Raw genomic sequence first — 122,170 nt, 5'->3', positions numbered from 1 at the left:
GGAGCACCGATAACACGAGATCAATGCTATGCTATGGCAGGCTGTAGTAATGGAGTACTGATAACACTGATCAATGCTATGCTATGGAAGGCTGTAGTAATGGAGTACTGATAACACTGATCAGTGCTAGGCTATGGCAGACTGAAGTAATGGAGCACCAATAACACTGATCAATGCTGTGCAATGGTAGGCTGAAGTAATGGAGCACCAATAGCAAGGATCAATGCTATGCGATGGAAGGCTGAAGTAATGGAGAACGGATAACACTGATCATTGCTGTGCTATGGCAGGCTGTAGTAATGGAGAACGGATAACACTGATCATTGCTGTGCTATGGCAGGCTGAAGTAATGGAGAACGGATAACACTGATCATTGCTGTGCTATGGCAGGCTGAAGTAATGGAGCACCAATAACAATGATCAATGCTATGCGATGGAAGGCTGAAGTAATGGAGAACGGATAACACTGATCATTCCTGTGCTATGGCAGGCTGTAGTAATGGAGAACGGATAACACTGATCATTCCTGTGCTATGGCAGGCTGTAGTAATGGAGCACCAATAACAATGATCAATGCTGTGCGATGGCATAGCATTGTTCAGTGCATGCAAGCGACAAAAACTAGTAAAAAAAAAATTGAAAAATAAAAAATGTGAACCCCTTTCCTAATAAAATTTGGAATCACCCCCCCCCTAAAATGTTTAAATAAAATAAAAAATTTTATATAAAATATGCCCTTCCTCTTATAAAAACTGAAAACACCCCTTTTTTCCCATAAAAAAAAAAATATATATATATATAGTATTACCAAGTATTGATAATTGGTATCGGCAAGTACTTAAAAAAAAGAAAAAAATTGTATCGATACTTGTACTCAGTCTTTAAAAAATGGTATTGGGATAATTCCTAATAATGCTATAATATGGCCCCCCCCCCTTTTTTTTTCCAGCTTCCTATGGGACGTCAGTGCGTCAATCATTACCGCAGACTGAGGCGGCACTGTGTGTTTTCTCACGAAGAACTTATCTTCAAAATGGCGGCGGACCCGGAGTGCTTGGATGTGGGGTTGGCAGCTTCGGTGTGTAAAGAGATGACGGTAATGATCGAGGAGGAGAGCAGGATACGGGAGAACGCAGTGCAGATGGTAAGGATCAGCGGCTTTGTGTTTATTTCGTCTTTATTTGTTGTTTTTGTCAGATCTAAGAGTTGTTGTTGTTGTGTCTCAGGGGATTCAGCAGTCAGAAGAGGAAGTCTTTGAGCTGGTCCCAGATGATGAGAGACAGTGCGCCTCCTGCAGGACAACCTGCTTCCTCTCCGCTCTCACCTGTAGTTGTAACTCTGATCGACTTGTGTGTCTGCACCATGTAGACGAGCTGTGTGCGTGTCCTGTACAGAACAAGTGTCTAAGGTGAGATGGTGACGCAGAACGTTCTCCCTCCTATAACCAGTAATACAGCCTATCCATTCACTAGAGATCAGCGGTGACATCACTGAGAATACAGCCTATCCATTCACTAGAGATCAGCGGTGACATCACTGAGAATACATCCTATCCATTCACTAGAGATCAGCGGTGACATCACTGAGAATACAGTCTATCCATTACTAGAGATCAGCGGTGACATCACTGAGAATACATCCTATCCATTCACTAGAGATCAGCGGTGACATCACTGAGAATACAGCCTATCCATTCACTAGAGATCAGCGGTGACATCACTGAGAATACAGTCTATCCATCACTAGAGATCAGCGGTGACATCACTGAGAATACAGTCTATCCATTACTAGAGATCAGCGGTGACATCACTGAGAATACATCCTATCCATCACTAGAGATCAGCGGTGACATCACTGAGAATACATTCTATCCATCACTAGAGATCAGCGGTGACATCACTGAAAATACAGCCTATCCATTCACTAGAGATCAGCGGTGACATCACTGAGAATACATCCTATCCATTCACTAGAGATCAGCGGTGACATCACTGAGAATACAGCCTATACATTCACTAGAGATCAGCGGTGACATCACTGAGAATACAGCCTATCCATTCACTAGAGATCAGCGGTGACATCACTGAGAATACAGTCTATCCATCACTAGAGATCAGCGGTGACATCACTGAGAATACAGCCTATCCATCACTAGAGATCAGCGGTGACATCACTGAGAATACAGCCTATCCATCACTAGAGATCAGCAGTGACATCACTGAGAATACAGTCTATCCATCACTAGAGATCAGCGGTTACATCACTGAGAATACAGCCTATCCATCACTAGAGATCAGCGGTGACATCACTGAGAATACAGCTTATCCATCACTAGAGATCAGCGGTGACATCACTGAGAATACAGCCTATCCATCACTAGAGATCAGCGGTGACATCACTGAGAATACAGCCTATCCATTCACTAGAGATCAGCGGTGACATCACTGAGAATACAGAGATCAGCAGCATATTTTAACACTTTCCTTCCTTTGATACCTAGGTACCGATACTCCCTTGAAGATTTCCCGGCCCTGCTGTACGGAGTGAAGTTACGCGCCCAATCCTACGATACGTGGGTCAGTCGAGTAACAGAAGCCCTGACAGCCAGCCTGAACCACAAAAAAGGTCAGTCTGCTATTTTATGCAGTGCACGCTGAGTGCCATCTTTTCTTTTTTTTTTTATATATATAGTTTCCTGTAGGAGTAGGATTTGTTTAGATGACTTTTTTTTCTTTTCTTCCAATTTTTATTTTATTTTAATTTATTACATTTTTTTAGATAGTTATTTATTAAGTAGTAAGAACATTGCTATAAAATAAATGGGAATCATGGACAATGCACTTTTCTCGGTCGCCTCATTGGGGACACAGAGACCATGGGTATATGCTGCTGCCACTAGGAGGCGCTGACACTAGGCAAAAAAAGAATTCGGTTCCTCCCAGCAGGATACACCCGCCCACAGGCACAGAGCTAATCAGTTTTAGCTTAGTGTCAGTAGGAGGCAGACACAGGTCAGGTGCTCTCTCCAGACCTGGTCTTATTTCTTAGTTTTTTTCCTAGTTTTAGTCTAAAGTTTAGTTTTTCTTTCCTTTTTTGGTTTTCTCCAGTGTGGGGGGACAGGAGCATGGCGCTGCCTGGTCTCCCCCCCCCCCCCCCCCACCTGCGAGCTAGGGGCACGGTGCATTGCTGGATGGGCAGTTAACCGCCCCCTTGCCAACAACAATCGCCTGTCGCTGTACCCTGGGTCGGGGTCCCCCATTTGCCCCTGTTTGCCAGGCTGGCTTAAGGCAGGTGGCCCTAACTGGTCGAAGACTTCGTGGGTGAGTATGCTCCCTGTGGGTCCACAATGGTTGTTTAGCTCCTGTTCCAGAGTGACCTTTTTTCTGTTTTATTTTTTGCGGGTTTTCCCTTGCACCTCATGGTCTCCTCGTTGGGGTATGTAGTTGCCGAAGGTTCGGTCTTTGGGACAGTAACCTGCTTTGCTCCCAAGGGGCTGCACAGTGGCTCTGTGGTAACGGTGTTGCCTTGCATCGCTGGGCTGGGATTTAGATCCCGCCAAGGACGACTTCTGCATAAATGTTCTCTGCAGGTTTGCACAGGGAGTGACATTAAGCCTGTTCCCTTCTCCACCGGCCACCCTTACCCCTTCCACTGCTCATGAAGGATGTGCCATCTGCCGCAGCTGCTATTTCGTTACTCCACTGTGCGTGAGAGTTCGCCGTTGTACAATGGACCCTCTACACCATCCATAGTGGTTGGGTCGTCTGCCGCAGCTGCTGTCCCGGTACTACCGCTGTGAGTGCGAGTTGCCCGATTATAAGTACCATGGATCCTCTACAGTCATCTGCCGCCAATGCTGTTCCGGTACTCCCACTAGGTGATTTGACCGATGTACCATGGACCCTCTACTCCATCCATAGAGGTCGGATCTTCTGCCGCAGCTACTATTTCAGTAGTCCACTATGAGTGAGAGTTGACTGCTGTATAATGGACCCTCTCCACCATCCATAGAGGTTGGGTCGTATGCCGCAGCTGCTATTCCGGTACTCCCTGTGAGTGAGAGTTGACTGTGTTCAAGGGCCCTCTACACCATCCTTAGAGGTTACGATGTCTGCCGCGTCCATGGTGGTAGTTTCGGTACCCTACTATCCGTCAGATTTGACCATTGTCCTTCCGCCCTCTGCCATGCCCTTTTAGTAGGTGCTATCTGTCACATCCGCGGCTGCAGTCCTGGTTCACCACGGCATGCGGGCGTTTCAGGAGGGTGCCCCTCCATGCACCCAGGTTTCCCCAACGTCCATGGGGCGTGCCTTCCACCACATTTGTGGCTGAATTCCGGACCCTGCTTCCGGTGGGAGACGGTCAACCGTTGTGTCCCTGCGGGTGCACTGGACCACCTATAGCAGCAGCATATGTGATGTCACATGGTTTGCGGTTGGGTCGGTTTTTAGTTCAAGGGATCTGGTGGTGACCTTGTGTATTCTCAGGGCGCTATCTGATATGGCACCCACCTTTTTTAACCCCCTGTTTCCTGCTGTAATCTTCTCAGCGCAGGGTCGCTGGTGGGGACCCCGCTCTGTCCAATACAGCCTTTTCTTCCCCCTCCTTTCGTGTGAGTTGTTTGCAGTGTCTCTGCCATTGCTGGGTACGGTCATGTCCAGAGTTCTAAGTCTGGCCCGTCCGGGGTTTACATTCCCCACCCAGGGGACAAAATAGCTCATTGGATAGAGAACTGGTCTCGTACACCAGGGGGTGCGAGTTCAGTCCTTTCTGAGGCTGCATTGACTATCATACATTCTGGATCTTTAACAGGGGAGGTGCTTTAGTGGGCTCTGTAAGACTTCTGCTCCGACTACTCTCTCCGTCTCATCTTTCCTTCTATGGACAGGTGGTATTAGTGGTCCAACTACGCACTGTGTTTACCTCCTATGGGATGCCTAGCGTTGACGCCCCCTTGGTGTTGGGGTGGAGTTTCTTAGGTTTCCGCTATTTCACTGGTGGTCCTTGCATTCTCCTTCTTTTCTAGAGGGAGTGCTGTCGGTCTTCTATACTTCCTCCTGCGACTGCCTCAGCCATCTCGTTTAACCCTTCCGCTACTGGCTTGGGTGTAGCTTAGTGGGTGTCTTTAATCGAGATTCAGCCTTCGTGTTCCCTTTCCTTCTGGGGGGTCGTATGACCCTTGTATGGCGCCTGCTCTTGCCTTGCAGCATTTGACCTCCGACCTCCCTGTGCCGGAATGGTCTCTATTTCATTCATGCCCTCGATCTCCCCCTTCTCTTGGTGGGGTTCTGCTAGATATGGCTTTGTTGCGGCTGTCGCCGTCCTGGTTTCACAGGGGCACTTGTTGCTCCTCCTTGACATGGGTTCCTCTGTTTCCCTGGGCAGCGGCTCCAGTGTTCTGGAGGGCTGGGCTCTGCTCCTTCCCTCCAGTCTATTTAGGGTCTCTGGGTTAGGGGCTGGGTTGCCCAGTCTAGGTGTTTCGTGTGTCTCCACGTGCGTGGTCCCCTTTGTGGCATGTTATTTCCCCCTTCGTTGCTGTGCGGAGTACTCTTGTGTTCTCCTCCACCACGTTTTGAGCTGAGTGGCCTAGGATTGCCGTTTTCAGTTTAATCCTCTCGGTTCGGGTGTTCGGCGGGTGCTACTTGCCCTAGCCTTCTTTCTGGCCGTTTTCTTCAGGTGTTCGGGACTGTACATGAGTTTTGCTTCTCCTCCGTCCCATTGTAGCGGCTCTGGTATCCGCCTTCTGAGCCTTACCTTCTTGCTGAGCGTGCTCAGCTGTTTTTCTATTGTTCTCCCTCCTCAACCTCTGTTCTACGGTTGAGTTGGCCTTCGGCAGGGCTCTCCCTTCATGCCTCCCCGGCATGTTTCTCATTTGGAAGTGGCATTTCCTCGCCATATTTGTCTTGCTTTGCCGAATCTCTGCATTTGAGCTTCTCTTATCTCTCTCTTCCATGTTTCGACCAACCCTCTGTGGCTCGTTCCTCAGGGGTATTTTCTGCTCTCCTGCCAGGACAGGTTTGACCCAGCAGGCCTCCGAGGCGACCATTGTTGTCTATTTGGTCGGCTGTCTGACCCCATTGCCGTCCCCCATCCCTGGTTTTATAATTACCTGTTGCCGGGGTCGGGTCCGCGCTGCTTCTGGCTCCGGTGTGGCGTCTCCTGCGTCGTTGCTATGCGCTGCGCAATGACGAGTGATGTCGCGTTGAAGACGTCATTCGTCATTGCGCCTCGCAGCGACGCAGGAAACGCCACACCGGAGCCAGAAGCAGCGCGGACCCGACCACGGCAACAGGTTATTATAAAACCGGGGATGGGGGACGGCAATGGGGCAGCAGCGCCGATAGCCAGGGGGAGAGAAGCGGCGGAAGCAGGGCTCTAGACCCCAGGAAAGGCAGGGGGAGAGAAGCGGGCCTTTCCTGGGGGCTTCTGCGGGGTAAGAAAAACCGGGGATAGGTGAGGCAATGGGGCAGCGGCGCCGGCAGTCTCTGGACCCCAGGATAGGCAGGGGCAGAGAATCGGGCAGTGACGGCAGGTCTCTGGACTTGCAAATGCCGCTGCAGTTCATTGATTTAAACCGCCCAAATTTAAATAATTGAACTGCAGCGGCTTATCGAAGTATAACACGCAGATAGACTTTAGGCTAAAAAATTTTGCTTCGATAAATACGGTAGTTATCTTATTTAGCTATTTATTTATTTTATTTAGCTATTTTATTTAGTTATGTTATTTAGCTATTTTATTTAGTTATGTTATTTAGCTATTTAGTTATTTTATTTAGCAATTTATTTTATTTAGTTATTTTATTTAGCTAGTTTAGTTATTTTATTTTATTTAGCTAGTTAGTTATTTTATTTAGTTATCTTATTTAGCTATGTATGTTATTTAGCTATTTAGCTATTTTATTTAGCTATTTTATTTAGTTATTTTATTTAGTTATTTTATTTATTTTGCATTTTATTCTGATCTCCTCTGTAGACATCATTGAGCTGAAGGTGATGTTGGAGGATGCAGAGGACAGGAAGTTCCCGGAGAACGAACTTTACCGTAAGCTGAGAGACTCCATAAAGGAGGCGGAGACCTGCGCGTCGGTAGCTCAGCTTCTTCTTGCCAAGAAGCAGAAACACAGGTGAGATTATTCCTTTCCATCTCGAGTCCTGTATATATGGGAATGGTAGCGGAGGAGAAGCCCTGGGGGGTCCTAATAGGGCCTGTTCTAGAGCTGTGGTCTGGAAACTTGTGGCTGTTTCAAAACTACAACTCCCAGCATGCTGGGAGTTATAGTTCTACAACAGCCACAGGTTGCATGTCACCATTGCTTTTTTTTCCCCTTTTACTATTGTTTTTTATATGTATATTACTACCTTTTTTTATATGTTTTTTCATAGTAAGCTGAGCCAAGACTCTGGGAAGACTCGCACTAAGCTCACTATGGAAGAACTCAAAGCCTTCGTCCAGCAGCTGTTCAGCCTGCCCTGCATCATCACACAGGCCCGGCAGGTTAAGGTAAGGTCAATGTATTTAGAAAGTATTCATACTTTTATTTTTTTTTTATTTTTTTTTACTTTTGTCATGTTTTGTTGCTTCTTGTGCTAAAATAAATTAACAATTAAATGCAAGTACTTATAAATAAAAAATGTAATATAAATAAATACATCATGTGTCAAGTATTTTGTTGCTCTTGTGCTAAAATAAATAAATAAATGCAAGTACATATAAATAAATATAATTAAATAAATACATATAAAATAAATCTAGGTTAATTCATATAAATAAATACATCAAGTATCATCATGTATCAAGTATTTTGTTGCTCCTTGTGCTAAAATAAATTAATAAATAGATGCAAGTACATATATATATATATATATATATATATATATATATATACAAATTAAATATAAATAAATATAATTAAATATAAAATGCATCATGTGTCATCATGTATCAAGTATTTTGTTGTTCTTTGTGCTAAAATAAATTAATAATGAAATAAATGCAAGTACATATAAATATTATAAATAAATACATATAAAGATAAACAAATATAAAAATATACATAAAAAATATAAATAAATACATATCAATTTCAATAAATAAAAAAAAAATTAAATTTAAAATACATCGAGTATCATGTATGATCATGTCAAGTATTTGGTTGCTCTTTGTGCTAAAATAAATTTAATAATGAAATAAATGCAAGTACATATAAATAAATATTATAAATAAATACATATAAAGATAAATAAATCTAAAAATATCAATAAAGAAATATAAATCAATACATGTAAATAAATCTAAAAATATAATTAAATAAATGTAAAATACATCGAGTATCATGTATGATCATGTATCAAGTATTTTGTTGCTCTTTGTGCTAAAATAAATTAATAATGAAAGAAATGCAAGTACATATAAATAAATATTATAAATTAATACATCAAGTATCATTATGTATCAAGTATTGTGTTGCTCCTTGTGATAAAATAAATAAATAATGAAATTAATGCAAGTACATATAAATAAATAATTAAATATAAATATATAAATACAAATAAATACATCAAGTATCATTATGTTTCAAGTATTGTGTTGCTCCTTGGGATAAAATAAATTTAATAATGAAATAAATGCAAGTACATATAAATTAATGTTATAAATAAATACATATAAAGATAAATATAAAAACATTATTAAATATAATATACATCAAGTATCATGTATGATCATGTACCAAGTATTGTGTTGCTCTTTGTGCTAAAATAAATTAATATTGAAATAAATGCAAGTACATATACCGTATTTTTCGCCCTATAGGACGCACCGGCGTATAAGACGCACCCAATTTATAGGTGCAAAATCTAAAAAAATAAAGATTTTGTACTCAATAGTGGTCTTCAACCTGCGCACCTCCAGATGTTGCAAAACTACAACTCCCAGCATGCCCGGACAGCCAACGGCTGTCCGGGCATGCTGGGAGTTGTAGTTTTGCAACATCAGGAGGTCCGCAGATTGAAGACCACTGCATTGGAGGTAATACTCGCGTGTCCCCGCCGCTCCGGACCCGTCACCGCTGCCCTGGATGTCGCTCCATCGCTGTCGCCGTGTCCCCGTCGCTCTGGAACGTCTCTGCTGACGGCCGGGTATCCTCACTCTCCGTCGCCGCCATCACGTCGTTACGCACGCCGACGCACGTACGCAATGACGTGATGACGAGGAAGGAGAGCGCCGGCCATACAGGGGATCCCTGAACGGAGAAGACAGTGAGGAGGCAGGTAAGGTCCCTCCCGGTGTCCTGTAAGCACTAACCCAGCTATTCAGTCGGGCTGTTCGGAACGCCGCGGGGAAATCACTGAACAGCCGGGTTAGTGTCACTTTCCCTTCAGACGCGGCGGTCAGCTTTGATCGCTGCGTCTGAAGGGTTAATACAGGGCATCACCGCGATCGGTGATGTCCTGAATTAGCTGCAGGTCCCGGCCATTGATGGCCGCAGGGACCGCCGCGATAGGGGTGTATTCGCCGTATAAGACGCACCGACTTTTTCCCCCCAGTTTTGGGGAAGAAAAAGTGCGTCTTATAGGGCGAAAAATACGGTAAATAAATATTATAAATTAATACATCAAGTATTGTGTTGCTCCTTGTGATAAAATAAATAATAATGAAATAAATGCAAGTACATATAAATATTATAAATAAATACATATAAAGATAAACAAATATAAAAATATACATAAAAAATATAAATAAATACATATCAATTTCAATAAATAAAAAAAAAATTAAATTTAAAATACATCGAGTATCATGTATGATCATGTCAAGTATTTGGTTGCTCTTTGTGCTAAAATAAATTTAATAATGAAATAAATGCAAGTACATATAAATAAATATTATAAATAAATACATATAAAGATAAATAAATCTAAAAATATCAATAAAGAAATATAAATCAATACATGTAAATAAATCTAAAAATATAATTAAATAAATGTAAAATACATCGAGTATCATGTATGATCATGTATCAAGTATTTTGTTGCTCTTTGTGCTAAAATAAATTAATAATGAAAGAAATGCAAGTACATATAAATAAATATTATAAATTAATACATCAAGTATCATTATGTATCAAGTATTGTGTTGCTCCTTGTGATAAAATAAATAAATAATGAAATTAATGCAAGTACATATAAATAAATAATTAAATATAAATATATAAATACAAATAAATACATCAAGTATCATTATGTTTCAAGTATTGTGTTGCTCCTTGGGATAAAATAAATTTAATAATGAAATAAATGCAAGTACATATAAATTAATGTTATAAATAAATACATATAAAGATAAATATAAAAACATTATTAAATATAATATACATCAAGTATCATGTATGATCATGTACCAAGTATTGTGTTGCTCTTTGTGCTAAAATAAATTAATATTGAAATAAATGCAAGTACATATACCGTATTTTTCGCCCTATAGGACGCACCGGCGTATAAGACGCACCCAATTTATAGGTGCAAAATCTAAAAAAATAAAGATTTTGTACTCAATAGTGGTCTTCAACCTGCGCACCTCCAGATGTTGCAAAACTACAACTCCCAGCATGCCCGGACAGCCAACGGCTGTCCGGGCATCCTGGGAGTTGTAGTTTTGCAACATCAGGAGGTCCGCAGATTGAAGACCACTGCATTGGAGGTAATACTCGCGTGTCCCCGCCGCTCCGGACCCGTCACCGCTGCCCTGGATGTCGCTCCATCGCTGTCGCCGTGTCCCCGTCGCTCTGGAACGTCTCTGCTGACGGCCGGGTATCCTCACTCTCCGTCGCCGCCATCACGTCGTTACGCACGCCGACGCACGTACGCAATGACGTGATGACGAGGAAGGAGAGCGCCGGCCATACAGGGGATCCCTGAACGGAGAAGACAGTGAGGAGGCAGGTAAGGTCCCTCCCGGTGTCCTGTAAGCACTAACCCAGCTATTCAGTCGGGCTGTTCGGAACGCCGCGGGGAAATCACTGAACAGCCGGGTTAGTGTCACTTTCCCTTCAGACGCGGCGGTCAGCTTTGATCGCTGCGTCTGAAGGGTTAATACAGGGCATCACCGCGATCGGTGATGTCCTGAATTAGCTGCAGGTCCCGGCCATTGATGGCCGCAGGGACCGCCGCGATAGGGGTGTATTCGCCGTATAAGACGCACCGACTTTTTCCCCCCAGTTTTGGGGAAGAAAAAGTGCGTCTTATAGGGCGAAAAATACGGTAAATAAATATTATAAATTAATACATCAAGTATTGTGTTGCTCCTTGTGATAAAATAAATAATAATGAAATAAATGCAAGTACATATAAATAAATAATTATATATAAATACATATAAATATATATAAATACATATAAATATACATAAATACATATAAATATACATAAATACATATAAATAAATATAAAAATAAATATAAATAAATAAATCAAGTATTATATATAATGATGTATTATGTATTTCTTTATGATAGCTAGGTTTACATATGTGTTTTTTCTCCCTAGAATCTGCTGGATGACGTGGAGGAGTTTCATGAGCGTGCACAGGAGGCAATGTCTGATGAGATTCCAGACTCCGGTAAGCTCCAAGCTCTTATAGATATGGGATCCAACCTGTACGTGGAGCTCCCCGAGTTACCTCGATTGAAACAAGAGCTGCTGCAGGCGCGGTGGCTGGACGAGGTGCGCCAGACGCTTTCTGACCCCCATAAGGTCACCTTGGACGTGATGAAGAAGTTGATAGATTCGGGTGTGGGCCTGGCTCCCCATCATGCCGTAGAGAAAGCAATGGCTGATCTGCAGGAACTGCTGACGGTGTCCGAGAGGTGGGAAGAGAAAGCCAAAGTCTGTCTGCAAGCCAGGTAAGTGGTGGAATGTGCTGCATCCTGGAGAGATACAATGCAGGGGTGCGTGTCTGTACAATGTGACACCAAAAATATTAACAAATACTAATGCAATCGTTCCTGGGGGGGGGTGGGGATGATCTGAATCGGCTGCATTCACTGCCTATTCATCAGGGTATGTTCACACAGGATGGAAGTCGAATTGACACGCTTTTTAAAATCTGCGCCAAAATCCCTGTGCAGGGCACCATTTTCCCGCTTCACGCCTTATACAACAATTTGTTACAAGATGGCGCTTCTCGCTCTGCCTTCACAACAGCCGTCTCCATCGCCCATAGAATTACGTCACACAGCGTCGCAAGCTGAAGACGGCTGCTTTAGGGGCGGGGCAAAACTGCAGAGTGATATGCACCAGGAGCGGGGAAAACGGCGCCCCCTGTTTGGGTATTTAGGTGCCGATTCATATGTCTTCAAGACACTAGAGGAGTAAGGGTTTTGTCTTCACCCTATTTCTTTGGGAAAAATGTGCTACAAATCTTCAATATACATCCACAAAAAAAATCAGTCTTAAAATTTTATCTGCAAGAGTACAATGTGCTGCAGAATTTATTACACACATCACCTTCATAAAATCTGCAGCGTATTCGTCATGTGTGAACATATTCTCAACAAGCCATATAGACTAGACAAGGCAGGGGGTCTGGATCTTATTTGCAGGAAACAGGCTGTCCTAAATAAGAAGAGTTTAAGGGGTTGTGCAGCAAAACGAACTTATCCCCTATCCACAGGATAGGGGGATAAGTAGCTGATCGCAAGGTGGTCCGACCATTGGGACCCTCTGCAATCTCTGAAATGGGACCCTGGCTATAGGTGAGGAGCATGGGTGATAGACGGCACACGATCTATTCATTTCTATGGGAGCTCCGGTAATGCCTGAGTGCACTTATAGAAATAAATGGAGCACGTGCTGTCCCATTGTGGGGTCCCATTGTGGAGATCCAGGGGGTCCGACTGCTCAGGTGCTCTACAATCTCCACAACAGGACCTCTGCTCTCCTGTGCATAGAGGATACGTTAGTTTTTGCTGCACATACCCCTTTAACCCATTGTTTCCCAACCAGTGTGCCTCCAGCTGCTGCAAAACTACATGCCCGGACAGCCTCCAGCAGGGAGGGAAAAACCTTTCAGTGGAGGAAATCTGTAGGGAAACCATGGCTGAAGGATTGTCCTTCAATTGGACTTAGAGCAGTGTTTCCCAACCAGTATGCCTCCAGCTGTTGAAAAAACCACAACCCCCAGCATGCCCGGACATCCAATGGCTGTCCGGGCATTCTGGGAGTTGTAGTTTTGCAACAGCTGGAGGCACACTGGTTGGAAACACTGTCTTAACCTACTGTTTTTTTCAGCATGCCATAAAGTAAGAATTAGTGCATAAATAACTTTGTAACATAATACAGTCAAATCTCCCTTAGAGGACACCTCCCAATAGAGGACAGTTTAATTCCCCAGCAGACTTAAGTCCCATAAGACTTAATGTGTTTGCACCCTCCGAATAAAGAACTTTCTCTGTAAAGGTCGTGGACACACGTGAAAGGGGAAAAAACACTCCCAATGGGGGACAGAACACTAATAGGGAACAAAACACTCCCAATAGGGGACAACACACTCCCAATAGGGGACAATTTACTCCCAATAGGGGACAACACACTCCCAATAGGGGACAAAACACTCCCTATAGGGGACAAAACACTCCCAATAGAGGACAAAACACTCCCAATAGAGGACAACACACTCCCAATAGGGGACAACACACTCCCAATAGGGGACAAAACACTCCCAATAGAGGACAAAACACTCCCAATAGGGGACAACACACTCCCAATAGGGGACAACACACTCCCAATAGAGGACAACACACTCCCAATAGGGGACAACACACTCCCAATAGGGGACAACACACTCCCAATAGGGGACAAAACACTCCCAATAGGGGACAAAACACTCCCAATAGGGGACAAAACACTCCCAATAGAGGACAAAACACTCCCAATAGAGGACAACACACTCCCAATAGGGGACAACACACTCCCAATAGGGGACAAAACACTCCCAATAGGGGACAAAACACTCCCAATAGAGGACAAAACACTCCCAATAGAGGACAAAACACTCCCAATAGAGGACAAAACACTCCCAATAGGGGGACAACACACTCCCAATAGGGGGACAACACACTCCCAATAGGGGACAAAACACTCCCAATAGGGGGACAACACACTCCCAATAGGGGGACAACACACTCCCAATAGGGGGACAACACACTCCCAATAGGGGGACACAACACTCCCAATAGGGGACACAACACTCCCAATAGCGGACAAAACACTCCCAATAGCGGACAAAACACTCCCAATAGGGGACAAAACACTCCCAATAGGGGACAAAACACTCCCAATAGAGGACAAAACACTCCCAATAGGGGACAAAACACTCCCAATAGGGGACAAAACACTCCCAATAGAGGACAAAACACTCCCAATAGAGGACAAAACACTCCCAATAGGGGGACAACACACTCCCAATAGGGGGACAACACACTCCCAATAGGGGGACAACACACTCCCAATAGGGGGACAACACACTCCCAATAGGGGGACAACACACTCCCAATAGGGGGACAACACACTCCCAATAGGGGGACAACACACTCCCAATAGGGGGACAACACACTCCCAATAGGGGGACAACACACTCCCAATAGGGGGACAACACACTCCCAATAGGGGACACAACACTCCCAATAGGGGACAAAACACTCCCAATAGGGGACAAAACACTCCCAATAGGGGACAAAACACTCCCAATAGAGGACAAAACACTTCCAATAGGGGACAAAACACTCCCAATAGGGGACAAAACACTCCCAATAGGGGACAAAACACTCCCAATAGGGGACAAAACACTCCCAATAGAGGACAAAACACTCCCAATAGAGGACAAAACACTCCCAATAGAGGACAAAACACTCCCAATAGGGGACAAAACACTCCCAATAGGGGACAAAACACTCCCAATAGGGGACAAAACACTCCCAATAGGGGGACAACACACTCCCAATAGGGGGACAACACACTCCCAAGAGAGGACAAAACACTCCCAATAGGGGGACAACACACTCCCAATAGGGGGACAACACACTCCCAATAGGGGGACACAACACTCCCAATAGGGGACACAACACTCCCAATAGGGGACACAACACTCCCAATAGGGGACAAAACACTCCCAATAGAGGGGACAACACACTCCCAATAGGGGACAACACACTCCCAATAGGGGACAAAACACTCCCAATAGGGGACAAAACACTCCCAATAGAGGACAAAACACTCCCAATAGGGGGACAACACACTCCCAATAGGGGGACAACACACTCCCAATAGGGGACAAAACACTCCCAATAGGGGGACAACACACTCCCAATAGGGGGACAACACACTCCCAATAGGGGGACAACACACTCCCAATAGGGGGACACAACACTCCCAATAGGGGACACAACACTCCCAATAGCGGACAAAACACTCCCAATAGCGGACAAAACACTCCCAATAGGGGACAAAACACTCCCAATAGGGGACAAAACACTCCCAATAGAGGACAAAACACTCCCAATAGGGGACAAAACACTCCCAATAGGGGACAAAACACTCCCAATAGAGGACAAAACACTCCCAATAGAGGACAAAACACTCCCAATAGGGGGACAACACACTCCCAATAGGGGGACAACACACTCCCAATAGGGGGACAACACACTCCCAATAGGGGGACAACACACTCCCAATAGGGGGACAACACACTCCCAATAGGGGGACAACACACTCCCAATAGGGGGACAACACACTCCCAATAGGGGGACAACACACTCCCAATAGGGGACACAACACTCCCAATAGGGGACAAAACACTCCCAATAGGGGACAAAACACTCCCAATAGGGGACAAAACACTCCCAATAGAGGACAAAACACTTCCAATAGGGGACAAAACACTCCCAATAGGGGACAAAACACTCCCAATAGGGGACAAAACACTCCCAATAGGGGACAAAACACTCCCAATAGGGGACAAAACACTCCCAATAGAGGACAAAACACTCCCAATAGAGGACAAAACACTCCCAATAGGGGACAAAACACTCCCAATAGGGGACAAAACACTCCCAATAGGGGACAAAACACTCCCAATAGGGGGACAACACACTCCCAATAGGGGGACAACACACTCCCAAGAGAGGACAAAACACTCCCAATAGGGGGACAACACACTCCCAATAGGGGGACAACACACTCCCAATAGGGGGACACAACACTCCCAATAGGGGACACAACACTCCCAATAGGGGACACAACACTCCCAATAGGGGACAAAACACTCCCAATAGGGGACAAAACACTCCCAATAGGGGACAAAACACTCCCAATAGGGGACAAAACACTCCCAATAGGGGACAAAACACTCCCAATAGGGGACAAAACACTCCCAATAGAGGGGACAAAACACTCCCAATAGAGGGGACAAAACACTCCCAATAGAGGGGACAAAACACTCCCAATAGAGGGGACAAAACACTCCCAATAGGGGGACAAAACACTCTCAATAGTGGACAAAACACTCCCAATAGGGGACAAAACACTCCCAATAGGAGACAAAACACTCCCAATAGAGGACAAAACACTCCCAATAGAGGACAAAACACTCCCAATAGAGGACAAAACACTCCCAATAGAGGACAAAACACTCCCAATAGGAGACAAAACACTCCCAATAGAGGGGACAACACACTCCCAATAGAGGGGACAAAACACTCCCAATAGAGGACAAAACACTCCCAATAGAGGACAAAACACTCCCAATAGGGGACAAAACACTCCCAATAGAGGACAAAACACTCCCAATAGAGGACAAAACACTCCCAATGGAGGACAAACCACTCCCAATAGGGGACAAAACACTCCCAATTTTTCAGATTTTTCAACCTTTTTCCCCAATAGGGGACAGTTTTGGGCCAGAATAGGAGACATCTCTGACTAGCGGCCACTTTTTTATTCCCCGTTAGTGTGCGCTATTAATAGATTCTACTGTATAAAGCATTGACCTCTTGTGACCCTCCTAGGCCGCAGCACAGTGTGCCCAGTCTTGAAAGCATCCTGGCGGAGGCGAAGAACATCCAGGCGTATCTGCCCAACGTGTTGGCGCTGAAGGAAGCTCTGCAGAGAGCCAAGGACTGGACCGCAAAAGTTGAAGCCATTCAGGTAACTCCGCACCCCGTGTGACCTTTTGCCTCTACTGTAACTATTATGCTTGACATATTGCTCTTTGTCCCGTTGCAGAATGGCAGTCACTATGCATACCTGGAGCACCTGGAGTGCTTGCTGAGCAAGGGCCGACCGATCCCAGTGCGACTAGACGCCCTCCCGCAGCTGGAGTCTCAGGTAGCGGCGGCACGAGCCTGGAGGGAGCGCACCGGCAGGACTTTCCTAAAGAAGAACTCCAGCTACACGTTACTACAGGTGGGAGAATTTCCGTATGCGATTGTACCTGGTTCCCCTCAATTGTAGGCTTAGAGCAGTGGTCTCCAACCTGCGGACCTCCAGATGTTGCAAAACTACAACTCCCAGCATGCCCGGACAGCCGTTGGCTGTCCGGGCATGCTGGGAGTTGTAGTTTTGCAACATCTGGAGGTCCGCAGGTTGGAGACCACTGGCTTAGAGTTATTGGGAATTTCTCATCTCGGCTTGGTGTTCTCTATCCATAAGATACGGGATAACAAGCTGATTGGTGGTGGTTAGAGATGAGCGAACTTACAGTAAATTCGATTCGTCACAAACTTCTCGGCTCGGCAGTTGATGACTTTTCCTGTGTAAATTAGTTCAGCTTTCCGGTGCTCGGGTGGGCTGGAAAAGGTGGATACATTCCTAGGAAAGAGTCTCCTAGGACTGTATCCACCTTTTCCAGCCCATCGGAGCACCTGAAAGCTGAACTAAAGCATCAACTGCCGAGCCGAGAAGTTCGTGACGTATCGAATTTACTGTAAGTTCGCTCATCTTTAGTGGTGGTCCAACCGTGCTGGGACCCCCGCCAATCCTGAGAATGGGAACATTAGAGATACCATGTTTTTTTTTTTTTTTTTTTTTATTTATTTTTTATTTATTTATTTTTTTATAAAATGGGAATAGGGGGTGATTATTTTTTATTTATTTATTTATTGGAGGAGGGGCTTATTCACATTTATTAAAACTTTTTTTTCTTTTTTAATTTATATATTTTTGTTTTTTTTTAGTTCGCACAGGGGACTGTTTTATAGCAATTAAATGATTAAAGAAGTATTTCAGTATATAAAAACTTATCCCCTATCCTAAGGATAGGGGATAAGTGTCAGATCGCAGTGGGTCGCGCCACTGGGACCCCTCCGCCATCTCTCTTATGAGGCCCTGGCAGTTTGCCGAAAGCAGCCAGGAAGCCTCGGCCGAAACCCCCCCCCCCCCCCTCCATGTATCTCTATGGGATTCATGGAGGGGGGCGTGTTGGCCGCCGCTGCGTGCGGGGTTCGGCACTGCCGGAGCGATCGGACCCCCGCAATCTATGACTTATCCCCTACCCTTTGGATAGGGGAGAAGTTATTTTTCACTGCACTACTCATTTAATCATATGATTCAAGGAGTATTTCGGTATATAAAAACTTATCCCCTATCTTAAGAATAGGGGATAAGTGTCAGATCGCGGGGGGTCGGACCACTGGGAACCTCCCAACGATCTCCCTTAAGGGGCCCCTACAGTCTTCAGGAAGGGGGCTTGTTCGACCACCGCAGGAAGTGGACGCTGTCACGCCCCCGAAGCGCTGCATTCGGCGATCTCCGACTCTGCCATAACGCTGCATTGATGGGGCTTCCCGTTTGCCGCTTCGTGCAGTGGTCGACACGCATTGTTTGGCTGGAGAGCCGGGCCCCATACGGGAGATCGCGGGGGGTCCCAGTGGTCGTACCCCTGCACTACCGTCACGCCCCCTCCCATAGACTTGCATTGAGGGGGCATGGCTTTGACGTCACGAGCCTCCGGTGCTGCACTCTTCACTGGCGGGACCCCGCGATCAGACATCTTATACCCTATCCAAAGGTGCCCCCTATCCATGTGATGTATAGGGGTGGAGTACCCCTTTAACCCCTTAAGGAGTCAGCGTTTTTGCATTTTTTGCATTTTCATTTTTTCCTCATCACCTTCTAAAAATCATAACGCTTTCAATTTTGCAAATAAAATTCCATATGATGGCTTATTTTTTTGCTCCACCAATTCTACTTTGCAGTGACATCAGTCATTTTACCAAAAAATCCACGGCGAAACAGAGAAAAAATTAATTGTGCGATAAAATTGAAGAAAAAACACAATTTTGTAACTTTTGGGGGCTTCCGTTTCTACGTAGTACATTTTTCGGTACACGTGACACCTTATCTTTATTCTGTAGGTCCATACAGTTAAAATGATCCCCTACTTATATAGGTTTGATTTTGTGGCACTTCTGGAAAAAATCATAACTACATGCAGGAAAATGTATACGTTAAAAAATTTGCATTTTCTGACCCCTATAACTTTTTTGTTTTTCCGCATTTTTTTGCGCCGTGATCTGAAGTTTTTAGCGGTACCATTTTTGTATTGATCAGACCTTTTGATCGCATTTTACTCATTTTTTTCATGATATAAAAAGTTACCTAAAATACACAATTTTGGACTTTGGAATTTTTTGGCGCGTACGCCATTGACCGTGCGGTTTAATTAATGATATATTTTTATAATTCGGACATTTCCGCGGCGATACCACAAATGTTTATGTTTATTTTCTTTATGGGAAAAAGGAGGTGATTCAAACTTTTGTTAGGAAAGAGGTACTCCGGCGCTTAGACATCTTATCCCCTGTCCAAAGAATAGGGGATAAGATGCCTGATCGCGGGGCCCCCGCCGCTGGGGACCCCCGTGATCTTGCACGCCGCACCCCGTTAGAATCAGTCCCCGGAGGGTGTTCACTCCGGGTCTGATTACTGTCGATCACGGGGACGGAGCATTGTGATGTCACGGCTCCGCCCCCGCATGACGTCACGCTCCACCCCCTCAATGCAAGCCTATGGGAGGGGGCGTCCCCTTTGGATAGGGGATAAGATGTCTAAGCGCTGGAGTACCCCTTTAAATGACCTTTATTAACTTTTTTTTCACTTTTTTTTGCAATGTTATAGCTCCCATAGGGGGCAATAAAACTGAACACACTGATCTTTTACACTGATCAATGCAAGGCTATTGCCGGGAAGCTGCCGAGAAGCTTTTACCTTCATTTTAAACACGGCCAACAACTTTGATCGCCGCATCTAAAGGGTTAAAAGCGAGTGGCACAACGATCGGTGCCGCAAGCTATTGGCCCAGGGTCCCAGCTATCATTAGCCGCCGGGACCGACCCGGTATGATGCGGGGTCGCGGCGTGACCCCCCCGTTATATACCGGGCGCAGGGCGTACAGGTACGCCCTGCGTCCTTAAGAGGTTAAGGTACCATGGATTGTGGTCATGACTAAATTCCCTTCTCTTGTCCTGTGCAGGTGCTCAGCCCACGTAGTGATATCGGGGTTTATGGGAGCGGCCGTAATAAGAGGAAGAAAGCGAAGGAGCTGCTGGAGGAGAAAGACCTGGATCTGGACTCTATGAGCGAACTAGAAGAGTCACAGGAGGAGCCGCGGGACACCGCCTCCGTGGTAATGGAGTCTGGATATATACCGTATGGAACTGTATAGAAAACCGTATGCATTAAATTAACATTGTAAACTGTATGTCAAACGCATCATCCGGTTTAGTCCGTTTTGCGTCTTATACGTTTTTCCGTTTTTTTTTACCCTAAACCTTATATGTTTTGTTTTTTTTTTTAAACATGGAAGAACCATACAGAACTGAATGTGCGTACGGTTCCATCCGGTTTCACCATATGGTTTTTGACTTTGCAGTTTTTTTCTTGGAATTTCAAGTGAAACTTTATTAATAATGGAATGAAAAGTAAAAAACTTATGTTTTTTTTCTTAAAAAACAGATGCAACCGTACATCATTTTTCAAAGCGTATATGGTTTTTAATCGTATACAGGTTAGAATTTGTACACACGTTTTAATACAATTTAGTCCGGTTTTGAGGAATCCGTTTTTCATCAAAAACCTGATACGGGAACTGTATTACAAAAACGTGGTGTGCATGCAGCCTTAGTGTCGTCATGACGTCACATGATACGACGAGCCTCCATCGTAACCCTTGTTATCTTCCCTTCCCACTTAGGTTGCATTATTTAAGGATTTGGAGCACAAAGAGGTGGATTCGATGCGTTCACTGCGGTCAGCCAATCTGGCCAAGATGGCGATGGTGGATCGCATTGAGGAAGTTCGGTTCTGTATCTGCCGCAAAGCTGCCAGCGGCTTTATGTTACAGTGTGAGCTTTGTAAGGACTGGTTCCACAGTACGTGCGTGCCCCTGCCCAAAACCAGCAACCAGAAAAAGGGCACAAGTTGGCAGTCAAAGGACGTGAAGTTCCTGTGCACACAGTGCATGCGATCCCGGCGGCCGCGGCTGGAGACTATCCTCTCCCTGCTGGTGTCTCTGCAGAAACTACCGGTGCGGCTGCCCGAGGGCGAAGCTTTACAGTGCTTGACGGAGCGGGCAATGAGCTGGCAGGACCGGGCACGGCAGGCGCTGGCCACGGAAGAACTGTCCTGTGCCCTGGCCAAGCTCTCTGTGCTGAGTCAGCGTATGGTGGAGCAAGCTGCACGGGAGAAGACGGAGAAGATCATCAGTGCGGAACTACAGAAAGCGGCAGCGAACCCTGACCTGCAGGTGGGCACCATTACAACCAGCCTTGTACCATCTGTAGGGTCTCCGGGGGGAGGTTACCAATCAGTATTTTCTCTAATATTGTCCATGTGACACCATCTTGGTCTTGTAGGGTCATCTGCCCATATTCCAGCAGGGTTCCTTCAGTCGGGGGATATCCAGTGTGGCCTCTTCTCCACAGCCACCTCTAGACTATTACGATGAGGAGACCGACTCCGATGAGGATATCCGAGAGACTTACGGTTATGATGTCAAGGTAGGAAGGATTATGGGTAATGTTAACCCCTTAAGGACTCAGGGTTTTTTCGTTTTTGCACTTTCGTTTTTTCCTCCTTACTTTTTAAAAATCATAACCCTTTAAATTTTCCACCTAAAAATCCATATTATGGCTTATTTTTTGCGTCATCAATTCTACTTTGCAGTGACATTAGTCATTTTACCCAAAAATTCACAACGAAACGGGAAAAAAATCATTGTGCGACAAAATCGAAGAAAAAAACGCCATTTTGTAACTTTCGGGGGCTTCCCTTTCTACGCAGTACATATTTCGGTAAAAATGACACCTTATCATTATTGTGTAGGTCCATATGGTTAAAATGATCCCCTACTTATATAGGTTTGATTTTGTCGCACTTCTGGAAAAAATCATAACTACGTGCAGGAAAATGTATACGTTTAAAAATGTCCTTTTCTGATCCCTATAACTTTTTTATTTTTCCACGTACAGGGCGATATGAGGGCTCATTTTTTGCGCTGTGATCTGAAGTTTTTATCGGTATGATTTTTGTTTTGATCGGACTTTTTGATCACTTTTTATTCATTTTTTAATGGTATAAAAAGTGACCAAAATACGCTTTTTTGGACATTGGAATTTTTTTGCGCGTACGCCATTGACCGTGCGGTTTACTTAACAATATATGTTTATTTTTATTTACACTGTTTTTTATTTTTTTTATGGGAAAAGGGGGGTGATTCAAACTTTTATTAGGGAAGGGGTTAAATGACCTTTATTAACACTTTTTTTAAACTTTTTTTTTGCAGTGTTATAGGTCCCATAGGGACCTATAACACTGCACACACTGATCATTGTTATCCCATAGGGACCTATAACACTGCACACACTGATCTCTTATACTGATCATTATTATCCCATAGGGACCTATAACACTGCACACACTGATCTCTTATACTGATCATTGTTATCCCATAGGGACCTATAACACTGCACACACATCTCTTATACTGATCATTGTTATCCCATAGGGACCTATAACACTGCACACACTGATCTCTTATACTGATCATTGTTATCTCATAGGGACCTATAACACTGCACACACTGATCTCTTATACTGATCATTGTTATCCCATAGGGACCTATAACACTGCACACACTGATCTCTTATACTGATCATTGTTATCCCATAGGGACCTATAACACTGCACACACTGATCTCTTATACTGATCATTGTTATCCCATAGGGACCTATAACACTGCACACACTGAGCTCTCATCCTGATCACAGGCGTGTATTAACACGCCTGTGATCAGCGTTATCGGCGCTTGACTGCTCCTGCCTGGCTCTCAGGCACGGAGCAGTCATTCGTCGATCGGACACCGAGGTGGCAGGTAAGAGCCCTCCCGGTGTCCTGCAAGCTGTTCGGGACGCCGCGATTTCACTGCGGCGGTCCCGAACAGCCCGATTGACTAGCCGGGAAACTTCTAAAGGGTTAATACCGCACATCGCCGCGATCGGCGATGTGTGGTATTAGCCGCGGGTCCCGGCAGTTGATGAGCGCCGGGACCGACCCCGCTTCATATCGCGGGAGCCGGCGCAGGATGTAAATATACGTCCTGCGTCGTTAAAGGGGTACTCCCGTGGAAACTTTTTTTTTTTTTTAACAAATCAGTTTTTATTGATTTTATCACATAACATTCAAGTAACCCAGACAGTATCACAGATTACAAACAGCGTTACATAACCTGCCTTCATCTTGTGCATGTAATCGTATACGACGCGAGATATACCTTCAATGAAGTCTAATACACGAAGGCAAAAGGCTATAAAATATAACGAAAACACAATATAAAATAAAGATTAATAAAACATACAATGTTTCATCTAAGTCGGGTCGAAATAGAGTAAACATAGGACTTACACAATACAGTGGTCCCTCAAGTTACAATATTAATTGGTTCCGGGACGACCATTGTATGTTGAGACCATTGTATGTTGAGACCAGAACTCTATGGAAACCTGGTAAGTGGTTCTAAAGGCACCAAAATGTCATCCAAAAATAGGAAAAAAGTGAGGATTAAAGGAAAATAAGTAGATAAATAATATAGATAAAGCAAATCCTTATATATAAAAGTAATAAAGATCTGCTGGGAGCTGTAAATCACTATCTATGTTAGTGTTTCCCAAGCAGGGAGCCCCCAGCTGTTGCAACACTACAACTCCCAGCATGCCCGGACAGCCAAAGGCTGTCCGGGCATGCTGGGAGTTGTAGTTTTGCAACAGCTGGGGCCACCCTGCTTGGGAAACACTGGTCTATGTAGAGGACAGGAGCTTCTTCAGGGTCCTGTAAGTAAAAAAGTAATGGAGTCGCCCTCACCTGGTGTCCGAAGGAGCAGCTAACCCTGGTACAGGTAAAGAGTACAGAACATGTAATACCTCCCTGTACTGTAGGGGGCGCTACCAGACACCAGTCAGTGCATACGCTTCAGTAATAAAGGAGTATTACCAGTGAAATGTCCATTCTGATTGGTCGGTTCTTCCAGCCATCGACATGTTTCATAGATCTGGACTGTCCGTACATTGTATGTTGAGTCTGGTTTCAACTTACGATGGTCCAGAAAAGACCATTGTATGTTGAAACTATTGTATGTTGAGGCCATTGTAAGTTGAGGGATCACTGTAGAGTCTAGGTGGGGGGGGGAGGGGCGAGGTAGGGGGGGGGGAATGGATAAGTTGCACCTGAGGAGCATTTGAGATCCAAGGACGGACATCTGGGTGCCGAGGTGAGGGGGAGGGGAAAGGGCGTGATTGTCACCTCTCCTACATTTTAGCATACTATGTCAACAGGACCAGGTAAGTTATATCAGTTATCTAGGGTGGGATGCGAGTAATACAGTGGGTCGCATCGAGGGGTTTGTATTTGAGCCAGGGGGGAAACTTTTTTTTTTAAATCAACTGGTGCCAGAAAGTTAAACAGATTTGTAAATGACTTCTATTAAAAAAATCTTAATCCTTCCAGTACTTTTTAGGGGCTGTATACTACAGAGGAAATGCTTTTCTTTTTTGGATTTCTCTTCTGTCACGACCACAGTGCTCTCTGCTGACCTCTGCTGTCCATTTTAGGAACTGTCCAGAGCAGCATATGTTTGCTATGGGGATTTTTTGTTTCTGCTCTGGACAGTTCCTAAAATGGACGGCAGAGGTCAGCAGAGAGCACTGTGGTCGTGACAGAAGAGAAATCCAAAAAAGAAAAGCATTTTCCTCTGTAGTATACAGCCCCATAAAAGTACTGGAAGGATTAAGAATTTTTCATAGAAGTAACTTACAAATCTGTTTAACTTTCTGGCACCAGTTGATTTAAAAAAAAAAGTTTTACACCGGAGTACCCCTTTAAAGGACGTTGAGAAGTAATTGTTCTGGTGCCCAGGACATAAAAAATGGCTATTCATTATATTGGTTAAAATGAACCTGTATTTAAGTCATGTTTTAAACTTAAAGGGGTATTCCAGGGAAAAACTTTTATTTTTTTTTATAGATCAACTGGCTCCAGAAAGTTAAACAGATTTATAAATTACTTCTATTAAAAAATCTTCATCCTTTCAGTACTTAAGAGCTTCTGAAGTTAAGGTTGTTCTTTTCTGTCTAAGTGCTCTCTGATGACATGTGTCACGGGAACCGCCCAGTTTAGAAGAGGTTTGCTATGGTTATTTGTTTCTAAACTGGGTGTTTCCCGAGACAGGGGTCATCAGAGAGCACTTAGACAGAAAAGAACAACCTTAACTTCAGAAGCTCTTAAGTACTGACAGGATGAAGATTTTTTAATAGAAGTAATTTACAAATCTGTTTAAATTTCTGGAGCCAGTTGATATATATATATATATATATATATATATATATATATATATATATATATATAAAAAAAGTTTTTTCCTGGAATACCCCTTTAAGAGTAGAGTTTATGTTGTCTGGGTAAGGCTGCGTTCACACGGCCGTCTGTCCCCGTTTTTTTTTTTTATCCCCGTTTCGGTTCCGTTCTTTCAGGCTGTAAACTAATTAAAAATGGTTTAAAAAAAAATCCCATTCATGCCAATGGGATTTTTTTTTACATCTGTTTGTACCCGTCTGCGCTCATTTCCGTTTTTTTGACTGCAGAAAAAAACGGCACATGCAGTATTTTTTGTTCCAGCAAAAAAACACATACGGTAAATTTAACACTGAAGTCTATGGAAAACGGATCAACCTTTAATGTCATCTGTTTTTTCAATCGTTTTTTTGATCCGTTTTTACTTCTTTTTTGTTTATTAACTGAACAATAACAGATACAAACGGATACAAACGGATAACATCCATTTGCATCCGTTATTGTCCGTGTTTTTTTTTACATCCGTTTTTATTTTTGACGGGAGAAGAGCGCCTAGACGGCCTTGTGACCGCAGCCTGACACGTGCCGTGTGTATTTGGATACTTACCATATCATTCATAGAGAATCCCATCTTGGAGCCGCCTGCTGTATATTTAGCTGAATGAACCTTCTACACATAGACGGGTATTTATAGGATTTCCTCGCCTGCCCATCAGTCTCCTTATGGTAGCGTCTCCGGAGACCATCATTAAAACTATTTATTTTCATTTTCTCTGGAATGAAACTCAACCCTGTCCCGGTGGATCGGCTGTAATGTGGATTCCTTATATATATATCATCTTATTTACTCTATTGCCGCTCTGCCTTAAAGGGGACATGTCACATTTTAGAGGCAATACGTGCATTTCAATAATACTGTGTTAGCAGTTAGATTTTTTGGGGGAGGGATAATAATCTCTCTTTCCTTTTTTCTTTTTTAGGATACCGGTAGCATCAAGTCCTGCAGCAGCTTAGAACCCAACCTGTTCTGTGACGAGGAGATACCCATCAAGTCAGAGGAAGTTGTCAGTCACATGTGGACCACTCCGTCCTTCTGTGCGGAACACGCGTACTCCTCCGCCTCCAAGAGCTGCGTGCAACGTAAGTAGGATCTGTATTCACCCTGGCTGGACGTGGGGTAACCAGTAATATTAAAGGGGTATTCCCACCTTAACCCCTTAATGACCGGACCAATTTTATTTTTGCATTTTCGTTTTTTTCCTCCTCGCCTTCTAAAAATCCTAACTCTCTTATATTTCCATCCACAGACCCATATGAGGACTTGTTTTTTGCGTCACCAATTGTACTTTGTAATGATATCACTTATTTTACCATAAAATGTACGGCGCAACCAAACAAATATTATTTGTGGGAAAATTGAAAAGAAAACCACAATTTAGCATATTTTGGAAGGTTTTGTTTTCACGCTGTACATTTTCCGGTAAAAAGGACGCGTTTTCTTTATTCTGTGGGTCCATACGATTAAAATGATCCCCATGTTATTCGCTTTTCTATAATTGTACCGCTTAAAAAAAAATCTCAAACCATTTTAACAAAATTAGTATGTTTGAAATTGCCCTATTTTGACCACCTATAACTTTCTAATTTTTCCGTATATGGGGCGATATGAGGGCTCATTTTTTGCTCCATGATCTCTAGTTTTTTTCAGTACCACTTTTGCTTAGGTTTTACTTTTTATTCATTTTTTATTAACTTTTTTTTTAATACAATTTGACAAAAAAGCAGCAATTTGGGATTATTTTTTTTTTTTTTACGTTTACGCCGTTCACCGTACGGGATCATTAACTATATATTTTAATAGTTCATACTTTTACGCACGCGGCGATACCAAATATGTGTATTAATTTTTTTTTTTTACGCTTTTTTGGGGGGTAAAATGGGGAAAAACGGACATTTTACTTTTTATTGGGGGAGGGGATTTTTCAAATTTTTTTTATTTGACATTCTTTTACTTTTTTTTTTATTTTTTACACTTTTTATGTCCCCATAGGGGACCATTCATTGCAATCAGTTGATTGCTAATACTGTTCAGTGCTATGTAGAGGACACAGCACTGATCAGTATTATCGGTGATCTTCTGCTCTGGTCTGCTCGATCTCAGACCAGAGCAGAAGACCCCGTTAGACGGCCGGAGCCAGGTGAGGGGACCTCCGGCCGCCATGCTGGATGATCGGATCCTCGCGGCAGCGCTGCGGCGATCCGATCACCCATTCAAACTACCGCGATGCCGCAGATGCTGTGATCTGTATTGATCACGGCATCGGAGGGGTTAATGGCGGACATCCGCGCAATCGCGGATGTCCGCCATTGCCGGCGGCTCCCTGGCTGCTGATATCAGCCGGGACCTGCCGGGCATGACGCGAGCACCGCTCCGGTGCTCGCGATCATGTCGGCGTGTAAATGTACGTCATGGTGCGTTAAGTACCAGGTCACCATGACGTACATTTACGTCCATTGTCGCTAAAAGCTGATTGGTGGGGGTCTGAATACTGGGACCCCCGCAGATCCTGAAAACAGGTACATACCGTATATACTCGAGTATAAGCCGAGTTTTTCAGACCTTCAGAAGGGATTGACAGGAGGAGAGTTCAGTCGAGTATAAGCCGAAGGGGGCGTTTTCAGCATGAAAAATCGTGCTGAAAAACTCGGCTTATACAGTGGTCTTCAACCTGTGGACCTCCAGATGTTGCAAAACTACAACTCCCAGCATGCCCGGACAGCCATCGGCTGTCCGGGCATGCTGGGAGTTGTAGTTTTGAAACCTCTGGAGGTCCGCAGGTTGAAGACCACTGCTGCCTGAGGGGATGATGTATTTCCCACCCTATGCTTATAGTCGAGTCAATAACTTTTCCTGGGTTTTTGGGGTGAAATTAGGGGCCTCTTCTTATATTCGGGTCAGCTTATACTTGAGTATATACGGTAATGGTCCCCAAGCCAGCATAGCCACTACTCCATTTATTCTGTATGGAGCTGCGAGATGTTTCCGATCTATGAAGTTAAAAACTAGGGATGTCCCAATACCATTTTTTTAAAGTACGAGCAGCGATCCTTTTTTTTTTTTTTTTTTTTTTTTTTTTTTAAGTACTCGCCGATACCAATTACCGATACTTTTTTCTATGTCACATGACAGTTTTTATTTATTTATTTATGTATTTTTTATGGAAAAAGGTTCATTCTTTTTTTTTTTTGTATTTTTTTTTTATTAGAGGAAGGGCTTTTTTTTATATTTAAACCTTTATTAGGGAAGGGGTTAATTCACATTTTATTATTTATTTTATCCAAAATTTTTCCACCCTTTTTTTTTTTAGTCCCCATAGGGCACTATTACTTGCAGTCTGTAGATTGCATACAATGATCAGTGTGATGTCATAGCATAGCATTGATCAGTGTTATCGGTGTTCCTTTACTACTGCCTACCTTGGTTAGCAGCAGTAAAGGAGCGACGATTGGATGGTACGGTAAAGGACCTCCGCCGTCCTCACAGCTGATCGGGATACCGCGATTTCACTACAGTGATCCTGATCAGCATCCCTGAGCTAACCGGCAGGTAACTTCAGGACTTTTAGATGCCGTGATCAACTTTGATTGCGCCGTCTAAAAGGTTAATGCCGGACATTACTGTGATCGGTGATGTTCGGCATTAGCCAGAGATCCTGGCTATGACGCACGCTCAACTGCTGGGCATAGTTCAGTACCTCCCGCCGGCGAGTATCAGATTAGGTATCGCGGACATGTGCACGAGTACAAGTACTCTAGTATCAGTATCGGGACCTCCCTATTGGAAACGTTCACCGGCTCCATAGAGAACAGTGCACTCAGCTCGTTCTTGGGACAATCTGTCCCCCTTCTCAAGATCAGTAGGGGTCCCAGTGTTTGAACCCGCACCGATCAGCTGATCATTCACTATCCTATGGACGGGGGATGAGTATACACTTTTAAGCTTACAGCAGCTTTTCTGCGCTGATACATTGTAACAAAGCAGCCCAGGTTTTCAGCCTCTGAATGTAAACAAGAAACGCCTCATTCTGTGACAGCAAGTAGAGATCTTTAACCCCTTAGGGAGTCAGCCCATTTTCACCTTAAAGGGGTACTCCGCCCCTAGACATCTTATCCCCTATCCTTTGGATAGGGGATAAGATGTCAGATCGCCAGGGTCCCGCTGCTGGGGACCCCGGGGATCTCCGCTGCAGCACCGCGCTATCATTACTGCACAGAGCAAGTTCGCTCTAAGCGTAATGACGGGCAATACAGGGGCCGGAGCATCGTTACGTCACGGCTCCGCCCCTCGTGACGTCACGGCTCCGCCCCCTCAATACAAGTCTATGGGAGAAGGCGTGGCAGTCGTCACGCCCCCTGCCATAGACTTGCATTAAGAGGGCAGGCCGTGATGTCATGAGGGGCGGGGCCATGACGTCACGCTGCTCCATCCCCTGTATCGCCCGTCATTACGCACAGGGCGAACTCGCTCTGTGCAGTAATGATAGCGCGGTGCCGCAGCGGAGATCCCCGGGGGTCCCCAGCAGCGGGACCCCGGCGATCTGACATCTTATCCCCTATCCTTTGGATAGGGGATAAGATGTCTAGGGGCGGAGTACCCCTTTAAGGACTGAGCCCTTTTTTGCAATTCTGACCACTGTCACTTTATGCATTAATACCTCTGGGGTGCTTTTACCTTTTATTCAATTTTTTTGTGATATATATACTACTTTAACATAGTGGTAAATTTTCGTCGTTATTTGCATCCTTTCTTGGTGAAAAATCCCCAAATTTCATGAAAATTTTGCATTTTTCGAACTTTGAAACTTTCTGCTTGAAAGGAAAATGGACATTCCAAATAAATTATAAATACAAATACAATATGTCTGTTTTATGTTGGTAACATAAAGTTTACATGTTTTCACTTTTTGAAGACATCAGAGGCTTCAAAGTAAAGCAGCAATTTTCTAAATTTTCATGAAGAATTCAAAATCAGAATTTTTCAGGGACCAGTTAAGTTTGAAGTGGATTTGAGGGGCCTTTCTGTGAGAAATACCCCATAAATGACCACATTATAGAAACTGCACCCCTCAAAGTATTCAAAATGACATTCAGAAAGTTTGTTAACCCTTTAGGTGTTTCACAGGAATAGCAGCAAAGTGAAGGAGAAAATTCATTTTTTACACTCACGTTTTCTTGTAGAGCCATTTTTGGAATTTTTTCAAGGGATAAAAGGAGAGAAAACCCCCCAAAATTTGTAAATGGGGGGGGGGGGGGAGGGGGGGATAAATGTCCGTTAACTTATACCGGAATATCGGTATAAGTTATCAGCCCTAACCTCCACATAGCATCGGTATCGGCCCTAAAAAACGATATCGGTCGATCCCTATTTTTTTTTTTACACTAACAGGTTCATGTAGACCCCAACTTTACCTTTTCATAAGGGGTAAAAGGAGAAAAAGCCCCCCAAAATTTGTAAAGCAATTGCTCCCGATTACGGAGTATGTGGCCCTAAACTGTTTCCTTGAAATAGGACAGGGCTCCGAAGTGAGAGAGCGCCATGCTCATATGAGGCCTAAATTAGGGATTTGCATAGGGGTGGACATAGGGGTATTCTATGTCATTGATTCCCAAACAGGGTGCCTTCAGCTGTTGCTAAACTCCCAGCATGCCTGAATAGTCAGTGGCTATCCGGAAATGCTGGGAGTTGATGTTTTGCATCAGTTGGAGGCTCCGTTTTGGAAACACTGCCATACAAGACGTTTTTCATTTTTATGGGGGGGGGAGGACACAACAGTATAAAAGGGGGTGTATATGTAGTATTTTACCCTTTATTTTGTGTTAGTGCAGTGTAGTGTTTTTAGGGTACATTCACATGGGCGGGGGTTTACAGCGAGTTTCCCGCTAGGAGTTTGAGCTGTGGCGTAAAATTTGTCCCAGCTCAAACTTGAAGCAGGAAACTCACTGTAAACCCGCCCGTGTTATTGTACCCTGTACATTCACATGGGGAGGCAAACCTCCAGCTGTTGCAAAACTACAACTCCCACCATGTACTGGCAGACCTGGCATGCTGGGAGTTGTAGTTTTGTAACAGCTGGAGGCACATTGGTTGGAAAACCTTAGGTTCTGTTACATAACTCAGTATTTTCCAACCAGTGTGCCTCCAGCTGTTGCAAAACTACAACTCCCAGCATGTACTGATCGCCAAAGGGTATGCTGGGAGATGTAGTTATGCAACAGCTGGAGGCAAGCAACTACAACTCCCAGCATGCCGAGATAGCTGTTCGTGCATGCTGGGAGTTGTAGTTTTGCAAGATTTAGGCGAGCAGCGGGGTCTGAAATTCCCACGGACGTACCTATACGCCCTGGGTTCTTAAGGATCTGGGACGCAGGTTGTACCTGTACGCCCTGCATCCCCAAGTGGGTAAAATACCTAGCGGTCACATGGCTCACGTCATGCCGAGTTTGTTGCAGAAATCATTTACCATATTCAACACCATCCATGTGATTTTCGCTCCAAAATTCTGCCCCATTACCTTTTATGTGAGGATTTTTAAAGTCTGCATACAGAAAAGAGGCTGGTCACTTATTGGCAGGTTTCTGTGTCGAAATTGCATCAGGTGTCACAATGCGGATTAGCCCGATTGTATAGAGATATTTCGCATCCAAAATAGCAACCAAATTGTTGTGTTAAAAAGTAAAAATCTTTCATGAATAAAATTAAAAAAAAGTAAAAATCTGGAGCATAAATCCAAAGGAGACTTTAAAGGGGTATTCCGGCTTTATACATCTTATCCCCTATCCAAAGGACAGGGGATAAGATGTATGATAGCAGGGGTCCTGCCGCTGTCTCTGAGAACGAGACGTGAAGTCATGGCCATGCCCCCTCATGATGTGACGCCACGCCCCCTTCATTCATGTCTATGGGAGGGGGTGTGAGGTCACGGCCACGCCCCCTCCATTTATGTCTATGGGAAGGGGTGTGAGGTCACGGACACGTCCCCTCCATTCATGTCTATGGGAGGGGGCGTGACGGCCGTCACGCCCCCTCCCATAGACATGAATGGAGGGGACATGGTGTGGCCATGACATCACGTCTTGGAGACAGCGCCCGGCACAGATTGCGGGGGTCCCTGCGGTGGGACCCCTGCAATCATACATCTTATTCCCTGTCCTTTTGGATAGGGGATAAGATGTATAAAGCTGGAATACCCCTTTAAATTTGTATTTTGGATTTCGGATATAGATATGAGTATGCATTATTTATTTGTTGCCCCAGCACTGTATTATAAGTTGTATAAATCCAGAAGACCCCTTTAATAAAACTGGTTTAAGGAAAAAGTGGGAACCAACCTCAAAGTCTGATCGGTTGCAGAACGTTTTTCTAGAGAAGATTCTTATTGAAATTTACCTTGAATTTCATAAAATTTTTGTTCTTTCGTTTCTTAAAGCTTCAAACACTCCCCGAAAGCAACCACGGAAGACCCCTCTGGTGCCTCGCAGCCTGGAGCCCCCCGTTCTGGAGTTATCCCATGGAGCGAAGTGCCAGCTGGAGGAGCTGATGATGTTAGGGGACCTGTTAGAAGTCTCTCTGGATGAGACACAACACATTTGGCGGATACTGCAGGCAACACATCCCCCGTCGGAGGAGCGGTTCCTGCATGTCATGGAGGTAAGGATCCCCCCCCCCCCCCTCTCCTGCCCTTCAGGACACTCTCATTAAAACTCCTTTTTGTTATTGCACTCCTTATTGTAAATAAAACAAAGTTTTTGTTTTATTTGTGTTTAAAAAAGCTGCCACTAGGTGTCTCCCTACTTGTCCAGAGCACATTTCCCCCCATCTCTTGCACAGACTTTGGACTCCTGCTGGCCTTCAAAAATCAGGAAATGCAGTCTGTAGTGCTGAGGGGGGGGGGGGGGGGGGTGGAGCCTTAGCCAATCATAGCTCATCTCACACTGAACTGCTCTGGGCTGTGTGTAGCAGAGTGAGGGAGGAAGTTCTCCCCTGTATGGCTTCAGATGATGTCACGCCTGCTGGGGAACACCCCTTCCCAGTCTGTGAATCTGACTGAGAAAATACAGGGCAATATCAAGGTAGAAAACTAACAAATAATAAAAATAAAGGCAGGGGGTGGTTTATCATGATGGGGGCAGTGACCGGGGAGGATTATAAAATGTAATAAGATTTTGACAGGTTCTCTTTTTTTCATTTTCTACCTTGATATTGTTCTGTATTTTCAGCTCAGTCAGATTCACAGACCGGGAAGGGGCGGTCCCCAGCAGGTGTGACATCATCTGAAGCCATACAGGGGAGAACTTCCTCCCTCAGGGTGCATGCACACCACGTTTTTTCGATACAGTTCCCGTATCAGGTTTTTGATGAAAAACGGATTTCTCAAAACCTGACTAAGGCTGGGTTCACACCTCGTTTTGTACTTACGGTTCCCGTATACGGCTGGGAGGAGGGGGCGGGGCTTAATTGTGGCGCCCGCACTCAGCCGTATAGGGAAACCGTGTTAAATGCATGTCTATGAGCCGACCGGAGTGAACCGCAGCCTCCGGTCGGCTGCGTTTTCGTCCGTATGCGGTTTCCCGACCGCAGGCAAAAACGTGGTCGACCGCATTTTTGTCTACAGTCGGGAAACCGCATACGGCCAAAAACGCAGCCGACTGGAGGCTGCGGTTCACTCTGGTCGGCTCATAGACATGCATTAAATATGGTTCCCCTATACGGCTGAGTGCGGGCGCCGCGATTAAGCCCCGCCCCCCCTCCTCCCAGCCGTATACGAGAACCGTAAGTACAAAACGAGGTGTGAACCCAGCCTAACCTGTATCAAAACGTGTGTACAAATTTCAACCCGTATACGGTTTATAAAATGATGTCCTGTTGCATCTGTTTTTTTAAGAAAAAAATTTATACATTTTTTACTTTTCATTCCATTCCAAAGTTTCACTTGTTTGATTGAAATCCCCCCTCCCCCCAAAAAAACACTGTGCAAAGTAAAAAACCATATGGTGAAGACCGTATGGAACCGTAAGCACATGTATGGTTCCCATTGACTCCCATGTTAAAAAAAAAACGTATACGGTTTAATACGGTTTTTCACCCAGACCAAAAAACGTGGTAGACTACGATTTTGGGTACGGGTAAAAAAAACGAACAAAACCGTACGGACCAAACCGGATGATGCAACTGTATACGGGAACTGTATAGCAAAAACGTGGTGTGCATGCACCCTCACTCTGCTACACACAGCCCAGAGCAGTTCAGTGTGAGATGAGCTATGATTGGCTAAGGCTGCACACACAGCCTTCAGCACTCCAGACTGCATTTCCTGATTTTGGACTTCAGCAGGAGTCCAAAGTCTGTGCAAGAGATGGGGCGGAAATGTGCTCTGGACAAGTAGGGAGACACCTAGTGGCAGCTTTTTTTAAACACAAATAAAACTTAGAAAACTAAAAAAAAATTTAAACAAAGTAAATTAGAAAGATGTTTTATTTACCATGAGGAGTACAATAGCAAAAATTAGTTTTAATGAGAGTGCCCACTTAATTGTTATCGGTTTGGTTTCCACAGGATGACAGCCTGGATGAGAAGCCCCTCAGACTGAAAAGTAGGGATTCTTCCGACAAGAAACGCAAGCGGAAATTGGAGCGAGCGGAACAGTTCCTGGGCGAGGGAAAGCAAAGGTCCAAGGACCTGAAGAAACTGGACAAGACCAAAAAGAAGAAGCTCAAGCTGGGACACGACAAGGCCAAGGAGCTCAGTAAATTGGCCAAGAGGCTAGCCAAAGAGGAGGAGCGCAAGAGGAAGAAGGAGAAGGCGGCAGCCGCCAAGGTGGAGCTCACCAAAGAGCTGATCGAGAAGAAACGGGAGAAGAAGGTGCTGGACATCCCATCTAAGTATGACTGGTCCGGGGCCGAGGATTCCGACGATGAGAACGCCATATGTGCGGCCCAGAACTGCCAGCGGCCCTGCAAGGACAAGGTGAGGGGATATGGCTGGCCCTGGGGGTCGGGGATAAAGTTTTCTGCACTTTTCCTTATATTGCACACCTCTCCTGACCTATAACTGAGGATTTGCTATAGAGATCGACCAATATCGTTTTTTTAGGGCCGATACCGATAATCGGTGGAGGTTAGGGCCGATAGCCGATAACTTATACCGATATTCCGGTATAAGTTATTGGCCATTTATCCCCCGTGACACCGCTGCAGATCATTGATTTAAAGCGGGCGCTTTAAATCAATGCACTGCAGTGGCTTTTGCGGTGCCATAGGCCGCCGCCGCCGCCACCCGCTTCTCTCCCCCTACCCGTCAGGGTGGTCCAGACCATCCTTCCTTCCTGTAGTGTCTGGCGGCATTCCGGGTGGAGGGTGAACCGGTCCGGGCTGTCCTTCTTCTCCGGGGGTGCTCTTCTCCACTCCGGGCAGGCTCCGGCCTAGTAACGCAGCATAGACGCCACTGCGCAGTGACGCCCGTGCGCAGCGACGCACCTGACGTCACGGTGTAGCAGCGTCTATGCAGCGTACTAGGCCGGAGCCTGCCCGGAGTGGAGAAGATGACCCCCGGAGAAAAAGGACAGCCCGGACCGGTTCACCCTCCACCCGGAATGCCGCCGGACACTACAGGAAGGATGGATGGCCCGGACCACCCCCATTACGGGTAAGTTTATTTTTTTTTTTATTGACTCGGAGGGTGGGGGAGGAGCCCGACCGGTATAGCGCTATGGTCAAAAATCCATACCATGGGAGGAAAAAAACAGTATCCGGTTCATATCGGTATAACGGCCAGCACTACGGTGGGGGGTTCGGTGGGTCGGGGGGGCGGTCGCGGTGCGGCGGGGGCGGTGCGGTGGGGCATTATCGGCTTATCGGCAAACTAATTACCGATACCGATAATGCCCAAAATCATGATTATCGGCCGATATCGGCCATACCGATAATCGGTCGATCCCTAATTTGCTACAGTTGCATCCAGATATAGACAATACTGACGTAGATATAGACCAGTGTTCTCAAACTGCGGCCCTCCAGATGTTGCAAAACTTCAACTCCCAGCATGCCCGGACAGCCAACGGCTGTCTGGGCATGCTGGGAATTGAAGTTTTGAAAAGTGGAAGCATTAATTTGCCTTTTGTTATCAATGTGGATCCTCTGGAGAAGGCAGACAGGTGTTTGGCTGTCCGGGCATGCTGGGAGTTGTAGTTTTGCAAAGGGGAAGCTTTATTTTGCCTTTTGTGATCAGTGTGGATCCTCTAGAGAAGGCAGACATGCTGGGAGTTGAAGTTTTGCAAAGGAGAAGCCTTAATTTGCCTTTCGTGATCAGTGTGGATCCTCTAGAGAAGGCAGACATGCTGGGAGTTGAAGTTTTGCAAAGGAGAAGCCTTAATTTGCCTTTCGTGATCAGTGTGGATCCTCTGGAGAAGGCAGACATGCTGGGAGTTGAAGTTTTGCAAAGGGGAAGCCTTAATTTGCCTTTTGTGATCAGTGTGGATCCTCTGGAGAAGGCAGACAGGTGTTTGGCTGTCCGGGCAAGCTGGGAGTTGTAGTTTTGCAAAGGGGAAGCCTTAATTTACCTTTGGTGATCAGTGTGGATCCTCTGGAGAAGGCAGACATGCTGAGAGTCAAAGTTTTGCAAAGGGGAAGCCTTAATTTGCCTTCGTGGTCAGTGTGGATCCTCTGGAGAAGGCAGACATGCTGAGAGTTGAAGTTTTGCAAAGGGGAAGCCTTCATTTGCCTTCGTGGTCAGTGTGGATCCTCTGGAGAAGGCAGACAGGTGTTTGGCTGTCCGGACATGCTGGGAGTTGAAGTTTTGCAACATCTGGAGGGCCACAGTTTGAGACCACTGATATAGACAATACTGACTCCCCTGTGCCCCCCTAAGGCCAGTAACCCGACAATCCCATTTTTCTTTTTTTTTTTTAGGCCGGTGACTTCTGTCCTGTATTAAGCGGCTTCTGTTTCTTGGTCTCGTGGGAAGAAAATCTGCATTTCTTTGCGGATTTTCTCAGCATAAAATAATCCTCTTTTAGGTTAAAAAAAAAAAAGAATAGAATAGAATTGAACAGCTTCCCGTACACCTTGTGCCGAAATTCTTTAGGTTCCTGACTGGAAGGAGTTAATCCTAAGACATTCAGTAGAACGTACATGCTGGGCTTTGTAGTGCTCATCATTAGCAGTGTAAAGCATCTCTGTCACCCCTTTAAAGGGGTACTCCGCTGCCCGAGTTTCGCTTTGGGGTGGGCGGCGGGGTCGTGATGTTACGGCCACGCCCCCACGTGACATTACACCACGCCCCCTCCCGTAGACTTTCATTGAGGGGTGGTGTGCGTTGCAGTGACGTCACTACCTCGCCGCCCGCATCCAAACGAATGCCAGAGGTCGTGGGGGTCCCAGCGGCAGCACCCCTGCGATCAGACATCTTATCCCCGAACCTTTGCGGGCTATTTTAACTCGTTAAGTGCCAGTGACTGCAGCGTTTACACAGCGTTGGACACGTGTCATTGGTGGGGCAGTGGTTGGATTGGATGGAACTGGTCTGTCGTCATGGCAGCCAGAGGCCTGTACTAGGTCTCCATGGTTGCCATGACAACTACTGCCACAGGCAGGCAGAAGCAGTGGATCACTGATAGAAGGAATCAGTGTAATACTAGAGTATGTACAGATGGCGCACCAGAGAGGATAATGGACAGGAACCGACGCGTTTCATGTGCAGCGCTCACCTTTAGTCGTATGGAGAGACTCTAGACCGGAGTTTCCCAACCAATGTGCCTCCAGCTGTTGCAAAATTACAACTCCAAGCATGCTCAGGCTGTTCAGGCATGCCAAGAGTTGTAGTTTCCCAACAAGTGTGCCTCCAGCTGTTACAAAACTACAACTCCCAGCATGCCCGGACAGCCGTTGGCTGTCCGGGCATGCTGGGAGTTGTAGTTTTGCAACAGCTGGAGGCATCCTGGTTGGGAAACACTACTCTGAACCCAAGGGAAGGACAATCCTCCATCCATGGTTTCCCCTAGAGGTTTCCTTCACTGGGGTTTTTTCCCCTCTCCTAAGTGCTGGAGGCTGTCCGGGCATGCTGGGAGTTGTAGTTTTGCAACAGCTGGAGGCACATTTGTTGGGAAAGTACAACTCTTGGCATGCCTGAACAGCTTTTGGCTGTCTGGGCATGCAGGGAGTTGTAGTTTTGCAACAGCTGGAGGCACACTGGCTGGGAAACACTGCTCTAGACACACAATCATACAGAAAAAAATGTATAATGGTGGATACAACACAAAATAACATAACATCACACAGAAAAAAGAGAGGGTATGATTTAAAAAACATGTAATTTAAAAAAAATATATATATATTAAAAAATCCCTCATAGTATATATAAAAAAAAAATAGAAAATACTGCATAAACGGAACTTTCCATCTCAGTAACTAAAACCATGAAAGAAGTTTAAAAAAAGCCAGATATCTTGTCCATTATCCGGTCTTTGTCGGTTCTGGAATAAACTTCATTTTACGTAATATGGACGAGCAGGATTTCTTCTTCATTTAATGTAATATTATAGTATTTCATTGATCTGTATAAGCAATCAATGATTGCTTATAGAAGTCCTCTAAGTGGAGTGTTAAAAAATAATAAAAATAAATAAAAATTAAAATATTTTATAAATCCATAAAAAACAATCTCCGTAATAAAGAAATGAAAATTGCCGCCATTTTGAAATAAAAAATAATAAAAGAAATGTTTGGTATTGTCGCCTGTGGAAACGTCCGCACTGTGAATGGCATAAATAAAATAATAAAAAAATAATAATCCATATTAGGAAATTGCAGTAGTTTGATCAGATCACATCCCAGTAAAATATTGAATAAAAGATCAAAAGGTCCGCTCTACGCCAAGGTACCAATAAAAACTACAGATCACGACGCAAAGAATAAACCCAATTGGCAGAAAAATAAAAAATAAAGATATAGGGGTCAGAACAGGGCAATTTTAAGTATACTCTTATTTTCTTTTTTTTTTTTTATTTCTTTTTTTTTGTTAAGTCAAAACTAGTAAATTATAAAAAATAAAAAAAAGTAGTAAACTATAAAAATAAGTGTTTTTATTATTATTAATAATAATATATAATAAAATAATAATCATAATAAATAATCAGAAAATAATATATAATAAAAATAATAAAATATAAATAATAATAATAATCATAATAATAATGATGATAATCCTCAGCAACTAATAAATAACAAAAATAATGATGATAATGATATTAATAATAATCATAATAATCAGAAAATAATAAAATAATTATAAAATATAAATATTAATCATTATTAAAAAAATTTAATAATAGTAATAATGATGATAATCCCCAGCAACTGATAAATAACAAAAATAATAATAAAAATGATGATAATGATATTAAAAATAATAAGGATAATAAAATAAATAACCCATATAAATTGTGTATCATTGCGATCATACTGACCTAAAGAATCAACATAAGTTTGAACCCCCTGCCGCCATTAAGGGGTTAAACAGAATGTAGAGTTGTGTCTTGTATCCACTTACTGCGCTATTGAAGACGCCACAACTGTAATCAGCCGGTTCAGGAATGGATAAAGGCGTTAGGTAAACTCTTAAAGGGGTACTCCGCTGCTCAGCGTTTGGAACAAACTGTTCCGAATGCTGCAGCCGGCGCCGGGAGCTCGTGACGTCATAGCCCCGCCCCCTCGTGGTGTCATGCCCCGCCCCCTCAATGCAAGTATATGGGAGGGGGCGTGATGGCATGAGAGGGGCGGGGCTACGACATCACGAGCTCCCGGCTCCAGTGTTCTGAACAGTTTGTTCAAAAGCTGAGCAGTGGAGTACCCCTTTAAGAGGGTCCTGAGGGTCTTGTGTATTGTTGTCTCCCCTCCTCCATCTTTTCCGCTTTAACCCTGTCTGTTCTCTTCCCGCAGGTGGACTGGGTGCAGTGTGACGGCGGCTGTGACGAGTGGTTCCATCAGGTCTGTGTCGGCGTCTCCTCCGAAATGGCGGAGAACGAGGATTACATCTGCACGAACTGTAACCAAAAGCGAGTCCCGGGCCCCTGCCTGCCCTGCCCCCCCTGCCCGCCCACCTTGACTTTCACCCCTGGTTTCCCGTTGCCCACCATCGAGGTGAAGCAGGAGGTCAGCTAGCAGAGTGGATTTATTTTATTTCCTTTTTATTTTGTTTCCCCTCCATAGACTGGTTAACCCTTTCCTGCAGAGCCGTCTGTTGTTAGGTAGCGCCCTCGGCCTCGCACAGCGCCCCCCGGCCCCCCGATCATTGGACTGCAGCTCTGTGGGGAAGATAAAACTGTTCTCCCCCCTCCGGTACCTACATGATCCCACCCATCCACTTTTACCTAATGGAAGCCAGAATGCTGCAGGATGCGCACACACGATGGCTGCGGGGGGCGTGGCGGTCATCCTCACGGGTGAAGTATGAATGCCGAGGGTCCCAGGAGCCACGTGGAGGGGGGATATGACTTTGGCCGCTCCCGGTGTGGGTGATGGGTGTCGCGTTTTTAGAAAATCCCCCGGGGAAGGTCGGAGCCGTCTTCCCTTTCTTCTTTCTGTGACTACTGACTGTTGTATAAATAGTTTTCTCTCCTATCCACGCCTGGCATCTGTATAGAGTCACCTAGCTGGCCTCTTCTGTTCTGTTCTTGGGAAAGTTGGGTGAGAAGCCACGTCCGCCACTTGAACTGCTATCTTTCTGAGACTCCTGGCCGGTTCTCCGGGATGTGTCCCAGGAGACTGGGAAAGTTGGGTGAGAAGCCGCGTCCACCATCTTTCTATCCTCTGGGATTGGGAAAAGCTGGGTGACAACCCTTGCCGGTTATCACGCATCTTTTTTCCAGATTCGCTTACGATGCAAATTTATCGATGGGGAAGAATACAGTCACCCCTGTCGTCAGTCATGTGACTGAACGGCTGATCTCCCACAATGCACTGCTCAGAAAGCTTAAAGGGGTACTCCGCTGCTCAGCGTTTGGATCAAACTGCTTCGAACGCCGGAGTCGGGAGCTCGTGACGTCATAGCCACGCCCCCTTATGACATCACACCCCACCCCCTCAATGCAAGTCTATGGTAGGGGGCGTGACAGCCGCCTTGCCCCCTCCCATAGACTTGCATTGAGGGGGTGGGCGTGACGTCATGAGGGGGCGGAGCTATGACGTCACAAGCTCTTGGCGCCGGCTCCAGCGTTTGGAGCCAAGAGCTTGTGACGTCATAGCTCCGCCCCTTTATGACGTCACGCCCACACCCTCAATGCAAGTCTATGGGAGGGGGCGTGACGGCTGTCACGCCCCCTCCCATAGACTTGCATTGAGGGGGCGGGGTGTGATGTCATAAGGGGGCGGGGCTATGATGTCACGAGCTCCCGACTCTGGCGTTCGGAACAGTTTGTTCCAAACGCTGAGCAGCGGAGTACCCCTTTAAAAGGGTACTCCGCTGCCCCAGCGTTCAGCACATTTTGTACCGAACCCTTGGATCGAGCGGCGGGGGTCCTGAAGTCACGCCACACCCCCTCAATCGGAGTCTATGGGAGGGGGCGTGGCAATTGTCACACCCCCTCCCATAGACTTGCATTGAGGGGGCGTGGCACTGACGTCCCGACCCCCGCACACTGCGTTCTAAACGAATGCCGGGTGCTGCACAGAGATCCTTTTAGGGATAAGATGTCTGGGGGCAGAGTACCCCTTTAAGGGTACGTTCACACCTGCTGCAGATTTTCTGATGGTAAGTCGAATATATGAACGTACCCTTAGGGCCCATTCACGCTATGGAATTTCTTTGCGCCGTATTCTTCCATATGCGCTGTCCCCATTGACGGTAATGCAGTCCTCGCGGAATTCCCGGCGAAAGAGCGAACGCGTTCACTCTGTCGCCGGAATAGGAATTTTCCGCGAGATTCTGCAGTGTGCTCAAAATTTCCGTAGTGTGAATGAGCCCTTATAACGTAAAGTGAAGGTTTCTCAATGTTTTTGAGTTATGTCAATGCAAATCGTTTTTGGAGAATTGTTTTAAAAATAAAAAATTCGGGAAGGCTCCGCATAGGACAAGGTAAGGTGGAGTGACGTTCTGCGGGGGCGGGGCTTGTCTGGCCTCGGCAAATCCAAAATCTGCACAGTCTGGTTATATTTTAAGACTCCTTTTGCTACTGTTTTAACTTCCAACTTTTCCAGACTCCCGAATGGTAAACAAGCCTGGTTACAAGTGATTTTAGAAGTCTCCTAAAGTCGGAGTTTTTTTGGTTGTTACCCAGCTTTACGTGTTGCAGAATGGTAAAAAATTATATATAACAATTTTCAAACCCAATGTTGCCAGTCCGGGCATGCTGGGAGTTGTAATTTTGCAACAGCAGGAGGCACACTTGTTGGGAAAAACTGCTCAAGGCAAGGTCAATCCTCCAGCCATGGTTTCCCTAGAGCAGTGGTCTCCAACCTGCGGACCTCCAGATGTTGCAAAACTACAACTCCCAGCATGCCCGGACAGCCGTTGGCTGTCCGGGCATGTTGGGAGTTGTAGTTTTGCAACATCTGGAGGTCCGCAGGTTGGAGACCACTGCCCTTGAGGTTTCCTCCACTGGGGTTTTTCCTCTTTCCTAAGTGCTGGAGGCTGTCCGGGGATGCTGGGAGTTGTAGTCTTGCATCAGCTGGAGGCAGCAAACACTGCCCCAACCTGTGTCTCTCCACTTGTTACAAAACTACAACCCCCATCATGGCCTTGGCAGGCAAAAGGCAACAGTTGGAGAGACCTGTTCTAATGCATCTAAATAGAGCTAAGTGTCGCCATGACTACAGACTACAAACAAATCCCGCGTAGTCAGATCTTGCAGTTTTATTTTTTCCCCCCCACTATTTATTGGTAATATAGAGTAACAAAATTAGCAACAAGTAAGTGACTGGCGTTTAGAGATTGTTTGTAGTCTGTAACCGTGGAAACGCATAGATCTGCGCGTAGGAGCTGAATACGTAATACGGCTAATTTTTCCATATAGTTGACTCTTGGGGCTGACAACCTCTCCTGGTCGCCGTTGTTCTACTTTATGGCAAATCTAATGAACGTCCAATGTGGCTACAATAATAATTTACAGAAATCCTCCTGTGTTACAATGTATCTCTAGAAAGAACAAAAATTTAAAGGGACAGTATCCTAAAACGGTCAATGTTAAAGTAGATGTGCAGCCATAGAACACTTATCCGCAGGATGGGAGATAAGTGTCTGGTCGTGTGGGGGTCCGAATACTGGGACCCTCCGCGATCTCCTGTACGGGGCCCCTGATACTGCTGTGGCTCTGCCCGTGTAGGAGGCATGTCAGCCGCAGCATGATGCTGCGGCCGACACGCCCCCCCCCCATGTATCTCTATGGGAGAGACTGATATGCAGCGTTCGTGTATTCCCACCTCTCCCATAGAGTTGAATGGATGGGGCATGTCTGTCGACTTCAGTGAGGTCAACGACACAAGCATGATGCCGCGTCCCGGTATGGGAGATCACAGGGGGTCCCAGCAGTCACCCCCCCCCCCCCCCCGCAATCAGACACTTATCCCTTGTCCTGCGGATAGGGGATAAGTATTCTATGGCTGCAGTACCCCTTTAAGTACATATGTTAAAATTCACCCTTTCATGGATGTTTCATTGGAGGGGACACCATGGGTATCGGCTGCTGCATCTAGAAGGCGCTGACGTAAAGTGAAAAAAAGGAAGTAACTCCACTACTGTCGCTTTCTGCTTCTGTTATTAATCGCCAACAGTCTGGCGGTGGACCCTTACTACACTGTCTGCTTTGTGACCCTCTACCGCCAGATTGTGCTCTCCGACATGGTGTCGCCACATTGTACCACTAGTCCCATTGACCAGCCCATTGTTGATTGTATCCCATCACTTGACCGGCAGTCCCATGCGGTCCTCTTTGTGTAACTTGTCCCAACACTGGCCACAATTACCTTGTTCTGTTGATGGGGAACTTCTCTATGGCGTAATGTGATTGTCCTACTTGGCCCCCTAATCTTCTGGAGCGGTCATTACCACTATCGGGCTTCTCCATATAGCACCTTCTCCCATTGATGTGCCATATTGTATAACTTGTTCTTTGGTTACTGGATGGTTCGATGGCTGGTGCGGCCTTTTTCCCCCAATAGGTCACCTCCATCTGTCACCAATCCTGATCTACTTGTTTGATCCTCTGCTCCCCGGCTTTTCCTCTTCCACTGTGGAGCTCCTTGTGGATTCATTACCATAGACCTTCTTCCCTAGCGCCGCGCCGGACCCACCAGTTCTTGTCTGGCTTTGGCAATGCTCGGGGGGACGCGGTTGTCGATTACTCCACCTGGTGACAGATGAATGGGGGGGCATTCATCTGTCACCAGGTGGAGTAATCGACAACCGCGTCTGGTCTTCCATACAAGTCCTCAGGGACGTTCCTCTCTACCCATGCAGGGTGTTTAGGAATTACTTACCACATTGCTCTGCTACCTTCCTTTTTATTGAAAGTCTGACCAACCATCTTTGAAGCATTTCGAGGAACCTCACGTGTACTCATTGGTCAGATGTTCTTGAGCCGAAACGCCTCGTTTTTCCAGCTGGTACTCTTTGGCAGTAGACCCATGGACTGCTTTTGGACCTCCCATGGTCTCCTGTGTCTACATTCCTAAGGCCTGCAGTTCTTCCATCCTAGTCATCCTGACTCCATTTGAAGCCGGGAAGCTTTCTTCTTCCAATAAATGCTTCCATTCCATGTAAGGTCAGACTGTTTTCTTTGGAATTCTTGGATTTCAAAGCCCCATGCTTGGACTTTCTTCTGGCTTCCACCTCAATCATTTTATCCCAAGCTCTTGGTTCCCCTGAGGGTTGTCCACTTGGGTTTCTACAGTTGTCTCTTGGCATGTCGGCCATGGTCATCTCCTTATTTTCACCCCACATAGCATTCTTTTTTCCCCTCTTTCTTCTCTTCTGGTGCCTTTATCCTGACCCCCCACCATTGCTCGCTGACTTCCTTGATGACTATGCCTTCTGGCTCTACTCTTCCACTCTTCCTGCACTGGAACCAGATCCACCTTCCATATCTCACGTCTCTCTTCCTGATCTGGCGGTGATCCTCAGACACGTTCACATTTGACCCACACTGGCTGGTTCACTACTTGATCTTCAGCCACTTTTTGCCTTTCTTACAAGCCTTTCGAGGAACCCCACCTGTGCTTTCTGGTCATATCTAGGATGTTTTGTAAGCGCAACGCCCCATTCTTCCAGCTGGTACTCTTTGGCAGTAGATTTTTCCCACCATATGAACTTCTTTTGGACTTTCCATGGTCTCCTGTGTCTAGATTCCTAAGGCCTGCAGTTCTTCATCCTGCCTCCAATCCAAAGCCGGGAAGCCTTCTTCTTTAAATAAATGCTTCCATTCCATGTAAGGTCAGACTTTTTTTTTCTTCGGAAGACTTGGATTTCAAGCCCCTGCATGGACTTTCTTCCCACCTCAATAATTGTCTCCAAACTTCTTGGTTCCTCTGAGGGTTATCCACTTGGGTACGTACAGTTTTCTCTTGGCATCCTGGCCATGGTCATCTCCTTAGCTTGAGTGCCTGATTTTTTTATGCCATCTAACATTTTTTTTTTAACCCTATTTCTTCTCCTTTTCTGGTGCCTCACCTAGAAGTTTTCCTTTAGCCTGACCCTACCATAGCTCACAGACTTCCTCGATGACTTTGCCTTCTGGCTCCACTCTTCCTGCACTGGAACCAGATCCACCTTACATATCTCACGTCTCTCTTCCTGATCTGTGGATGTTCCTCAGACACGTTCACATTTCACCCACACTGTGGCCGGTTCACCACTTGATCTTCAGCCACTTTTTCCCTTTCTTACAAGCCTTTAGAGGAACCTAACCTGTGCTTGCTGGTCATATCTAGGATGTTCTGTAAGCACTACGCATTGTTCTTCCAGCTGGTACTCTTTGGCAATAGATTTTTCCCACCCCATGGACTGCTTTTGGACCTTCCATGGTCTCCTGTGTCTACATTCCTAAGACCTGCAGTTCTTCATCCTGGTCATCCTGACTCCAATCCAAAGCCAGGAAGCTTTCTTCTTCCAATAAATGCTTCTATTCCATGTAAGGCCAGACTGTTTTCTTTGGAATCCTTGGATTTCAAGCCCCCTGCTTGGACTTTCTTGAGACTCCCACCTCATTAATTGTATCCAAACTTCCTGGTTCCTCTGAGGGTTGTCCACTTGGGTTTCTACAGTTGTCTCTTGACATCTCGGCCATGGTCATCTCCTGATTGTTGACCCTACTTTCCACCCCCCCCCCCTTCTCTTCTTTTTTGGTGCCTCACCTGGAAGTTCTCCTTGACCCTACCATAGCTCGCCGACTTCCTCAATGACTATGCCTTCTGGCTCCAGTCTTCCTGCACTGAAACAAGATCCACCTTCCATATCTCTGTTCTCTGTTCCGGATCTGTGGATGTTTCTCAGACATGTTCACAATGGACCCTTACGGTTACTGGTTAACTACTTAAACCTTTCGAGGAACCTCACCTCTGCTGCCTGGTGGTATCTAGGATGTTCTTTCAATGCCTAGTTCTTCCTGCTTGGACCTCTTTGGCAGTAGACCTTTCCCACCCCATGGACTACTTCTGAACCTTCCATGTTCCCTGACATAAAAATCTCTTTCTTTCTCGTGATCTTCATTGGAGGACTCTGCACCCACCCGTTCGGGTCTGCTGGTGGTTTCACTTCTCGGTCTCTTATCTCGGTCGTCCTCCTCCTGCTCTGGTAGAAGCTGATTAGGTCAGTGCCAGCGGACGGGTCTATCCTGCTCAGGAGGGGCTACTTCCCTTTTTTTTCTCACCCATGGTCTCCTGTGTCCCACAATGAAGTTTACGAGAAGGAAATGTTACCGTGACATAACGTGACAGCCGCGCTCTGCCTTTCTGTCAAAGATTCACTTTTATGAGCGCGTAAAGTGGAGAGGAGGCGGGCGGAGGTCCCCAGAGGTGATCAGACCCCAGGATTGACTAGACGTGAGAGATCCAAGGAACCTTCAAAACATCGGGTACATCAAGGGGGGGGGGGGGGGGGTACTGCCTGTGACTTCCCTGCCTCTTGTCTTGCACAACTACAACTTCCAGCATGCTCTGACAGCTGAAGGCCGAAGTTGCAACAGCTGGGTCCATCCCCATCCCTCGTCCTGCTGCTGCGGCCAGACACCTCTCAGGATCATCTGTAAGTTTTTTTTTTTTCCTTTCTTTCTGCATTTATACTGCTATATATATAGATAGATAGATAGATAGATAGATAGATAGATAGATAGATATCCGTATTATGGTGACAACATCCACACCCTCCTTCAGTGCTTTCATGAACCTGAACTTGTGTCCTCGTAAGGAACAAATTGCACTATGCGTCACACCATGTCCCTGGGACAACATCCCCTCCTCCCCCGATTCTATAGGTGTGGATATTGCTGTGTGTATTATAGAGATTACACCTGATTCTGCTCTGCCTCCCGGCTACATAACTTTTCTTCGACTTCTTCAGTCTCACTTTATGGCTGCTGTAAAAAAAAAAAAAAATAATATATATATATATATATATATATATATACACACACACACACACTTCTGGAAACCGCAGCTGCATTAAACATAGTTCTCCAGCTGTTGCAAAACTACAACTCCCATTATGTTTTGACAAATTGCATCCCCCCCACCTTCCATGGGGATATTTATAATATGTATGTAGTGAGCTACCTCTAGTGGTGACATATAAAATGTATATAGAGCGCCCTCTAGTGGAGTTATATATAATATGTATGTACTGAACTCCCTCTAGTGGTTATATATATAATATGTAGATAGTGAGCTGTAGAAGGTGTTCTAAAGGAGTATCCAGAAGTCTCTACGCAAAATATCACATACCACATGCTACACTAACATTCTGCTAGTAGTATAATGAAAGTATAATATACAGCACAGGCTCCCTAAGCTATACACCAGTGGTCTTCAACCTGCGGACCTCCAGATGTTGCAAAACTACAACTCCCAGCATGCACTGACAACCAACGGCTGTCCGTGCATGCTGGGAGTTGTATTTTTGCAACATCTGGAGGTCCACAGGTTGAAGACCGCTGCTATACACCATACCACATGCTACACTAACATTCTGCTAGTAGTATACTGATAGTAAAATATACAGCACAGGTTCCCTAAGCTATACACTTATCACATGCTACACTAACATTCTGCCAGTAGTATAATTATAGTACAATATACAGCACAGGTTCCCTAAGCTATACACCATACCACATGCTACACTAACATTCTGCCAGTAGTATAATGATAGAAAAATATACAGCATAGGTTCCCAAAGCTATACACTTATCACATGCTACACTAACATTCATGCTAGTAGTATAATGATAGTATAATATACAGCACAGGTTCCCTAAGCTATACACCATACCACATGCTACACTAACATTCTGCTAGTAGTATAATGATAGAAAAATATACAGCACAGGTTCCCTAAGCTATACACTTACCCCATGCTACACTAACATTCATGCTAGTAGTATAATGATAGTATAATATACAGCACAGGTTCCCTAAGCTATACACCATACCACATGCTATACTAACATTCTGCTAGTAGTATAATGATAGAAAAATATACAGCACAGGTTCCCTAAGCTATACACTTATCACATGCTACACTAACATTCATGCTAGTAGTATAATGATAGTATAATTTACAGCACAGGTTCCCTAAGCTATACACTTACCACATGCTACACTATCATTCATGCTAGTATTATAATTATACTACATGTGCATACATGTATGTAAAGTATTTACACAAATGTAAATAGATGCCCCAATATATATGCAACATGGCACTAAGAACACAGACCATAAGTCTCGTCAAAAGCCGCCCTTAGGTGTCTGGGAGATCAGCTGACCCTGTAGAGCTCTTTTTGACACTGACCATAGTGAGCGCTCTTTTGATGATGATCCAGTCTCGTGCATGCGCTGTGTGGTTCCGGGGTCTTGCGCTATTGCGCATGTGCACTCCAACCCAGATATGTGTGTAGGGATAGGGAGCGCCCTCTAGTGGTGATATATATAATATGTATGTAATGAGCTCCCTCTATTGGTAATATATACACTGCTCAAAAAAATTTAAGGGAACACTGCGATTACACAGCCTAGATCTGATTGAATGAACTAATCGTATGAAATACTTTCGTCTTTACATAGTAAAATGCGCTGACAACAAAATCACAAAAATTATCAATGGAAATCAAATGTATCAACCCCTGGAGGTCTGGATATGGAGTCACCCTCAAAATCAAAGAGGAAAACCCCACTACAGGCCGATCCAACTTTATGACCTCCCTACAATGCCTGGGCATGCTCCTGATGAGGTGGAGGATGGTCTCCTGAGGGATGTCCTCCCAGACCTGGACTAAAGCATCCGCCAACTCCTGGACAGTCTGTGGTGGATGGAGCGAGACGTTCCAGATGTGCTCAATCAGATTCAGGGGAACGGGCGGCCAGTCCTTAGCATCAATGCCTTCCTCTTGTAGGAACTGCTGACACACTCCAGCCACATGAGGTCTAGCATTGTCTTGTATTAGGAGGAACCCAGGGCCAACCGCACCAGCATATGGTCTCACAAGGGGTCTGAGGATCTCATCTTGGTACCTAATGGCAGTCAGGCTACCTCTGGCAAGCACCTGGAGGGCTGTGCGGCCCCCCCAAAGAAATGCCACCCCCCACCATTACTGACCCACTGTCAAACCGGTCATGCTGGAGGATGTTGCAGACAGCAGAACGTTCTCCACGGCGTCTCCAGACTCTGTCACATCTCTCACATGTGCTCAGTGTGAACCTGCTTTCATCTGTGAAGAGCACAGGGCCCCAGTGGTGAATTTGCCAATCTTGGTGTTCTCTGGCAAATACCAAACGCCCTGCACGGTGTTGGGCTGTAAGCTCAACCCCCACCTGTGGACGTTGGGCCCTCATACCACCCTCATGGAGTCTGTTTCTGACAGTTTGAGTGGACACATGCACATTTTTGGCCTGCTGGAGGTCATTTTGCAGGGCTCTGGCAGTGCTCCTCCTTGCACAAAGGCGGAGGTAGCGGTCCTGCTGGGTTGTTGCCCTCCTACGGTCTCCTCCATGTCTCCTGATGTACTGGCCTGTCTCCTGGTAGCACCTTCATGTAGGTAGGTAGTGAGCTCCCTCTAGTGCTGATATAAATACAATGCATGTAGTGAGCTCCTATAGTGGATATATATTATATAGGTAGTGAGCTCCCTCTAGTGGTGATATATATAATATATAGGCAGTGAGCTCCCTCTAGTGGTGATATATATAATATATAGGCAGTGAGCTCCCTCTAGTGGTGAGATATATAATATATAGGTAGGGATCTCACTCTAGTGGTGATATATATAATATATAGGCAGTGAGCTCCCTCTAGTGGTGAGATATATAATGTATAGGTAGTGAGCTCCCTCTAGTGGTGAATATATATAATATATAGGCAGTGAGCTCCCTCTAGTGGTGATAAATATAATATATAGGCAGTGAGCTCCCTCTAGTAGTGAGATATATAATATATAGGTAGGGATCTCACTCTAGTGGTGATATATATAATATATAGGCAGTGAGCTCCCTCTAGTGGTGAATATATATAATATATAGGCAGTGAGCTCCCTCTAGTGGTGATATATATAATATATAGGCAGTGAGCTCCCTCTAGTGGTGATATATATAATATATAGGCAGTGAGCTCCCTCTAGTGGTGAGATATATAATATATAGGTAGTGAGCTCCCTCTAGTGGTGAATATATATATAATATATAGGCAGTGAGCTCCCTCTAGTGGTGAATATATATAATATATAGGCAGTGAGCTCCCTCTAGTGGTGAATATATATAATATATAGGCAGTGAGTTCCCTCTAGTGTTGAGATATATAATATATAGGCAGTGAGCGCCCTCTAGTGGTGAGATATATAATATGTAGGTAGTGAGCTCCCTCTAGTGGTGATATATATAATATATAGGTAGTGAGCTCCCTCTAGTGGTGATATATATAATATATAGGTAGTGAGCTCCCTCTAGTGGTGATATATATATAATATATAGGTAGTGAGCTCCCTCTAGTGGTGAGATATATAATATATATTGGCAGTGAGCTCCCTCTAGTGGTGAGATATATAATATATAGGTAGTGAGCTCACTCTAGTGGTGATATATATAATATATAGGCAGTGAGCGCCCTCTAGTGGTGAGATATATAATATATAGGCAGTGAGCTCCCTTGATTGGTGAGACATATAATATATAGGCAGTGAGCTCCCTCTAGTGGTGATATATATATATATATATATAATTTATAGGTAGTGAGCTCCCTCTGGTGGTGATATATACATATATAGGCAGTGAGCTCCCTCTAGTGGTGATATAAATAAGGTCCATTGAAGTGAATAGAGCCGTGTTGTAATACCACACACAACCTGAAGACAGGTGTTTTGCTATTTTGGAAGAAAGCCGCTATGTTTTTCTAATCCTCTATAACCCCTTTCATGGTAACATTCGGACTCTTAGTGAAGATGTTTTGTGATGGACCTAGGGACAGGTCACAGCTGCCTGACCCCCGATCCCCTGCGGAAGGACCAGGCGAGGACGCGGCTCCACGCTGCGCGGTCACGTATAACAACATCGGAGAATTCCTGACCGTCAGCTGCGGGGCCGGATAAAAGAACATTTCCTCCTAGAATAACAATAATAACCCAGGAGACTCATCCTGTTCTATCTGCTGATGGGAAAGCTGGGTAAGAACTAATATGGTCGCATAAACCAGCTTTCCCAAGCTCTGAATGGCACTACAAATAGATCACCACAGAACTTGACAGGTTTGCCATTAAGGGCTGTGAGAAAGCTGGGTGACCACCATTGTGATGGACAGGCTACTATCTATGTATGTTGGAGAAGAATTGTGGCTGATGTGTGGCCCTGAGGGGGTTAACGCGTCCCCTGTGGGTGATGGAATGTTTTAGGGTGTAGTTTGTGTCGGTCCCTGAGGCTGAGTTTCTTCCTCTATGGCCTCCTCATGGGAAAGCAGCTGGATTTGCAGATGTGCGGATGAGGCCGGTGAACAGCAGGGCGGCGACACACAGAGAGGGGAGAGCGTAACCCCCCGGCAGCTGCCGAAATCTGCAGCATCATCAAGAAGAAGCTCAGCTGTAATGGCGGCCACAGGGACAGCGCGCAGGACACAAGAATAATATCAAGAGAAAGTGAGCTACTCAGCTGATGTATCTAAGCCTATCCTGTGTGATACTGTCTGCTGAGCTGTGTATCTAAGACTATTAAGTGTGATACTGTCTGCTGAGCTGTGTATCTAAGCCTATCCTGTAGGATACTGTCTGCTGAGCTGTGTATCTAAGAATATCAAGTGTGATACTGTCTGCCGAGCTGTGTATCTAAGAATATCTAGTGTGATACTGTCTGCCGAGCTGTGTATCTAAGAATATCAAGTATGATACTGTCTGCCGAGCTGTGTATCTAAGACTATCAAGTGTGATACTGTCTGCCGAGCTGTGTATCTAAGAATATCAAGTGTGATACTGTCTGCCGAGCAGTGTATCTAAGAATATCAAGTGTGATACTGTCTGCCGAGCTGTGTATCTAAGAATATCAAGTGTGATACTGTCTGCCGAGCAGTGTATCTAAGAATATCAAGTGTGATACTGTCTGCCGAGCAGTGTATCTAAGAATATCAAGTGTGATACTGTCTGCCGAGCAGTGTATCTAAAAATATCAAGTGTGATACTGTCTGCCGAGCAGTGTATCTAAGAATATCAAGTGTGAAACTGTCTGCCGAGTTGTGGATCTAAGCCTGTCAAGTGTGATACTGTCTGCTGAGCTGTGTATCTAAGCCTATCAAGTGTGATACTGTCTACTGAGCTGATGTTTCTTTGTCTATTGTGTAATAGGAATATGTGATACTTTGTGTTGAGCTATGTATCTAAGCCAAATTATACTGTTTGCTGATTGGGTGTATTTAATACTATCATGTCTTATACTTTATTCTGAGCTGTATCTAAGCCTATTATGTGTGATACTGTCTGCTGATCTGCTGTGTCTAAGCCTATCATGTGTGATACTATCTGCTGTATCTAAGCCTATCATGTGTGATACTATCTGCTGTATCTAAGCCTATCATGTGTGATACTGTCTGCCTATCTGCTGTGTCTACTAAGCCTATCATGTGTGATACTATCTACTGTATCTAAGCCTATCATGTGTGATACTATCTGCTGATCTGCTGTATCTAAGCTTATCATGTGTGATACTGTCTGCTGTATCTAAGCCTATCATGTGTGATACTATCTGCTGATCTGCTGTATCTAAGCTTATCATGTGTGATACTGTCTGCTGATCTGCTGTATCTAAGCCTGTCATATGTGGTACTGTCTGCTGTATCTAAGCCTATCGTGTGTGATACTATCTGCTGTATCTAAGCCTATCATGTGTGATACTATGCTGTATCTAAGCCTATCATGTGTGATACTATCTGCTGATCTGCGGTATCTAAGCCTGTGTGTGATACCCTTTGTTGAGCCATATGCCTATGTTTATTATGTCTTCTGAGCTGGTTAATCGAATCCTTTTATGTGTCATACTCTATTATAGTTTGCTGTATCTAAGCCTATCATGTGTGATACTGTCTCCTGAGCTGAGTATCTAACTCTTTGTGATACTCTCTGCTGGGTCACCATATCTTAGAGTTGGTTATACTCATTTTTTTGTAAGGTCTGGCTGACTAAGTATTTGACCAGATAACATATAGTGACTCAGCAGACAGTATTTAACATGAAAGGCTTAGATACATGCCTTTAGATACATGCCTCAGCAGATTGTAGATAGTGATCGGCCAGCTGGATCTCCACATTCTGATCCTATTGTCCCTAAAGAGATGAGACGTAGTAGGAGTCTGGAGGTGATGGAGGTGTCTGGCAGCGGCTTACACCTCTCTTCACATTGAAAACACATGCACACTCAGCTGAGAAGAGCATGCACTTGCATGAAATGATTGGGTGACATAGCTGTTGTCTGAACAAGCTCATCCTGAGCTTCCTGGTTCATACAAAATAAATAAATAATTAACCGCAGTTGCCAAAGGCACTGCCACCCAACTTTCCCAGATTCCTGAATACCAATTAGCATAACTATAGAGATCTGTGGATGGATTATGTATAGGGCTGAAATATGATGGTCACCCAGCTTTCCCAGATACCACAGAAGAGGCCTGCGGGGCAGAGAATTACTGCGCCCTGTGTGTACAGTGATCAATAAGTGGTGGATGCAGGTGCGGGGTCAGCAGGGGGCATCTGGTGCCCGGTGACCTCTGTGCCCTCCTGTGCTCTCCCTGCTGGACCCAGGAATGTGAGGGCGGAGAGGTTTAGAATTACGTCCTTCATCCCTTAAATATCCCGGCAGCTCTGGAGGTCTGAAAACATAGAAGAGTCTGAGACACCCAGGACCCTACAATCCTCCGGACTCTTCTGCTCAGACCTCCCCAGGATCTGATCCTCCACTGATCTTCAGGCTGTGGACCCCTCTACACTGACCCCCAGGCTGTGGACCCCTCTACACTGACCCCCAGGCTGTGGACCCCTCTACACTGACCCCCAGGCTGTGGACCCCTCTACACTGACCCCCAGGCTGTGGACCCCTCTACACTGACCCCCAGGCTGTGGACCCCTCTACACTGACCCCCAGGCTCTTCTCTCCCTACACTGACCCCCAGGCTGTGGACCCCTCTACACTGACCCCCAGGCTGTGGAGCCCTCTACACTGACCCCCAGGCTCTTCTCTCCCTACACTGACCCCCAGGCTGTGGACTCTTCTTCACTGACCCCCCAGGCTGTGGAGCCCTCTACACTGACCCCCGGGCTCTTCTCTCCCTACGCTGACCCCCAGGCTCTTCTCTCCCTACACTGACCCCCAGGTTCTTCTCTCCCTACACTGACCCCCGGGCTCTTCTCTCCCTACACTGACCCCCAGGCTCTTCTCTCCCTACGCTGACCCCCAGGCTCTTCTCTCCCTACGCTGACCCCCAGGCTCTTCTCTCCCTACACTGACCCCCAGGCTCTTCTCTCCCTACGCTGACCCCCAGGCTCTTCTCTCCCTACGCTGACCCCCAGGCTCTTCTCTCCCTACACTGACCCCCAGGCTTTTCTCTCCCTACACTGACCCCCGGGCTCTTCTCTCCCTACACTGACCCCCAGGCTCTTCTCTCCCTACGCTGACCCCCGGGCTCTTCTCTCCCTACACTGACCCCCAGGCTCTTCTCTCCCTACACTTACCCCCAGGTTCTTCTCTCCCTACACTGACCCCCAGGCTCTTCTCTCCCTACACTTACCCCCAGGTTCTTCTCTCCCTACACTGAACCCCAGGTTCTTCTCTCCTTACACTGACCCCCAGGCTCTTCTCTCCCTACACTTACCCCCAGGTTCTTCTCTCCCTACACTGACCCCCGGGCTCTTCTCTCCCTACGCTGACCCCCAGGCTCTTCTCTCCCTACGCTGACCCCCAGGCTATTCTCTCCCTACGCTGACCCCCAGGCTCTTCTCTCCCTACGCTGACCCCCAGGCTCTTCTCTCCCTACACTGACCCCAAGTTCGGGTCTCCTTACACTGGATCTTGGTATTCCAGCATTAACCCAATGTTCCGGTTTACCTAAGTTGACCCCCCAAGCTATCTCCACTGACCTGATTCTCTAGTCTCCATGCACTGACTCTCATATCTGGTGTCCCATCACTGACCCCCCGGCTCTGGTCTCCCTGCAGTGACTTCTTCTGACCATGATGAACTTCTCCTGATCCTCAGACTCTCTATTCAGTGTTGGATTTATCATTGGATCCTATACAGGACGATCACGATCACTGATCCCCAAGGACTGTGCCTAAGGTCCAAAAGGTATTTATATTTTTATCACATTTTTATCCAATTTAATATGATAAGTGAGATTTATACAGAAAGCAACATGGTACAAGAAAGTGACACTTGGGGTACAGGATCGGTGGTGTCATAGAGAAGAAACTGTAGAGAGCGGTGGTGTCACACAGAAGACACGGTAGAGAGCAGTGGTGTCATACAGAAGACATGGTAGAGAGTGGTTGGCGTCATACAGAAGACACGGTAGAGAGCGATGGTGTCAGGCAGAAGACACGGTAGAGAGCGATGGGGTCATACAGAAGACACGGTAGAGAGCGATGGTGTCAGGCAGAAGACACAGTAGAGAGCGGTGGTGTCATACAGAAGACATGGTAGAGAGCAGTGGTGTCATACAGAAGACATGGTAGAGAGCAGTGGTGTCATACAGAAGACATGGTAGAGAGCAGTGGTGTCATACAGAAGACACAGTAGAGAGCGGGGGTGTCATACAGAAGACACGGTAGAGAGCGGTGATGTCATACAGAAGACACGGTAGAGAGCGGTGGTGTCACACAGAAGACACGGTAGAGAGCAGTGGTGTCATACAGAAGACATGGTAGAGAGTGGTTGGTGTCATACAGAAGACACGGTAGAGAGCGATGGTGTCAGGCAGAAGACACGGTAGAGAGCGATGGTGTCAGGCAGAAGACACGGTAGAGAGCGATGGGGTCATACAGAAGACATGGTAGAGAGCGGTGGTGTCACACAGAAGACACGGTAGAGAGCGATGGTGTCAGGCAGAAGACACAGTAGAGAGCGGTGGTGTCATACAGAAGACACGGTAGAGAGCGGTGGTGTCACACAGAAGACACGGTAGAGAGCGATGGTGTCAGGCAGAAGACACAGTAGAGAGCGGTGGTGTCATACAGAAGACATGGTAGAGAGCGGTGGTGTCATACAGAAGACATGGTAGAGAGCAGTGGTGTCATACAGAAGACACGGTAGAGAGTGGGGGTGTCATACAGAAGACACGGTAGAGAGCGGTGGTGTCATACAGAAGACACGGTAGAGAGCGGTGGTGTCATACAGAAGACACGGTAGAGAGCAGTGGTGTCATACAGAAGACACGGTAGAGAGCAGTGGTGTCATACAGAACACACGGTAGAGAGCGGTGGTGTCATACAGAAGACACGGTAGAAAGCGGTGGTGTCATACAGAAGACACGGTAGAGAGCGGTGATGTCATACAGATGACACGGTAGAGAGCGATGGTGTCATACAGAAAACACAGTAGAGAGCGGTGGTGTCATACAGAAGACACGGTAGAGAGCGGTGGTGTCATACAGAAGACACGGTAGAGAGCGGTGATGTCATACAGATGACACGGTAGAGAGCGATGGTGTCATACAGAAAACACGGTAGAGAGCGGTGGTGTCATACAGAAGACACGGTAGAGAGCGGTGGTGTCATACAGAAGACACGGTAGAGAGCGGTGGTGTCATACAGAAGACACGGTAGAGAGCAGTGATGTCATACAGCAGACATGGTAGAGAGCGGTGGTGTCATAGAGAAGACACAGCAGAGAGTGCTGTGGTCATTCAGAAGACACGGTAGAGAGCGGTGGTGTCATACAGAATACACGGTAGAGAGTGGTGGGGTCATACAGAAGACATGGTAGAGAGCGGTGGTGTCATACAGAAGACATGGTAGAGAGCGGTGGTGTCATACAGAAGACACGGTAGAGAGCAGTGGTGTCATACAGAATACACGGTAGAGAGCGGTGGGGTCATACAGAAGACACAGTAGAGAGCGGTGGTGTCATACAGAAGACACGGTAGAGAGCGGTGGGGTCATACAGAAGACACAGTAGAGAGCGGTGGTGTCATAGAGAAGACATAGTAGAGAGTGATGGTGTCATACAGAAGACACCGTAGAGAGCAGTGGTGTCATACAGAAGACACCGTAGAGAGCAGTGGTGTCATACAGAAGAAACAGCAACAATCGCCAGGTCCAATATAATAGCAAACTGGGGTTTATTGCATCAATAACAGCAACGTTTCGGCTAAAAGTAAGCCTTTCTGAAGCATGGTGCAAATGACAATGAGTCAAACTTATATACATAGTGAAGAGACATGATTGGTGAAAATACCAACATGATTGGTGAAAGTATTTTCACCAATCATGTCTCTTCACTATGTATATAAGTTTGACTCGTGGTCATTCAGAAGACACGGTAGAGAGCGGTGGTGTCATACAGAAGACACGGTAGAGAGCGGTGGTGTCATACAGAATACACGGTAGAGAGTGATGGTGTCATACAGAAGACACGGTAGAGAGTGATGGTGTCATACAGTAGACACGGTAGACAGCGGTGGTGTCATACAGAAGACACCGTAGAGAGCAGTGGTGTCATACAGAAGACACGGTAGAGAGCGATATGTCATACAGAAGACATGGTAGAGAGCAGTGGTGTCATACAGAAGACACGGTAGAGAGCGGTGGTGTCATACAGAAGACATGGTAGAGAGTGGTGGGGTCATACAGAAGACACGGTAGAGAGCGATGTGTCATACAGAAGACATGGTAGAGAGCAGTGGTGTCATACAGAAGACACGGTAGAGAGCGGTGGTGTCATACAGAAGACATGGTAGAGAGTGGTGGGGTCATACAGAAGACACGGTAGAGAGCGGTGGTGTCATACAGAATACACGGTAGAGAGTGATGGTGTCATACAGAAGACACGGTAGAGAGTGATGGTGGGGTCATACAGAAGACACGGTAGAGAGCGGTGGTGTCATACAGAATACACGGTAGAGAGTGATGGTGTCATACAGAAGACACGGTAGAGAGTGATGGTGTCATACAGTAGACACGGTAGACAGCGGTGGTGTCATACAGAAGACACCGTAGAGAGCGGTGGTGTCATACAGAAGACACCGTAGAGAGCGGTGGTGTCATACAGAAGACACAGTAGAGAGCAGTGGTGTCATACAGAAGACACGGTAGAGAGCAGTGGTGTCATACAGAATACACGGTAGAGAGCGGTGGGGTCATACAGAAGACACAGTAGAGAGCGGTGGCGTCATACAGAAGACACAGTAGAGAGCAGTGGTGTCATACAGAAGACACGGTAGAGAGCAGTGGTGTCATACAGAAGACACGGTAGAGAGCGGTGGTGTCATACAGAATACACAGTAGAGAGCGGTGGTGTCATACAGAAGACACGGTAGAGAGCAGTGGTGTCATACAGAAGACACGGTAGAGAGCAGTGGGGTCATACAGAAGACACGGTAGAGAACAGTGGGGTCATACAGAAGACACAGTAGAGAGCAGTGGTGTCATACAGAAGAAACAGCAACAATCGCCAGGTCCAGTATAATAGCAAACTGGTGTTTATTGCATCAGTAACAGCAACGTTTCGGCTAAAAGTAAGCCTTTCTCAAGCATGGTGCAAATGACAATGAGTCAAACTTATATACATAGTGAAGAGACATGATTGGTGAACATACCAACATGATTGGTGAAAGTATTTTCACCAATCATGTCTCTTCACTATGTATATAAGTTTGACTCATTGTCATTTGCACCATGCTTGAGAAAGGCTTACTTTTAGCCGAAACGTTGCTGTTACTGATGCAATAAACACCAGTTTGCTATTATACTGGACCTGGCGATTGTTGCTGTTTCCTTTGGAGAGAGTGTGAAGTGTACCCGTCCTTGGCGTTCGGGTGGATTACGGGCACATCCCCAGTGGTCATCCAGTGCTGGCTCCCTTTGTGTTTTTCCTGGGTCATACAGAAGACACGGTAGAGAGCAGTGGGGTCACATAGAAGACACGGTAGAGAGGTGGTGTCATACAGAAGACATGGTAGAGAGCAGTGGTCATACAGAAGACACAGTGTAGAGTGGTGTTGTCATACAGAAGACACGGTAGAGAGCGGTGGTGTCATACAGAAGACATGGTAGAGAGCGGTGGTGTCAGGCAGAAGACATAGTAGAGAGCAGTGGTGTCATACAGAAGACATAGTAGAGAGTGATGTCATACAGAAGACACGGTAGAGAGCAGTGGTGTCATACAGAAGACATAGTAGAGAGCGGTGGTGGCATACAGAAGACATAGTAGAGAGCGATGTCATACAGAAGACACGGTAGAGAGCGATGTCATACAGAAGACACGGTAGAGAGCGCTCGTTATGGTCACATACAGTAGACAGATCAGACGCATATCTTCCTCCTCTTCTCTGTTTTGCAGGTATCATGGATAAGAAGGTCCCAGGAGCGGTGGGGAATGGAGACTCTTTTCCAGCTCAGCCTCTGATGGAGAAGGAACCTCAAGATGGAGGTGGCAAACACATGACGGAGCGGGGTCAATGGAACAACAAGATGGAGTTTGTGTTGTCCGTGGCCGGAGAGATCATCGGGCTGGGCAACGTCTGGAGGTTTCCGTATCTTTGCTACAAGAACGGAGGAGGTATGTGAGGGGGACAATCTTTGCTCCCACATGGGGGGCTTACGATCTGGTGCGGGAGCCTGCACACCGGACTGATCCCTTCACCTGACGACATAGCCCTGTAATCTGTCTCGGAATTTTTTCGAGCTCATTTCCTTGAGGATTTGGCTCTTACGTATTGTGGATTTGCATTGATTATCGAGCATTAATAGTATTACCGGGGGGGAATTAAAGAGCCCTTTCTTCTATGTCTACACATCGTAGGATCTTATAGGAAGGGACGTTATATACGCCATTTCTAAGCCACACGGCGGTGCCATGACCAGTCTATATGGTATAGGCTACAAAGTCAGGTCGACCTTACGGCTACACATCCATGTTCATTCATACAGCTGAGGGGGCAGTGTATGGACGGGTCACCTTTCATCTATATACAGTGTCAGTGACCGGCATTCCACCACTCGCACTAGGGTCACCGTGTCACCTTGGACTTTTGACCATGTAATCTCAGCTCCTTACATTAAAGCCGTTGTGACTTTATCTTGATGAATCGGTAACAGTTTAAAGCCATGTAATTCATTGTCCCACCGTGTGCTTTCGCAAATATAGACAGTCTATTGTTCTCCTCCAATACCCCCCCCCCCCCCCCCACAGTGCTTGGACACCTAGTCAGACGTCTACTGATCCCTGTAGGAGCTTGTTCCATTGAAAGTGCAGACTTAGACTTTTAGGAGATCGTCCTGTTTCTCCCCTTCTGCAATTGGTCCCGGAAGGGGGAAGGGGAACGAAAGTAGTTTAACCATGACAGGTCCAAAGTCTAAGAACTCAGTGACAAACACAAAAGTCTAAGTGTTCGTGAACGAGGCTGGAACCGGCCAACAAGGCTTAACGTCCATGAATGAGAGTATTCATACCGATATGTTAGGATGGATAAAACCTTTATAGTAGCTGCTGAGTGTAGAGTCCATAAAAAAAAGAGCTTAAAAGGTCTTCCAATTATTGAAATATTATGGAACATCAATAGGGTGGATTCTAACACTTAGGACCCCCCGCGAGTCTAGAAGACAACTAGGCCCTGGGTTTGGTTTTAACGAAGATTAGGGGTCTTAAACTGGTGGCCCCTAGATGTTGCAAAACTTCAACTCCCAGCATGCCCGGCCAGCCAACGGCTGTCCGGGCATGCTGGAAGTTGAAGTTTTGTAACATCTGGAGGGCTACCAGTTTGAGATCCCTGATGAAGATGAAGGCATTAGTCTTGTTGGCAAAGGTCTGATAGTTTGGTTCCCACCAATCTTGAGGACATGTGGGCCCTGGGGTTGGTTTTCATGGTGAGGTTGTGTAGTTGGGATTTCCACCAGTCTTGAGTGTTAGCGGGTGCAAGGGTTGGTTTTTATGGAAACATGAATCTTGTTGGTGGGGTCTTGTAGTTGCGCCCACTAGCACTCAAGATTGGTGGTGACCCTAACTACGAGATTTCACCAACAAGACTCATGTCTCCATAAAAAGCAACCTTTGTGCCTACTAGCACTCAACATTGACCCACACTACAAGACTCAAAGTAAATCTTTTTGCCCCATATCTTCCTGAACTTTGTCGATTGTTCCTAAGGACAATAGACAAATGCAGCCCCAGCCATAGAGCGTAATTCAAGGGTGCATTAAATTGTTGGGGGTCCAGCCACTAGGACCATCTCTATGTGGGTACTTGTAGACATTCCAAAACTCTTATTAATTAAAGCGGGGAGATGACTAGGTATGTCTCCATGAAAACGAACACTAGGATTCACTACCACTCAAGATTATTGGTGACTCCAACTACAAGATCTCACCAACAAAGCTTGTGTCTCCATAAAAATTTACCCTAGGATCCACTACCACCCACTTAAGATTATTGGTGACCCCAACTACAAGACCTCACCAACAAGGCTCGTGTCTCCATAAAAAATTACCCTAAGGTCGACTACCACCCACTTAAGATTATTGGTGACCCCAACTACAAGACCTCACCAACAAGGCTCGTGTCTCCATAAAAATGTATCCTAGGGTCGACTACCACCCACTTAAGATTATTGGTGACCCCAACTACAAGACCTCACCAACAAGGTTCGTGTCTCCATAAAATGTTACCCTAGGGTCCACTAGCACTCAGGATTGAGAGTGTTCCTCACCGATAAGGCTTTTGTCTCTATATAAATCAATCTTAGGTCCCACTAGCACTCAAGATGGTGGTGACGCTACCTACACAACCTCATAAAACTACTCATGTCTTTCATAAAAAACAACCTTTTTTTTGGTCGGGGGCACCATCAATGTTGAGTGTTAATGGGCTCTAGGTTTGGTTTACATGGAGACATAAGTCTTTTTAGGGAAGGTCTTTTAGGTGGGATTTCCACTAGCCTTAGTGGGTGAAAGAGTTGTTTTTTTTTGGCACTTATGTCTTGTTGGTAAGGTCTTATAGTTGGGTCCACTACCATTTAAAATTAGTAGTGACCCCCACTAGAAGATTTCACCAACAAGACTCATGTCTCCAATAAAAGCCAAGCCTTGGGCCCACTGAAAATTTTGGTGGCCCCCAAAGGCTGTTTTTTAAGCGACTCATGAAGTTAGGGTCACCACTAATCTCAACCGATAGTGGGAACAAGGGTTGGTTTGTTTTCATGGGAGACATAAGTCTTATTAGTGAGGTCTTGTTGCTGGGATCTCCATCAATCTTGAGTGCTAAGGGGAACAAGGGTTGGTTTTATCATGGAGACACGAGCCTTGTTGGTGAGATCTTGTAGTTGGGGGTTATCATCAATCCTGAGTGACAGTGGGCCCCAGAGTTAGTTGTCATGGAGACATGAGCCTTGTTGGTGAGGCCTTATTGTTGGGGTCACCATCAGTCTTAAGTGCTATTGGATTCTAGGGTTGGTTGTCAAGGAGACTATATGGTCATCTCCCCACTGAAATTAATGGTAATTTTGGAATGTCTAAAGTACCCTCTAAGAGATTGGACACGTTTATTATCAATGTGGCTGATGCTCCTAGTGGCCGGACCCCCAACAATGAAATCACTAGAATGCCCCTATACAAGGCCTGGGCTGCACAGTGCCACAGTCATAGTGCCAGGATCAATAGGCTAATTTCAGGAAGATATGGGGCAAAGATGTACTGTTAATGGAAGATGATTGTGACAATCAGATTGAATAAATAACTTCTGATAACATGGGCAGCCCATGAAGAGTGCTCTGCTGTCCTGATGGACCTTTTGAAGGGTTCAAGGGGCTATCCAGGGATAGAAACAGAGAGCTAACTTCTTCCAAAAACAGCACCACCCCTGTTCTCAGGTTGCGTGTGGTATTACAACTTGGCTCTATTCTTCACCTCAATGGAACAGAGCTGCAATACCACACATAACCTGAGGACATAGATGGTGCTGTTTTTAGAAGTAATTAGCTGTGTTTCTAGTCCTAGATAACCCCTTTCAGAATGTTTTACAAAGGACAAGGTTGCCTTATTCTCTAGATCACACATTTTATGACTGTGTCTACGCAGGAGCCTTCTTCATTCCGTATCTAATCTTCCTCTTCACCTGTGGGATTCCAGTCTTCTTCCTGGAGACAGCACTGGGACAGTACACTAGCCAGGGAGGGGTCACCTCATGGCGGAAGATCTGCCCCATATTTGAAGGTGAGTTTGGACATCTCCTACATGCTTTGTGTCTGTATGACCACATGGGATGGATTTTAGGGAGAACACATGGGACATGTCCTCTGAGGCCTACAGCCACTAGAGGCCTTCTACCCCCAAGTCCCCCTGAAAAGAAGTAATTTTTATTGCGCAATATCTACCTCTGATCATGAGCAGGTCAATGGCTGCTCGATAGCCCAATTTGTAATACCTTCTAGACGCATAATGCTAAGAACATATCCACTAAGGACCAAATGATTTGGTTTGGCTGTGATGGGCGAATGGACACAGTCAAGACCCTCTTAGACTTTTATTGGTCTTCCTAATATATACTGGTTTGTCTGTGCAAGACCAAATGCTCGGACCTTGGGCCAGACCAGTGGTGGTCAACGTTGGTGACCACCAAGTATTATCTCCCATAAAAACCAATAGTATAATAGTTGAGTACACTACAGCAAAATGATAAAATCTTTAAAGCCACATCTAACATCGGAACCTGAAGGAGACCATGATGCATCAGGATCAACTTGACATTTCGGTGGGACCACATTGTTCTTCTACAACTTGTCCATCAATGTTCTCTTGTGTTGGGTCACTAAACGAGCAGACTATACTCCATGGGCTGAAATGATGGGTTGAGGTGGACTATGATTATCTCGTGGGCTCCTCGTATCAGGGAATCAGGAGTGGCGGTATAATCAGGACTTTATTTGTATCTTCAGGCATCGGGTACTCCTCTCAAGTCATCGTCGTCTTGCTGAACTTCTATTACATCGTAGTCCTGGCGTGGGCCTTCTTTTATCTCTTTAATTCCTTCACGTCTGACCTTCCCTGGGCTTCATGTAACCATTCATGGAACACAGGTATGAGGCGGTAGAAATTATACACTCCTAAAACATAGAATAATAAGGACATTGGTAGGGTCTTAAATGATTATTGTAGTTTTAGTCATAGTTTTACGGTAGTTATATTCTTGTTTATAGGAGGCAGTATTATAGTAGTTATATTCTTGTATATAGGGGGCAGTATTATAGTAGTTATATTCTTGTATATAGGAGGAGTATTATAGTAGTTATATTCTTGTATATACTAGCAGTTTTATAGTAGTTATATTCTTGTATATAGGAGGAGTGTTATAGTAGTTATATTCTTGTATATAGGAGGCAGTATTCTAGTAGTTATATTCTTGTATATAGGAGGCAGTATTCTAGTAGTTATATTCTTGTATATAGGGGCAGTATTATAGTAGTTATATTCTTGTATATAGAAGCAGTATTATAGTAGTTATATTCTTGTATATAGGGAGCAGTATTATAGTAGTTATATTCTTGTATATAGGAGCAGTATTATAGTAGTTATATTCTTGTATATAGGAGCAGTATTATAGTAGTTATATTCTTGTAAATAGGAGCAGTATTATAGTAGTTATATTCTTGTATATAGGAGCAGTATTATAGTAGTTATATTATTGTATATAGGAGCAGTATTATAGTAGTTATATTCTTGTATATAGGAGCAGTATTATAGTAGTTATATTATTGTATATAGGATGCAGTATTATAGTAGATATATTCTTGTATATAGGAGCAGTTGTCACGATGCCGGCTGGCAGGTAGTGGATCCTCTGTGCCAGAGAGGGATTGGCGTGGACCGTGCTAGTGGACCGGTTCTAAGCCACTACTGGTATTCACCAGAGCCCGCCGCAAAGCGGGATGGTCTTGCTGCGGCGGTAGTGACCAGGTCGTATCCACTAGCAACGGCTCACCTCTCTGGCTGCTGAAGATAGGCGCGGTACAAGGGAGTAGGCAAAAGCAAGGTCGGACGTAGCAGAAGGTCGGGGCAGGCAGCAAGGATCGTAGTCAGGGGCAACGGCAGAAGGTCTGGAAACACAGGCAAGGAACACACAAGGAACGCTTTCACTGGCACTAAGGCAACAAGATCCGGCGAGGGAGTGAAGGGGAAGTGAGGTGATATAGGGAAGTGCACAGGTGTAACCACTAATTGGAACCACTGCGCCAATCAGCGGCGCAGTGGCCCTTTAAATCGCAGAGACCCGGCGCGCGCGCGCCCTAGGGAGCGGGGCCGCGCGCACCGGGACAGAACAGACGGAGAGCGAGTCAGGTAGGGGAGCCGGGGTGCGCATCGCGAGCGGGCGCTACCCGCATCGCGAATCGCATCCCGGCTGGCAGCGGAATCGCAGCGCCCCGGGTCAGAGGACGTGACCGGAGCGCTGCCGCGGGGAGAGTGAAGCGAGCGCTCCGGGGAGGAGCGGGGACCCAGAGCGCTCGGCGTAACAGTACCCCCCCCCTTGGGTCTCCCCCTCTTCTTAGAGCCTGAGAACCTGAGGAGCAGACTTTTGTCTAGGATGTTGTCCTCAGGTTCCCAGGATCTCTCTTCAGGACCACAACCCTCCCAGTCCACTAAAAAAAAATTTCTCCCTCTGACCTTTTTGGCAGCTAAAATTTCTTTGACCGAGAAGATGTCCGAGGAGCTGGAAACAGGAGTGGGAGGAACAGACTTGGGAGAAAAACGGTTGAGGATGAGTGGTTTGAGAAGAGAGACGTGAAAGGCATTAGGGATACGAAGAGAGGGAGGAAGAAGAAGTTTATAAGAGACAGGATTAATTTGACACAAAATTTTGAAAGGACCAAGATAGCGTGGTCCCAACTTGTAGCTAGGGACACGGAAGCGGACATATTTAGCGGAGAGCCATACCTTGTCTCCAGGGGAAAAAACGGGGGGAGCTCTTCTTTTCTTATCCGCGAACTTCTTCATGCGTGATGAAGCCTGTAAGAGAGAATTTTGGGTCTCTCTCCATATGATGGAAAGGTCACGAGAAATTTCATCCACAGCGGGCAGACCAGAGGGCAAGGGAGTAGGGAGGGGGGGAAGAGGGTGACGGCCGTACACCACGAAAAATGGGGATTTGGAGGAAGACTCAGAGACCCTGAAGTTATACGAGAATTCGGCCCATGGGAGGAGATCTGCCCAGTCATCCTGGCGGGAGGAAACAAAATGTCGCAAATAATCACCCAAGATCTGGTTAATCCTTTCTACTTGTCCATTGGACTGGGGATGATATGCAGAAGAAAAATTTAATTTAATCTTGAGTTGTTTACAGAGAGCCCTCCAGAATTTAGACACGAATTGGACGCCTCTATCCGAGACAATCTGCGTAGGCAATCCGTGAAGACGAAAAATGTGTACAAAAAATTGTTTAGCCAACTGAGGCGCAGAAGGAAGACCAGGAAGAGGGATGAAATGTGCCATTTTGGAGAATCGATCAACGACCACCCAAATAACAGTGTTGCCACGGGAAGGGGGTAAATCAGTAATAAAATCCATACCAATCAGAGACCAAGGCTGTTCGGGGACAGGCAGAGGATGAAGAAAACCAGCGGGCTTCTGGCGAGGAGTCTTATCCCGGGCACAGATAGTGCAGGCTCGCACAAAGTCCACAACATCCGTCTCCAGAGTCGGCCACCAATAGAAGCGGGAGATGAGTTGCACAGATTTCTTGATACCCGCATGACCTGCGAGATGGGAGGAGTGACCCCATTTGAGGATTCCGAGGCGTTGGCGAGGAGAAACAAAGGTCTTTCCTGGAGGAGTCTGCCTGATGGAGGCAGGAGAAGTGGAGATCAGGCAGTCAGGTGGAATGATGTGTTGCGGAGAGAGTTCAACTTCTGAGGCATCCGAGGAACGAGAGAGAGCATCGGCCCTAATGTTCTTATCGGCAGGACGAAAGTGAATCTCAAAATTAAATCGGGCAAAGAACAGAGACCACCGGGCCTGGCGAGGATTCAGCCGTTGGGCAGACTGGAGGTAGGAGAGGTTCTTGTGGTCGGTGTAGATAATAACAGGAGAACTTGATCCCTCCAGCAGATGCCTCCATTCCTCAAGTGCTAATTTAATGGCTAGAAGCTCTCGATCCCCGATGGAGTAGTTCCTCTCCGCTGGAGAGAAGGTCCTAGAGAAAAAACCACAAGTGACAGCATGCCCGGAAGAATTTTTTTGTAGAAGAACAGCTCCAGCTCCCACTGAGGAGGCATCAACCTCCAATAGGAAGGGTTTGGAAGGGTCAGGTCTGGAGAGGACGGGAGCCGAAGAAAAGGCAGACTTGAGTCGTTTAAAGGCGTCTTCTGCTTGAGGAGGCCAGGACTTGGGATCAGCATTTTTTTTGGTTAAAGCCACGATAGGAGCCACAATGGTAGAAAAATGTGGAATAAATTGCCTGTAATAATTGGCGAACCCCAAAAAGCGTTGGATAGCACAGAGTCCGGAGGGGCGTGGCCAATCTAAGACGGCAGAGAGTTTGTCTGGATCCATCTGTAGTCCCTGGCCAGAGACCAAATATCCTAGAAAAGGAAGAGATTGGCATTCAAACAGACATTTCTCAATTTTGGCATAGAGTTGGTTGTCACGAAGTCTCTGAAGAACCATACGGACATGCTGGCGGTGTTCTTCTAGATTGGCAGAAAAAATTAGGATATCGTCCAGATATACAACAACACAGGAGTATAACAGATCACGAAAAATTTCATTGACAAAGTCTTGGAAGACGGCAGGGGCGTTGCACAGTCCAAAGGGCATGACCAGATACTCAAAGTGTCCATCTCTGGTGTTAAATGCCGTTTTCCACTCGTCCCCCTCTCTGATGCGGATGAGGTTATAGGCGCCTCTTAAGTCCAATTTAGTGAAGATGTGGGCACCTTGGAGGCGATCAAAGAGTTCAGAGATGAGGGGTAAGGGGTAGCGGTTCTTAACCGTGATTTTATTAAGACCGCGGTAGTCAATGCAAGGACGTAGGGAGCCATCCTTTTTGGACACAAAGAAAAATCCGGCTCCGGCAGGAGAGGAGGATTTACGGATAAAGCCCTTTTTTAGATTCTCCTGGACGTATTCGGACATGGCAAGAGTCTCTGGGGCAGAGAGAGGATAAATTCTGCCCCGGGGTGGAGTAGTGCCCGGGAGGAGGTCGATAGGGCAATCATAAGGCCTGTGAGGAGGTAGAGTCTCAGCTTGTTTTTTGCAGAAAACATCCGCGAAGTCCATATAGGCCTTAGGGAGACCGGTTACTGGAGGAACCACAGAGTTACGGCAAGGGTTACTGGGAACCGGTTTTAGACAGTTCTTGGAACAAGAGGACCCCCAACTCTTGATCTCCCCAGTGGACCAATCCAGGGTAGGGGAATGAAGTTGAAGCCAGGGAAGTCCAAGGAGAATTTCCGAGGTGCAATTGGGGAGGACCAAAAGTTCAATCCTCTCATGATGAGATCCGATGCTCATAAGAAGGGGCTCCGTGCGGAAACGTATGGTACAGTCCAATCTTTCATTATTTACACAATTGATGTAGAGGGGTCTGGCGAGACTGGTCACCGGGATGTTGAACCTGTTGACGAGAGAGGCCAAAATAAAATTTCCTGCAGATCCTGAGTCCAAGAAGGCCACTGTAGAGAAGGAGAAGGCAGAGGCAGACATCCGCACAGGCACAGTAAGACGTGGAGAAGCAGAGTAGACATCAAGGACTGTCTCACCTTTGTGCGGAGTCAGCGTACGTCTTTCCAGGCGGGGAGGACGGATAGGACAATCTCTTAGGAAGTGTTCGGTACTAGCACAGTACAGGCAGAGGTTCTCCATACGGCGTCGTGTCCTCTCTTGAGGTGTCAGGCGAGACCGGTCGACCTGCATAGCCTCCACGGCGGGAGGCACAGGAACAGATTGCAGGGGACCAGAGGAGAGAGGAGCCGAGGAGGAGAAACGCCTCGTGCGAACAGAGTCCATATCTTGGCGGAGTTCCTGACGCCTTTCGGAAAAACGCATGTCAATGCGAGTGGCTAGGTGAATAAGTTCATGTAGATTAGCAGGAATTTCTCGTGCGGCCAGAACATCTTTAATGTTGCTGGATAGGCCTTTTTTGAAGGTCGCGCAGAGGGCCTCATTATTCCAGGACAATTCTGAAGCAAGAGTACGGAATTGTACGGCATACTCGCCAACGGAAGAATTACCCTGGACCAGGTTCAACAGGGCAGTCTCAGCAGAAGAGGCTCGGGCAGGTTCCTCAAAGACACTTCGGATTTCCGAGAAGAAGGAGTGTACAGAGGCAGTGACGGGGTCATTGCGGTCCCAGAGCGGTGTGGCCCATGACAGGGCTTTTCCGGACAGAAGGCTGACTACGAAAGCCACCTTAGACCTTTCAGTGGGAAACAGGTCCGACATCATCTCCAGATGCAGGGAACATTGGGAAAGAAAGCCACGGCAAAACTTAGAGTCCCCATCAAATTTATCCGGCAAGGATAAGCGTATCCCAGGAGCGGCCACTCGCTGCGGAGGAGGTGCAGGAGCTGGCGGAGGAGATGACTGCTGAAGCTGTGGTAGTAACTGTTGTAGCATAACGGTCAGTTGAGACAGCTGTTGGCCTTGTTGCGCTATCTGTTGTGACTGCTGGGCGACCACCGTGGTGAGGTCAGCGACAACTGGCAGAGGAACTTCAGCGGGATCCATGGCCGGATCTACTGTCACGATGCCGGCTGGCAGGTAGTGGATCCTCTGTGCCAGAGAGGGATTGGCGTGGACCGTGCTAGTGGACCGGTTCTAAGCCACTACTGGTATTCACCAGAGCCCGCCGCAAAGCGGGATGGTCTTGCTGCGGCGGTAGTGACCAGGTCGTATCCACTAGCAACGGCTCACCTCTCTGGCTGCTGAAGATAGGCGCGGTACAAGGGAGTAGGCAAAAGCAAGGTCGGACGTAGCAGAAGGTCGGGGCAGGCAGCAAGGATCGTAGTCAGGGGCAACGGCAGAAGGTCTGGAAACACAGGCAAGGAACACACAAGGAACGCTTTCACTGGCACTAAGGCAACAAGATCCGGCGAGGGAGTGAAGGGGAAGTGAGGTGATATAGGGAAGTGCACAGGTGTAACCACTAATTGGAACCACTGCGCCAATCAGCGGCGCAGTGGCCCTTTAAATCGCAGAGACCCGGCGCGCGCGCGCCCTAGGGAGCGGGGCCGCGCGCGCCGGGACAGAACAGACGGAGAGCGAGTCAGGTAGGGGAGCCGGGGTGCGCATCGCGAGCGGGCGCTACCCGCATCGCGAATCGCATCCCGGCTGGCAGCGGAATCGCAGCGCCCCGGGTCAGAGGACGTGACCGGAGCGCTGCCGCGGGGAGAGTGAAGCGAGCGCTCCGGGGAGGAGCGGGGACCCGGAGCGCTCGGCGTAACAGCAGTACTATAGTAGATATATTCTTGTATATAGGAGGCAGTATTATAGAAGTTATATTCTTGTAGATAGGAGCAGTACTATAGTAGTTATATTCTTGTATATAGGGGCAGTATTATAGTAGTTATATTCTTGTATATAGGAGCAGTATTATAGTAGTTATATTCTTGTATATAGGAGGCAGTATTATAGTAGTTATATTCTTGTATATAGGGAGCAGTATTATAGTAGTTATAATCTTGTATATAGGAGGCAGTATTGTAGTAGTTATATTCTTGTATATAGGGAGCAGTATTATAGTAGTTATATTCTTGTATATAGGAGGCAGTATTATAGTAGTTATATTCTTGTATATACGAGCAGTATTATAGTTGTTATATTCTTGTATATAGGAGGCAGTATTATAGTAGTTATATTCTTGTATATAGGGAGCAGTATTATAGTAGTTATATTCTTGTATATAGAGAGCAGTATTATAGTAGTTCTATTCTTGTATATAGGAGGAGTATTATAGTAGTTATATTTTTGTATATAGGAGGCAGTATTATAGTAGTTATATTCTTGTATATAGGAGGCAGTATTATAGTAGTTATATTCTTGTATATAGGAGCAGTATTATAGTAGTTATATTCCTGTATATAGGAGGCAGTATTATAGTAGTTATATTCTTGTATATAGGAGCAGTATTATAGTAGATATATTCTTGTATATAAGCAGTATTATAGTAGTTATATTCTTGTATATAGGAACAGTATTATAGTAGTTATATTCTTGTATATAGGAACATATTACAGTAGATATATTCTTGTATATAGGAGCAGTATTATAGTAGATATATTCTTGTATATAGGAACAGTATTATAGTAGTTATATTCTTGTACATAGGAGCAGTATTATAATAGTTATATACTTGTATATAGGATCAGTATTATAGTAGTTATATTCCTGTATATAGGAGGCAGTATTATAGTAGTTATATTCCTGTATATAGGAGGCAGTATTATAGTAGTTATGCACAAAGGAGAAAGAGAGGGACGTCACTCACCAGAATACGGTGCAATTTTCTTTATTTCTTATCAACGGTGCAGAGACATGGAGCACGGACGCCAGAAGGTAGGACTAGCTCATCAGTGAAAAGCTGGGTGACAGCTGTTGCGCGTGCGTATCACGCTTCTTCAGACCCTACCTGTTCCGTGATGCGTCACCCTTAAGAGCACACCTCCCTGGGTGACGCACCCGGAACAGGTGCGTGCTAACTATTACATTAAAAACAAAAAATAACAACTCGTAATGAAAAAGGATTTGTTACAAGTATAAAAGGTTTCTATCTCAATGGTATAAATGTAGAAAAGTACAAAAATTACAAAAATTACAACAATTATTCTCTCTATAAAAATGTATCTATGAAGAGAGAAAATGAGAAAAGAAAAGGAGGAAAAAGGAATAAGGAAAAAAGAGAGGGTTGTACATTAACCTGAAACACAGGATTATAAATTACAAAAAGACACTGTAGTCCACTCTTTCATTGAGTCCTAGGTTACCGGCAGCATTAAGTTTTATTATCCATTTGGCTTCTGTTTGTAACAGAAGTTTTCTTTTATCTGAATTTTCTTTGCTGCGGATAACTTCGAGTCCCTGAAAGAGTAAGTTATCACAGATGCCTTTATGCTCACTGTTCATGTGTTCGATAAAACGGGGTGCACCTTTTTTGGTTTTAACTGAATAAACATGTTCCCTGAATCTAGTATTCAGGGTACGTTTTGTGCTACCAATGTAAAACCTTCCACATGAACAGGTCATTGCATACACAACCCACTGGGTTCTACAGGTGATCAGGGTGTTAACATGTATAATTTCTCCCCCAATAAGGGTGCTTTTTCCTATTTTCATATTGGGGCACCAAATACATGTACCGCACTTGTGGTTCCCTGTGGGGCCGGATTTTGTGAGCCAGTCAGAGGTTTTTGGATTCGAACAGAAGTTACTACTGGTGACTGCATCCCTCAGGTTTTTACACCGCTTGAATGTGATTAGAGGTCTATCATGTACAAGTTTTCCAAGGTCGGTGTCACTTTTAATCAAGGACCAACTATTATGTACTGCTCTTCTTATAACTTTTTCGAGGGGGCTAAATTTGAAGGAAAAGGAGAACCTAGGTGCTGGATTGTCAGAGGATTTTACTTTAATATCTTTTTTAGCTTTTTTGTTTTTATTAATTGAAAGTAAATTGTTTCTGTCCTGTACTAGGGCTTTTTTTAATGCTGTATTAATGATAAATACAGGATAGCCACGAGCCAATAACCTCTGCTTCAGTTCTTCGGCTTGAGAAATGAATTTTTCATCGGTATCATTAATGCGTCTCAAGCGCAAAAATTGTCCATAAGGTAAAGCGGTTTTTGTGTGTTGAGGATGGTAGCTCGAGAACTGAAGCAGAGAATTAGAGGCTGTGGGCTTCCTGTAACCTGATGTACGAAGTTCCCCTCCTTCGATTTCGATAAGAACATCTAAGAATTCCATTTTTTTCGAATCAACTTTGTAAGTGAATCTAAGATTCATATCATTTTTTTCGTTAAGGTATTCTACAAATTCCCTGAAGTTCGCCGCGGTGCCATCCCAGGCGATGAACACGTCATCGACAAATCTGAGATAGCACCGGACGAACTTCAGGAAAGGATTGGAGGTGGTGAACACATGTTTTTCCTCGAATGAGGCGACGTACAGATTTGCAAATGTACAGGCCACGGGGGTGCCCATGGCCACACCCCCGATCTGTCTGTACCACACTTCGTCAAACAGAAATGCATTATTTTTTAATATAAATGCCAAGGACTCACAAATAAATTGGGTCACTTTATCAGACTTTCCGGAGTGCGATAAGATCTCCCTAATGCATTCCACCCCTTTATCTTGTGGAATGCTGGTATAGAGACTCTCTATATCTATAGAGGCTAGCAACATATTGTCTGACCACACTAAGTCCTGTAAAAACAAAAGAAATTGGTTGGTGTCCTTTACCAGCGATGGCACTTCCTGCAGAAGGGGTCGCAGTAACCACTCCAGATATTTGGACAATGGTTCTGTGACTGAGCCCCTTCCTGAGACAATAGGTCTCCCGGGAGGGGCTTCCAAGGTCTTATGTACCTTCGGCAGGAAGTACCATCGCGGGCTAGAAGGAAACAAAGGAATCAATTTTTCAGCACGTTTTTTAGAAATAATATTGTTTTCAACTGCTTTTCTAAGTAGGCCCTGTAGATTCTCTCTAATTTTGGGAACAGGATTCGTATGTAATTTGGTGTAGGTGAGAGAATTGCCCAACTGCCTCAGAGCTTCGTTTTTATAATATTCTGTGGTCATAACGACCACATTACCGCCTTTATCGGCTTTTTTTATAACGATATCATTTCTTTTCTTGAGACAGTCTAGTGCTCTTCTCTCACCCACACTCAAATTGCTAGGGTCTTTTTTATAGATAAGGGACTTAACTTCACGAAGTACATTATTATGAAAGAGATCAATATTGCTCCCCGGTGTCACCTGAGGACAAAAGGAGGATTTAACCCCACCCTTAAAGTCCTCAAATGACAACTCCCCAGTGACTATGGGGTCCTCGGCTGTATCCTGCAAATCGATTAGATGGTCGAGACATTCGAGCTCGCTAGTTGTAGCGTCTTTTAGGACGCTAAACCCGAGAGGGCCAACTACTGCTGGGATCTCCCCTTCTAGTGGACTAATAGCTGTGTTTTTATTAGCAAATATTTTTTTCAGATTTAGTTTTCTGATAGACTTAAATAGATCTACTTCAAAGTCCACTATGTTGAAGTCCTCCGTAATACAGTAGTTGAGACCTCTATTTAACAGAGATACAGTGTCCTGGTCGAGTGGCCTGTCCGTAAGATTGATAACTGAACAGACATCTTCTACTTGTTCCAAGACACTTTCTTGTTCCTCTGGGTGTTCCTTTTGGGACGACCTAGGTCCTCTTCTCCTTTTCCTTCTAGGTCCCCTTCGTGCTTTCCGCCTAAAGGGCCACTTGATTTTTTAATGTTAGAGTCCATTTTTTTGGTGTTTGATGCAGTTTCTTGATCGTTTTTATCTTGATTTTCTTTTGAGGCTCTTTGTTTTTCACTATCGTCCTTTCTAGACTTTCTATTTTGATCTTCGTTCCCACTTGAATCGGACTCAGTGGTCCAATAATCGGTTGTTCTACGTCTCGCTTGTCCGCCTCTGGGTCGTCTCGGGCGTTGTTTTTTTGGACCTCCTGCGGGAAACACTTTTTCAGATTCATAGTCTAGACGATCTCTAATAAATTTGTCCTTTTTTTGGTCCTTGATAATAGATTGTAATGCCACTATTTTTCTTTCCATTTTTTTGGAAAAAGTATGAAATTTCTCTTCGTCCAAGCGGGTTCTGAGTTCTGTTTTTGTCTTTAATAATTCTTCTGTTACTTTTGTATATTCTTGTTCGTTCCTATCTATGACGGCTCTTAGCATTTGCATGCAATATTCCTGATGGATGTTTTTCCAGGTGTGGACAAATTCAGGGTCATCATTGAATTGAGAGGGTTCTTTATATGCTCTTAAGCCTCTCGGGACCCTTTCGCAGTCCACGTATGACCGTAGTGAGTTAACAGTCCAAAATAACCGTGTTTCCTTTTCCGCCAAGGCAAGTACTTTAAATTCAAGATTCTTAAGACTTAGGACTTGTAACGTGTCCTTAACATTACACTGATGAAAAAAGTCCCTAGCATCCTTCCGTCCGGCTCCTACTGCACCGTCCGGCACCTCTGGTATACTGTCAGACGAATCTTCGGATTCCATGGTATGTGTGTGAGGCTTGCAAGCTGGGAGTTAGGGGTGTGCTCAGACTAGTGGAAAGAAGCAATATCGCAAATAACTCAGCAAGAGTAAATAGTCGGCACCTCTACCCCAAATAGCGCTCCTCCCTTAGTGCTTCAGCAGCAAGATGTATGTACCCTGGTTCCTGAGTCTGTCCGCTACAGTTCCATGAAGTGCTGGCAGGCACTGTAAACTGTGTGGTTCCAAGTCCCTTAAGGATGCAGCATTCACAAAAGTATGCACAAAGGAGAAAGAGAGGGACGTCACTCACCAGAATACGGTGCAATTTTCTTTATTTCTTATCAACGGTGCAGAGACATGGAGCACGGACGCCAGAAGGTAGGACTAGCTCATCAGTGAAAAGCTGGGTGACAGCTGTTGCGCGTGCGTATCACGCTTCTTCAGACCCTACCTGTTCCGTGATGCGTCACCCTTAAGAGCACACCTCCCTGGGTGACGCACCCGGAACAGGTGCGTGCTAACTATTACATTAAAAACAAAAAATAACAACTCGTAATGAAAAAGGATTTGTTACAAGTATAAAAGGTTTCTATCTCAATGGTATAAATGTAGAAAAGTACAAAAATTACAAAAATTACAACAATTATTCTCTCTATAAAAATGTATCTATGAAGAGAGAAAATGAGAAAAGAAAAGGAGGAAAAAGGAATAAGGAAAAAAGAGAGGGTTGTACATTAACCTGACCAGGTAGTGACCAGGTCGTATCCACTAGCAACGGCTCACCTCTCTGGCTGCTGAAGATAGGCGCGGTACAAGGGAGTAGGCAAAAGCAAGGTCGGACGTAGCAGAAGGTCGGGGCAGGCAGCAAGGATCGTAGTCAGGGGCAACGGCAGAAGGTCTGGAAACACAGGCAAGGAACACACAAGGAACGCTTTCACTGGCACTAAGGCAACAAGATCCGGCGAGGGAGTGAAGGGGAAGTGAGGTGATATAGGGAAGTGCACAGGTGTAACCACTAATTGGAACCACTGCGCCAATCAGCGGCGCAGTGGCCCTTTAAATCGCAGAGACCCGGCGCGCGCGCGCCCTAGGGAGCGGGGCCGCGCGCGCCGGGACAGAACAGACGGAGAGCGAGTCAGGTAGGGGAGCCGGGGTGCGCATCGCGAGCGGGCGCTACCCGCATCGCGAATCGCATCCCGGCTGGCAGCGGAATCGCAGCGCCCCGGGTCAGAGGACGTGACCGGAGCGCTGCCGCGGGGAGAGTGAAGCGAGCGCTCCGGGGAGGAGCGGGGACCCGGAGCGCTCGGCGTAACAGCAGTACTATAGTAGATATATTCTTGTATATAGGAGGCAGTATTATAGAAGTTATATTCTTGTAGATAGGAGCAGTACTATAGTAGTTATATTCTTGTATATAGGGGCAGTATTATAGTAGTTATATTCTTGTATATAGGAGCAGTATTATAGTAGTTATATTCTTGTATATAGGAGGCAGTATTATAGTAGTTATATTCTTGTATATAGGGAGCAGTATTATAGTAGTTATAATCTTGTATATAGGAGGCAGTATTGTAGTAGTTATATTCTTGTATATAGGGAGCAGTATTATAGTAGTTATATTCTTGTATATAGGAGGCAGTATTATAGTAGTTATATTCTTGTATATACGAGCAGTATTATAGTTGTTATATTCTTGTATATAGGAGGCAGTATTATAGTAGTTATATTCTTGTATATAGGGAGCAGTATTATAGTAGTTATATTCTTGTATATAGAGAGCAGTATTATAGTAGTTCTATTCTTGTATATAGGAGGAGTATTATAGTAGTTATATTTTTGTATATAGGAGGCAGTATTATAGTAGTTATATTCTTGTATATAGGAGGCAGTATTATAGTAGTTATATTCTTGTATATAGGAGCAGTATTATAGTAGTTATATTCCTGTATATAGGAGGCAGTATTATAGTAGTTATATTCTTGTATATAGGAGCAGTATTATAGTAGATATATTCTTGTATATAGAAGCAGTATTATAGTAGTTATATTCTTGTATATAGGAACAGTATTATAGTAGTTATATTCTTGTATATAGGAACATATTACAGTAGATATATTCTTGTATATAGGAGCAGTATTATAGTAGATATATTCTTGTATATAGGAACAGTATTATAGTAGTTATATTCTTGTACATAGGAGCAGTATTATAATAGTTATATACTTGTATATAGGATCAGTATTATAGTAGTTATATTCCTGTATATAGGAGGCAGTATTATAGTAGTTATATTCCTGTATATAGGAGGCAGTATTATAGTAGTTATATTCCTGTATATAGGAGCAGTATGATAGTAGTTATATTCTTGTATATAGGAGCAGTATTATAGTAGTTATATTCTTGTATATAGGGGGCAGTATTATAGAAGTTATATTCTTGTATATAGGAGCAGTATTATAGTGGTTATATTCTTGTATATAGGAGCAGTATTATAGTGGTTATATTCTTGTATATAGGAGCAGTATTATAGTGGTTATATTCTTGTATATAGGAGCAGTATTATAGTAGTTATATTCTTGTATATACGAGCAGTATTATAGTAGGTATATTTTTGTACCTGCATTATCTCCTCTTTTTCATAGTGTCACCTTTTTTTCCTTAGAGCACTGCATAGACCACACAAGTAACAGTACGCACAACATGACAGTAAATGGAACATCCAGTGTCATCGAGTTTTGGGAGTAAGTTGTGGATTGTTTCTCAACTATTCTGAATCAATAAAATATTGGCCTATGACCTTCTCTGGGACCGTCCTCCATCCTCTTTCTGATAAATACTAGATTCATATACAGTGGAAGGAAAAAAAAGGATTTAGTCAGTCACCAATTGTGCAAGTTCTCCCACTTAAAAAGTAAAAGTATTTGGTCACCTACAAACAAGATTTCTGGCTCTCACAGACCTGTAACTTCTTCTTTAAAGCGTACCTTTCAGATCACCCAAAAAAAAAAAAAAAATCTGTTATATATTGCTCAGTATCTCATCCTGATCATGTACATATCATTTTTATGTGTCTATGACCTATATTTTTCTCAGAATTAGCTTTATTTCGGAATTCCCTTAAAGGGGTGCTCTGCTGCTCAGCGTTTGGAACAAACTGTTCCGAACACTGGAGCCGGCGCCAGGAGCTCGAGGCGTCATAGCCCCACCCCCTCATTATGTCATGCCCCGGCCCATGCAATGCAAGTCTATGGGAAGAGGCGTGACAGCCGTCACACCCCCTCCCGTAGACTTGCATTGAGGGGGCGGGGCGTGACATCATGAGAGGGCAGAGCTATGACATCACGAGCTCCCGGTCCGGCTCCAGCGTTCGGAACAGTTTGTTTCAAACGCTGAGCAGCCGAGTACCCCTTTAATGTTGTAGACCAGAAGCAGGGGGGCGGGTCCATTTCTTCTCCTCAGGTGATATCCACTCCTTTTCCTCCCTCACTCTCCTCAGTCACTGGTCTCCGGAGTGAGCATCTGTAACCCATTCCTTTCTGGTTTTATGCTATACACACACACTGTGTGCTTACAGCTTTTGCAAAACTACAGCTCCCAGCATGCCCACACATCCTTTGAGTTGTAGTTTTGCAACAGCTGGAGGCATATGATTGGTAAAACTCAGATTTACAGCAGTGTTGCTGCAGGCTGTGTTTCTCCTACTGTTGCAATACTACAACTCCCATCATTTGGCTGTGCAGGCATGCTGGGAGTTGTAGTTTTGCAACAGCTGTAGGCATATGATTGTAGTCCCCCTGTATTAGACACACACACACACACACACACATTGACATCATTTATTCATACACATGCACATTACCTAGACAACACAGATTTACACACATACATATATATCCACACACACATATATACATGCAGGGACACTTACTTTTTAAACAAAAAATCCTCCATTCAGTCCCCATCTTCATTCACCAGCTTCTTTGATCATCTGCTCACAGGCAGCAGTGTACTCCCACCTCTCCCCCCTTCTCCTCACAGGCAGCAGTGTACTCCCGCCCCTCCCCCTTCTCCTCACAGGCAGCAGTGTACTCCTCCCCCTCCCCCTTCTCCTCACAGGCAGCAGTGTACTCCCACCCCTCCCCCTTCTCCTCACATGAGGAGACGATCACAACAGCTTTAGATCTGCAGACCTGTCTATCATGAAGTGGATCCATGACATAGGTGATGATAAGTGGACATAGCCAGGCAGGTATGTATCCCAGTAGGCAGGGAGGCAGTTTTTTTACTGGCTTTTTCTGTATGAAATACTGAATTTTTTTTTTTAATGAAAGCAATTACTATTGGTTTTGCATGCTTTACAACATATCAAAAGTTTTTATATCAGACAGTGCCCATTTAGAGTCTCCTCTGTCCTTCACTCGTTACCTGTATTAATGGCTCCTGTTTGAATTTGTTATCAGTATGAAAGACACATGTCCACAACCTCAAACAGTCATATTCCAAATTCCACTATGGCCAAGACCAAAGAGCTGTCAAAGGACACCAGAAACAAAATTGTAGACCTGCACCAGGCTGGGAAGACTGAATCTGCAATAGGCAAGCAGCTTGGTGTAAAGAAATCAACTGTGGGAGCAATTTTAGAAAATGTAAGACATACAAGACCACTGATAATCTCTCTCGATCTGGGGCTCCACGAAAGATCTCAACTCGTGGTGTCAAAATGATCACAAGAATGGTGAGCAAAAATCCCAGAACCACACGGGGAGACCTAGTGAATGACCACCTGCAGAGAGCTGGGACCAAAGTAACAAAGGCTACCATCAGTAACACACTACGCCGCCAGGGACTTAAATCATGCAATGCCAGACGTGTCCCCCTGCTTAAGCCAGTACATGTCCGGGCCAGTATGAAGTTTGCTAGAGAGCATTTGATTGATCCAGAAGAGTATTGGGAGAATGTCATATGGTCAGATGAAACCAAAGTAGAACTTTTTGGTAACAACTCAACTCGTCGTGTTTGGAGGAGAAAGAATGCTGATGTGCATCCAAACAACACCATACCTACTGTGAAGCATGGGGGTGGAAACATCATGCTTTTGGGCAGTTTTTCTGCTAAGGAACCAGGACGACTGATCCGTGTAAAGGAACTAATGTATAGTGAGATTTTGAGTGAAAACCTCCTTCCATCAGCAAGGGCATTGAAGATAAAACATGGCTGGGTCTTTCAGCATGACAATGATCCCAAACACACCACCCAGGCAACGAAGGAGTGGCTTCGTAAGAAACATTTCAAGGTCCTGGAGTGGCCTAGCCAGTCTCCAGATCTCAACCCCATAGAAAACCTTTGGAGGGAGTAGAAAGTCCGTGTTGCCCAGCGACAGTCCCAAAACATCACTGCTCTAGAGGAGATCTGCATGGAGGAATGGGCCAAAATACCAGCAACAGTGTGTGGAAACCTTGTGAAGACAGAAAACATGTGACCTCTGTCATTGCCAGCAAAGGGTATATAACAAAGTATTGAGAGGAACTTTTGTTATTGACCAAATACTTATTTTCCACCATAATTTGCAAATAAATTCTTAAAAAACCAGACAATATGATTTTATGGATTCTATTTTCTCATTATGTCTCTCATAGTTGAGGTTATAACCTATGATGAAAATTACAGGAGCCTCTCATCTTTATAAGTGGGAGAACTTGCACAATTGGTGGCTGACTTAATACTTCCCCCCCCCCCCCCCCACTGTATACAGGGAAGGTAAAATGTATTTGATTATGTACATTTGCATTAACAAATACATGATCGTTCTATAATATTAATGCAATATTAATGGTCTTTTTTTTTACAAGGGGTACTCCGCTCCTCAGCGTTTGGAACAAACTTTTCCGAACGTTGGAGTCGGCACTGGGAGCTCTGCCCCCTCATGACATCATGCCCCACCCTTTAATGCAAGTCTATGGGAGATGGCCTGACAGTCGTCACGCCCCCTCCCATAGACTTGCATTGAGGGGGCGGGGCATGATGACATGAGGGGTGGGGCTATGACGTCACGAGCTCCCGACTCCAGCATTCGGAACAGTTTGTTCCAAACGCTGAGCAGCGGAGTATCCCTTTAAGCAGCGAGAGACAAAATAACAGGAAACAAATCTATAAAATTACATTTTATATAAGTTATGAATTGATAATCAATTGATTATCAATCAGCATGATTTCTGCCTCCCAGGTTTGTTTTATATAGGTAATGAGCTGAGATTAGGAGCACTCTCTTAAAGGGACCAGTGGTCCTAATCTCAGCTTGTTACCTGTATAACAGAAGCAATCCATCTGATTCCAAATTCTCCACCATGGCCAAGACCAAAGAGCAGCCCAAGGATGTCAGGGACAAGATTGTAGACCTACACAAGGCTGGAATGGGCTACCATCTTGACCATCACCAAGCAGCTTGGTGAGACGTTTACAACAGTTGTAGAGATTATTCTCATATGAAAGAAACACAAGTTATCTGTCATTCTCCCTCGGTCGGGGGCCCCATGTAAGATCGCACATCGTGGAGTCCCAGTGATCATGAGGATGGTGTAGAATCAGTAGAATCAGCCCAGAACTGAAGATCTTGTCAATGATCTCAAGGCAGCTGGGACCATTGTCACCATGAAAATAATTGGTAATACGCTACGCCGTGAGGATTGAAATCCTGTAGTGCCCACAAGGTCCCTCTGCTCAAGGATTCACATGTACAGGACCATCTGAAGTTTACCAATGAACATTTTTATGATTCAGAGGAGAACTGGATGAAGGTGTTGTGGTCAGATGAGACCAAAATCTAGCTATTTGGCATCAACTCAACTTGCCATGTTTGGAGGAGGAATGCTGCCTATGGACACCATTCTCACTGTCAAACGTAGAGGTGGAAACATTACGCTTTGGGGGAAGTTTTCTGCTAAGGGGACAGTACAACTCCACTGTATCAAAGGAGCTATGGAAGGGGCCATGTACCATCATATCATAGGGAAAACCTCCTACCCTCAGCCCGGGCATTGAAAATGAGTCCGAGATAGATGTTCCAGCATAACATTGACCCAAAACATAAGACCAAGGCAACAAAGGATTGGGACAAAATCCCTCCTGAGAGGTTTGCGAACCTGGTGGAGACTACAAGAAACCTTTGACCTCTGTGCTCGCCAAAAAGGGTTTTACCGCCAAGTACTAAAGTCATGTTTTGCAAATACTATAATGCAAATCAATTTATAACTTATGTGAAATGTGTTTTTCTGGATTTATTCTGGAAATCAGCAGGGGATAAAATAATTTCTTCCTTCACTTTTTTGTCTCCAATTTGTTTCCTTACTTTCTTTCAAGATTCCGAATTTTGCTCAGATTATGGCCCGTTATGGCTTTCTCCCCAGGCATTACGGTTATGGTTTTTGCCAAGCTTTTTGGGTGGAAAGGTGACCCCCTTTTAGAACTCCTAGAGTTATATTACTGGATTCCACATAAACATAATATATTCCTGTTTTCTCTCCAGGAGGCGAGTACTTAACATATCCGACGGCATTGACCAGATTGGGAGCCTACGGTGGGAGCTGGCTCTGTGTCTTCTGCTGGCCTGGATCATTTGTTACTTTTGTATCTGGAAGGGGGTCAAATCCACTGGAAAGGTGAGTGCCTTTTCTTTGAAATACACCGTAGTGCCATGCCTCTGCAGTCTACCACTGGTTGGTTACATAAGTCAGGCACACTGCTGTCTCTGAGGCCTGGCCCGATCATAATTTCCCTTTGTGCATCAACTAGATCCAGCAAAGCAGCTCTACCTAATGCTTATATCATGTACCTGTTTAATTGATTGAACATTAAAAGTAAAAATGTATAAAATAAAAAGTAAATTCCATGTATAAAAGTTGTGCTGGGGCACTGCAGAGGGATCATTCCTTGACCATATCCATGTGAACCGCTATGATAAACTATAGGATATGCCATAAATGTGTAAACATCGAAGTTGATTTATTTATTTTTTTGGTGCAGGTTGTATATTTTACCGCAACTTTCCCCTACTTGATGCTGATTGTTTTGCTCATCCGAGGGGTCTCACTGCCCGGCGCTCTGGAAGGCATTCGGTTCTACCTGTACCCAGACCTCAGCCGTCTTCAGGACCCACAGGTGATTAAAGATAGATGACTCTCAGTATTAGGAGGATATTGGCTACTAAAGCTCGATGTAGATGATATTTCAAAAGACACGTCCACCAATGATGACAATGAACAATAATTGTATACAGATTGAGCCTAGGTAGAGGTCATGTGGTCTAGGTGGACATATGCCTAGCAATAGGAGGGTTAGGAGATGTCGCTGATGGCACTGGCAAGATCCAGGCCCATCGTTGAACTAACTAGTTTGTGTTCACCTGATCTCGGCTGCAGCACCCCAGACAGCCGGTGCATGGAGCGAACATCACTCCGTGCCAGATCACTGGCCATGCGTGACCGTGATGTCATCAGTGGGGCATGGCCATGCCTGGTTTAGGTCCACCCCTTCTTTTGGGAGAGAAAGGTTAGACTATGGATTTGGATAGTAGCCGGAACTGTCCTACCAGGACACCACAATAAAAAAAAAAATTTCCAAGCCTTTATAGTCTCCGATTCCCATAGCCATTACGTCTATGGAATGGGTAGATAAGAGGATGCCAGGCACCAATGGCACCTGATATGGCTTTCCCCGACAAGTCAATAAGACAGTGTTCTCAAGGCCACCAACATTCCAGGTTTTCAGTTACTCTATTGGAGTAGAACAGCGAAAAATATAAATCCTGGACTGTCGGTGGCCTTGAGGACTGGGATGGGGACCTTTGATGTAAGGAATGGCATAGTCTACTTACTGTAATGAAATTGGTGGGATCCACTAACACAAATCTCACCAGCTTCACTGTCTTGGTGGTACCAGTTATGGGGTTGGGTTGTGAAAAGCACTCAGAGATCCATTCTCCTCTCCCATTAATAATACGAGAAAAAAAACCTTACAACCATTGCGTGTCTTGTAAATGATTGGTCTAAATTTAAAATTGGCCACACCCACTTCATAGGGACATTCTGCATTTTGGGTACAGTTGCCCATCAGGGTGGCATCTATCCTAATTTACATGCGGTAAGAATCATACAAGGTTTGCCCGTTTCTCTGACATAATTGCTCTACTAGTGATCTTCATCAGTCTGGTGGACCATAGAATACCATAACGCTACAGACTGGTGAAATAATTGGTTTGTGTTACATTCACTTTTCATCACTAATTCAAGTCATGTGATGGCGCGATTGAAGCATTATGTCTGCGAAGGGACAAGTACACAAAGACGGTGACCTCTAAGAACGTCTTGCTGTGCCCAACAGGGTGGCGTAACCTGAAAACCACACGCTGTCACCATTCTCATGTTCACGCACATCAGAGCCCGGTAGGGGCCTTCATTTGGTAGAAAACATTCTCAGGGCCAAGTTAGATCTAAAAACTGAGCTGACGGCAGTCAGGAACTTGGAAATAATTCCTGGGATTTGTTTGTTTTAGTTAGAATTTTTGATTCACCGCTTTTGTTTTATCTATAAATATTATAATAATAATAACAATAAGGACCGGGCCCCCTGGTATGCCCTTGGCCCATGACATTTATATAGTCTGGTGTCGTATGAGAGGCATTTCTGTACTGAACCTCCCTCCTCCAGTACTCATTGACCTCCGACCCCTGTTGACCCCTGGTGGGGAGTACATTGAAAAATTTTATATAATGTAAAAAGTGGCATTCTGCAATGTAGTTCTACATAGAGTTGGGTAGGAACACAGGGATCAGATGTGCCCTTTATCAACTGATCTTATATTTGCCATTCACCAGACTGTGCTCGGCAGGTCTGGATGGACGCTGGGACGCAGATCTTTTTCTCATACGCCATTTGTTTGGGATGCCTGACCGCCCTGGGAAGCTACAATCAATATCACAACAACTGCTACAGGTAATTGTAGGGTATTGTATTTACTGGTATAAGAGGAATAATATGGGCCTGAAACTTTCATCACTTATCCAGTGAAATAAATAACCAGAATAAGACTTCAAGGAAGAGAAGCCCACCCTGTCCTTGACACATTGCCCACCTGCCTCAGGAACTTCAATTACTTCATATTAAAAATGTTAGAAAAAAATATTAACCATAGATACTTCAAAATCTGCTCTACAATGTCCAATCCAGTAGGAAATACCTTTTAAAAACTTTAGAAAAGGAGGAAAAAGGAGATAAAGATTAGAGTTAAATATTTTTTGGCGCTCTCGGCAGGATTTTTCCATCTTTTAGAGACGTGTACAGTAGGCGATGAAGCTCTCTCTCTCTTCTTCTTACATTCTGGCAGAGACTGCATGGCTTTATGCTTTCTGAATAGTGGAACAAGTTTTGTGGCTGGATTTGCCATTTTTTCCATCTTGGGTTTTATGGCAGAAGAACAAGGGGTACCAATATCAGAGGTGGCAGAATCTGGTGAGTTGACTTGTCTTGTCTTATTTTCATCAATCCTGTAAAATATGACTGTGATATTACTTTTTTTATTTCCAAATTAAACATTTTCAACCATCTTTTTTTCAAGGACATCTTAAAGGGGTGCTCAGGGTTTGGAACAAACTGTTCTGAATGCTGGAGCGTGCGTCGGGAGCTCGTGGCATCATAGCCACGCCCCCTCTTGCCATCTCCCTCCCACCCCCTCAATGCAAGTTTATGGGAGGGGGCGTGACATCTGTCACGCCCCCTCCCATAGGCTTGCCTTGAGGGGGCGGGGCTTCTAGGCATCTATGGCTAATTTGCCGATTTTTTGGCTCAGTGCTCTAAATCTCCAGCGAGCACTGTTTCTAACTCATGTTTTTGGTAACACATCAGTGAAGAACTGGTAAGATTATTTCCCATGATCTTGTTTTCCAGGTCCGGGCTTAGCATTCATTGCCTACCCCCGAGCTGTGTCTATGATGCCGTTCTCTCCCCTCTGGGCTTGTTTCTTCTTCATCATGGTCATTCTTCTGGGTCTGGACAGTCAGGTATCAATGTATAAGTTATTAGTCTTACAGGCAATATCTATTCTCATAATCTTTTTTTGTTTTTGTTTCTATGGTAACAGACAACAAACAATCCCTCCGTAGTCTGATGCATACTTTCTTTTATCCATCCAATACTTTATGCTAACTTACAGTCGGGAGGTTGGCAAGAATATGGGTTATATTCACATACGTGGCATCATTTGGCTTTCTGCCACACAGTTCACATATTTGGCTAAGTTCACATCTGCGTCGAGCTCCGTTTGCTAAGTCCATTGAAACAATGGGACATGAACGGAGAAACAAATACTGCAAGCAGAAATTTTTTCAATGATCAGCCTACAGAGAATTTGTTTAAAGGGGTACTCCGGTGGAAAACTTAATTTTTATTTTTAAATCAACTGGTGCCAGAAAGTTAAACAGATTTCTAAATTACTTCCATTAAAAAATCTTAATCCTTCCAGTACTTATTAGCTGCTGAATACTACAGATGAAATTCTTTTCTTTTTGGAACACAGAGCTCTCTGCTGACATCACGAGCACAGTGCTCTCCGCTGACATCTCTGTCCAATTTAAAAACTGTCCAGAGTAGGAGAAAATCCCCCATAGCAAACATATGCTGCTCTGGACAGTTCCTAAAATGGACAGAGATGTCAGCAGAGAGCACTGTGTTCCAAAAAGAAAAGAATTTCCTCTGTAGTATTCAGCAGCTAATAAGTACTGGAAGGATTAATATTTTTTTAATAGAAGTAATTTACAAATCTGTTTAACTTTCTGGCACCAGTTAATAAAAAAATAATAAAAAAAGTTTTCCATTGGAGTACCCCTTTAATACAGAAGAACACATTGCTTTGTCCTCCCTATGTGTAAAGGGGCATAAGTTGACAGGCAGCTAAACCCCTTCCTGACAATTTATTGACAAAGAAGCAACATCCAACCTCAATTCAACTTTTCTTGGAAGGATGACATGTGGCAATACATATAGAACATTACAAAGCAATATAGACACAAACGTGCATGAAATAGAAGTTGTATATAACACAACAATCTGAAAGAAGATGAACATTCATAGGAATATACACGTAACATGCTATCCTATCTATGTTATCAGCACAGTCACTAGCTGGTACCTATAAACTGGGAAATAACAGCAGGGGACATGTAAAATACAATAATATACATTAAAGGAAAACTGTCACCGAGTTCACCCACACTAAACCCAATACACCAATACAGTAATCAAATGAGGGGTCACTTACTTTTCTCCCTCCAATTGCCACTGAGTTATGTGCCGGAAAAGTTCTGCTGTTTGGCCCCAGCATCGCGCTTCAAGGCGGGGCCCCTGCCGGCTGTCTGCCACTGACGTGTCCTAAGCTCATCCCCTTAATTAGAATAATTATTGCCTTCATCTCCACATGCTAGTGACGTGGAATGTCATGCCCGGTGAGCGCAGCGCTCTGTCTGCAGAGCGCATGCGCCGAAATCTTTGAGCTCTGGCCATTGTTACATGCGCATGCGCCGGTCCCTCACTACACCCGGAAGTCGGGAGTAGTGAAGGACCGGAGTTGAAGGCAATCATTATGCTAATTAAGGGGGCGAGTTTAGGATGCATCAGCGGCAGACAGCTTTGAAGCGCGATGCTGGGGCCAAACAACGAAACTTACCGGCGCATAACTCAGCGGCAATTGGAGGGAGAAAAGTAAGTGACCCCTCATTGGATTACTGTTCACCCACACTATAACCCAGTGTATCGGGTTTAGTGTGGGTGAACTTGGTTACAGTTTTCCTTTGAAGGAGTACTCCAATAGATTAAAACATATCCCCTATGCAAAGGATAGGGGATAAGTGTCTTATCACCGTGGGTCCCAGCGGTCGACCTCCCCCCGCGATCTTCTGTACAGGCCCACAGCTCTCGTCTTCTAATCTAGACTCCATATCTTCTCCTCAGCATGTTCCAGCCCACACCCTCCAAGATGGTCTGTCAGCCAATTGACCGGTGATTGACTGAGCAGGCTGTCACTTCTTTACAGCAAGAGTATGTCCCCAAGGGTGGAGGCCAGAGCACTCTGTGGAGAAGAGATGGAGCCTGCATTAGGAGGTAAGAGCTGGGGCCCCATACAGGAGATCGCGGCGGTCCCAGTGGTCAGACCCCCAGTGTTTTTATCAAGTGTAATACCCCTTTAAGATATGAACCCACAGTAGCTGCGTGGTTATTTGAACATACCAGAGGTGCTACCGTAGGCTTGGATGGAGAGGATGTCTTCAGATGCTGCCGGATCTCCTGTTGACTCTGAGAAGAATGGCTTAAAGAAAACAAAGATGGCTGCTTTGTTTTTCAGCTGATGACGTCCTTAGGCCATAGGTCATAGATATGGTAACTCTAATGGGATAAACCAAGAAATTCATACATGGTTACAGCGAATGGCCAATAAATTGAGCTGTTAGAACATGAATATAAGGCAAATTAAGACATACACTACATTCATACAGGATACCTAACATGTAACATTGCCTGGGGCATCATGAACATTATATAAGGCAGGGGTCCCCAACCCAGTCCTCAAGGTCACCAACATTCTGTTTTTTTTCAGTTACTCTATTGGAGTAGAACATGGAAAAAATTCTAATCCTGGACTGCTGGTGGCCTTAAGATCTGGGTTAGAGACTTTTTGATATTAGGAATCATGGAAACTTATGCAATGACTTCCTTAGATATGGGCTACAATGACATGTTTTCCTTTATTTGGTCTTTTCCTCAGTTCGTATGTGTGGAGAGTCTGGTCACTTCTTTGGTTGACATGTATCCCGGCGTCTTTCGTAAAAATTACAGGCGTGAGCTGCTTATCCTGGTCGTCTGCATCTTCTCATTCCTCATTGGGCTGGTCATGTTGACAGAGGTATGGAACAGAGCACCTAAACGGAATGTCTTAAAGGGGTACTCCACGGCCCCAGAAGTTTGGAACATTTTGTTCCGAACGCCTGGAGCGGGGGGTGGGTCGTGATGTCAAGGCCGCGCCCCTCGTGACATCACACCACACCCCCTCAATGCAAGTCTATGGGAGGGGGTGTGGCGGCCGCCACACCCCCTCCCATAGATTTGCAATGAGGGGGTGTGGTGTGACGTCACGACCTCCCGCTGCCCGCACCCAGCGTTCTAAAAGAACGCTGGGTGCTGCACAGAGATCGCGGAGGTCCCAGTGGAGGGACCCATGTGATCAGACATCTTATCTCCTATCCTTTAGATAGGGCATAAGATGTCTAGGGGCAGAGAACCCCTTTAAGGAGATATTAGAATTTAGGAAATGCAGATTTGAGAATTCCCATGATAGCTATAACCTAAATTGATCCCCAAAATTTTATTGTTGGTGCATACCCCGAGCACCACTACCAGGAATGGGGAGTCTAGTATTGGTTCCACTCCAAACTTTCCTTTATACTAGATGAGGGAAAAGACTGGTTGCTAGCTCTTTCTTAAATAAAAGATAGTACACCACCCATGCAAACGGGAATGGTTCACCCTTAGTGCCCTCTCCTGGATTCACATAAGAGGGTCCAGTGGAGCACTCTCTATGGAACTAATAAACAACATGAGGACTGTAATATTATTTGAGCCAAGTAGGACGTTACCTTGTATGAGTGTCTCTCAAACAATCCTCATGCTTTATTGTTGTTTTCACTCAGGGTGGCATGTACGTGTTTCAGCTGTTTGACTATTATGCTGCCAGTGGAATGTGCCTGCTGTTTGTCGCCATCTTTGAGACTCTCTGCATTGGTTGGGTGTATGGTGAGTGGCCTTATTTTCAGAACATTATTATAATGGTGCAGTAATCCTACTTTATCCACAAGTGCTCACACTTTAGTTTGTACAACCAGCTCTAACACTCAGTACAGATGGTCTAACCTCCAAAAGACTAGGCTGTATGGGTGGCCAAGACACCACACATAGTGTTGATGCCAAGAATATGAAGAACGGAGCACTCACCCGGTATGTATCCTGAGGAGGTGGCTGGTCACAAGCAGGGTTTTTGGCAAGGAGGCGTTAGATGGAACGGGGGGAGCTCAGACGCTGGCCACGGTCCATATCGTGCCAATCGGCACTTCGTCAGGCAGGTACGGCCTGATGAATCGCCGATTGGCCGATACGGACCGTGGCTGGCGTCTGAGCTCCCCCCATTCCATCTACCACCTCCTTGCCAAAAACCCTGCTGGTGACCAGCCCCCTCCTCAGGATACATGCCGGGTGAGTGCTCCGTTCTTGATATTCTTGGCATCGACTTTATTTGGAATTTTCTCTGTTTTCGTGAAGCACCTCCTGTTATCCTATCTGGTTAATATACGCTCCACTTCCACTATTCCATATTACACTAGCAGTGCTATATCCAGTGCCAATTCATAATTCTCCTTTTTTCCCTGTTGCTACATTTTGACCACACATAGTGTTTGCGTGTCCCATTGGATAATCAGATATAGGATGGATAATCTTTAGAGTGATGCAAATGTTCCTCTGGAGTCTGGTTGGACATATGATTCAGATTTAGTTTCACCCCCTCGGTGCCATCTGTTGCCCATTGATAACTTAATTGGACTCTTTTAATTCTACAGGTGCCGATAACTTCTACGACAACGTGGAGCATATGATTGGCTACAGGCCTCTGCCAATCATCAAATACTGCTGGCTGTTCATTACCCCCGCTGTGTGCCTGGTGAGGGGGCGGTATTATTGATCCAGGATCGGGAGAGCAGCTATAGTGTAGTTTATCACAGTCTCACCTGATGTTCTCTCTTCCACCAGGCCACCTTCATCTTCTCACTGGTGAAATACACTCCTCTTCAATATAACAAGCGTTACACCTACCCCTGGTGGGGGGATGCTGTGGGCTGGTTCCTAGCATTGTCATCTATGATATGCACCCCACTATGGGTTTGTTACAAAGTATTAACAATCAAAGGACCTATGGCAGAGGTAAGTTGATGTGGCCTCATTGTTGATCTGTGTCTGGTGGTACAATTTGGTTAAGCCAGGTATAGATGTTACAGATGAGTAGTTTTTCCACAATAAGTTGAACCACTGTTGTTTATTAGGCATATACACCCATTTCATACTATAAGAGAGTGGCCCTCGCAAGATGCGGTCCCCTATCTGACAACCCTGTGGTGTGTCCAACCTTGCAGTGCTTAAATTGAGACACGGGATGAATGTGAACGTCCCATTCAAATAAATGGGATCAGTTCTGTCATTCGTTTACCTTCCAGCGCTGTAAAAAAAGCAGAAAATATGTGAAGGGGGCACAAGGGAAAACAGATTAATGTAAAAATCCATGTTTTCTGGAGACTTTAAGTCTATGGGGCCGTCCAGTGAAGCAGGACATAGAGCTTGTTCTTCTGAATGATGGGTCCCGGTAAGCTGAATACTAGATATTGGGGCCCTAGCAATTCTATGACAAATCCCCCCCTGATGAATACGGTTAGAAGCAGTGTGAGAACACATACATAAGGCTGACCAGTAACAGAGTTTGTGGCCTCAGCATTTCTATAACAAATTCCCCCTGATGATGCTGTTGATACAGAGAAAAGTGTTGAGGAGGGCGTGCTGATATACTGTCTCGTATCGTGCTCTAGTGTATTTGTGACAAAGTACTACCACTTCTGGTTACTAATGTTCGGTCTGTTACAAGGGATTTTCTCTTAACTTTTACACTGATAGAGTGTAAGAGATAAGAGTTTCCCTACATCACAACAAACGGTAGCACTGCATTGTATACATTTTTTGGAGGTCACATTTTATACAACAAAATGTTTTAGGGGCTTCAGGCCTAGGGGTTATTGTTTATTGTGATGAATGAAGCTAGACACACAAAAAAAAAAAAATTTGACATAAAATTTTTTAATGACATATCAAGGTAAAAGACATACATAAGGGCTGAACAACAACAATTCTAAAAATTCTATTACAAATCCCCCTGGTGACTGTAGCTAAACACCTGCCAGCTGGCGCCCGGTTCCAGGTTATCCATCAGAGCTACAATGGCCATTCTCGGCAATATATGTCTATTGCAGTCGTCATTTTGAACGTTTCTCCAGAAGCAATTCTCAAAATTTTCTGATTTATTGATTTCTGAATAATAAAAAAATTTTTGGGGTCGAATCTGCTTCATGGCAAAATTATTCATTTTACTTTGATTGTCCGACTAAACTTGGAAGATTTAGGACATAAATAATAAAAATAACAAGGTATCGCACATGTGCAAAGTGGAGACTGATGGGGTATAATGTAAATTCTCACCTGCGTCTTGTCATCCGACACGTTTCACGTTTCTTATTTTTCAGAGGTTTCGTCAACTGACTTGCCCAGACCCAGATCTGCCTCAGAAACCTTTACGGGACCACCAGACACAACCGACACCTGCGTCTCCACTGGATGAATCACGGTGTTAGGACATAGCGATGCGTTTGTGTGGACATACTGCTCGCCCTTTACACCTGACGGATATGCAGCATACAAATATTAAGGACCCGCGATGGGATCACATGTATATGACCTCATTAACGCCGACGTCTGGAGGAGATTGGCGAAGCGTGGAGCAGACCTGTGAAACATTGTCATTCCTTACTTTTAAGTTCTGTTTTATTTTCTTTGTGACTTATGCCACAATATATCACAGCAAATCTGGTGATAGAACAATTGCCATTATTTGGGTATAATGTAGGATAAAATGTGATTAGGACGAGAAGACACAACACCTAAACTACATTGAGGAGGCGTCCGTGTCCTACGGTCCAGTCCTGCAGCCGGCTCTGGATGGTTGAATTCTAGTTGACTTGTCAGTATACAGTAGAAGACTACCTCTTTAAGATGACCACCCCTGATCTTGACCACAGTTCTCTGTGATGGAATTTTAGTTCCCTATATCCTTAGTTATATTGGCCCTGTTCAATGAGAGGACCACCTGTCGAAAAGACCAATTTTCCCTTAGATGGTCTCTAAGAAGTTTCATGCTAGATCAATAACCCCATTCAATAAACCTTTGACAGAAAGTTGAGGCACAGATGACAGGGGTTTTAGGGATACATTCAATATGTATACTGCATGGTAAACTCCACTTTAGTGCTGATATAGTTATGGTGGAGGAGGGGGCCCAAGTTTTGTATTTTGTCCTTAAAGGGATACTCCGCTGCTCACTGTTTGGAACAAAATGTTCCGAATGCTTATAGCCTGTGTTGGGGGCTTGTGACATAATAGCCCCGCCCCCTCATGATGTCACACCCGCCCCCTCAATGCAAGTCTACGGGAGGGGGCGTGACAGCTGTCATGCCCCCTCCCATAGACTTGCATTGAGGGGGCAGGGTGTGACATCATGAGGGGCGGGGCTATGACGTCACGAGCTCCCGGCGCCGGCACTAAGCGTTCGGAACATTTTGTTCCAAACGCTGAGCAGCGGAGTACCCTTTTAAGTCCCATCCTTTAGGAATATCAGCCAAGTCATTTTCCTTCCCATCTACTATCCTAATCCTTCCAATGAAGAAAGACCGTCTTTACACCTTAGATCAAGTTAGGTGTCTAAAGTACTATTTGGAGAGTCCTCGGAATTCAAGGAAGGATGAAAATTTTTTATCCTGTTCTCGGGCAAGAAAAAAGGTCACAAAGCCTGAAAACAAACCCTAGGGAGATGGATTAAGGGATTAAGTAAGCCATATATACGGCCCTTAGGTCACAAGATCTCAAGTCTCCTCCCCTAGTTGGGGCTCAGTCTAAACGCTCTGTATCCACCTCTTGGGTGGAAAGATATCTTGTTCCGCTAAAATATGTCTGAGGTGAAGCTTCTTGGAGCTCCTACTTGACCTTTGTCAACCACCATCAGTTGGACATACTGCCTTTGGGTGGTCTGTCTTGAACTCCACTTTGTCAGAAGGCCCTTCCTAATGGGGTTACTTCTTGTAAGATCCCCACTGTTCTGCTGGCAGGAGGTAAGGGAAGCATTGATTTCTAGCGTTAATCTGTTTTCCCTTAGTCCTAATAGCACAAAACCCCCTCCCGGGGGTGCTACAAAAAATTATGCACCAACGCTGTGTCCAGTTCTGCACCTCACCTGGTTCTGGATGGTTGAAGTCTAGTTAACATGTAAAAGACCATCTCTGTAAGATGACCACCCCTGATCATGACCACAGTTCTCTGTGATGAATGTTCAGTTCCCTTATATCCTTAGTAATATTGGCCCTGTTCAATGAGAGAACCACCTGTCGAAAAGACCATTTTTCCCTGCAATTTTAGCTGGTCATTTCACACTTTATCCATAACCCCTTCAGTGAACCTTTGGCAGTAAGTTAAAGGACAGATGACATGAGTTTTAGGGGAACATGCACTTGCGTCACTACAAACTTACAGAATATCAAGAACCATCTTGCAGATGCCTTCTGAGACATTTTATTTGGCTTCTCTATAGGTAGATGATGGTCAATAGGATGCCTTGAATTTTCCATTACCCCAGAGATCTCCGCTCCGGGGACATGTCCTGCCCTTCTAATCAATCATACATGAAATGAATTTGCACATTAAAGAAAAGGTGCAGTTCTTGAGACGTGTTCATTATGCAAAATGTGTAACGTTCGAGAGTCCAAAATTTAATAAACTAGTTTCGATACCTACAAGGCTTGTGGTTGCTTTGCAAATTAAAAACACTCAAGTGTGGTAGTGAGAATCGCTCTAAGAAGTTCACCTGCATTGATATGAAATAGCTGTAGATCCGACCTTTACAACATGTATTAGTAGCCTAGAAATGACTGTAGGCCTAGGAGTGACTGGAGATAGCTGAGGCACGTGTGGCAAAGGTCAGGCTAGAACTAACTAGAACAGTTTTAGGTCCACTTCTTTCCCATGAAAAAGTATATACAAAGTACTGATATACAGTGCAGGTTTGATAGCAGCTCACAATAAATTGACACACATACCATACACAGCACAACAGTATAACATACAGCATGGGTCACCCTACACTATCATACCACATGCTACACTAACATTCCTGGACTCATAATAAAATAAAGTCAAACAATACAGCATTGCAGGCAGTGATGGGGGATGGAATATGGTTTTGAGGTGATGGGTAGTGCCTGGTTTCCTTCAGACATGATGCTGCCCCACCATGATCACTGTAGGGATGGTATTGGGTGGGTGATGGGCAGTACCTGGTTTCACCCAGACATGATGCTGCCCCCACCATGATCACTGTAGGGATGGTATTGGGCAGGTGATGGGCAGTGCCTGGTTTCACCCAGACATGATGCTGCCCCCACCATGATCACTGTAGGGATGATATTGGGCAGGTGAGGGGCAGTGCCTGGTTTCCCCCAGACATGATGCTGCCCCCACCATGATCACTGTAGGGATGGTATTGGGCAGGTGTTGGGCAGTGCCTGGTTTCCCCCAGACATGATGTTGCCCCCACCTTGATCCCTGTAGGGATGGTATAGGGCAGGTGATGGGCAGTGCCTGGTATCCTGTAGACAGGATGCTGCCCCCACCATGCTTCACTTTAGGGATGGTATTGAGCAGGTGATGGGGAGGGCTGTTTTCTCCAGACATGATGTTGCCCCCACCATGCTTCATTGCAGGGAGGATATTGGGCAGGTGATGGACACCTCAGGAGCAGCTCTAATCATCCAATCTCCTCGAGATACGTGCAATCCGGATGGCACTCCTTCATTTTGCTCCCCTCATTTGAGGGAAAGTTGCCAGAGTTCAGTCAGACAAATATGACTTCAGTACATAAACAAACAGGGAGGCACAAGATCGCAACCTCTCACTCTAGAGCTGGGAAGGATCCGTGATTGGGCAGAGACAAACCTCATCCAACTTTCCGTAGTCCACATACGTAGTCTACTTACTGGAGAATGGTTCCTGCATCCAGAAATCTTCCAGAGGATTGTCTACAGATGAGGGATGTTAGAGTTGCCTCTCATGGCATCGAGGTTCATGCCAAAGTGAAGAGGTTCTGCTCCCTATACAGATTCTCTAACATCCCCCATCTGTGGCGATAGATAGATGCTCTGACAATTCCTTGGAGGTTCAGGCTGGCCTACATCCTGCCTCTGTTTTCCTTGATTCCCAGGGTATTGATGAAAATCAGGTGGGATCAAACTTCGGTCATAACTATCATTCTCTTCTGGCTGAAGAGATTCGGGTTTACCCAGCTCATTCAGATGAGTCGAGCAATATTGGTATCTTATACCACAGCAGACACTCGTGTCGTGGGACACTCAGATCTGCCCAGATCTGCACAGGCTAAACCTGATAGCCTGGAGGTTGACCAGTCCCCTCCACAGTTAGGAGTTATCTAAGTTGGTCTTGAGAACCCTATCACATTCAGAATTAATGAATAAGGCGTACTCAAGAATAATGAAAAAATATTCTTATCTTGGTGTTCTAGGAATAAGGTGGCATCTGCAGATCAGCCCCTCCCATCTATCCTCAAATTCCTACAGGATGGCCTGGACAAGGGATTGCCACCATTTACATTTTGGGTTCAAGTATCCCCAATTGCACTATTTATTAATACCCGCTTATCAAAAGGTTCCTGAAAGAAGCTGAAAGACTGAAGCCTACAATTATCAAACCCATTCCGGACCGGAATGGGATTTATCGGTGGTTCTTAAGGGGTTATAATCTCCCCCATTTGAACTGTAGGAGGAGGAAGACTTCAAATACCTCGCATGTAAGTTGACATTCCTTCTGGCAATAACATCGACCAAGAGAGTGTGTGAGTTACAGGCCTTTTTCAGCCTTGGAAGCTTATTCGAAGTTCCTCCAAGCTTAATCGAAGTTCCTCCAAGATTTATTCCAACCTTTCTACCTAAAGTACCATCTTTTGGGGACCTGAACCAGGTCATCTCCCTTCCGATCCTGGCTCTTCACCCTGCTTCCTTAGAAAAATAAGAGTTGCATACTCTAGATGTGTTGAGATGCATTTGGATCTATGTAGATAGATCCCATGATTTTGTGATGTCCCAGTACAGGACATGGTCCTGTACTACCCTTAGGCCCTGTCAGGTTGAGACCCTCAATGACCTGGGAGCTCCCCTGCAAGGTCTCCCCCTGATGTTCCATAATGTTGTGTATATCACTTTAATACCTGTGGGAGGTATGAAAATCTCCTTGTCCTATTCGCCGGTAACTGGAAAAGGTCGAAAGGCATCCAAACTTACCATCAGTAGATGGAGAAAGGAGGCCATAAGGCAAGCCTATGATGCTCAGTCGCTGGATCCTCCGGATTTCGTAAAAGTTTGTTCCATCAATGCTGTTGCAACTTCTTTTGCTGAAAGAAGTCTGCTCCCTTTGGACCTCATCTGCAGTGCAGCTTTGTGGAGTTCAGTGCCTGCCTTCATCTCTCACTACAGATTAGATACTAGGATGTCTGAATATTCGGCCTTTGGGCAAACTGTGCTGAATTCTGCCTGGCAGGAGAGCCCTCCCATTGGGTATTCATCTGTGCTGCTGGTAGGACGTTAGGAAATTGTTAATTTCTAATGATATTTTGTTTTCCCTTAGTCCTAACAGCAGCACACAAATATCCCCCCCTATGTTATGTTATTTATTTTGTGCTTGTTATTGTGCAGTGGGCTGGGTTTATCTCCTTTTTTATGGAGGGGTTAATTGTATTTTTAAGAATAATTACTACCTGAACTATATATATACTACCAGTGCCAGGTAAATTGTTAATTGATCTTCACTTCTTTTGCAGCAGATGAACCCAGCCTTATGTTGTGAGATAAATATAGGTCACACCCACTGGTCTCTGAGCCTACCAACAATGGCGTCTGCTGGTCTGAGAGAGAAGCTGGAATGTTCTATCTGTCTGAACTTTTATACAGATCCTGTAACCCTGAGATGTGGACACAACTTCTGCCGGGTCTGTATTGATCAGGTCCTGAATACACAGGACGGGTATGGAGTTTATTCCTGTCCTGAATGTAGAGAAGAATTTCAGGAGTGGCCGACACTGATAAAGAACATCACTCTATGTAATGTGGTGGAGAATTTCCTGTCTACTCATCAGGACGAGGCCGTAATCTTCTGCACTTACTGTGTGGACTCTCCTGTACCTGCTGTGAGGTCCTGTCTGATGTGTGAGGCTTCTCTGTGTGATAAACACCTTAAAGTTCACAGCAAGGGACCAGAACACGTCCTGACTAATCCCAGAACTTCCCTGGAGAACAGGAAATGTCCCATCCATAAGAAGATCCTGGAATATTACTGTACTGAGGATGCTTCTTGTATCTGTGTGTCCTGCAGTTTGGCCAGAGAACATCGGGGACACCCAGTGGTGAAGCTAGATGAGGCCTCTGAGGAGAAGAAGAAGAAACTGAGAAATGTTCTGCAGAAACTGATCACAAAGAGAGAGAAGACTGAGGAAAGAGTCCAGAGTCTGGAGGAACGCAGTAGAAAAGCTCAAGAAAAATCATCTGGAGAAGCGGAGAGAGTCACTGCCCTGTTTATAGACATCAGGAGACGGCTGGACGACCTGGAGAAGAGGATCCTGAGTGAGATCTCCAGGCAGGAGGAGAAGATGTCACGGTCACTGTCTGATGTCATCCAGAAGCTGGAGATAAAGAAGAACGAGCTGTCCAGGAAGATGAGGGACATTGAGGAGCTGTGTAACATGACAGATCCACTGACAGTCTTACAGGATCCAGACACAGGTGACTTGTGTGATCCTGAGGAGTTGGGAGGTGATGAGGACACAGGGGGACATGATGGAGGTGATGAGGACACGGGGGGACATGATGGAGGTGATGAGGACACGGGGGGACATGATGGAGGTGATAAGGACACAGGAGGACATGATGGAGGTGATGAGGACACTGGGGGACATGATGGAGGTGGTGGGGACACTGGGGGACATGATGGAGGTGATCAGAGTCTGGAGCTGATAACACACACATTATGTGATATAATAAGAGGTATAAATGTGACCTTCTATGTTCTGGATCCTGTTGACCTAATTCTGGATATAAACACAGTTTATAATAAGATCCTTATATCAGATGACCTAAAAACTGCAACCTGGACAGATACAGAGCAGAATCGTCCAGAAACAGAAGAGAGATTCCAGAATTATCAGGTGATGAGCAGCGGGAGATTCTCCTCAGGACGACATTACTGGGATGTGGAGATCAGTGGGTCAGGACTGTGGATGGTGGGGATGTGTTATCCCGGTATAGACAGGAGGGGAGATCAGTCATTCATTGGATATAATAACAAGTCCTGGGGTTTGCGTGGAGGACTGTGGTGTAATAATAAATATTCAATGATACATGACAGTGAAGTGATCCTGTTACCCCACCAGATCTGCAGTGATAGAGTCAGGATCTGTCTGGATTATGAGGCCGGGCGGCTGTCCTTTTATGAGCTGTGTGACCCCATCAGACACTTACACACCTTCACCACCACCTTCACCGAGCCCCTTCATGCTGTATTAAATGTAGATTTTTGTTCTATAAAGATATCAGGGGGAGGAGCAGCTGTGAGGAAACATCATCATAGAGGAAATCTGCCCAGAGACTGGTGACATCACAGGGAGCAGAATCTGATTGGTGGAGCATTCAGCCAATAGGATGTAACAGTAGGTTTGGCTACATCTGAGCTCCTCACATCCATCATGGTGCTGATCATGTTATTATGATGGGACTTGAGCAGAAAAAATCAAGGGGACTCCTTTGTGACTCGTACCTTCCAGCTCCGTTATTTGCGTCTGAAACGGAGCTCCTGAAGGCTGATGTGAACCCAGCCTTACCAATGGAAGCTCAGAATTATAGATTTAAAGGCAATGGATCACCTAGAATTGTTTTATTTTTCTGATTAGAGCCAGATACTAAAACCTGTTCTTTTTTCTTATCTGTTTCTATTTTCTTTTTTTCATTATTTAGTTTGTTGTACATTATTATGGGGGAGCTGTCTTGGCCAAACTGTTGTTAACTCCTTCAGGACGAAGGGCGTACCTGTACGCCCTACGCCCGGTGTTTAAAATGGGGTGACACCGTGACCCCGCATCACACCGAGTCGGTCCCGGCTGCTAACGATAGCCTGGACCTGGGGCTAATAGCGTTCGGTACCGATCGTTGTGCTGCGCGCTATTAACCCTTCAGACGCAGCGATCAAAGTTTATTGCCGCGTCTAAAAAAGAAAGTAAACGCTTCCCGGCAGCTCAGTCGGGCTGATCGGGACATCGCGATAAAATTGCGATATCCCGATCAGCTAGGACGCGAGCGGAGACCCCCTTACCTTGCTCTGTCGCGTTCGATCGGCGTGTGATTGCTCCAAGCCTGAGCTACAGGCTTCAGCAATCGAGCCCCTATCTCACTGATCCATGCAAAGCTATGGCTTTGCAGGGATCAGGGTAAAAGATCAGTGTGTGCAGTGTTATAGCTCCCTATGGGATAACAATGATCAGTGTGTGCAGTGTTAGTCTCCTATGGGAGCTATAACCCTTCAAAAAAAAGTGAAAAAAAAAGTTAACAAAGGTCATTTAACCCCTTCCCTAATAAAAGTTTCAATCACCCCCCTTTTCCCATAAAAAAAAAAACTGTGTAAATAAAAAGAAACATATGTGGTATCGCCGCGTGCGGATATGTCTGAACTATAACAATATATCATTAATAAAACTGCACGGTCAATGGCATACACGCAAAAAGTTTTTATATCATGAAAAAATGAATAAAAAGCGATCAAAAAGTCCAATCAAAACAAATATGGTACCAATAAAAACTTCAGAAAACGGTGCAAAAATTGAGTCCTCATACCGCCCCATATGCGGAAAAATAAAAAAGTTATAGGGGTTAGAAACATTTTTAACGTATACATTTTCCTGCATGTAGTTATGATTTTTTTCCAAAGTACGACAATACCCAACCTATATAAGTAGGGTATCATTTTAACTGTATGGACCTACAGAATAAAGATAAGGTGTTATTTTTACCGAAAAATGCACTGCGTAGAAACGGAAGCCCCCAAAAGTTACAAAATTACATTTTTTCTTCAATTTTGTTGCACAATGGATTTCTTTTCTGTTTCGCTGTGGATTTTTTGGTAAAATGACTAATGTCACAGCAAATTAGAATTGGTGGCACAAAAAATAAGCCATCATATGGAATTTTATGTGCAAAATTGAAAGCGTTATGATTTTTAGAAGGTGAGGAAAAAATTAAAATGCAAAAACGGAAAAACCCTGCGTCCTTTAGGGGTTAACAGCATTTAGAGATAGGCAACAGTAGACTGAAGCTGCCCGATTGATATGAATTAGAAAGGTATCTGGGCATCCTCTGTGATCTTTGCAGAGGTCATTTCACAGGGAGAGGGAGGCTAATCTGTAAGAAACAGCTTTTGTTTGTACCTCTGTTATCTATATACCAGTGTCACCTTTCACTGTAATCCTGTTTGTGGAAATGATCTGTACAGAACAGGAAGTTTCAGCTTAAAGTGTATCTGTTGCTTTAAAAAACCTTTTGATTGGTTGAGATCTGAGTGTTCAGACCCTGACCAATCGCTGGATAGAGCGGGCAGAAAAGCATGGTTAAAAGAGACAATCCCATACACTTACATAGTAAGTTTGTCTCGCTTAGCACACTCTTCTCCTGGCTCGTCCCAGCGATTGGTCAAGGTCAAGACACTTTCCCTTTAAAATATAAGGCTTTGGCTGCCTGCAGGGACCGCTAGGAGGCACTCACCGCATACTGTTTTACATTGAACCCAATAAGACAATATTCTGTAAACACCAGAGCTCTCAATAGTGAAAGCTGCAGCCCATGTACATTAAAGGGTTACTCCAACGTCAAATAAAAACAAAATTCTTCAGAGGCATTTAGTATTGTTTACATGTCTGCCCTGTTCTGAATTCACCTAAAATCCAATTGACTTGTGGTTATTTAATCCTCTTTCCTACCATGTTCTCTCACTACTTCCTTTTTGAGCAGTTGCTTAGTATTTCAACTCCCAGAATGCATTGCTTTCCCTCAGTTCTCTATCACAGTCCTGCCTAGTCCCCACTCCACAGCAATCCTGCCAGTTTCCCCACCCAGAGCTGTTGCAGAACACCTAATTTCACAGCAGTATATTGCTCTGCAATCAGTATATCTGCAGGACCTGCTGTAATCATTCTCTGTCTGCTCCTCTGCCTGTGGCATTGCTCACCACAAAGCAGCATGCTGTAACCACACTTCATTCCTTCATAAATGTCCCAATGTAAACCTATCAGTATGTGTGGGAGAAAACCTATGCAAACACAGGGAGAACATATAAACTCTTTGCAGATATTGTCCTTGGTGGTATTTGAAAGGCAACACTGCTAACCACTGAGCCACCATGCTGTCATTGCAGATGGGAGTTGCAGTACTACAGATAGAGTCTATAGTGTTATGGTAGCTTGAGGGCCGTATAATGTCTCTAAGCACCTTCATGGTGGTCTCAGCAACCTTTTTCAATGAGGGTCTGCACATATGTGACTAGTCCTTGACGCAGGTGCATTCCATACTGATGGAGTCTGGGTGCAAATAAGTTGGACCTGACACAGTTGTACCTTGAACCTTAAACACTTAAACATTGAAGAAGATCTCTCTTTGCAAGACAATACAAGACACAAGGGACTTGTTACTGGCACATTTACACCCTTCGGCTTCAGTCTATGTGAACATATAAAAATTCCCTTGGTGGCCTTTGTAGAGATATTGGAGAGATATTGGAGACAGCTGTCACGCCCCCTCCAATGGGCTTGCATTGAGGGGGCAGAGCGTGATGTCACAGGGGGGCGGAGCCGTGACATCACTATGCTCCGTCCCCCTGATCACCAGTAATCAGACCCGGAGCAACCACGCGCCGAGGGCTGATTCTAACTGGGTGCGGCGTGGAAGATCACTTTGGATAGGGGATAAGAGGTCTTAGCGCCGGAGTACCCCTTTAAGGAACATGGGAAAGTGGAATTGAAAAGTAGAGGGGGGTGTGGTCTGACAGGGTGCGCAGCCTGATGCCCTAAGCGGTCAGAGAGGGTATAAGTGATTCATGTGTGAATATATAGTCCAGTGTGTGTGTGTGTGGGGGGGGGGGGGGGGGGTTGAGAAAAAAGGTGTAACTATTAGAGGAAGGATTTAAAGTCCTTCATGTGTTGATCAAACCCAGTGCTTTCAAGCTTTTTTTAATCAACTCATTCCTTAAATTGTTGGAACAAGGGTTTCCTATCAACTGTAAATTACCTTTTGATATTTTCGGAACAATAACTGTGTGTCCTGCCATTTGTTCCACACAACAGTGCTCCTTCAGTGCTCTCTTCCAATTTTCAGTGGACCAGCCCTTCAGGAATAAGGATTCTGTAGGACAAAGAAAGAGGAGACCGATACCGGCGCCCAGCGCATTACCCTTGGTAACAAGAGTAGTAAATTCAAGGATTGGCAGAAGAGACCATATAGATGGCCGCTCACGTTGAGTAGGATAAATGAAAGCCTATCACCCCAGTGATAATGGGGTACTCAGTGTAGGTGGAGTCGCTGCTAGCCTTCTGGGTTGCGGGAAACAGCTGCACTGCTGTCCTTTTGCAATAGAGGAGAAGCTTGAGAAAAATAACCCTTTGGAGATAGCGCTGCGGCTTCCTGGGAAATGAAGGAGATGGACTGGATAATATACATCCAGTCCATCTCCTTCATTTCCCAGGAAGCCGCAGCGCCATCTGCAAAGGGTTATTTTTCTCAAGCTTCTATTCAGGAATAAGGGAACCCTGGGGGAAACCCTCAAGCCAAGTACAAAGTTGTAACGTCACGTCACTGGTACCCTTCCCCACAAGGTGGCGTTCCACATGTGCTACAAGTTTTCAGGTACACTGCAGAATTATTTGATTTCTTAACCGATAATAACAGAGATTAGGGCATTGAGGGTGAGCGGATACCATAGTTTACCCTTTGCTTATGTGGCTTGAATCTACTGTATTTTCATGCTGACGGTGAGCATAGAGCTCCATGTGCAGGAGCAAATGAGCTTTCATTGGTTATTATTACTGTTGGTGAAAATAGATCAGATCAGTCACTGACCGGGTGTCAACCCTACATGTACTGCAGACCCTCTAATTCCCTTTAGACCAGCAGTTACATGGTTTTCCACTAAATTGACCCCTTAAGGTGAAATCTTACATATGTCTTATCAGATGGTTCTCATTGGTTGCTGTACGGCTCCGGGGCCCCATGATAACACAGAGCAGGAAGTGTTACTATAGGGACACAGACTACGGATGAATTCACAACCCCGATTGGGTCCATATTACAGAAACAGGTGTAAATCCTTCCATTATAATTTTTCTCTGTGTCAGCTTCATTCCTGGTATTGGCTAAAATATGACCAAAATTTCTATTTTTTATGGAGTTTATTTATTTTTTTATTTTTTTTACTATTGGGTTAATTGTTCTGCTTTTCTTGGATGCTTGCTGAGGACCGTGACTGAGATGTGTAAATTCTTTATATGGCACCATAGCATATGTTTGTGCCAGAAAGGACAGAGAAGATGTTGGCTGGATAGCTTCTTGGTTCTTTCTTCTGGAGCCTCTCTCCATTGTCTACAGTATCCTACAATAGTCAATATCCCTGGTAAAGGGGGCAGGGGACATGGGATCAGCATTGACCAGTACCAAATATTCCCTTCCAGGTTCATGTGTGTGTAATCTGTCTGCCTGGTATTAACCTATAGTTATTCATTTAGGGGTAACATGGAGGGCATGGGGGGGGGCTAAAATGGGTGAGATCCCATAAATGCAGCTCAGGATGGTACAAAGCAACTAGAAGTCTAGAACAATGAAGGCTTAGGGGCGAACTATGTATAAGTATATGGGGGGGGGGGGGGGCAGTACAGAGATCTCTACCATGATCTATTTATACCCAGGACTGTATCTATAACAAAGGGGCAACCTCTATAGCTAGATGGAAAGAAGGTTTCTACACCAGGATGGATGGGGGTTCTTTACGGTAAGAGCAATGAGACTATGGAACTCTCTGCCAGAGGAAGTGGTCATGGTCGTGTTTCTAGAGTGTAGGTTAGGGGTTATGGATTCTAGATTTATAGGAACGGAATGTTGATTCAGGGATTTATTCTAATGCCATATTTGGAGGTGGGAAGGTATTTTTTTTTCCTTAGTATGGGACAATTGGCATCAGCCTCAAGATTTTTTTTTTTGTCTTCTTCTGGATCAACACAGTAGGAACAAAATAAGGTTATAGGTTGAACTTGATTGACTTTGGTCTTTTTTTAACCTTATGAACTATGTAAATAAGTCTCCGATTTGTAGCTTGTATGACAGTATTATTAGGGCACTTTACGGTATTATTATTTAGGCCCTGTATGGCTTATATTTAGCCATATTATGAAGGTATCATTTGGGCACAGCATGCTGTTCTTACTCTGATCCTGTTCAGAGGTGTAAGACAAGCCCTTGTCCTGGCTCTGACTCAATGTGGCACGTTGTCATATCATTGAAGGAGAAGAAATGGTTAAATGACCTTTACTTCTTGTAATATGATAATCCCAGCCTCGCCCTATGTAAATCACATCCTCTGGTCTCTGAGCCTTGCAGATTTACATTTCTTTCTTCTGTTGTCAGCAATGGCGTCTGCCGGTCTCGGAGAGGAGCTTAAATGTTCTGTCTGTGTCAGTCTTTATACAGATCCTGTAACCCTAAAATGTGGACACAACTTCTGCCGGGTCTGTATTGATCACATCCTGGATATTCAGGATCAGGAGTCTAGAGTTTATTCCTGTCCTGAATGTACAACAAAGTTTCAGGAGCGGCCGGCACTGCAGAAGAATATCACTCTGTTTAATGTGGTGGAGAATTTCCTGTCTACTCATCAGGACGAGGCCGTAATCTTCTGCACTTACTGTGTGGACTCTCCTGTACCTGCTGTGAGGTCCTGTCTGATGTGTGAGGCTTCTCTGTGTGATAAACACCTGAAAGTTCACAGCAAGGGACCAGATCACGTCCTGACCGATCCCAGCACTTCCCTGGAGAACAGGAAATGTCCCATCCATAAGGAAGTTTTGAAGTATTACTGTACTAAGGATGCTATCTGTATTTGTGTGTCTTGCCTTAAGGATGAAGAACATCGTAGACATCGGGTGGAGACACTGATTAAGGCCTCTGAGAAGAAGAAGAAAAAAATGGGAGATTTTCTACAAAAACTGACCACAAAGAGAGAGAAGACTGAGGAAAGAGTCCAGAGTCTTGAGGAACACAGGAAGAAAGCTCAAGAAAATGCAGTGGGAGAAGCCAAGAGAGTCACTGCCCTGTTCACAGACATTAGGAGACGGGTGGACGACCTGGAGAAGAGGATCCTGAGTGAGATCTCCAGGCAGGAGGAGAAGATGTCACTTTCACTGTCTGATGTCATCCAGAATCTGGAGATAAAGAAGAACGAGCTGTCCAGGAAGATGAGGGACATTGAGGAGCTGTGTAACATGACGGATCCACTGACTGTCTTACTGGATCCAGACACATGTGACTTGTGTGATCCTGAGGAGGAGGGAGGTGATGAGGACACAGGAGGACATGATGGAGGTGATCGGGGTCTTGAGCTGATCTCACACATATTATCTGATATATTTAGAGGTTTAAATGCAACCTTCTATGGGCAGGATCCTGCAGACATATTACTGGATATAAACACGGCTGGTAATAATCTCCTTATATCAGACGACCTGAAAACGGCAACCTGGACAGAAGGAAACCAGAATAATCGAGAAACGGCAAAGAGATTCCAGAATTATCATCAGGCGATGAGCTGCAGAGGATTCTCCTCAGGACGACATTACTGGGATGTGGAGATGAGTAGAACAGGGGTGTGCAGGGTGGGGATGTGTTATCCCAGTATAGACAGGGGTGGAGATCAGTCAGTTATAGGAGATAATAACAAGTCCTGGGGTTTATATGGAGGGCAGGGGAGTAATAATCAGTGTTCAGTAAAACATAACAGGAAAGAGACCCAGTTACCTCACCAGATCTTCAGTGATAGATTCAGGATCTGTCTGGATTATGAGGCCGGGCGGCTGTCCTTTTATGAGCTGTGTGACCCCATCAGACACTTACACACCTTCACCACCACCTTCACTGAGCCCCTTCATGCAGCATTATGGGTATGTGGTAGTTCTATAAAGATTTTAGGGGGGAAGGAGCAGCTGTGGGGAACCTGAGGAACCATCATCATAGAAAACTTCTGCCCAGATACTGGCAACATCCCAGACAGCCAATAGGATGCAGCAGTGGGTGGGTCTATAGCTGAGCTCCTCCTTTTTGGCTTCTGGCATTTTGTCTATATACTATACAGCAATGGTTTTCAGTCCTCAGTCTGCACCAACAGTCCAGGATTTGAATTTTTCCATGTTCTATTCTAATGGAGTAACTAAAAAATCCCGGAATGTTGGTGGCCTTGAGGACTGGCTTGGGGACACCTGCTATATAGTGTAAACCTCCTTGTCCTAATGATCGCTACCTTATCTCCCACATGGGCTACACGGTTTACCACTATAGATGAAAAAAAGTATATAAAATGTATTTTAAAGTGTAATATAAGAGTTTTACTGTGTATAAACTTGGCCCTCAGGTGCATTCAGATGTTCAGGTTTTGTGATGCCGTTGATAAAGCTAAAGCCGGGTGTGGAGAAAAAGTATAAGGCTGAGTTCACACAGTGCATTGTTGTGTTTTTAAAATGCTTTTTTGGGGGGTTGGTTGAACAACACAAAAAAAGTGTCAAAAATTCATCAAAAACGCACAGTGGGAACAAAAACTTGAAGAAACTAATTCTAATAATCCACACTGGGTTTTATCTTCAAAACAAGAATGTGTAAGAGCACTCCCATAATGCACTGCTGTTATTGGTTATACAAAGACCTATATTAACCTCTTAATGACCAAATACAGCATTTTAACCCTCTGCATGCCTCATGCAGAGAGGCAACTGACAGGTGCTGAACTTGTCAGTGGTCTGATCGGCCCTCCCCCAACACAATCGTGAGGTGCTGATAGGTTACCATGGCAGCCGTTGGTCTTCCTACCATAATTAGATTTTCTTGTACAGTCTGTCTCAGGCATAAAGTTTAAAAAAAAAATAATAATAATTTGTAAAAAATATAACCCCCCCATTATAAGCATACCCCATCATTAAATCCTCCTTTTCTAATTGTTTCAAACTATTAAAATGGAACATTATTGATCCTGCACGGCGAACGGCATACATTAAAAAATTAAAAAACAAAGGCAAGAATGACTCTTATTTGGTCATAACACATCTCAGGAAAAATGTAATAAAAAAGTGATCAAAAAGTTACATCACACCAAGCTGGTACCAATAAAAAGTACAGGTCATGGGGCAGAAAGAAAAAAAAGAGCCATCATACAGCTCCATGGAAGTGTACCATATATACTCGAGTATAAGCCGAGTTTTTCAGCCCGATTTTTTGGGCTGAAACCGCCCTCCTCGGCTTATACTCGAGTGGACAAAACAAAAAAAACAAAAAAAAAATGTTGCTTTAGGCATACCGGTGGGGGGGGGGTGAACCGTCCATCTTCACTGCAGGGACCATCTGCATTCCGGTGGGGAGGGTGAGCTGGTCCGGGCCATCCATCTTAACCGGGAGGCACTCTTCTCCGCTCCGGGCCATCCCCGGACTAGTGATGCTGCATTGACGCTGCCGAGCAAGGATGTCCATGCTGGGCAGACATATGACGTCAGGGGCGTCCCTGCGCACAGACGTCTGCTGCGCTCGGACGTCACTGCGTGGTGGCGTCAATGCAGCGTCACTAGTCCGAGGATGGCCCGGAGCTGAAAAGAAGGCCTCCCCGTGAAGATGGCCGGCCCTTACCGGCTCATCCTACCATCGAAATTTGGACGGTCCCTGCAGTGAAGATGGACGGCCCAGCTCACCCTCCCTGGATGGTCCCTGCAGCTACTAGAGCAACAACTGGGGAGGTGAGAAGAAAACAAAAGGGGGGTCTGGATGATGACAGGGGGTCATATGGACAGGGGGGGATATTGACAGGGGGGATATTGACAGGGGGTCATATGGACAGGGGGTCATATGGACAGGGGGGTCTGGATGATTACAGGGGTGGTGGGATGATGGATGATGACAGGGGAAGGGGGGATGATGTATTTTGCACTCTAGGCTTATACGCGAGTCAATAAGTTTTCCTAGGTTTTTGGGGTGAAATTTGGGGCCTCGGCTTATTTTTGGAACGGCTAATACTCGAGTATATACGGTACCTTTTTTTTTATTTTTTTTTTTTTTTTTTTTTAAAGTAGTAAACCAAAACAAAAGTTCTATAAATTTGATATCTCTAGAATCGCACTGATCCTCCCCCCACCCCCGCCTCAACATAGCAGAGTACAGCACTTGGCCTTCTCCAGTGGCTCGATAGACATTGAGTCAGGGCGCCATTCTGGAGACTGCAGGAGAGCCCAGCAGTCACACCCCCTGCGATCTCTCACGTAAGATAATATAAGTCTCAATACTTTTTTAATGCTCTAATCAATATGAGATTCGACCACTTCAGATGATTGAAGGGCTTTATTATTGATACAATTTATGATTCATGTGAAATAAAGAAAAATTACAAAAAACAAACAAACCATGGTGTCCGTGTGTCCTGAACATCTGTCCTGGGAGTTGGGGAATGTCAAAATTCCCCCGGATCCCAGTTGTGTACAAATATTGAAACTCCACCCCAGGTCCATAAAGGGTTTGGATGCAAAGAGGTCCTGGACTATTGTTTCCCTCTTACACCCTCCAGCCCCAAACTTCTGAGACAAATTGATCTCGGATGAAAAATAAAAAAAACAAAAAATAGGAGAGCGGACAGGATCGATATTCATAGATAGTCAATTCATATACCAGTAGAGCAATCCTACTTACTTCAGCGAGAGGGGTTTCTCCGTCCTTAAACCCACCTCGATCCGGCCAGCCTGTGATCGTTTGGTCTTTTTCCACGCCAACCAGGTACTTTGCACACCGTTATTCACTCTTTCTCCTTTTTTCGGATCTGGTGGACTCCTTTCCCTTCTTGAGCATGTAGATGTCTGGTTAGCCTTTCTGTGAAAAATTTGCTCATTTTTCACAGAAAGGCTGACCAGACATCTACATGCTCAAGAAGGGAAAGGAATCCACCAGATCCGAAAAAAGGAGAAAGATTGAATAACGGTGTGCAAAGTACCTGGTTGGCGTGGAAAAAGACCAAATGATCACAGGCTGGCCGGACCGAGGTGGGTTTAAGGACTGAGAAACCCCTCTGGCTGAAGTAAGTAGGATTGCTCTACTGGTATATGAATTGACTATATATGAATATCGATCCTGTCCGCTCTCCTATTTCTTGTTTTTTTATCTTTCATTTTACTATTCGGAGTGACGAGTCACTTGCCGAGGAGGATTGATGCGGAGAAAAGACCGATATATGAGAGATCACCATTTGCATCTATGGGTCCTATAAAGTGTGTGAATGGTTTAAATAAGCTACTCACCAAGTGTAAGTGTGAATTAAATTTTCTTAAAAGTGTCTTGCTTCTTGAAGAATTTCTACACCGCTCCAAAAAAAAGTTTTTTTCTTACGTACTTTCTATATAAATTGATCTCGGGAGTGACAGCCCGCTCCACCAATCACTGCCCACAGAGATGTCCCACCTCATCCAGTGATTAGCATAGCGGCTGTCACTCATGAGACCAGTTTGTCGAGGAAGGTGGGGGCCTGAGTGCTCTGAGTTGAGAGACGGGCTCCATTCTGGAAATCACAGGAGGTCCCAACAGTCGGACCCAATGCGATCACTTAGCCTTTATCCACAGGATAGGGTATAACTGTCTAAATGCTGGGGGTCTGACCACTGGGATCCACCACCCACAAGCTCCCGAATGAGACCCATCTGTTACCTTATTCGCAGGATAACCTCTTTCAGTAAGCCTACCAAGGTTATCCTGTGATAACTAATTCCTCCAGGCTTTTGGCTACTCAACTTTCTCCTAGTCTTTCCAGATGTTAGCTTTTGGAGGGATAAGGGGAACACCAGAATGCAACACCATTCCCATACACTGGTTTAGGTGATGTAGTCACCATGTTGCCCTAACTTTATGATGTCACCTTTTGTATTTCATACAGTAATGGTGCCCACAACCACCAAAACAGTGATTTGGCCTTACACAGTAAAAGTTCTCTTAATGCCCCACAATGTAAGAATGCCAACTTTGTGACCCTTACAGAATAATAATTCCACCTTTGTGCCCCATACCATATAATAATGCCCCCTTGTACAGTCACAGAATACAGAACTACATCCTGTGACTACAGGTGGCATCTTCTCTGATTGTAGACGTTCTCTTTCCTTCTCTTCTCTATGTAGCCTAGACAAAGATGTTGATGTCTCCTGATGACTGTAGACTATACCTAGTTATCTGTGGCCCCTCACTAATGCAGCCATCCCTACCCTCTATAGCAACTAATGCGCTGCCCAATACCCACAATACTATACTCCAGATATGATAGTGCCGGGGATGGGGATAGAGATCACAGCAGGAGGGTTATCTAAAAAATTATACTCCCTGAAACACAAAATTATAGGGTGCTTCCAAGATTGAAACTAATAACCTATCCACGAAACTGGGGATACTGTATCTGATCGGTCAGGGTCTGACCATTGGGACCCCCACTATCATGAGAACAGAGGTACTTTGTTTTCTGGGTGAAAGGAGTAGTAGTGCACATGATTGCAGACTTACAGACCCCAGATCAAATCAAAAGACTTCACTAACTGCTTCTCATGTCCTCTACCTTTTTTTTTTTTTTTTTTTTTTTTAGTGCTCCTTAAGGCCCACCTATATACTGCTTCCTATGGTCCCCTATCTCACAGATACTTCTCCTTATGACCACTGGCATGTATTGCTTTCTACTGGTACCCATATACAGTATCTCCCATATGTGAGTCCACCTCTCAAGTATCAGGTGTAAAGGTGTCTTAAATGTGGTGTTATCACACTTGCACTCTCTAATATGGTCACTTCAACAAGGCTTTTCATGGCAAAGAACGCTCTGAAAAAAAGAAATGTTGCTCTCATAATGATGGCCTGGGCTATAAGAAGATTGCCAAGATCCGAGCTGCAGCATAGTGGGCAAGACCATACAGCGGTTTCATAGGACAATTTCCACTCAGAACAGGCCTTGGTCGACCAAAGAAGTTGACTTTGGGAAATAGACTTATGAGTGCTTCCCGTATTGATGCAAAGGTTAAGTGGGTGGGGGGATTCCGCCTGTCAGTGCTTAGACCATACACCGCACACTGCATCAAATTGGTCCCAGAAGGAAGTCTCCTTTAAAGAGAAAGCACAAGAAAGCCCACAAACAGTTTGCTGAAGACAAGCCGACTAAGGACATGGATTACTGGAACCATATCCTGTGGTCCGATGAGACCAAGATAAACTTATTTGGTTCAATGGTGTCAAGTGTAGATGGCGGCAACCAGGTAAGGACTACAAAGATAAGTCTGTCCTGCATGAGTGCTGCTGGCACTGAGGCGCTACATTTCATTGAGGGAACCATGAATGCCAATAAGTACTGTGACATACTGAAGCAGAGCATGATCCCCTCCCTTCAGAGACTGGTCCGCAGGGCAGAATTCACACATGACAACAACGCCAGACACACCTTCAAGATGACCTCTGCCGTGCTAAAGAAGCTGAAGTGATGGACTGGCCAAGCATGTCTCCAGATTTAAACCCTATTGAGCACCTGTGGGGCATCCTCGAACTGAAGGTGGGGGGGGGGGGGGGATGCAAGTTCTCTAACATCCACCGGCTCTGTGTCCAGAGCAGGAGCAAATCCCATTATTTATTTTTATATATTATGGCCTTTATATAGCTATAGTATGGAGGTATTTTTTGGACATGGCATGGTATGGTAATTCCAACCCTAGTCATATGTGTTTGATGTGTAACTGGAGGCAAGAGTTACATTTTGTGGCCCCCATAATGTGTCCAGTTAATCACTATGAGTTAACACTACAGTCTGGGTTATACTTTCTCTGACTGACTACCACAGTTTACGATTATAAATATGTAAGTTTAAGAAATACTTTTTACATTACCATGTATATATAATAGTGGTCACCAGGAATTCAGAATTACAATGGAAGTGAAATGGCTTGTAATGATGAGGAGGATAGGAGTGGTAGTGTAGGGCAGTTAACAGGGTAAAAGTGCCTCTAACAAATTCTATTGTGATCATGGTAGCTTTACGGTCTGGCTCAACCCTACCCTGTGGTCCTCCTGTAGTATTCAACCAATTTTTTAAGTGGGGTTATGCACAATTACACAAGTCCGTGACCCTGGGGTACACTATGGTCAAAAACATTTTCACCAAAAGATCACCGAAGTGATCCACTAATTCCCTATATTTCCCATATATTTGTTAAAAGGTATAATCTTTATTAATTTCAAAACACCAACAAAAAAGGAGTTAAAATTTGCAGTGTATCTCTCCTCCTGTATTATTAATTATCTGTGCCAGCCAGGCATCACCTATTATCTACCTGTGTGTACCTGCAGTGTACACACGGTTGGTGGAGGAGTCTGCACTGTATATTAAAAAAACCTATCCTTTGCCCCCCTCGACATGTTTCGCCGCAAGACGCGGCTTTGTCAAGAGGCTTTAGGGCACTGAATGAAAAAGCGCCAAAACAGGGGTTAAATAACCTCCTATCGTGACATCATGGTGGGGTGATATTCACTTCTGTTTGGTGGGACGCCATCCCATCCAATCATCCTCTATTTAATTTGATGGACATTTCCATGCACCTATTTCTGCTCTCATAGTTCAACCAATCCGCATTGTTGTTTATTGGTTGCCTCGGTAATGCATCACATGATTACTGCGTCATGATCTCAGAGCCGATATTCACATCCGCCTCCTGCGCTATGACCCCTGCGCGAGCTCTTGTACCAGCGCCGATATTCACATCCGCTTCCTGCGCCGTGACCCCTGCGCGAGCTCTTACACCAGCGAGCGTACCTTGCTGTCGGAGCTGCGCAGTTCTATATGCGCGGGGACTTAGTCTCCACGGGCATTTCCAAATAGATATAATAGTCAGTCACTATGTAGTTTCATATGCGCCAGAATTTTTTCTATATAAGGGCTGCGTGATGTAATCTGCGCACATACTTGGTCTTCCATAGTGCTCCATGTTAATAGGGATAAGATCCAATAAAATGCATTATTGCTCTATATGATATTCTATATTATTCTATATTGTATATTATTATCACCATAGAAGTAGTTAATTATTTAGTGATAATTAAAAGGCAGCGTATTGGTCCATCATGGTTGGTCCATCTACAATTCCCTCCCTGATGTCACTTCGGCAGGGTGTTTAATAATTATGTTGATAATTGTACACGATGTTTATACATTATGGCAGCTATTCTAAATGAACGCTGAGAAGGTGAATCCCTCATTGAGTCCATTAGGGCTCAGGCTTTTGAGTCGCTGTATCCATCTTGCTTCTTCACGGAGTAATTACCGTGAAGTTACCTCTTCTGGGGCCCAATGTCATCTTAATTAGTCCCCAAAATTTAAGGGTTTGTATATCACCTCTATGAAAATTTCTAACATGTCTCGCCAGTGGGGTATCAGTCCCGGTGCGGATAGTGCTGAGATGTTGAGATATCCGTCTTCTCAGTTGCTGTGTGGTTTTGCCCACATATAGCTTACCACATCCACACTGGGCTATATATATTACTCCAGAAGTCTGGCAGTTGATAAAATCCCTAATAACATATTTCTTATTATCAATTGGGTTAACAAATTCTTTCATCCTCGGCAGGAATCCACAAAAGGTACACTTTCCACAAGGATGAGACCCTTTTATTGTAGACTTGAGCCATGTTCTTTCAGTTTTTTCAGTATAGAGGCTATGAACCAGATGTTCTCTGATGTTTTTCCCTCTCCTATATGTGATCGAAGGAAAAGGGGGGATAACATCTCTCAGATCATTGTCTGCCTGTAGAATAGGCCAGAATTGACGTAGAATATTCATTACCTGACGACTATTTTCGTCAAAAGTACCAATACATCGTACCGTCTTAGTTATTGTTCCCGTTGTCTGTTTACTTTTCAGTAGCTCCTGTCTTGGGGTATCACGAGCCCTAGCGAAGGCTCTATGAAGAACCTTCTTAGGATACCCCCTACTGATAAATCTGTTGTATAAAGTCCTGCATTCCCGTAGGAATGCTTCATCTGTGGAGCTGTTTCTCTTGGCACGCAGGTATTGTCCCACGGGGATGCCTCTCTTGAGGGGGGCAGGATGATGACTGCCCCACTCAAGAAAGCTATTGGTAGACGTAGGTTTCCTATATATGCACGTTTGGACGCTGCCATTGGGCTGCAGAGAAATCTGTAGGTCAAGAAAGTTGATGGTGGTCTGGTGAATTTCTGAAGTAAAAAACATCCCTATTGTATTGTTATTAAGTGTGGTGACAAATTGCTGAAATAGTGCTTCTGTGCCGTCCCAAAATAATAAAACATCATCAATAAATCGTGCCCAAAATAAGATGTGCGAGGTATACTGGAGATGGGTGTCTGTGAATACGATAGTGTCTTCCCACCACCCTAAAAAAAGATTTGCAAAATTAGGTGCACATGCCGTGCCCATGGCTGTGCCTTTGTGCTGTAAATAAAAGTGACCATCAAAAATGAAATAATTGTGTATAAGTAAAAAGTGAAGAAGTGACAAAATAAATTGATTGTGCTCACTAAATTGTGTTCCTCTCGTGTTCAGAAAGTATTCGACCGCCTTTAGGCCCAATTCATGTTTTATGTTAGTATACAATGCCTCAACATCGAGACTCGCCACATATATATATTTGGTGGAAAAGAGATTTCCTGCAGTCTAGATACAGCGTCCCCTGTATCCCTAACATAAGACGGTAAGGCTTGGACAAATGGAGTTAACATCTGGTTCACATATTGGCTAATTCCCTCCGTGAGATTTTCATTTCCCGATACGATTGGACGTCCTGGGATAGGTATTTTTCTTTTATGTATCTTAGGTAATGCATACATTGTTGCTATAGTAGGCTTCAAATTCAGCATATACCTAAATTCATCTTTAGTGATCAATCCATTATTTTTCGCCTCCGTAAGTATCACTCTCAGTTCATTCAGGAATCTCTCAGTGGGGTTGGATTCAAGACGTCGATATGTTGTTTCATCCCGGATTAGTCGTCGTACCATATCCAGGTAATCATCTTTATTCATAATCACTATATTCCCCCCCTTATCGGAGGGCTTAATGATTATGTCCTGATTTTCTTCCAGATCACGCAATGCTTGATTCTCCTCACAGGTAAGATTTTGGTTTCTCCTCTTCCTAGGTCTCAACTCTTCCAATTTGGTACTGACCATCTGTACAAAGATGTTAATATTATCAAATTGTGTAAAATTGGGTGTTGTTCGACATCTAGGTTTTAAATCCGAAAAAGGTGGAGTGGGTCTCCTTATACCACTTTCTCCTTCCTCTAATAGTTCATAAAGATCACTCACCACTTGATTATCCAACCTTGCCTCTATATCACTATCACGTGATTTGTGCACTTTGGGCAGAGCAAGTTTCCTTGCGAACAGATTAATATCCTTAATCCATTCGAAGGAATCAAATTGTGGTGTAGGTGTATAGGATAGTCCCTTTTTCAACAGCTTAATCTGATCCTTAGTGAGGATATACGATGAAAAATTGCATATCTGCATTTCATCCTTCTTCTCCTCATCTAGTTTTTTGTGATATTTGTTTTTGATCTGATGATTGAACTGATATTTTGGTGTGTTAATTTTGGACTGATCGTCTGATTCGGAATAATCAGATTCGGAGATATCAGTATATTTATTATAAGAGGTATCCACGGGTTTTTTAGTATATATTTGTCCGGACTCAAAATCCTTTTTATCCCGTATATACTTCTTATGTTTCTTTTCTTTGATTTCCGATGCCCTGACCTTCTGCTACGTCTGACCTTGCCCTGCCTTGTCCTTTTGTACCGCGCCATCTCAGCCGCCTAGAGGGGTTGAGTTGCTACCAGGTGGAACGACCTGGGGGTTACCTGCCGCAGCAAGTCCATCCCGCTTTGTGACGGGCTCTGGTGAATACCAGTAACCCATTAGACTCCGTTCCCCTGGTACGGCCCACGCCATCACCTCTATGGCACAGAGGATCCCCCTCCAGTGTCCTCACCCTCTGCCAGCCCGGATCCTTACAGTAGATCCGGCCATGGATTCCGCTGAGGTGCCGCTACCAAGCCTTGGAGACCTTACCTCCGTTGTGGCACAACAGTCTAAACAGGTAGTCCAACAAGGACATCAGTTATCACAACTGACTGCAATGGTTCAGCAACTTCTGCCTCTACAGCTATCTTCTCCGCCAGTTCCTCAACTGCAATCTGCCACTTCCAGCACCAGAGTTCGTCTTTCTCTTCCGGACAAGTTTGATGGGGACTCTAAGTTGTGCCGTGGCTTCCTGACCCAGTGTTCTCTGCACTTGGAGCTGTTGGCTGACCAATTTCCCACTGAAAGGTCTAAGGTGGCATTCGTGGTCAGCTTATTCTCTGGAAAGGCATTGTCTTGGGCCACTGCGCTTTTGGACCGCAACGATCCTGCCACCGCTTCAGTCCAGACCTTCTCAGAAATACGCTCTGTCTTTGAGGAACCAGCCCGGGTTTCTTCAGCAGAGACAAGAAAAGGATCTTGTTCACACCAGGCGGTTTCCCCGCCTAACACCTCTCTTCCAGCATCCGCTGCAACCTGTGACTGTGCCTTCCGCCGAGGAGGCTATGCAAGTGGATCGGTCTCGTCTGACCCAACTTGAGAGGACTCGCAGGAATGAGAACCTTTGCCTTTACTGTGCGAGCTTCGAGCATTCCCTGAAGGACTGCCCTATTCATCCTCCGCGTCTGGAAAGACGCACGCACCTAGTAAACGTGGGAGAGGCGTTACTGGGTGTGGATTCTACCTCTCCACGCCTGACTATTTCTGTACGGATTTCTTTGCCTGCTAAATCTGCCTTTTCTGCCGTGGCCTTTCTGGACTCTGGTTTAACAGGTAACTTCATTGAGGCCTCATTAGTCAACAGATTCAACATCCCTGTGACCCGTCTCGACAAGCCTCTCTTCATTTCCTCCATGAGTGGACAGAATCTGGACTGTACCGTACGCTATCGCACAGAGCCCTTGCGCATGAATGTAGGTGTCCTCCATCATGAGGACATTGAATTTTTTGTGCTTCCCAACTGTACTTCTGAAGTTCTTCTTGGCTTGCCTTGGCTCCAGCTCCACTCACCTACGCTCGACTGGTCTTCTGGGGACATTAGAAGTTGGGGTCCTACCTGTCACCAGCGATGCCTTAAGACTATACCCATCAGTCAAGTAACCATCGCTTCTCCTCTGCCAGGCCTGCCTAAGGCCTACCAGGACTTTTCCGATGTTTTTTGTAAAAAGCAAGCCACCACACAGGCCCTTTCACTGCCCTATTGACTTGCTTCCTGGTACTTCTCCGCCTCGTGGCAGGATTTATCCTCTCTCTGCCCCAGAGACCCAAGCCATGTCCGAGTATGTTCAAGAAAGTCTAAAAAAGGGATTTATCAGAAAATCTTCTTCTCCTGCTGGAGCAGGGTTCTTCTTCGTTGCTAAGAAAGATGGAACCCTACGTCCATGCATCGATTACCGCGGTTTAAATAAAATTACCGTTAAGAACCGTTATCCACTCCCCTTATCTCTGAACTATTTGACCGTCTGCGGGGAGCAAAAATTTTTACCAAACTCGATCTAAGAGGGGATTATAATCTTATCCGTATACGTGAAAGAGACGAGTGAAAGACTGCATTCAACACCCGTGATGGACATTTTGAGTATCTTGTCATGCCTTTCGGCCTTTGCAAAGCCCCAGCAGTTTTCCAGGACTTTGTCAATGAAATTTTTCGTGACATGTTATATACCTGTGTAGTAGTCTACCTGGATGACATTCTTATTTTTTCTTCTAACTCTGAGGAACATCGCCTCCATGTCCGTCAGGTGTTACAGTGGCTACGCAAAAATCACCTTTATGCTAACATTGAAAAATGTCTCTTTGAACGCAGCAGTCTACCTTTCCTGGGATACATTGTGTCCAGCCAAGGCCTTCAAATGGATCCTGACAAACTTTCTGCGGTTCTGGATTAGCCACGCCCCTCTGGATTGCGAGCTATCCAACGTTTCCTCGGGTCCGCTAACTACTATCGTCAATTTATTCCCCACTTCTCCACCATCGTTGCACCTATTGTAGCATTGACCAAAAAAGACGCAAACCCGAGGTCCTGGCCACCAATGGTGGAGGAGGCCTTTAATCTTCTCAAGGCTGCATTCCCTTCTGCACCTGTTCTGTCCAGGCCTGACCCCTCGAAGCCTTTTATCCTCAAAGTAGATGCTTCTTCTGTCGGTGCCGGTGCCATTTTAATTAAAAAAAAACGCTACTGGGAAAAATCTTTCTCCAAGACCTTCTCTTCTGCAGAAAAAAATTATTTGATTGGAGATCGTGAGCTTTTGGCTATTAAATTGGCACTCGTATCTCCAGACTGCCCAGCGATTAAATCCTCGCCAAGCTAGATGGACATTGTTTTTTGCTCGCTTCAATTTTGAAATAAATTTTCGTCCAGCCGACAAGAACGTCAGAGCTGACGCACTATCACGTTTCACCGGTGTCTCTGAATCTGAAGCCCCTCCACAGCACATCATACCTCCTGAGTGTCTCAAAACATGTTTGACTCTGCATTTTTCCAGTGCAATGCCCTCTCATAATAAGGATAGTAGGTCCCCCATTAATTAGGCCTATCCCCCACCATAGACCCCCTCAGTAGATAAATACGTCTGATAGTAGGTAGGTTGTTAGCTCGCTAGATAGGTAGGTAGGCAGGTAAGTAGGTAGCTAGCTACATGGGTAGGTTGCAACTATGTCAGTAGCTAGGTATGTTCATAGCTAGGTTGGTTGTTAGCTAGATAGCTTGTTAAGTG

The 122,170-nt window shown here is 45.0% G+C and overlaps 4 protein-coding genes across 5 annotated transcripts; all 4 read left to right on the top strand.

The window, feature by feature from the left end:
- Positions 1 to 949: 949 nt before the first annotated feature.
- Positions 950 to 41,569, top strand: KDM5A (lysine demethylase 5A; the record flags this gene model as incomplete). Its single annotated transcript, XM_056517856.1, is given in 15 exon segments — positions 950 to 1,144; positions 1,227 to 1,408; positions 2,501 to 2,625; positions 6,976 to 7,126; positions 7,386 to 7,503; positions 11,547 to 11,902; positions 17,063 to 17,201; positions 17,280 to 17,459; positions 20,527 to 20,679; positions 21,247 to 21,798; positions 21,908 to 22,051; positions 26,878 to 27,037; positions 33,385 to 33,605; positions 35,511 to 35,921; positions 40,889 to 41,569. Coding segments are annotated over 15 exon segments (3,309 nt in total), but the record flags the coding sequence as incomplete, so codon positions are not given.
- A 6,465-nt stretch (positions 41,570 to 48,034) lies between these two features.
- On the top strand, positions 48,035 to 95,310 carry SLC6A13 (solute carrier family 6 member 13). 2 transcript variants are annotated; one of them, XM_056517839.1, is made up of 16 exons: positions 48,035 to 48,182; positions 56,827 to 56,956; positions 61,166 to 61,384; positions 64,897 to 65,031; positions 65,754 to 65,894; positions 79,708 to 79,786; positions 84,568 to 84,700; positions 85,065 to 85,199; positions 86,929 to 87,032; positions 87,424 to 87,548; positions 87,984 to 88,096; positions 90,853 to 90,990; positions 91,775 to 91,877; positions 92,696 to 92,796; positions 92,886 to 93,056; positions 94,421 to 95,310. In XM_056517839.1, the coding sequence occupies exons 3-16, from the start codon at positions 61,171 to 61,173 to the stop codon at positions 94,526 to 94,528; spliced, it is 1,800 nt and encodes a 599-aa protein (XP_056373814.1). In that variant the 5' UTR covers positions 48,035 to 48,182; positions 56,827 to 56,956; positions 61,166 to 61,170; the 3' UTR covers positions 94,529 to 95,310. The 2 variants fall into 2 exon arrangements, with proteins under 2 accessions (XP_056373814.1, XP_056373812.1); XM_056517837.1 differs by lacking the exon at positions 48,035 to 48,182 and having other exon boundaries at positions 56,560 to 56,956.
- A 148-nt stretch (positions 95,311 to 95,458) lies between these two features.
- On the top strand, positions 95,459 to 103,918 carry LOC130267714 (E3 ubiquitin/ISG15 ligase TRIM25-like). The gene has a single exon (XM_056517836.1). It carries the CDS (start codon positions 99,832 to 99,834, stop codon positions 101,653 to 101,655), a length of 1,824 nt encoding a protein of 607 aa, XP_056373811.1. The 5' UTR covers positions 95,459 to 99,831; the 3' UTR covers positions 101,656 to 103,918.
- A 3,791-nt stretch (positions 103,919 to 107,709) lies between these two features.
- LOC130267720 (E3 ubiquitin/ISG15 ligase TRIM25-like) lies at positions 107,710 to 110,239 on the top strand. The gene has a single exon (XM_056517849.1). It carries the CDS (start codon positions 107,716 to 107,718, stop codon positions 109,297 to 109,299), a length of 1,584 nt encoding a protein of 527 aa, XP_056373824.1. The 5' UTR covers positions 107,710 to 107,715; the 3' UTR covers positions 109,300 to 110,239.
- Positions 110,240 to 122,170: the final 11,931 nt, after the last annotated feature.

This window comes from Hyla sarda, chromosome 4, assembly GCF_029499605.1.
Source record: "Hyla sarda isolate aHylSar1 chromosome 4, aHylSar1.hap1, whole genome shotgun sequence".
NCBI classification, from domain to species: Eukaryota; Metazoa; Chordata; class Amphibia; order Anura; family Hylidae; genus Hyla; species Hyla sarda.
Note: the sequence above shows the minus strand (reverse complement) of the source record. Positions and strands in the feature narration are given on the sequence as shown.

What these genes read in the sequence shown, in the direction of transcription:
- SLC6A13 (XM_056517839.1), top strand. Translation starts at nt 61,171, where the DNA reads ATGGATAAGAAGGTCCCAGGAGCGGTGGGGAATGGAGACTCTTTTCCA. An exon ending in TAACCATTCATGGAACACAG is followed by an intron (nt 65,895 to 79,707) that starts GTATGAGGCGGT and finishes TTTTTTCCTTAG; the next exon opens with AGCACTGCATAGACCACACA. An exon ending in TATCACAACAACTGCTACAG is followed by an intron (nt 87,033 to 87,423) that starts GTAATTGTAGGG and finishes ACATTCTGGCAG; the next exon opens with AGACTGCATGGCTTTATGCT.
- LOC130267720 (XM_056517849.1), top strand. Translation starts at nt 107,716, where the DNA reads ATGGCGTCTGCCGGTCTCGGAGAGGAGCTTAAATGTTCTGTCTGTGTC.
- LOC130267714 (XM_056517836.1), top strand. Translation starts at nt 99,832, where the DNA reads ATGAACCCAGCCTTATGTTGTGAGATAAATATAGGTCACACCCACTGG.